The sequence below is a fragment of the Juglans regia genome, chromosome 13 (genome assembly GCF_001411555.2).
Source record: "Juglans regia cultivar Chandler chromosome 13, Walnut 2.0, whole genome shotgun sequence".
Classification (NCBI taxonomy): domain Eukaryota; kingdom Viridiplantae; phylum Streptophyta; class Magnoliopsida; order Fagales; family Juglandaceae; genus Juglans; species Juglans regia.
Genome location: NC_049913.1, coordinates 9,998,066 through 10,101,006, shown reverse-complemented (window position 1 = coordinate 10,101,006; position 102,941 = coordinate 9,998,066). Strand labels below are relative to the sequence as shown.

General features: G+C 36.2%; 10 protein-coding genes and 1 non-coding gene across 17 annotated transcripts; 6 read left to right on the top strand and 5 right to left on the bottom strand.

The window, feature by feature from the left end:
- Nucleotides 1–444: 444 nt before the first annotated feature.
- Nucleotides 445–516, bottom strand: TRNAH-GUG. Its single transcript has one exon. It is a non-coding gene; the product is annotated as a tRNA-His (tRNA).
- Nucleotides 517–2,955: 2,439 nt separating this feature from the next.
- Nucleotides 2,956–8,692, bottom strand: LOC108981646. The gene is made up of 8 exons (XM_018952872.2): nucleotides 8,345–8,692; nucleotides 7,441–7,644; nucleotides 7,205–7,331; nucleotides 6,936–7,049; nucleotides 5,829–6,027; nucleotides 5,668–5,713; nucleotides 4,402–4,477; nucleotides 2,956–3,511 (listed from the first exon to the last, which is right to left on the bottom strand). Exons 2-8 carry the CDS (start codon nucleotides 7,495–7,497, stop codon nucleotides 3,261–3,263), a joined length of 870 nt encoding a protein of 289 aa, XP_018808417.2. The 5' UTR covers nucleotides 7,498–7,644; nucleotides 8,345–8,692; the 3' UTR covers nucleotides 2,956–3,260.
- Nucleotides 8,693–20,844: 12,152 nt separating this feature from the next.
- Nucleotides 20,845–21,342, bottom strand: LOC109016136. Its single transcript, XM_018998588.1, has one exon. The coding sequence runs from the start codon at nucleotides 21,340–21,342 to the stop codon at nucleotides 20,845–20,847; it is 498 nt and encodes a 165-aa protein (XP_018854133.1).
- Nucleotides 21,343–30,581: 9,239 nt separating this feature from the next.
- On the top strand, nucleotides 30,582–56,893 carry LOC109008151 (choline/ethanolaminephosphotransferase 1-like). 2 transcript variants are annotated; one of them, XM_018988148.2, is made up of 20 exons: nucleotides 30,582–30,923; nucleotides 31,139–31,305; nucleotides 32,592–32,601; nucleotides 32,744–32,794; nucleotides 34,598–34,675; nucleotides 35,558–35,633; nucleotides 35,768–35,790; nucleotides 35,867–35,967; nucleotides 43,839–43,933; nucleotides 44,108–44,176; nucleotides 45,201–45,270; nucleotides 47,231–47,294; nucleotides 47,380–47,420; nucleotides 47,510–47,594; nucleotides 53,933–53,995; nucleotides 55,237–55,295; nucleotides 55,392–55,444; nucleotides 55,731–55,803; nucleotides 56,173–56,217; nucleotides 56,393–56,893. In XM_018988148.2, the coding sequence occupies exons 2-19, from the start codon at nucleotides 31,169–31,171 to the stop codon at nucleotides 56,192–56,194; spliced, it is 1,170 nt and encodes a 389-aa protein (XP_018843693.2). In that variant the 5' UTR covers nucleotides 30,582–30,923; nucleotides 31,139–31,168; the 3' UTR covers nucleotides 56,195–56,217; nucleotides 56,393–56,893. The 2 variants fall into 2 exon arrangements, with proteins under 2 accessions (XP_018843693.2, XP_018843694.2); XM_018988149.2 differs by having other exon boundaries at nucleotides 56,173–56,232.
- Nucleotides 56,894–57,338: 445 nt separating this feature from the next.
- On the bottom strand, nucleotides 57,339–61,265 carry LOC109008152. 2 transcript variants are annotated; one of them, XM_018988151.2, is made up of 8 exons: nucleotides 60,761–61,265; nucleotides 60,224–60,304; nucleotides 60,061–60,120; nucleotides 58,658–58,701; nucleotides 58,277–58,319; nucleotides 58,114–58,185; nucleotides 57,931–58,032; nucleotides 57,339–57,809 (listed from the first exon to the last, which is right to left on the bottom strand). In XM_018988151.2, exons 1-8 carry the CDS (start codon nucleotides 61,148–61,150, stop codon nucleotides 57,690–57,692), a joined length of 912 nt encoding a protein of 303 aa, XP_018843696.1. In that variant the 5' UTR covers nucleotides 61,151–61,265; the 3' UTR covers nucleotides 57,339–57,689. The 2 variants fall into 2 exon arrangements, 1 of the variants encoding a protein (XP_018843696.1); XR_004798090.1 differs by having other exon boundaries at nucleotides 57,789–57,809; nucleotides 58,163–58,185; nucleotides 60,761–61,242.
- A 3,285-nt stretch (nucleotides 61,266–64,550) lies between these two features.
- Nucleotides 64,551–65,726, top strand: LOC109008149. Its single transcript, XM_018988145.1, has one exon. The coding sequence runs from the start codon at nucleotides 64,551–64,553 to the stop codon at nucleotides 65,724–65,726; it is 1,176 nt and encodes a 391-aa protein (XP_018843690.1).
- A 2,576-nt stretch (nucleotides 65,727–68,302) lies between these two features.
- Nucleotides 68,303–70,130, top strand: LOC109008153. Its single transcript, XM_018988152.2, has 2 exons — nucleotides 68,303–68,769; nucleotides 69,067–70,130. The coding sequence occupies exons 1-2, from the start codon at nucleotides 68,450–68,452 to the stop codon at nucleotides 69,947–69,949; spliced, it is 1,203 nt and encodes a 400-aa protein (XP_018843697.1). The 5' UTR covers nucleotides 68,303–68,449; the 3' UTR covers nucleotides 69,950–70,130.
- A 1,585-nt stretch (nucleotides 70,131–71,715) lies between these two features.
- On the top strand, nucleotides 71,716–73,828 carry LOC109008154. Of its 2 annotated transcripts, none has more exons than XM_018988154.2 (2): nucleotides 71,716–72,240; nucleotides 72,717–73,828. In XM_018988154.2, the coding sequence occupies exons 1-2, from the start codon at nucleotides 72,116–72,118 to the stop codon at nucleotides 73,573–73,575; spliced, it is 984 nt and encodes a 327-aa protein (XP_018843699.1). In that variant the 5' UTR covers nucleotides 71,716–72,115; the 3' UTR covers nucleotides 73,576–73,828. The 2 variants fall into 2 exon arrangements, with proteins under 2 accessions (XP_018843699.1, XP_018843698.1); XM_018988153.2 differs by having other exon boundaries at nucleotides 71,719–72,335.
- Nucleotides 73,829–75,960: 2,132 nt separating this feature from the next.
- On the bottom strand, nucleotides 75,961–77,792 carry LOC109008156 (DNA repair protein recA homolog 2, mitochondrial-like). Of its 4 annotated transcripts, none has more exons than XR_001998906.2 (7): nucleotides 77,635–77,792; nucleotides 77,463–77,550; nucleotides 77,156–77,302; nucleotides 76,904–77,038; nucleotides 76,676–76,724; nucleotides 76,283–76,397; nucleotides 75,961–76,209 (listed from the first exon to the last, which is right to left on the bottom strand). XR_001998906.2 is itself a non-coding variant. In XM_018988155.2 (7 exons), the coding sequence occupies exons 2-7, from the start codon at nucleotides 77,478–77,480 to the stop codon at nucleotides 76,199–76,201; spliced, it is 486 nt and encodes a 161-aa protein (XP_018843700.1). In that variant the 5' UTR covers nucleotides 77,481–77,550; nucleotides 77,635–77,792; the 3' UTR covers nucleotides 75,972–76,198. The 4 variants fall into 4 exon arrangements, 3 of the variants coding, with proteins under 3 accessions (XP_018843700.1, XP_018843701.1, XP_018843702.1); XM_018988155.2 differs by having other exon boundaries at nucleotides 75,972–76,209; nucleotides 76,671–76,730; XM_018988156.2 differs by having other exon boundaries at nucleotides 75,972–76,209; nucleotides 76,671–76,724.
- Nucleotides 77,793–81,102: 3,310 nt separating this feature from the next.
- LOC109008150 lies at nucleotides 81,103–92,133 on the top strand. Its single transcript, XM_018988147.2, has 2 exons — nucleotides 81,103–81,445; nucleotides 91,168–92,133. Exons 1-2 carry the CDS (start codon nucleotides 81,126–81,128, stop codon nucleotides 92,024–92,026), a joined length of 1,179 nt encoding a protein of 392 aa, XP_018843692.2. The 5' UTR covers nucleotides 81,103–81,125; the 3' UTR covers nucleotides 92,027–92,133.
- A 4,301-nt stretch (nucleotides 92,134–96,434) lies between these two features.
- Nucleotides 96,435–98,569, top strand: LOC109004323 (protein FAR1-RELATED SEQUENCE 4-like). The gene is made up of 6 exons (XM_035684302.1): nucleotides 96,435–96,455; nucleotides 96,555–96,614; nucleotides 96,707–96,823; nucleotides 96,935–97,831; nucleotides 97,991–98,317; nucleotides 98,396–98,569. The coding sequence occupies exons 2-6, from the start codon at nucleotides 96,585–96,587 to the stop codon at nucleotides 98,567–98,569; spliced, it is 1,545 nt and encodes a 514-aa protein (XP_035540195.1). The 5' UTR covers nucleotides 96,435–96,455; nucleotides 96,555–96,584.
- Nucleotides 98,570–102,941: the final 4,372 nt, after the last annotated feature.

Here is a 102,941-nt window from a genome sequence, read left to right as displayed (position 1 = left end):
CTTGGTAGCTCCAGCAGGCAAAATCTATCATGAAAGATACTCCTACTTTTCGAAAAAGAAAAACAAGACTTACTGAATATGATAGAGAGATACTGACAAAATTCTATCTGGGAAAAAAAAGCTGAGAGCAAAGCCATCAGTTATATAAACAACAAGATCTTTGATTCTCCAAGAAAAGTCTGGAACAGGAACTGCAGTATACTGTATATAGTTTTGGAAGCTGAGAGTTTTGATCCTATTTACTCTTATATCTTGTTATTAAAATACCAATTAAGTAATACATTAATTGAATCAAGATTACCAAATGAAAATCCTTATACCTAATCAAGTTAGTTTTCCTATCGTATATCTTTTTTGGTTTTGGGAGGAAATCGTTAGAGAGAGATGAAAGAAAAACGAACGATTTGTTTTAAAAGATTTAAATTAGTAAAAACTTGAATGGTTTGTGGCTGCTGGGATTCGAGCCCAGGTCTCTACGGCCACAACGTAGAATTCTTACCACTAAACTACAGCCACACGGTGTGATCTGTGCTGTAAAATTTATTTATAACTAAAATTACTAGCTGGCCTCCACGCCACGCCCCATTCGATGGGTATTGGGCGTCAAATAGTATACAGATGACAGTTTTTTAATCCAATAAAAAATTACAGAAAAAGGCAAAAAAAAAAAAGTTAAGATTATCCAGTGTCACATGTCTACCAAATGGGCTTAGAATACATGGTGCATCTTTCCGTACGTTGGCTCAGCAGACCAATCCCAACAGTAAACCAAGATGACGCCGGAATAGAATAAAAGATTATTCTGATAACTAGCTAAACAACGGAAGTTCTAGAGATTGAGATTGAGAAAATCACAAACGAAGATAAACTGAGATTAAGCTAAGAATACCCAGTGTCACAACCAAATGGGCTTTAGAATACATAGTGCATCTTTCGGTACGTTGGTTCGACACTCGACAGACCAACCCCAACAGTGAACCAAGATGTGGGAGACCACTAGACCTCAAACTTAATCGTGAAACTTGTGACCTTTATACTGCAGATGCCTAGCTACTTTGGGCTCCTAATGTTAGGACCTCGTGGCGGCGTCGCCAAACAACTTGCCACTTCTGCTGAAGCTGTCCCCTTTACCTTCACAAATGCTTTGGACATCGACAGCAAAACTGGTCTGGTTTATTTCACAGACAACAACACTCTCTTTCATAGAAGGTAAGTACATGCGTACGCGTTTTGCATAATCTCTCTATTTCCTTTTCTTTCTCATTTGAGGGGGCATATTGATGAATGGGGAAGTTTCCAAGCATGTTTAATTCCTAAGCTTCAACATAACACATAAGCTGCATGTTTCCCAAGCTTCAACATGCAGTATCATTGGTATTTAACCGACCAACATAAAAATCCGTCGAGATAAGTTGGTTGGTTTAATTTTTTTCCCCTAGCCTTCTCCTCGTGTGTCTCGTATATAGGGCATGGTTACAAATAATGCTAAATGGGGGGACAAAACAGGGAGGCTGATGAAGTACGACCCGGGAACCAAGGAAGTGACTGCCTTGCTCAGAGGCTTCGCATTTCCAAATGGTATGGCTCTGAGCAAGGATACCTCCTTCCTCGTAATTGCAGAGAGCGGCACACTCCAAATTTTTGAGGAGTAATTCTACATGCAACCGTGAAGTGCGTAACTGTCGCGTAATCACTTTGAAAAAGAGTGGGGTCCACTATTAAAAAATTAATTTTTTTCATGTGGATCTCATGTTTTATTCATTTTTTTCAAAGCGATTACACAACGGTTACGCACTTCACGGTTGTAAGAATATTTTCTCATTTTTGAGTGTTGTGAAATGTTGTACAAAATACACATAAATAATGATAAATAAAGTAAAAGCAACACAATCATGAACACGATGCAAAATATACATAGTTCGGCAGATTGTCTACGTCCACAGAGCTGCAGAAATCTTATTAACCAGAAGAGATTATAATCACTCAGTCTCAACTCACACTCCATGATTTTTTGCTCTCTCACACAATATGCACTTACTAGAAATTATTCTCTCTCAAAATATGCTTGAGGTCGTACAAGACCTGTCAAAATATGACATAGATATAACACAGCGCTAGAGACGCTACCCTGGCAAAATTGCGTACTTCGCTCGAGCGGGCGTGTCAAGTGCACCTCGAGTGAACAACCAAATCAACATTAGCTCGAGCGGAGTGTCAAGCGAATACTAAGATTTGTGTCTCGCTCGAGTTCACTATCAAGCAGTCTCTAGCGAACTCTCAGACTTGCCTCCGCTCGAGCTCATTGTCGAGCAATCTTAAGCGAACTCTTTGACTTGCTTCCGCTCGAGTGGTGTGGACCAGACTCCACAGTACTCAACAATGAGGTCTTGGCTTGGAGACCCTAAGAGTCATGCATCAAAAGTTTTATCTCAACTGGAGAGGCCCCCAAATAACATCAAGAGGAACAGTGTAGATTCACCAACGACTGGGTTGCATTAAATAGTGGAAGAGATATCAACCAAGGACTGGGTTACGTAGATTCACAACGTGCAGGGTGGGCAGAAGATCCCATGGCAGCAAAGCTGGATGAAGAGGTAAAGGTTGAAGATGTTTTGGATGGAAACCGCGGTGGCAACGCACTTGACTCTGCACCACGAAGTCACTCTCTTCATCTTGCACAGAGAGCCATCCTTCATATCCTGGCTTTTGTTATGATAGCGACAACCTCTTCGCTGGGGCTGGATGGCTCAGTAACTGCATCATTTTGACTTTTTAAGACAAGGTTGAAATTTTTTTTTTTTTAAAATAAAAGTACAACTCTATTCTGATTCGTAGTGTGTGTAAAGAGAGGTTTCAGGTTTGCCAAATTCCTTGAAAGTAGAGAACAAGCATCCAAATAAAACATCGAAAGATGGGGATTTGCCAAACCGTTTGAATGCAAAACGCAACCAGAAAGAGCCGCAAGGACAACTCCAAGTGAAAATTATATATGCAACCCAGAACAAATTAAATGTAGGCAAATTCTAAATAGCTAAGATGGAATCATTATTCAAGATTTTAATTCTACACACTCATTTTAATGTATGTACAAATCAATTCTGCAAACAGATGGCATAATCAGACTAGAACCCATCCATCCCTGGGCAACCATGAACATTCTGCCTTTCCTGGAACAAAAATAAATTATCCCTGCCCCTCAACTTTGCTCAAGAATGGAGGAAACCAAGCCTTTTATGAAGCTCCTACAGATGCCCTTGACATTATGATTCTGATAGGAGCCGTTCCAGTTCCAGATCAAAGTCTTCATCCCCTTGCAGTTGTCCTTCTTGCTGTTCTAGTAGCAGCAACTGCTGTGGTTCTTCAGGAGGATGCTGACTTGATCGTGTTTGTCGGTAAAAAATGTCTTTGTGTACGATCCAGTCATCTGTGATCTTTTCCATTGTGTCTCCAATCAAATTTTTATCTTCTGCTATGTGCTTTATGTCTTGGACATCTGCCACCTTGCTGGCTTCTTTAACAAGAAATTAAGATGAAAGTCCAAAATAAAGAAGTTAACTTAATGTAAATATAACAGAGTGAGTAGACCAGCTAGATACAAACAGCTATTAAACTGCCCATAAAGCTGAAGAAATTCATTTGCATATGGCACCACAAAAATATAGAAAGGTCATATCATTTTTTCTGTGAAGAACTTTTCGGGTTATCTTGGGAGAATATTTAACAGTGCAACTGGTTTAGGAAAACCATGCATTCTAATAACATAAATGTAAATGTTGCCATTATAAAAGAATACAGAAAATGAAGGAATGCTCGTTTGGATACAGAAACCATCTCACTTCATCTCATCCTATCTCATCTCATCATTACAACTTTTTCAAATTTCCACACAAAATATAATAATCAATTCAACTTTTTCAAATCTCAAAACAATAATAATATTAAAAAATATTATTCTAACAATATTTTATTCAATTCATCTAAAACCATCTCATCTCATCTCACTATCCAAACGAGCCATAAGACATTCATTAACGAAATGGATTGTGAGGGATATATATTTTTTATGTGAAGCATTAAAAAAATTTAGGCAGGATCATTAAAAATCATAATGGTAATAAAGACCCAAACAAGTAGTGTTAGAATATCCTGCATGAAATCCTAAAACGTAATGGATTTATGTTTTAGGATGCACTGTGTGGAACAAACCAGGATGGAAAGTAATAGCTTAATGTCATCATTTTGGATATCTTCAGGGCCATCCACCATACTAGCTTTCTAGAACGAGAGCCAATAGCACACCACTTAGCAGCATGATATCAATTAATAATATAGAAGTTACTTCCATAATTCCATGACTGATTTATCTGTTGCTGCTGAACTTGGTGAGAAGAAATAAAGTACCTTCAATGGCTAACTTCTTGGCCTCTGCATATTCTGTTGACATTTTCTGGACCACATTCAAGTCAACTTCCGTTCCCTGGTATATGTTGGACCAAAAAATGGAAGTCAGATGCTGTCTAAACCAAAAGCTAATTTGAAGAGAATATTGAAGGAAATCCATTGTACCCATTATGTCAAGATGAAAGATCACCCCCTAAACAAGTTGATAAGTTGCTAAACTATTTTCCCTGCCCACCAATATCACACAAACTTAAAGACTGGTTGGTAGTTTAAACTAATAGTGCTTGCCAGACCTATTTATGAAGATCTGGGGGCAGAGAGAATTGTTACAAATTGTTACAGTTTTAACAATTTTAGGAGAATTGTTAAAACTCTGGCATAAGCAGTAATTTATCATGGTATCAAAGTAGATGGTGCTGATTTCAAACCTTGAGTCCACTTCACCTCCTGCTTAAAGTTATAAAATTTCACATTGGGTCCCACCCATTGAGGAGTTTGAATCCACACAAAAAAAGAGTATCAGATTTTTTTTTTATCGGTAATCAAGGTATTTTATTCATAAAAGTACGCAAAGCCCAAGTACACAAGGAGTATAACAAAAGAGTATCAGAATATTAAAAGTGACTAAATAGACTATTTCCTACTGGTTACGTTTTTTAGCAAGTGATAATTTATCAATAGTGAACATAACTCATGCATGTGCAGAAAACCTCTGTAGCCAGTTTTACTCAATATTGAGGGTGTAGGATACCCATCTGATTTATCAATGCATGTTGTGGATGATTATGAAGAAAAACCATGCCCAGAATTGATATCTGCCATTTTACACTTAGTTGAGCCACAGCAAATATGCACAGGGCACAGCAACACAGGACTTATATGGTACTGCAGAGTCATTAAAAAAGGGATTAAAATGAAGGGAGGGGATGATATCTTTATGCATAGTAAAAAGTCGTTAATTGGTAACGTTTCTATTGTTATTTCAAAGTTACATTTTAGGATAAACTTCCGATTACTATGTTGTATCACATATTGATGTTACTAGGGATACAACTCAGAACTTTCAGAATTCAGAACTACTCTCAGTTCCTCAGAACACTCTCTCAACCCAAGTTGGCCACTATAATTAAAAAGAAGAATCATGTATGTTTCACCAATAAATTCTTTTATAGTAAAATGTACATAGTTGATACACACGTTCATGTGTCTGCTCAAGAAGTGTATGATCTTACATAAATGTATCTCACAAGGAACTATGTAACGTACCAAGTCCATGTGAAGGAAGTATTCCATTCGAGTATTAGCAAGTAACCTGTTAATTGAAAGGCAAAACCAATAAGACATTCAGAATATGTGATTTATTAGTAATATGTTGAATAAGGAAAATGCCAAATAGAAGTAATATGCTGATGACATTAATGACATACCTCTTATGTGCGGCTTGAATGCGGGCATTCTGTAATTCTGTGAGCTGATTCACTGTCTCCGTCACAGAACCTTCATTTATTTCTACAGACCCAAAGAGGAACACGTTTTTCTCAAGCATCCTCCTGATCAAAGCAGATACCACTTTTAGACCTTTTCCTTTTGCATCAACAAGAAGGTTTGTAAGTTTCTTCAGCTCTCCTGTCAAATGAGAACTGAGGTGAGTTTTGTGTGCCAGAGAGAGAGAGAGGGAGCTTCTAAGGTATTTACCAAACAAAGTAGATTTAGGCCTCGTTTGGTTACACAGATAAGATAAGATGGGATGAAAGTTGAAAGATGAATAACATATTGTTAGAATATAATTTTTTTAATATTATTTTTGTTTTGGGATTTGAAAATGTTGAATTGTTCTTAGAATTTTGTTTGGGAGATTAGGAAAGTTGTAATTATTAGATTATATTAGATTAGATGAGATGGTTTGTGAAAACAAACCAAGCCTCAGACTTTCATTGGAACCAACAAAAATCTTGAAAAAAATAGATAGCTACAAGAGAACCTCAACTACTATGTTGAATGCAAAATCAATGAAAAGCCTGACAGCAGATAAGTAAGCAAAAGATACAAGTTATAAAAGAATAGCCATTAATATATATATATATGAACACTATGAATTGAACTCAAAGGCTTATGGTACCAGTCTCAATGGTATAAATATCAGAGTGAGGGAAGACTAATCATGCATATCGGTTGGGAAGAGTGTATACCATTGTCAATGTTATAACGGAGGAAGCTGTGCTATACATAATGGAATATGCCATCCCCCAAATAGTTGGCATGAAGCTTAGATGATCCGGGAATATGGCCATATCAATATGGAATCACGTGTCAAGCAAAAACTATAAGAATTACATATCAATGAACTCCCACAGCTTATACAATAGATGAACAAGAAGTTTCAAACTAACTAAAAGCATTCTGCATGCTTTAATATAAAAAAAATTGTATAATAATATTGCATCAGAATGCCGTGTTCATCAGTATAAACTATAAACAATAACCCAAATTAAAGTTCCTCACAATGTAGTATCAAGTTCGAAGTGAAGACCCACCAATGGATAGATAAATTCTGAAAGGAGGTTTGAAAGGCTGAGTCTCATAGAGGCAGTAAAGGCAATAGAGCCCACCCAATCTGTGTGATAAAGAAGCATTACCTATCATGTAACCTGCATAGGAGTACATGAGAGTTACAATAGTGTAGTGAAGCAAAATGCATGAATTCAAAATCTTAAGACCACAGGATCCGATGGCTTCTGATTCAGGCGGGTTTGGTGACACGATGTAATCTATTAACCAAATCGAAGTACTTGAAAAAGCGTACCAATTGAATGGGCATACAATGATTGCATAAAGAAGGCCAAGTTGGTAGAAGGACTAGCCTCGTATATGTAGGAGAACTTCCTAGAAATCCATACTCTCTTCATATCAGCCAAAGCTGTTGATTCACCCTGCCACTCCCCCAATATTTTAAAACAGAAATTAACAACAAATGAAGGAAAACTGAAGATTAAGCCTTTGAATTTATTCAAGAAAATTGTGATCAAAACAAGGAAGCACCTCAGCAAACTCGTTAATAAGCTCATCGATGTCCCGCTTGAATGGAGAGAGATCCATTTAAACTTCTCGAAATAAAAGGATGACGAGAAAGAAAAAGAAGATAATAAAACAATAAACAAGGCCTAGGCGGGGTGTTATTCAATTCTCAGTACACGAGAGACGATCAAACTGTCATGCCCCGTACCCGGGGTGATCCCTTTTAACCTAAAATCCACAAAATGTAAAACTTAGATACAATAATACTCCAAAATCAAATGTCTCAAGAATTTCTTCCTAACAGAATAAACTACACACTGGCGAAATTCCTCTTACTCAAATTAATCCATTTATGCCACCTGGCATTTATCTCACCTTTCTCTTTCATTCCTGTCACTTTCCAACTATTCCAAGTGTCATAACCATCAAAGTCATTGAAAAAAAAATGGTGAAGATAAAGGGATGAGTCCACCAATTCAGTAAGCAGCCTACATATACTAATAAGTAAACATGAGCCAGTTACAAAATGCAGAAACAAACAATTCTCAAAAATATGGCAGTCGTGTAGTAACATACGGGTCCAAATTTAGGGCATAAAACTAGTATTATATCTTTATTTATTTATTTTATTTTTATTATCATCTTGGGAAATATGCTAACAGATAAATTAAAATAGTGATTCTTTCCCTATCAAAACCTTCGAATAGTTTATCCATTAGGTTCCCATATTAGATTAGGTTCCTAGTTTGAGACTAACTCCAACTCAAACTCTTCAAAAATCCTCTCAAAATCCATATCCTCGTAGGAATAAATTCCTAAGTGTAGCCCACGTCAAACACTAGCATACCTCCTGATGACTCACGCCACTCCCCTCCCCATCATCTATACAATCCCACGAAAACCCTTTGATTTAAACACACAAAAATACCTGGAGGAAGACCTCACTTTCACATGAGCTTAATACTCTGCCCAGCCACCGCCGACCACCCTAGGACGTCGGAGCACTACCCCGGCTGCCCAGAAATCGCCGACCAGCCCAACCCCGTTGAACCCACTCCTTTTCGATAAGTCCCCGACGAGATCTCTCTCTCTTCCCGTGAATTTCAGTTCTCGGTCTAGCTCCCTCACTCTCTCTCTTGCGTCGCACCACTGCCAGAGGACCCAGTCACGTCGCCGGTCGCTTCCAGCCACCCTAGAGCCGCCGTCGCCTCAGCCTCAGCCTCCTTCCCTCGGTGAGTCCCCTGTTATAGCACGACTCTCTCCCATAATCAGGAGCTCTATATGTCTTGGCCTTGTGCCTTCCAGAGAGAGCTTCTACCCCTTAATTTGGGAATGGGCCATGGGCCTTGGGCCTTGGGCCTTGGGCCTTAAGCCCAGCCGGTCGAATGCCTCCTTACCTTCTGAGTGAGCTAAATCAGTGTGGGCCTGATGTCTATTCTGGGCTCGTATTTCACAGAAAAACCCAATTACACTTCTAAATTATTTAGTCCCGATTAACTATATATTACAAGCATTTATTAATTTTGCAAGGAAACAAGATAACTACTATGTTAAAATTCTAATTTTGTTTTAATCACGTAAAGAATCACGACACGTTTATCTAGAAAATTAGTAACGTCCAGTACCTCGTATAGGTAATGTGCTACAAGTTGGAAATCAAGAAGCAGCATTAAGAGGTAAATAGTATGATCATATAAATGCATTAGTACTATGAATATTATTGTTATGTATGAAAATATGATGTGCTTATGATGGTTATCTACGCTACGCTAAGAGACAAGTCAAGGTTAGATTCCCTTTCACGATCTTTGATGAAATATGAGATTATGCTTGAATGAATGAATTTGTTGTTTGATTAATTGAATGTTACTAAAATCATATGGAAGCCATGAGATGTTCATGTAGTAATTCAAGTCAAGTATGCCATGTAATAGAATAGCCAAATTATGCAAGCCATGTTCATGTAATACTTAGATTATGTATGTCATGTTATGTCATGTCATGTTATATTATACCATGTACAAGAATATGTCATGTTATGTTATACCATGTACAAGAATGTGCCATGTTAAAAACGTTCATGAAGCCTAATAAATTATCATACATTAAGAAAGATAAGAAATTTTATGGTGCCATGAACTCAAGCGTGGTTAACCACAAGTTAAGTGAAACACGGACCCAAGCCTGTTTCACTCCATATTATGAAAAATTAAGTGAAACACAGACCCAAGCGTGTTTCACTCCATATTATGCAAGTTAAATGAAACAAGAACCCAAGCGTGATTCACTCCATGTTATGCCAGTTAACTGAAACACAGACTCAAACATATTTCACTTCATGTTATGCAAGTTAAGTGAAACACGGACTCAAGCGTGTTTCACTCCATATTAAGACAAGATAAATGAATTATTATGCATTCACATTACATGTTTGCCATAATTATGTATGATTCCGCTCATGTTAATGATGAATATGTATGCTATATGAATCTTTGACAATATATGAATGTATGTAAAGTTTTTCAGAAAGTTATGTTACGAGTATGAATGTAAATCTGTGATGTTGTATGTATGTTGTGAAAAGTCTTTAGAAATTAAGTCCATGCTAGGCCAAATTATATTTTACGGTATGACGTGCTACTTACTGAGTATTCGACTCATTTTTGTTTATCTTCCTATTTTATTCTATGTTTAGTTCTCACAGATGGTGATTATGATGACGCAAAGCTGGATAACCAAGAGTAGATATAGTACAAAGAATTAGGAAGGAATAAGTAATATGCACACAAGAATTAGATTTCTTTTATGTCATTCATAGGAGTAGTTTATGTTCTTCTACTTTATGTTCAATTTTTGAAACAATTATGTTCAATTCAGTTTTAACATTTTGATGTTTTTCAATAAATGAGGTATTTCAGGATATGAATCTCTTTACCGGGTATTATGTTATGAATATTAGTAATATCTTTATCCTATGGGAAGGGGGTGTTACACGTGTTTTCAGAAGCATTTCATTACAATAATAATTTATACAAAATAACTTAGGCACAAGCGTACTGAACAACATAAAAAACATAAACAAAGATCATGTTTACACCCATGGCAAGGTTGTGCATATCCACAATTAGCCAAGTAGAATATAAATAAATGTTTTGTCACCAAAGTGAGTTTACTCAAAACATAGGCTATGTTTACCCCCATGGTAGGGTTGTGCATTATGCGGATAGCCAAATATAACATAATCACCATATCACTAAAATGATTGCATTCAAAACAGAGACCATTATTATATCCTGTGGCAGAGCCAAAAATCATAGCATAACATAATCTTATGCCTCATGGTTTTCAGATACAATACAATAACAGAAATAGTATACTGATTAGATAATATCATATAATCGGATAAATTATATCAGACTTCATGTTCACATTTTATGCAGTAGAGAAACAGAGTACAAAAATTGCTCATGTCTACACTAGCCATGACAAAATGTCAGATTTCAAAGTACAGTTACATAGACTAGTGCAGAAAATAACCGAGCCTATTTTCATAACAAAATATGCAGATTTTTTATAAAATCAATCTCAATCATTTTAGGCAAAGTCTAACATAGGAGCACCACTTACCTGACTTTTACAATGTATTATCTAGCCTTGAACCTAAATACTAGTAGTATCACAACCTAAATCAAAACGAGCAGATAAACAGCCCATAACCAAAATAGTCCATAATGAGGCCTTGGGTTTATAATGGCCCAGGTACAACATCCACACACTACTACACCAATAAATTAACCCAACCTGCTTGGATTCAATTACAATTCACCACAACGCACATCACCATTTAGAAGCATACTTCCGACACTTCGGAACATCAACCCACTATTTATGTCTATCCCCTCCTCCGTCAACAACATTACAAACAGAGTCCCTCCAAACATCAACCAGCCATTAAATTACTCAATCTACAACTTCCAATATACAAACAAAGATAATACAAACCAATGTTTTGAATACCATACCGGGCGCCTTACCAGTCAAAACACTGGAACAAAATATTTCGGTACCAGTACCGTTTCGGGATAGTCGATATATGAATAAATTATATTCTAAAATAATAGTCTATATATGAATAAATTATATATAAATACATATATATAAATTATAAATAGTCTAGTCTGAATTGAGACTCAAAAAAGAGTTTGTAGTTTGAAAAAAAAAAATTAAAGATCGGTAAAGGTCGCAATATAAGCCGATGTGGCCGGTATTTAGGCCGGTACAAAATATATGAAATACATGTACTAGATTAATGGCCGGTACGACATATTTCTACCGTACTGGCCTTTACGGTATTTAAAACAGTGATACAAACTCCCAGTTGGCACCAAACATCAAAGTCACAAAAATAAAACAGTGGTTACGAGGCTAAAGCTCTAGGGTACCTTATCCAAATTTGGAGTGATGGTCAGTCGAATTCGAGAGCGAGGTGGCGCTGTCTAGGGAGGTTCTCGATGCTCTGTAACACATAAAACAAGATTAAATTCGAGTTTGAGATGGTGAGGGACATGCGAATGTAAAGGGAGAAAACCGAACGGCGAGGGAGAGAGATACCGAGGTATTATCATAGTGTCGAAAGGCGCACGTTGAATCTGGTGGCCTCTGTCGGTCGCGACCTAAAACCTACAGAGAGCGTCTGCATGAGGGAGAGACCGAGGAGTTTGATAGAGAGAGAGAGAGAGAGAGAGAGAGAGAGAGAGAGACGAACAACTGAAGGAAAGAGAGGCAGATGGAGTGGCTTACCAACGACGGTGCGGCACGAACGGCGTTGGGCTGGGCGCGAAGACGAGCAGCAATCACATAAAAAAGGGGGGAAGAGCGAAGAGTTTGATTCCCGGGAGGGGGGGGAGGACACGGGTAGAAATAAAATAAGGAAAATGTTATTTAGCCCACCGCGTCTTTACACAGATTAGAATAAAATATTTAATAAGTTAAAGAAAATGATAATTTTATAATTAATTTATAATTCATAAATAATTTAACTTAAATGAAAAGTAGTTATATAAAATTAAAATTATTTTTTAATAGAATGATATAATTATATTAATTGATTTCATCTAAGTTATGAAAAAGTTACCTTGAATTAATAACTTTAGTTTACTTCTAGGGCAGTGTTAGAGCCATGGAGAGTGGCTCCCGACACTGCCCATCAAGAAGGCTATTTTAATTTTTTTTTCTTTTTTTTTTTATGTATTTTTTTAATCTCTTTAAATATATGTTTTTTTTAAATCATAACATCATTAAAAAAATATTTATTTAATTATAAAATTAAAAGAAAAAAATATCGATAGAAATGTTCGAGACCCAAAATAGGGACCACAAGCATCTCTCTTACTTCTATGCTTGTGCCGCAATTATATTGCTTCTTTTGTAAGCATTGTAGCTATTTTGTTATCTGTCTCAAAATCCATCTCATCTGGCTCTATTAGGTTTCAAGTGACAAGAAAGATATGAGGATGACTTGTGCTACAAGTGGCCAAGGAAGCCAAATATACAAGACCACGCAGCAAATAAAATTAGATCCAACAAGATCTAGGCTTGTTTTGGTTTTGTTTTTGTTCTAGGTTGGTTTTGGGAAGTAGGGGGTTTTGTTGTGCCGTGCGTAGGCGGACAACCATTGGGACCAATCCACTCCATGGCATTTGGATGAGGGCACCCGCACATGGGGGCAGGGCTGACGGCCACCCGTACGGGGTAACAGGTAGCACCTATACTGGTCATGTTCCAATGAATGTATGCCAACACATTGACCTGTGATCACATGAACCTGCTTTCCAACCATTGTCAACCATCTATAATGTTGATCCAACGCTTACTCTTAAGTCACGCAACTACTCTTGCCTTCTCACTTCTCAGTACAAGTCTTGTAACAATCATTGTAACAACCCACCTGTCATATGTGGATCCCGAGCGGGGTGGTGAGATGAGTTCGATGCAGATACCCATTCAGCACTCTTAGTTGAGAAAATCTATGAGAAAGAGACAAAAAATTTTTGTTTCTTCTTGTAGTACTTGATATTCGAAACTGGCTTTACAAAAATTAATCAACTTTTTAGGACAAGGTGGGTAGACGGGCTGGATGCAATTGACCGCCACCCACTCCAGTGCTAGGGGATATCATTAGTGGAAACTTCTATATTTTCCTTTTCTATTATTAGATGTCTTTGAGCATTCTCATCTGGTGTCTTAAACTACTATTATCCTCAAATTTTGGGAGAAAATTTAGGTAGAAGATGGAAAAATATATTCCCATCTTATTCTCTATTTTATGGTTTTTATTTAGGGAATCTATAGTGGTTCTCCAAATAACCATTGTACATCCCAATCACTTTCTCTCATCCCTTTTGAGCTGTTGGTCCATCGTGTTCCTCTCTCTCCATTCTCGGTTGCCCTCTTCGAAGTTGCCCTCTATCGCACCTACTGCCACCATTGACGGTAATTTCTCTTCATCGGCCTAAGTATATGTAAGTTGTACTCATCTCTCGCACGATTTTACTCACTGAAGCCCCCTCCTATGGCTGGACTCTGTACTTTCCGGCGCACGATTTTACACATAATCCATCTCCCACGGCTGAATCTGATGCATATTGTTCTATATAATTTTTCTAGGGTGTAACCGGTTCGGTCCCTTCCGATTTGATTTTTGACAAAATTTAGGGCCGAACTAGTATGTACTGGTTTTGCATTTTTCAAAACTGATGACACATCGGTTACCCTCCTAAACCGGTACTTCCAGTTTTACCGATTTTTGGTCCGGTCCGGTGCCCTTTTTTTAGAATGTAAATTTGATAATTTGTCATTAAAAATCTGTTTATTAAAAAAAAAAAGAAGAAGAAAAAACTGACTTAAAAAAATCTGTTTTATACAACTACTATATTTTGCTTCATTCAGTATCAAAGAGTCAAAGACCAAGTACAACCATTCTAACACGTATATATGTATATTTCGTCATGATACCAATTTATTTAATTACTAAATATAAATCAATATTTACTAAAAAAATGTCCTGCTTGACTAGCTATGATTCTAATTTCCAATACTCTTCTAACCCCAAAAAATGTCATTTGTCGGTGCATGCAAATTACTATATATATATATATGGGGTAAGCACTTGATCAGTTAAAGGATTAAGTTGCCATTGCCAATCAGTATTTCGTAATTAAGCAAGATAATGATGAATTATGGGTTGTTTTATTAATGATCACATTGGCCACCATTCCAAAACCAAACCTTTAATATTTTTGTTATTGGAGAAGCAGAAAATGCGAGGCAAACCAGATGCAATTATCCCATTTTCTTAAAGTTATAAACCCAATCATAAAACCCTAATAACACAAACTCAATCACAAAACTCTAATAACACAAATACAATCCCAAAAATCCTAAATTTCGGATTCAAAAACCATAATAACACAAATACCATCTACTAAATTTCAAAGTAATTTAAAAAACAAAAAAATAAATTACCGTGAGGAATCGATGACAAAGAGAGTGAGGTAAGGCCAATGGTCTGTGCATGGTAGCACTGGTAGGCTGCGGCTAAGTTATGTGCGATGGAGAGTGAGGCTGAGACAGAGAGATGAGAGACAAGAGAGTGAGGCAGAGAGTCTGAGAGAGAGTGCCTGGGCACTATTTGTAAAGAGACTTGAGACAAGAGAGTGAGGCCACTTTACTGCTTTAGGGTTTATTCGAGAAATGAGAATCGAGAGGAAACGGTCCAATGGAGTCTTGGAGATGGGGAGGAAACGGCATCATTTCCTATTGGTTTCAAATTTTCAATGTGGTTTTTTTTTTTTTTAAATGATAATTAAATTTTTTTTTTATAGTTTGAGAAATTGATAATTATAATTTATATATATTTGTAATACATTTAATAGACTATAGTGATTTAGATAAAGTGATTAGTATTAGTTATATATTAGTATAACTATAACTATAATGTATATTAGACTATTAGTATTAGTTATAAACTTATATATCGGTATTGCTATTAATATATTAGACTATATAATAGTTTTAATATTAGACTATTAATATAGCTATATATTAGTATTAGTTATATATTACTATTAGTATAGCTATATAATATATTAGACTATACAATAGTATTAATTTTAGACTATTAGTATAGCTATATATTAGTATTAGTTATAGTGATTTAGGATAACTATATTAGTATAACTATAATTATAGTCTATATTAGACTATTAGTATTAGTTAGACTATGTAATAATATTAATATTATACTATAAGTATAGCTATATATTAGTATTAGTTATATATTAGTATAGCTATATAATATAAGTATAACTATAGTCTATATTAGACTAATAGTATAACTATAGCTCTAATGAGTTTGTTAATTTTTATATTAGTATTTGTTAATTGTTATAGTGAGTTTAATTTATTATAACTATATTATTGATAGTATTATAGTGATAGTATTAGTATAGTAATTTAATATTAGTATTACTATATCATTATTTTATATGTGATTATTTAGTATAGTGATTATTTAGATATATATAATATATTAGTATTAGTTATATATTAGTATAGCTATAAATAAAATGTTATTAATAATTTAAATATATATTTTATGTTTAAAGTATATGATCAATTAAATTTGCAACTTTAAGATTAAACTTTTATTTTATAAATTATAATAACATTATCTTATATATAATTATATTAATAACATATGATCAAACAAATTACAAATATTCATATTTAAGATTAACATTTTACGTTATAATTTATAAATTATAATATGAAATTATTTCATATATTATATATAATTATATATATTATATATAAAACTTATATATATATATAATATTTTGTATAAAACTTATATATATAAACTATTAATTTTTATATTTTTTTCCCCAACAGGATCGGTCCGATCCCGAAAACCATGGAACCGGGACCGGACCGGGTTTCGCCGGTTTTCCGGTTACAAGAACGGGTCCTAGATTGGACCGGTTCAAAATCGGGCCAACCAGTTCGGACCGATTTTTTGATTTTTCGGTTTAAATTTACACCTCTAAATTTTTCCTTACCTTTGGATCTAACTTTGGCCACTGAAATATGTTTGCGATCCCGTATCCTTACAACAATGCTTTTTTGGGTTTGGCATTTCGATTGGATATGTCCTCAAAATCTACCATGGATTATGCTATGTGTTATCTTTTCAACTTCTTGGAGTTATGCATCTCGATCTGCTTTTCTTTTTCATTAGTGTGGTTGGCATTGATTTAATTGTTTGTTTGAGCATTTTTTTAATTCACTTCTATAGAGTTTCTATGTTGGCTTAAGGAATTCCATATTTGATTTGGTAGTCTGAGACATTTCTTTTCTAAGTGATGTTTGAGAAAATTGTTTGTTCTTGAGCTGCAAACTCACTTAGTTTCACTCTTTTGATCTCTAAGGGGGAGAAGTGCTCTCAAGACTCAAGCTTGGAGCTGAGGTATTGGGCTTTCAAGTTGAATACTAAAATAAACTCAAACATGAATTTGGGCCTTGTGGGCTTAAAATGGCCAAGTGTGTGGGTTCATGGCTTATGGCTCTTAAGCTTCAATGAGAGGAGCCTCATTTCCAGATTTTTAGGGTTGAAAAGAAACCTCAAGATCCACCAAAATGAGTTTTAAAAGGTTTGACTTGGCCTAATTGGGACATGGATCCATTCTACACCAAGTTTGGCCTAAAGGCCTTTAGCCTTCTATACCTTGGACTTAACTTCTAAGGTTCTACAAGAAAGACCTATATCCTTATAATTTTCAAATTAGTCTAGGGCTTATGGTAACTATTCTTAGCCCACTATATCCGTAGAGAATTAGAGGCCTAAAGTCTTATGTATATCAAGTAAGGTCTAATATCCATCAAGTTGGGCCTAATGCCTTTACTCTTACTAAGTTAAGCCCAATGGTCTTATGTCATTTTCATTGGGCCTATTTTCTAATGTCCTCTAAGAAAGGCTTAAAACTTTATATTTCTCAAGTTGAGCCTAAGGCTTTTTAACATCTTAACCTTAGCCCATCACATCCTTAATGCATTAGGGCCCTAAAGTCTTATGTTCATCAAATAGGGCCTAAAGTTTTATTGCCTCTCCTAAGCCTTTATACCCAAAAAGTTTGGGCCCTTAATAAACCAATTTCTTGGGCGTTCCTAAGTCCATCAAAGAATTTTACACGAATTATTTAGCCCAATAAGGTGGCAAAATTTCTAATATGCCACTTGTCAATCTGACATTAACCTCTTTGCACCATTCCTCAAAATTAATTAAGTACTAAAAATTCTCCAAAATAATACTACTAAACCAATCAAATCCAAAAATCTTCATTTTCCTCAAAAATCAATATTGTACTAGAATTTTCTAATAATTCTACTAAACCCAAAGTATACGGTCATCTTGCCAACTCAAATATCCAAAATTATTCTTATTCTATAATAGTTCAACTCCTAATTAACTAGAATTAGGGTTATTAAGGTCAAGACCTAAGGAGCTTTTTAGGCGGGGTGTTATAAGATCTATTATTTTTCAACCCATGTAAATCTATACATAGCCTTCCTACAAAATTGATTGAATGATTCTAATTCTATTAATTCAAATCTTCCAAGTGGAATTAGAAAGATGGTGTTTTTTGGACTTGTGCTCAGTTGTGCATCATTATATTTTTGGACTTGTGATCAGTTGTGCATCAAAATATGCCATGGACTTGTGCTCAGTTGTGCATCATTATTAATTAGAAAAATGTGAACAATCACAGGCAGCTTGCTGCTTTCTCAACATGGACCTTCTTGCAGAATGTTGGTATCATTGGTCTATTTAGAGCTGTTTGGCCATGGACTTGTGATCATTATGTGCATCATTATTAATTATCATGACATTTGTGAGCTGTAATTATTTCTTTGGGATGGACTATTATCAGTTTGTTTGTGGTATCATTAATTATCATTATTATTTGTAATGGTGGTATCTTTTGTCTTGTTACCATGGACTGACTTGTTATTGGTTTCAATTACCTAGTTTGGCCTAAATAAGCTGCTGTTATATTGAATTCTATCCAATGCCTTTGTATGCATTCATTTGCTGTTTGGTACTGATTTAGGCCTATTTTTCAGGGCTACATGTCTAGTGTAAGGCTATGATGATGGAATGTAGGATTCAATGGGAGGGGGCTATGAGATAAGTGTTTTTAATGGGGCTCCATCGATATGGCAGAATAATCCAAACCCGGATGACCATCAATTATTTTGTGATCTTTTTGGCAAAAGACAATAGGGTTTTTTGGTTTTGCAGCCATTATCTTAGTTGAGCTCCTGTCTCACACATGATGTAAATTTTGTAAACCATTCTGAGCCACATTTAAAATACACAAGTGTTTAGGGGAGCAGATGAGAATGCTCTTATTTTCTATTTTGCAAATTGTTTTCTATTGGATTTGAGTCCTCTAACCCCTCGGCTGTGACGATGAGAAATTATCGTGGGGACATTTGGCACTTTGGCACACACATCCATGGCATGGTAACCTAGATGACCAATAAATAGTGGCAACCGATTGTTGTAGCCATGCTAGGGAGGGTGCCAAGTGTAGTCATATGTTATCATAGGATTCCTGAGCCGACTACCAAAATCACTTGCAAAATTTGTTCTTAATTGTCAACATATGAACCAATTCTTTTGTGTTGGAAATATTTTAGAGATGGATTCACAAGATCATGGAAATATGTTCTTCACCAACCTCCTGACTCAAGAGCCTGAAATTGACCTCATTTATGGTGGTCAAAGTGAACAATCCCCCGTGACTTTGGATGACTCTCCACCCCCACCCCAAGTAGAGCCTCCCTTTCAAAGAAAATCAGGCAGGGGTGCAAACTTCACCCCCGAATAAGACAAGTTTCTTGTCTCTACATGGTTGAATAGTAGCGTTGATGCCATATAGGGAACAAACCAAAAACACGTCTAACTTTAGGAAAAAGTTAGTCAATACTTCAATGAGTATAAAGAAAGTATAAATGAGCGAAATGATGGATCCTTAATACATCGATGGTCTGCCATTCAAAAGGCAACGAACAAATTTTGTGCTAAACTCACCCAAGTGGAAGGGTTGAATCAAGGTGACATGACTGAGCAAGACAAGGTATAAGCATCCACTTTTTTATTATTTCCAGCACTTAATTATGATATTTATGCGTTATGTTTCCTTTATCTTTAATGGGTAGTTAATTATTTGATTTTATGCTTGAATTGGAAGTTTGACAAAGCGAAGGTCATGTACCAATCGCTTGAGAAAACATCCTTTCAGTTCGAGCATTGCTAGCAACTGTTGAAGGACCAACCTAAATAGATTCAGCGTTGCACAAAGGAAGGGATGAAGCAAAGGTCGACGATGTCCCTAACATATACACGTACCTCAACAGTTGCACCTGATTCACCTATTGATTCAGTTGGTGGTACAGAGGCCGAGAATCTGGTGAATAATGATGTCATCCAATTGGATAGGCCAATGAGAATGAAAGCTGAGAAAGGAAAACGTAAAGCCGAAGGCAGGCCATCAGATGAGCTTGTGGAGCTAGGTAAGCATAAATATACTCTCCTAGAGAATTCACGTGCTCAAGAGAAAGAATTTTTTCAACTCAAATCCGAGAAAATGACATTTGATCGAGAAATTGAGAGAAATAAAAGTAGACAAGAGAACGTGAGGTTGAGGTTAGAGGCAAAGAACTTGGAAATCGCCCGGTGGGAGAGAGAGATGAGCGAGTAATGTTGCTCGATGTGAGTACGTTGCCTGGAGTTCAACGAGTATATTTCCAGCAACTTCAAAGGGAGATATTGGTGAGACGCAATGCATCAGACAATTGAATTTGATTTTTTTCTTATTTTTTATTAAGTATTCGGATATTTGTATAACTTGCTTGGCACATTAGTATTACTTGCTTAAGTGTGGAGACAATGTATTTTATAATTTGTACGTTACGAAGTATTTATTGAGAAGCTAGAAAAATGTGGTAGATGAATTTAAGTCTAACATGGATAGATGTTGCTTGATTATAGTAAGAAAGTACAAATGTAAAAACCATTACAGATAATGAAAATATTACAATAACAATCAATATGTTCTTAAAGAAAATATGTTTTTTGGAATGGAAATTGTGGAAACAAGAATACATATTACTACTAATAAGAAAATAGAGAATCCAATAGAACCTTCTCTTCTAGTGTTAGGAATAAATATGTCATTTATGTTTAATTAAATCTACTTGTAATTGATGATATGTCAAGCTGTCTCTAATTTCATGATGGAGCTAAATAAAGTTAATAAATTCGCTTGTTGGATTGCCTGACAGATCTAGAATATGATCATCAACTTAATCATACTCCATGTTTAGACCTTGACTATCATCACGCTCGTCTTCAATGATCGTGTTATGTAGAATAACACTTGCTTTCATTATATTTATTAGCTCTTTGACTTTGAAAAATCGGGAAGGTCCACGAACGATGGCAAATCGTTGTTGAAGTATCCTGAATGCACGTTTGACATATTTTCTTGAGAATTCTTGTACTGCAGCAAAGTTTTTCTTCTTATTCCCTTGGAGTGATGGAATCATCTTCACAAGCATTGACCACTTAGGATAAATACCATCGGCAAGGTAGTACCCCATAGTGTAGTCGTTGCCATTGATTGTATAATTGACTGGAGGAGCACGCCTTTGGGCAAGTTCCGTGAAAATAAAATATTTCTCTAGCACCTTAATATCATTATGTGAACCGGATATACCAAAAAATGAATGCCATGTCCAAATATCATATGAAGCAACTGCTTCTAAAATAATAGTTGGTTCACGGATGTGGCCGGAGTACATACATTTTCAGACAACGGGACAATTTTTTCACTTCTAATGCATGCAATTAATGCTTCCCAGTATTCTTAGGAATGTCTGTTGTTCACCAACAGCAAGCAATCAAGCAATATCATTGGCATTTGGAGACTGCAAATATTCATCTGTAAAAATAGTTACGGTTGTCTTGAATAATTTTTTGAGGGAAAGAACTCAAGATATTGAACACAAGTTAAGTCTTATTAAACAGTTGAAAGAGATGAACACATGATCAGATCAGGTAGAGATTAGACAGATTTAGCAACTTGCTAATCTCAGGATAGAGCGAGAGGAAGTCAAATGGAAACAAAGGTCAGAACAAAAATGGCTCAAAGAGTGGGACAGGAACACATGATATTTTCACAATTGTGCTTCTCAAATGAGGAAAAATAATTCTATAAAAAATATAATTGATGAAGCTGGTTTTAATCAGACTACTTCAGAAGGCATTACTCAGACCTTTCAAGACTATTTTTCTCTTTTGTATAGTACTTCTCATCCATTGGGACAACAAGAAAGTGTGGCATCCGTCCCTTCTTTGATTACTGAAGAAATGAACTCTATTCTGACCAAAGATTTTGAGTATGCAAAAGTCCAGGAAGCTATCTTAAACATGAATCCTATGAGTTCTCCAGAGACATGGTTTCTCAGCTGGTTTTTTTCAACAGAACTGGGACTCAATAGGTACGGATCTCTGTGAAACTATTACATTGGCTTTAAATACAAATAGTTGGGATAGTGTTATTAATGAGACTTTCTTAGTCTTAATACCAAAATCAAAAGATCCTAAAGCCGTGACACAGTATCGACCCATTAATTTGTGTAATGTCTTATACAAAATCATGGCAAAGATGTTGGCTAACAGATTGAAAAATATTTTGCCTCACATCATATCTCCAACTCAATCTACTTTTGTTCAATGAAGGCTTATAGCAAACAATGTTATTGTTACTTTTGAAGCGCTGCACTCTATGCAGAAAAAAATAAAAGGAAAACATGGATATATGACACTTAAGTTGGATATGAGTAAAGTCTATGATAAGCTAGAATGTAGTTTTATTGAAAGGGTGATGGACAAAATGAGATTTCAAAGAAAATGGATAGAATTGATTTTGAAGTGTGTAACAACTGTTTCCTATTCAGTTTTACTCAATGGAACTCCACAATCTAAGATTATTTCAACTCGAGGTATTAGACAAGGGGACATTTTGTCACCCTATTTATTCATCCTTTGTTCAGAAACTTTAAGTCAAATGCTCAACAAGGTTGCAAAAGATAGATTGATCATAGGTCTTCCATTAGCCAGGGGTCAAATGAATTTAAATCATCTGTTTTATGCAGATGATTGTTTACTTTTTGTAAGGCCTCTTCAATGGAATGGAGTAAATTATTACACCTCTAAGGCAGTTATGAATCAACTTCAAAGCAAAGATTGAATAAAGAAAAATCTTCCCTTTTCTTCAGCAAGAACATAAAGAGCAACAAAGGATAGTATTACTTGTGTAGCAGGGGTCAGAATTACAACCTCATGTGAGAAATATCTAGGACTTCCAAATCTGATAGGAAGATCAATAAATCAAGGCTTCAAAGAAATCCTAGAAAATGTTAGAATTAAATTAAGCAATTGGCAATTCAAATTGCTATCATACGTATGAAGGGAAGTGTTGATAAAATCTGTTCTTCAAGCCATCCCAACATATGCAATGGGAGTCTTTAAATTCCCTAAAGGATTGCTGAAACAACTCAACATGCTAATGACAGGGTACTGGTGGGGTCAAGTCAACCAGGAAAGAAAGCTAAGTTGGATGAGTTAGTCTCAAATGGGAAAGTCAAAGAAAATGGGTCCTGGGTTTCAAGAATTTGATAACTTTAACCTTACTTTATTAGCAAAACAAGGTTGGAGGATCCTTAAATATCCTAATTCCCTGGTCTCTAAAGTGTTGCAATCAAGATATTTTCCTAATTCAAATTTCTTTAGAGAAAAAATGGGAAGTAGTCCTTCATTTATGTGGAGGAGTATTTTATCAGCTAGGGAATTGTTGCAACAAGGCTTAATATGGAGAATAGGTACTGGAAGTTCAGTTAAAATCTTGTCAGATCCTTGGCTCCTTTAACATATTTTGTTCAAGTCTCAAAGTGGTATTAATTTGTTGTGAAGAGAAGCTACTGTGAATACACTCATACATGATGACATTAGGAAATGGAATGTCTCATTAAGCAAAGATGTCTTTAATAGTAAAGAGGCTGATCTAATTACTCAGATTCTCATTAGTTACTGCAGATAACCAGATCAATTAATGTGGAGAGGCACTACACATGGTGAATTCACAGTGAGGAGTGCATATCATATGCAAGGGGAGATGCAAGCAAGGAAACAACCTGAAACCTCATGCAAAACATTTCTAATAGAAGATTGGACCAAGTTGTGGAGCCTACCAATTATGCCAGCTACTAAGAACTTTTTGTGGAAATGTTGTAGAAATATTTTGCCTACTAAAGTTAATCTGTGTAAAAAGAAAATTTTGAAATACTCGACATGTCCAATGTGCTTTCAAGAACCATAGACAATTGAACATATTTTGTAGGATTGTGTATCAGCATCTGATGTATTGGGTGTTATTTATAGGAAGATTCATAAAAGTCAACTTTTAAAAGGAAGTTTAAAAAATATCTTGCATGAAATGTTTCAGAAGCTTGACAAGAAAGAAATGGTGGAGCTCTCTTTGACCTTTTGGAATTTATGGTGGAGGAGGAATGAGCTGGCTTTTAGGAACATTTTAATTGAACCAAAGCAGGTGATAAATAGAGTTAATCAAATGAAGAATGACTTAGATGTTGCAAATTCTAGAGACCTCAACATCAACATATCTGCCAATATAAGAAGGCTTAATTGGGATTGTCCTCCTTAAGGATTTTGTAAGATTAATTGGGATGTGGATGTTGACTCAAAACTGTGTAAAATAGGAATATGAGTGGCTATTAGAGATGACCAAGGGAACTTTATGGCAACAATGAGAAAGAAGCAGACTTCCATACCAGACCCTCTAATAGCAGAAGCAATGGCTACTTTTCAAGCATTCATTTTTGGCCTTGAACTGGGTATGTCGAATGTTATAATGGAAGGTGACTCATAGTTGGTGGTTAAGGCAAATCAACAGAGGCATCAACATAACAAATATTTTGGAATGATTATCTCAGACAATAAATTGTTTGATGTTTCAGTTCAATTCATGTTACTTTAGGCATGTATACAGAGAGGGCAATTTAGTTGCTTATAAGTTGGGAAAAAAATGCTTTATTAATGACTGAATGTATAGTTGAATTGGTGGAGTCTCCAAGTTGTATTTACCCTGTACTTTAGCACAGTTTATCAATGAATCAGTGAAGTTTAAAAAAAAAATAGTCTACAACACACACAGGCAGAATAAATCACTTGACCATTAAATTCAAATAGAAGAGCATTAGACTATTGACCTCAATGGTAAAAAGGGAAAGTCAAAATCATGTGGCTATTAACAGTGGTTTGAACCGTAATTTTAGTATAAATGTGAGGGTAAAATAGGCATAAAAATTAAAAAACAATATTTTTTTTTTTTATAAAAAGAGTAGATTTCTTTCTAACACGAGACTGAAATATTAAAAAAGAATGTATTAATTTTCTTTTCGAAAATTAAGGTGAGTGTACGGGGTCCTTTTCGTTTTGGGTAAGGTGAGTGTCCTTTTCCTTCTTTGAAGGATTAGGCGGTGGAGTAGGGTTTTTGAAAAGTTTTCTGCTGAAAACAAGAGACTATAACAGATAGCCATGGAAGAAGAACTAACAAAGCTTTGGGAAGGATTTAGACTAACAGAAATAGAGAAAGAAGATGTGAACTTTTCTATGGAAGACACTAATCGTGCTTATGCCAGAGCTCACAAATGCTTACTTCTTCTTGTTTTGATGGACAAGAACTTAAACAAGGAAGCTTTTAAAGGAACAGTGACCAAAGTATGAAATCCTGATGGTTCAGTCTGGTTCAATGAGGTGGGTCATCATAGATTCTTGGTTGACTTTCAAAAAGATGTAGATATTAAAAGAGTGCTTAATGGTAGACCATGGACTTTTGATAAACATCTTATATGCATACAACTTTTTGATAAAAGTACTCCTCCTAATGAGATGAATTTTAATCAAGAACCTTTTTGGATTCAACTACATGGCTTGCCTCCCTCTTGCAGCCATGACTGTGGATGGAGGAGAGAAAATCGATTTCTCACTTGGGAAAGTGCTTACTGTGGATGTGGATGAGGATGGAATTTGAATATCTCAGGATAAGAGTCAATATGGATATTACAAAGCCTATTCCTTGTGGGAAATTAATTAGAGTATAAGGCAAACAAAGATGGATTGAGTATAAATATGAAAGATTGCCTTTATTTTGCTTTCAATGTGGGGTTATAAAACAAGGGTTAATTTTGCAGATACTTCTGAAATCCAATATGGTAAATGGTTTAGGGCCACAACCTTTAATTTAATGGGAAGTGGAGAAAAAAGAATAGAGGGAAGAGGTTTTAAAAGTCAGTACAATGGCTCAGGTAGTGGAGAGGGTCAAAGAAGTGGGGCTTTAATCAATATTACAGGAAATCAGGCAATATAGAATGTGATTTTTGATGAAGATGCACATGACCAGCACTCTGAAAGTTATAACAAGACTGCAATACTTGAAGGAAAACAAAAATTCTATCTTGAGCAACAAAGGCAAGATGAGTTAATAGAAGAACATATAAGAAGTCAACAAGAAGAAGGGTATAAGGAATTAAAGATACAAGAAGAAGTTCAAGAAAAATTCAGTAATACAGATATGTTACCAAAAGAAAACCTGCTAGGTTCTAACATCTCAAAGAGTAATACATATGTGTATAAAAATAATCCAGTGCAGAACGAGTAGGTAATTTCTAAACCTTTGGGTTGGAAGAGAAAAGCAAGAGCATTAAATGTTTCAACAACAGAAGAGATGGAAACTGATAACACTAGTAGAGTTATTATAAGAGGAAGAAAAAGGGAAAAAACATCAAATAATAGTTAGAATCTCCAAATGATCAACAAAAAACAGAAAGATGAGCTCAATCCTGGAAGGAGCCAAACTCAGGAACAAGTGGTAGTGGCTGCTGAGCAGTCCCACCAATCCAAATGAAATGCATAACTTGGAACTGTCGAGGGTTTGGAAACCCTCAAACAGTTCGTGAGTTTCATTTTTTAGTGAAGCAAAAGAGTCCAAATATCCTCTTCCTCATTGAAACAAAAAGTTCGAGAGAGAGGATTGAACAAATCAAGAATAACATTGGTTTTGATAGAAGTTTTATTGTTAATGTAAAAGGGAATAGTGGAGGTTTAGCAATGATGTGGAATTTAGCTATGGCCATAGAGGTTCTCACTTATACCAAGTTTCACATCTCTGTTAAGGTTAATGACTCAAAACTCAAAAAATATATGGACTGTCACAGGGTTTTATGGACATTCGGTAACTGCAAAAAAAGAGGGAAGTTGACAGTTGCTTAGGTATTTAGAACCTAAAGACAATAGCCCATGGTTGTGTATGGGAAATTTCAACGAAATTCTGTATCAACATAAAAAATGGGGAGGCTCTCAAAGACCTTTTGCTCAAATGCAAGGATTCAAGCAAGTTTTACAGGATTGTGACTTAAGTGACATGGGTTATAATGGACTCAAACATACCTAGTCTAACAATAGAGAAGGATTAGAACTCACCAAGGAGAGGTTAGATAGAGTATGTGCAAACACCACTTGTCTTATTATGTATCCATCAATAGAGGTCACAACAATAGCAACAAGTTCTTCAGATCACTATCCTATTTTAACAGTCATGAACACTCAGACACAACCTGCAAGAAGGAAAGAAAGGTTGTTTAGATATGAATATATTTGGGGCATCAATACTGATTGCAAGGACATAAAATCAACAACTTGGCATGTTCACAACAGAAATGCAAAATCCTTAGAAGGTTTGAAAATCAAGATGAACAATTGTAAAACACAATTATTGAAATGGAGTAAGAACAAGGAGAAAGAATCCTCTGAGATAATCAAAGTGCAACAAGAAAATATTTTACAACTTCAAGCCAGAAACATAGGTGCTGATATTCAAGAAGTCCAATAGATTCAAAGGCAAATTAATTGGAGATTGGAACAAGAAGAAGTGAAGTGGAAACAAAAGTCCAAACAAAGATGGCTTAAAGAGGGAGATAGAAACACAAGTTACTTTCACAAGTGTGCTTCTCAAATGCGCAAAATTAATTCTATTAACAACATCTATGATGGAGAGGGGCAACTTCAAACTTCTTCACAAGTCATTAATCAGATTTTTCAAGATTTCTTCACAAATCTATTTTCTACTTCAAATCCAGAGGGTCAACAACAGTGTGTAGAGACAATGCCAATGATGGTCACAGAAGAGATGAACCAAATGCTACTGAAAGATTTTGAATTTTCAGAGGTTCAAGATGCAATTCTTAATATAAATCCTATGAGTTCCCCAGGTCCTAATGGGTTTTCAGCTGGATTCTTTCAACAACATTAGAGTATAATAGGTAAGGAAATTTGTGAGGCAGTTACTATAGTTCTTAACACAAACAATTGAGATAGCTCTATTAATGAGACTTTTATAGTGTTAATCCCAAAGGTAAAAAATCCCACTACTGTAACAAAATTCAGACCTATAAGTTTGTGTAATGTGATGTATAAGGTTATGGCCAAAGTAATATCAAACAGATTGAAGAACATTTTGCCAAGCATTATTTTAACAACTGAGACTGCATTTATACCAGAAAGGATGATAACAGACAGTGTTATAGTTGCATATGAAGTTATTCATTCAATGCAGTCCAAAATGAAGGGTTCCAAAGGGTATATGGCTCTTAAGATGGACATGACTAAAAATTACGACAGATTGGAGTGGTCTTTCATTGAAACTGTAATGAAGAAGATGAGATTCAACAGAAGATGGATTGATCTTATTTCAAGATGTATTTCAACAGTTTCTTATTCATTATTAATCAATGGCATTCCACAACCTAGTTTTAAGCCATCTCGTGGAGTTAGACAAGGTGATCCACTATCACCCTATCTCTTTATTTTATGCTCAGAGGCACTCACTCAAATGCTTAATAAGGCAGAGATGGCTAGACAGATCACAGGGATTCCAATTGCTAAAGGGAAACTGCATATCAATCATCTGTTTTTGCAGATGATTGTATGCTATTTTGCCAGGCAGTAGAGTTGGAATGGAGGAAAATGATAGAGATTGTTAGTCAATATGAGGAAACATCAGGCCAAAAAATGAACAAAGACAAGTCCTCTCTCTTTTTCAGTAACAATACTAGCACTTCTACCAAGAATTACTTAACTCGTATGGCAGGGATTTGAGTAACAAACTCACAGGAGAAATACCTAGGCTTTCCAGCTTTGGTAGGCAAATCAAGAAGCAAAGAATTCAAGATACTAGACAAAGTAAGTAGTAAAATGAGCAATTGGAAGCACAAATTCTTATCACAAGTAGGGAGAGAGATTATGCTCAATGAGAGTTTTTAAACTTCCAAAATCCTTATTGAGGCAATTAAATTGTATGATGAGAGGGTTCTAGTGGGGTCAGGCAAGAAAAAATGTTTAATTGGATGAGTTGGTCTCAGATGGGGAAATCTAAAGATATAGGAGGTCTTAGTTTTAGAGATTTGAAAATTTTGGCAAAATCTTGGTTTTAGACAGGACAATTTTATGGGAATGTGTACCTCAAGATTTTTGTAAATTTAACTGGGATGTGGCTATTGATAAAAAAAAAAATTGTAAAATAGGAATATGGGTAGCAATAAGAGATGAAATTGGTAACTTTTTGGCAACTTTGAGGAAAAAACAAGACTTAATACCTGATTCTAATCTAGCAGAGGCCATAGCAGCATGGATAACAGTACACTTTGGAATAGAATTGGGTATGAGGAAGGTCGTACTCGAAGGAGACTCCAAAACAGTGGTCAATGCACTCAATCTAAAGAATCAAAATGGAAGCTACTTTGGGATAATCATTAATGATACTTAAGCTACAATGGTAAAGTTGAAAACATATATAGTCGGTCATGTAAATAGGGAGGGTAATTCTATTGCCCATAATCTAGCTAAAGATGCTTTATATATTTCAGATTGCATAATAGATATGGAGGAAACTCCAATATTTTATCAGATCATGTAATACAACAGTATTACATGTTATCAAAGCAGGAAGTTGTTTCTTAAAAAAAAAACAAAGAAAGAAAGAAAAAGTCAACAAAGAGTATCTTAGGTGGGAAGTATTTTTGAGAGGTGTCTCGTGTGGACGTGTTGTCCAACAACCAAGGACCCTTGTCGCATAATATCTGTAGCTTTATGGGAACTTTGGAATGTGTGTGCTGGTGGTGTGACTGTGACTGTGAGTCAATCCAACCCAATCAACGAGCGTGTCGTATGGAGGAGGACATCAACAGCATTAATGCGTCCAAACAAGGAAGCAACGCGGGATGGCTTCACCTGTGACGCGTGTCGTGCTTCTGGGATATACGTTTTTACGATCCTTGTGTGAGAAATAGATGCTTCTCTATATCATATTTTTAAATACACGATATATTTCATAGTATATTTCATAACATATAATATAAAATAGAAAAAATTTTCTTAGAAATGAATTCGCATACTAAATCACTTATTAATACTAACATGTTAGACATCTATTTAATAAAACGATACGAATTAAAAATAAAATTAATTTTTATAAAATAGAAAATCTTATTCTTCTCTTAAGATTTTTTTTCTTTGATTTTTCTTTTCAATAAAAAAATTTATATCAGCATTAGTATTAGGTTTAATGTGTCAAATGGCTTGTACTTAATAAGATTCTATAAAATGAGGATATTTTAATAAAATGATGTTATTTTTATAAGTTAATTTATAAAAATAGCCTTCATTTTAAAATATTATTGTGTAAAATATTGTGAAAAATGATATATATTTATCTTTTTTTTTTTAAATATTCTCTCTCCGATGCCGAACAGCTAAAGCAAAAAAAAAAAAGAAAAGAGACGTTCTTGTCTGATATATTTTAAATAATTAATATTTTAAAATATTTAAATAAATAAAGAAATTGAGAGATAAAGAATCTAGCTTTTAAATTTAATTCTAAAGAGACTCGTTATTCGTTAAGCTTTACTCAAAATTGGGAAAAAAAAAGTAGGAAAGAAAAGAAGAACACACCACAGCCACAGAAAAAAAGTGAAAACCAGTTATACGCGTTTGAAGTTCCAGAATCCAGATGACGCCTGGCCGACGTCGTTTTCCCTGATTGGAACGGTCCGGACGGAGATCATTACTACATATGGCAATATATTGTGTTAATGCTTCAATCTTGTGTCCATTTATATTTTCTTGTGCACACTCAGGGCGGGAGATTAACCCCCAAAGAATAACTACCAAAAGAATGTGCTATCTTCTCTGAATCTCTTCTTCCTCTCTCTTCCTCGCCCTCGCTCGATCTCTGTGGTTTCCGGAGGTACTGTTAATTTTTGTTACTTCTCATTTTCCTGTTATTCTGTATTTTTTAATCTGTTTTAATATCGCTTTTCCATGCAAATTCCATGGGTCATAAATGCTTTGTGTTCCGTGTTTAGTTTAGATTTAGATTTCGTCTTTGCTATTTTTCTTTTTTATTTGATTGCTTTATTTGCCCACATGCTTCTACTAATTGCAGCTTTTTGACCAGTGCAGGTGGTTTAACGGGTTTTTTTTTGGAGCAGAATGGGGTATATAGGGGCCCATGGTGTAGCTGCGCTCCACAGGTACAAGTACAGTGGTGTTGATCACTCCTACGCTGCCAAATATGTCCTCCAACCCTTTTGGAGTCGTGTCGTTAATTTTTTCCCCCTTTGGATGCCGTAAGTCCTTCTCTATTTTCATTTCACTTCGGGTGAAATCGGTTGTTGAAAACTCTGCTCATATGCAATTCTCATTGTAATTTGTAGTTTTAATGATTTCTAAGCTGTCTAATTTGATGGTATGGCAATCTTACTAAAGCTCACAAATAAAATTCTAGAACTAAAATGATATATAATCAATTTTGGAATATTTGCCTAATAAAAAATGGAATATGTGCCTTTAGTTTGATCTGTATGGTAGTGATAGACTCTCCAATTCTTTGTTGTTTAAATTCAATTGTGTCTATTAGTGATTTTTTGGTGCCTGATGTGGAGTTCCAAAACTGCTAATTGTGGCTTTTTTTTGTCAAAAAGGACGAACCATCTCTAATGTCAAATGTCAGAAAGAATGTGAGTTTCAATCTCGATGCCCATTCTGTTTCCTAATTTCTGGTTGGAATTCAGAATTTGGGATTTTCCAACCTCAGTATAAGTTTTTCTTAACTGGTGAGAAGGCCTGATTTTTCACCGAAGATCATCATTTTTCAATGCTTCATTATTAACTCAAGAACCTGTATGCAGTAGGGTTAACTTGAGAATTTGGTTTGACAACATAGAATCTTTTAAACTTAAAGTCTTACAGATCTCCAACACTATAGTGTAAAGTTTTTTTTGATTCACACCGGGTGTCCGAGAACAGCGTCCCGACTAATCCTGGGGGTGCACAGGCCCTCTGCGAGGAGTTTCCTGTAAGTGCACCTCGGTTAATTCAAGGAGAAAATCTCCCAGTTCGATGGCCCCTAGAGATTGTTTGCACCCAAGAGGATTTCCTTAAACCTTGGAGGGAGCATACCACCAAGACCAAGGTCTTTACCACTTGAGCCAACCCCTAGGGGTTCTATAGTATAAAATAATGATATTAGTTTCTTATCATGAATTACGAAGCATACAGTTTCGTTTTTTTTGGATAGTATGAAAATACAGTTTCTTTTCATGTGCTGTCATGTAATAGATCCGTGGTTGTAGATTTTTGGCCAAGTCTTCTATCTTGTTATTACTAGCATATCATTTGTTTTTTAAATGGTGGGGATGCCTTCAATTATTGTCTTGGTAATATGCTTTTAAGATTTCTGGAGTTATACGGAACATAAAAAAAAGATTTCCATAGTCTTAACAACTTTGGAAATTCTGTAGTTCATAAACTTCTTGTGTGCAAGTGTTATTACATTTCTTTTCTTATTGAGATGTGCTGACTTTTCTTATTTTTCTTTGATCTTTGCATGCTGCATTTTGGGAAAATTTCCAAGTCCGAATATGGTATAATAATCTTCTCTCTCTCTCTCTCTGTTTTATTTCGGTGATTTGTAATTTTCACTTTACCTTGGTATAACTTGTTTTAAAAATTAGTATAATGCACTCATGCCTGTTCACTGACAGAATACTCTTTGTATTTTGTCAGATAACACTTACGGGATTCATCTTCTTGGGCATTTCTGCACTGCTTGGCTACGTGAGTGGGAGTTTATCTGTTGCCATGCTTTTAATTTCATAATTTGTATATGAGAATGAAAACCGTTGAACCTTCATTTTTTAGGTTTAATCTTCTATGATTTACTCTTACTTATAAAAAAAAAAGGTTTAAACTTCTATGATTTTATTGTTTGTGGATCGATCCCCTCCATTGGCATTTTTTTTCCAACATATGTGATAAACATGTGGCATTTGTAGCACTGCCATGAGGAAATTTTTCGTTTGAAAAAAAAAAAAAAACTTAAAAATTACTTCTGTTATAATTTATTTAAAATTAAGACCTAAATGCAAAAAGGAGGTGGAGGGTCTGCGCCTCACCTGTGGCAGTGCCCCTCTCCCCGGGAGGGGGTGGTAGTGATCCCCCTTTCTAAGCTGGGTGCAGGAAACCCTCCCACTTCCCCCCCTCTTTTTTTTTTACTTCTAATTTTTAATTTTAAAATAGATTATAATTAAACTGTTTTTAAATTTTGAATTGACTGTTTAGTTATTAAAAAATAAATAAGTTCTTTCACATGGTTCATCACTGAAGAAGAAAATTGCATAAATTACAGGTTTATAAAAAAGAGGATTTACTACTGTCCTATTCATCAAAATTTCAAGAGCACATTTAATTTCAAAATTTCTTTGTTGCTTTCTCTAGTTCTTAAATTGTAACTAGGTGTTTTCTCTTGTATACCCCATGTGTACTTGGGTTATGCCTATTTACATGGTTTTAATTAAATTTCTTTTTACCTATATAAAATAAGAATATAGTTTATAACTTTTGTGGTATAATTTTTTTTATCAATAAATAGGAATTTTATTAAAAATAGGTGATAGCTTTTGTAGTATAATGATAAGTGGAAATAGTTATTTTCTTTTCTTTTGTTTTTTTTAACACTAACATCCACAGCTGATGTTGGTATGAGGCATTTGTGATTTAGTGAGGTGATATGCATTTTTAAATTTATATTAGCAAGAAAGATGGTGGTTGTTGATTTACTTGAACACTATATACAGGGTTGCTTAATTATTTTTCTAGTTTCTTTTACTCTTGAGCTTGTAATTTATTTTAGAAACCATCATATTTTGATTGGGAAGTAAGCTTGAAGAATACAAAATATCACACGGAAAATACCCTAGAGCACTATTATACCAACTAACAAATTCCTCTTAAAGTAAATTCCTTTTAAATTTACTTGTGTAGCATATCATTTGATAATTGAATCTCGATATTACTTAGTATGATTTTTTTTTGTAAGTCTTAGGTCTCATTTGAATAGTGAGATGAGATGAGATGATCTGTGAATAGTAGTGAAATGATTTGAGTTAGTATGTTTTATGGGATTTTAGAAAATGAGAGAGAAAAAGTTGAATAAATATATTATAAAGTTAAAATATTATTAGAATATAATTTTTTAATATAATTTTTGTTTTGAGATTTGAAAAAGTTGAATTGTTTTTTTGTATTTTGTTTGGAAGTTTGGGAAAATTGTAATGATTAGATAATGATTAGATAAAAAAGTTGAATATTTGAAATTGAAAAGTGTTTGTGTTTGTGATGTTTGGATATTGAGATGAGATGGGATGAGATGAGTTGGGAGGGCTTTGCTATCCAAACCAGGCCTTAGTATGAATTTTATGTTGGAATACTTGTTTCTAAAGCATTTTTTTATCCCCAATTGGCCAACTGTTGGACTGAAATGTTGCTTTAAGATCTGTTGATGAAAGCTATGAAGAGAAGTGTGATGGTTTAGTGTACCCGCTAACTTCTCTGAATTATTGTTATGTGTTATTGTTTCAGATTTATTCACCTCGCTTGGATACACCTCCTCCAAGATGGGTTCATGTTGCACATGGATTGCTACTTTTTCTCTATCAGGTCTGTTGAGAATTAATTCAAGTTGAGAAAGTCATGTTGGTTCTTCTGATCATATTGTCGTATGGTATATGCTTCTCCGTACTTGACAACTGAATTGAGTGATAATTCAAGACACTCATTTGTGCAATATTTCCTTGAGCTGATTACTTTTAGTTTGATGTAGTATTCTTTTTTGACTCGTTGAGCCATTTTGCTCGATTAACTATTGTGAGTCTTACCATGTTCTTATTTCTTTGATTGATCTCAAGAGAATTGGATTGTGGATTTTATATAAGTACAAAGTTGGATTGTCTCACAGAAGGCTTCTATCTGCATTGTGGATTATTATTATGTTCTAGTATGCATCAATGGTTTGAAAATGCAAAGTATGGAAAACTGCTGCTCAAAACTTGTGAAGGTCTTTTTTAGATCTTGTGACTATCTAAGACTAGCTTCTGTGAATTAAACTTTTTTTCTTCAGATAAGTAAGATATGGATTGTATTACTGATTAAAGGGGTTAATACATCAGTACACTGGACGTATACACAAAATCCACTTAACTATCAAAAGGAAATAGAGCTAGGAAATCCTGAAAGTTATAACTAGAGGTGGTAACATAGCATTGGGTTATTAACCAAAGATACAAAGTGTTAAGAACGAAAGACTAAGTTCCGATGCTGGTCTTTCACCGTCCCCAAAACTATGGTTTTTTATTGAACTTTTTAATGCAACTGTGCTTTTTTAACTCCAAATCTTATGCCCTGATTAGTTGATAGCCTTTTTATCCTGCACTTTTAGGTATTGTATTAAGTTGCAGATCTTGTATTGGAGATTCTCATATTGGCATACCCCAACTCCCTTTTATTACTCTTCTTTTTAACCCGTTTCTAGTTTGATGTTAGACCTTTGATGCTGTTGATGGAAAGCAAGCAAGACGAACAAATTCTTCTAGTCCATTAGGGGAGCTCTTTGACCATGGTGAGATGCCGTTGTCGTGTATATTATCTTACTTTTTTTTTCTAACTTGTAAGATAAGTGTTAGTACTACTTTTCAAAAGAAGATAAGTGTTAATACTGAAGAATAATGTTCTTACCTTCCCAATGTATTGCAGGATGTGATGCTCTTGCTTGCGCGGTATGTTTCGTCATCTATAGTTGTCATTGTATGTCCCTTAGATACATTACTTTCATCAGTTTTTCCTTAAATATAGTTGGAAGCATTGGCTTTTGGGAGCACTGCTATGTGTGGAAGAAGTACTTTCTGGTACTGGGTGATTTCTGCCATTCCATTTTACTGTGCAACATGGGAACAGTAAGTTGTCTATTGGTACTGGTTCACTATTATTTTTGTTATTTATTAAATATTTTCTACCTTTATGGATTTTAAAACTACAGTAATAATGTTATCATGTATTCCATTTATAAGAAAAAAGAAGGATTTCTCTAGATAGGTGTCTCTTATATATATATATATATAAATTATATATAGGCGGTTAAACCGACCATATGTATGAATGCTAAAATAGATTATATGAACAAAATAGCATTAACATAAAACTTGGTAAAATTACAAAGCAGGTAGTGCATATTTGCACTTACAAGAGTAAGGTGAGAGCAAAGTATGGAAGAGGAGAGAGAGAGTGGGTAAGAAGAAAGAAAGAATGAGGCGAGCAAGCTCTGCCTAATTCTGAAGCAAGGTTCTCCTTTTATAGCACAAGGAGTTCCTGTTCACAATAATTAAAGTGAAATAGTGAAAGTAAGTCCGTGAGTGAACAGTGAATACTGTTTTAGCACGGGTATGAACTGGCTGTCAACTTTATGTCTTTAGCTGTCTGAATGACTGCTTTCGGCATGTAGTGGCAGTGTGAAACTCATCATTGTATCGTTGCTGGATCTGCTTTTGACACAGGATGTTAAATTATCAAAAGAAGGGCTCAATCAGTCTGGGACGGTCAGCCTTTCAATAGTGAATTCTTGTTTGAAGAGCTCGATTAGTCTTTTGGACGGTCAGTTTTCAACAATGGTATGGTCAATCTTCAGATAATCTTGGAGTATCTGGAGAATCATGGCCAAAATATTTGTAAGGATCATTAATGGAAGCCTCTGAGGATGCTTCTGAATTATTCTCTTCTTCAGAATCATTTTCTAGAAATTTCTTTAATAATTGAACTAAATCCCTTTTGGAAAGTCCTTCAAGAGCATTCTTATGAGACTTTTTCTTGGAGGAACTGCTGGTAGCTTTTCCTCTATGAGAAATAGTTGGTGAAATAGGAGCCTGGAGTTGTGGATATCCAGTCAAAACAAGAGAACCATATATAATCTCTGGGAATTCCTTTTTGTCCTGCAAATCTGGAGCAGTTTGGGGGAAGTCTCTGATCACATATGCAATTATTTGTTGGGTATAGGAAAACCTATCCCACCATTTTGTGCAGCAGTAGCGAACCATGATATCAGCATGTCTTTTATAATTCCATTTCATTATCCAAGGCACCTTGTACTTTTGGCAAAAATAGAGAACGTAAGGAAATTTTTGCATATGCCGATCAAGTTTGGTGATTGCTACATTGCAGTAACATTTGAAGGCTCGGAGGAGCTCATCAGGAAAATTTTCAGGAATTGGCCCAAATTGGTCCCACCATTTGAGGAACCAGTAGGGGAGATTTCCTTTAAATTTTTTGTCAAAATTTAGGAACCATGAATTTGACTCATATCTGGTACCTGGAAAAACATGAATCGATGCCAGGCAGTAATATAGTCATAATAAGTGAAAGCAGTGTCTGTTTTGTCCAGTCTCTTAGGAGAGGATGGGTTTGTTCTCCATTCTTCTTCGTTGATAACATAGAGGATGTAGGCACTGTGGTAGATTAATTTGCTATTATTGGTTTTATCATAAATTGACTTTATGATAATTGAATCAGTGTGGATTAGAATACTGGAGATTCTTGGTAGAATCTTCAGGAATCCAATGAAATCCTGGGGGAAAATAAGATGAAGCAATTTTGAATAAATCTGTTTGGGCAGATCTATTCGGTTCAATGTAAAATAAGTGAGTGGGGTGTGCTTTTTTGATGTACACAGTTTTTCCTTTTGGGAGGAAATACTGAGTAGCAGAAGCAGAAGTAGTAGTTTTTGACGCAGTTGCCTTAGCATAGGGGTCAAAATTACTAGCAAGTGTTGAAGCGAAAGTAGGTGGTTGGATTATTTTACCAAGATGAGTAAATCTATTGGCAATTTGCAAACTATTTGAAACAGGAGTTGAAACAGTTTCATTCTTGATAGTTTTCTTATCAGGAATGGGTGGAGGGGGAGCAGTAGTCTGTTTTTCTTTTCATTTTTCCTGTTCATCGTGAGGATTTCTTCAAGAATTCACGGGTAAGAAAATCAGGAATAGAGTTTTGGGATCCTTTGATGTATTCAATATCAAAGTCAAAAACACTTAAAATAGCTTGCCAGCGTGCAAAAATATGTTTTGATGCAATGTTTTGAACATCTTTTTCTAAAACAAATTTAGCACTCATACAATCAATTCTAACCAAAAATTTTTGATTAAGTAAATCAGATTGAAATTTGAAAATACATAATACTATAGCTAAAACATAGTATTATGTTTTAGAAATTTGGAAATTTACAAAATTTGGAAATTTACAAATTTTCAAATTTGGAAATACATAGTATTAAATATTAATACTATGGTGTTAATACTTTGATTTATACCATTTTAAAACACTTTATTGGAACACCATCCAACATAACTAGTCGTGTTAGCGACCAGTTAAATAATCTACGATGTCACCAGATGTCAGATTATAGATGGTACCAATATGTTTTTACTTCTCGAGTAATGCTTCGTGACGACAGTCAAAAGCCTTACTGGAAAGAGAAATTTATTGATGGATTACCTCGATTGTTTGCTTACAAGGTAAATGAAGAACTTACTGATGCCTCTGGGTTCCTTAATTACGAAAATTACACCTATGATGATATTTTCAGTTTAATTAAAAAACTTGGTATTAGTATGTGCAATGATCAAAGAATGCTTCGAGAACATATGAAAAATAGTAAGAAAGCCAAATATGAAATGAGAACTTTTTGTGAACAATTTGTCCTTCCTAGTATTACTCCATCTAAAAGAAAGTATAAAATTTCTAAACCTCATGATGGCTTTAGGAGAAAATCTCGTGATAAATTTTATAAGAAAACTTATAAAAAATATTTTTCTAAACCATTTTCTAAGAAAAAGAATTCCAAAGAATTTTCTCAAGAAAAATGTTTTAATTGTGGCAAGACTGTACATTTTGCAGATAAATGTCCTAAGAAAGCCAAAAAATTAAAAAAGAAGCTTAATCAGATGGACATTGATAACCATGATAAAGAAGAACTATTTCGACTCCTAGAAATAGCCTCGTCTTCATCATCAGATATCCTTGAGTTCAGTTCTAGTGATTCAGAATATCACTCTGAAACTGAAACTCCTGGCCCTTCTGATCCAAAGCTGGGTTGCAATTGTAACTCTACTTGTTGTAAGCCTCCTAGTAAGACAATTAATGTCTTAACAAAGGCCGAAGAACAAGAGAATCTCTTGCTAACCCTGATTTCCCAAATTACAAATCCTGAACTTAAAGAAGAATTCTTCTTAAGCTAAAGAACACAATGGATCGTCAAGAACCAGAAACTTCTAAACAAAGGATTAATTTTCAAGAAACCTTGGAGAGATTCCAAAAGAAAAAATTCAAGGATATTTCTATTTCTGATTTACAACATGAAATAAATTCTGTTAAAAAGAAACTTGTTGAACTTAGATCTGAAATTAGCAACCTCAAATCTGAGAATGAAGTTTTAAAATAAGAATTTTTATTATTCAAAATTGACAAACAGAAGAGGCTGGTTCTAGTCAACATGAGACTGCTGACAACCAGATTTGTTTGATTTGACACACTATTCCTTCAAAATGGTTTTCACGAGTTACTATTATTATTTTTCATGATTTTCAATTTTCTGTTGTTGCTATGATTGATTCCGGATCAGACCTGAATTGTATTCAGGAAGGACTCATCCCTAACAAATATTTTGAAAAATCTATAGAAAGATTATTCTCGGCAAATGGATCAAAGATGACCATTAATTATGAGCTCAATAATGCTCATGTTTGCCAGGATAATGTTTGTTTTTTAATTCCATCTGTTTTAGTCAAAAATATGTCTGACAAAGTGATTTTGAGAATCCCTTTCATTTCCTTTTTATATCCTTTTATGACTGAAAAGGACGGTATCACCACCAACTTATTTGGTCAAAAGGTAAAATTTCACTTTGCTTCTCGTTTTGAAATTGATTCGGATAAAAGTAAGAAATATTTGCTTTTAGCAATAGAAAAACATTTGAATTTCCTTCAACAGAAAATCAAATACAAAACAATTTCTGAACAATTATCCTCTTCCCTACTGATTTCGAAAATTGATGATTTCAACAAACGTTTAATAACAGATGTTTGTTCTGATTTACCCAATACTTTCTGGTATAGGAAGAAACACATAGTTTCTCTCCCATACATTAAAGGTTTTAATGAAAGAGATATTCCAACAAAAGTCACTTTTGTTCAAATGAACAGACAAACCTTGGAATATTGTCAAACTGAAATTACAGATCTTCTTAAAAAAGGCATTATCAGAAATAGCAAATCCCCCTGGTCTTGTCCTGCCTTTTATGTCCAGAAAAATGCTGAACTAGAAAGAGGAACTCCTCGTCTAGTTATTAATTACAAACCCTTGAATAAAGTCTTGGAGTGGATTAGGTATCATATTCCCAATAAGAATGACTTAATCTATAGGTTAAGTTATGCAGTAGTCTTCTCCAAATTTGACCTCAAGTTTGGTTTCTAGCAAATCCAAATAGCCGAGTTAGATAGGTATAAAATTGCTTTTGTCACCCCTTTTGGTCACTTTGAGTGGAATGTGATGCCTTTTGGTCTCAAAAATGCTCCTAGTGAATTTCAAAATATCATGAACGATATTTTCAATTCATTCTCTACTTTCACCATTGTCTACATAGACGATGTTCTTGTTTATTTCAAATCTATTGATGAACATTGGAAACACTTGTATTCATTCCTTGACATCATTAGACATAATGGTCTTGTTGTTTCGGCAACAAAAATCAAATTATTCCAAACCAAGATTAGATTTCTTGGTTATGATATTTCTGAAGTTAAAATCAGGCCCATCCAACGAGCCATTGAATTTGCTGACAAATTTCCTGATGTCATTATGGACAAAAAACAATTACAGAGGTTTTTAGGATCTCTCAATTATGTTGCTGATTTCTACAAGGATATGAGGAAACAATGTTGTCCTTTATTCAAACGACTCCTTTCCAATCCTCCTCCTTGGACAGAAATACATACTGATCTAGTAAGGAAGATCAAAGCACATGTCAAAACTCTTCCGTGCCTTGGTATCTCTACTTCAGATTCTTTTAAAATTGTTCAAACAGATACCTCTGACATTGGTTATGGTGGCATTCTGAAATAATGTGTTTCACCAGGTTCTTCTGAACAAATTGTTCGCTTCTATTATGGAACCTGGAATTCTGCACAAGAAAAATATAGTACTATTAAAAAAGAGATTTTAGCTATAGTATTATGTATTTCCAAATTTCAATCTGATTTACTTAATCAAAAATTTTTGGTTAGAATTGATTGCATGAGTGCTAAATTTGTTTTAGAAAAAGATGTTCAAAACATTGCATCAAAACATATTTTTGTACGCTGGCATATTTTAAGTGTTTTTGACTTTGATATTGAATACATCAAAGGATCCCAAAACTCTATTCCTGATTTTCTCACCCGTGAATTCTTATAGAAATCCTCACAATGAGCAGGAAAAAAGGAAAAGAAAAACAGACTATTGCTCCCCCTCCACCCATTCCTGATAAGAAAACTATCAAGAATGAAACTGTTTCAACTCCTGTTTCAAATAGTTTACAAATTGCCAATAGGTTTACTCCTCTTGGTAAAATAATCCAACCACCTACTTTCGCTTCAACACTTGCTAGTAATTTTGACCCCTATGCTAAGACAATTGCGTCAAAAACTACTACTTCTGCTTCTGCTTCTGCTACTCAGTATTTCCTCCCAAAAGGAAAAACTGTGTACATCAAAAAAGCACACCCCACTCACTTATTTTACATTGAACCGAATAGATATGCCCAAACAGATTTATTCAAAATTGCTTCATCTTATTTTCCCCCAAGATTTCATTGGATTCCTGAAGATTCTACCAAGAATCTCCAGTATTCTAATCCACACTGATTCAATTATCATAAAGTCAATTTATGATAAAACCAATAATAGCAAATTAATCTACCACAGTGCCTACATCCTCCATGTCATCAACGAAGAAGAATGGGGAACAAACCCATCCTCTCCTAAGAGACTGGACAAAACAGATACTGCTTTCACTTATCATGACTATATTACTGCCTGACATCGATTCATGTTTTTCCAGGTACCAGATATGAGTCAAATTCATGGTTCCTAAATTTTGACAAAAAATTTAAAGGAAATCTCTCCTACTGGTTCCTCAAATGGTGGGACCAATTTGGGCCAATTCCTAAAAATTTTCCTGATGAGCTCCTCCGAGCCTTCAAATGTTACTGCAATGTAGCAATCACCAAACTTGATCGGCATATGCAAAAATTTCCCTACGTTCTCTATTTTTGCCAAAAGTACAAAGTGCCCTGGATAATGAAATGGAATTATAAAAGGCATGCTGATATCATGGTTCGCTACTGCTGCACAAAATGGTGGGATAAATTTTCCTATACCCAACAAATAATTGAATATGTGATCAGAGACTTCTCCCAAACTGCTCCAGATTTGCAGGACAAAAAGGAATTCCCAGAGATTATATATGGTTCTCTTGTTTCGACTGGATATCCACAACTCCAGGCTCCTATTTCACCAACTACTTCTCATAGAGGAAAATCTACCCGCAGTTCCTCCAAGAAAAAGTCCCCTAAGAATGCTCTTGAAGGACTTTCAAAAAGGGATTTAGTTCAATTATTAAAGAAATCTCTAAAAAATGATTCTGAAGAAGAGAATAATTCAGAAGCATCCTCAGAGGCTTCCATTAATGATCCTTACAAATATTTTGGCCATGATTCTCCAGATACTCCAAGATTATCTGAAGATTGACCATACCATTGTTGAAGACTGACCATCCAAAAGACTGATCGAGCTCTTCAAACAAGAATTCACTATTGAAAGGTTGACCGTCCCAGACTGATTGAGCCCTTCTTTTGATAATTTAACATCCTGTGTCAAAAGCAGATCCAGCAACGACACAATAATGAGTTTCACACTGCCACTACATGCCGAAAGCAGTCATTCAGACAGCTAAAGACATAAAGTTGACAACCAGTTTATACCCGTGCTAAAACAGTATTCACTGTTCACTCACGGACTTACTTTCACTATTTCACTTTAATTATTGTAAGCAGGAACTCTTTGTGCTATAAAAGGAGAACATTGCTTCAGAATTAGGCAGAGTTTGCTCGCCTTATTCTTTCTTTCTTCTTACTCACTCTCTCCCTCCTCTTCCATATTTTGCTCTCACCTTACTCTTGTAAATGTAAATCTGCACTACCTGCTTTGTAATTTTACTAAGTTTTATATTAATGCTATTTTGTTCATATAATCTATTTTGGCATTCATACATATAGTCGGTTTAACCGCCTACATATAATTGTGTATACTCTTCTTTGATTATATATCGTGTATTAGGGTTGTGCCCTTTGCGCTTTCTAATAGAATTTTATTACTAATGAAAACACCAACAACAGAAAGAAAATTCTTCGATCAAAAAAAAAAATTCTGGGTACATGTGGTATTAAGTAATAAATTTTCTTCCTCACTCCGCCTCCCAGGTTCAAATCCCAGAGTTGCCTGTGAGGGGTCTTTTTAAAATGCTCAAGCTTATTCGCTCTTTGACCCTGGATTATGATTACCAGATCTGTTTGTTCCTTATGACCTCTCTCTTTTTTTTTGGTACTTTCTGTGGGAAATGTACTATTTGGATTATTGTTTATTATCATTCTTTGCAGAACAATTTTGTCGTTGTTGATATATGTAGGTTCGACTGACTGTTGGATGTCTCGTTATCAGTACTGATATTTGATTTTTTGATCTAGCTATTTCACCAATACCCTTATTCTTCCGGCTATCAATGGACCTACAGAGGGTCTCATGTTGATTTATCTGTCACATTTCTTCACGGCTATTGTAGGTATGCTGCCCCTACCAGTGCCTTCTTTATCCCTGAAGTAATGTGTTTTTTGTACTTCCAAATAATTGTTCTGAAACTCTATTTAAAATATATTACATCATTATTTATATTGTGGGATCTCTTTTGTTAAGGTTAAGTACACTTGATTCTCACGTGAGTTCTTAACCTTTCCAGGTGCTGAGTGGTGGGTTCAACAATTTGGGAAGTCCTTACCCTTATTCAGTTGGGTGCCATTTCTTAAGGGTAAGAATATCCTTCAGAAAGCTGATGACCTATAACTCAATATATTTGGACTGAAAAAACCTTGCATTATTTCTATGGTGGCTTAGCCATAGAATGGGAGGTGTGATTTTGGGGTTTCTTTAGCCAAAAATTGTTTCTGTTTGTGTTTGATTATGTATCTTGTGGTGTCCTTTTTATTACTCTGAGATAAACGTTCTGCAGCAGTTTTTAGATTACAGCAGTGCCTTAAACTTTTTAGGTGAGATATATATTGGTGAAGTCATGGCAGAATGTGATGTTGAAGGATAACATTTTGAATTTTTTATAATTCAAATGCTAAAGGAATGTGATGTTAAAGATTATTTCATGTGGGCTTCGTTGGAAACTGTAATAAATTGCATTACAATATATTTCTCATCTATTGGAAACTGTAATAAACTGTAATCTTCGGTTGACATGACACACTCTATGTTATTGTTAGTCCATTTAACTAACTGTGTTTATGATTTTAATAATTTTCATAGGGATCCCATTCTGGTAATATGTGCTTATTTATTTTATTTTTTCTGTGTCCTTCGCAATTGGGCACTGTTTCTATCATGCAATCTTAAATTTACATTCCTTTGATAGGGCTGCTATTTGTTGGGTTCTTCATGTTTCATTTCTGTTTAAGATGTCAGAACTTCTTAAGTTGTACTTCTGCCTGGAGACTTTGATCTTGCACCATTTTTTTCCCTCTTCATTTTCTTATTAACTATATAAAAAAAAAAAAAAAATCCTCTTCATTTGGTAGTTGATGAAAGAAGCCTTACTAGAAATTAGCTAACTGGCAATTTATCTGAATTTCCCATCCACACCTCTCCTTAATTGGGAATTTGTATTTTTGTTCAACTGTTTTCACTATCTTATTTCTTCATCTTTACTTTTCTACCCTGGTTGATGATTGTCTATGAAATTCTGCCTTTCGTTTGCGATTATCTGAATGTTTACCTATTAAAAAAAATATATCTGAATATAATATGTTTGCATTTTTGTGAATTTTCAGAAATTCCCACAAACAGAGCTGTGTTGCTTCTGATGACAGCTTTTGGTGTTATACCAACGGTCACATGCAAGTATGTACTCCCCCATTCTAAGTTATTTCAAGTTTAAAGCCTTTTCCTCGTGACACCCTTTGACCTATAGACCAACTGTGTTGACCCATGGACATCGGAATGACATTTCCATCATATCATACGTATAACCCGCACAATGCACGGATCGTTGTGTATGAGGGAGAGAGATCTAGAGAGAGACAGGGTTTTATAATGGAGAAATTCAAAACACTTTATAGGGCGATTTATTTTGACAAAATAATATAAAAATTAAATTAGTGCCTTGGGTGGATCTCTCCTCTTAAAAAAAGAAAAAAATATTTAATCCTAAACAATATATCCATTTAGTTCTCCTTACATAGAACAAATCAAGAATAGAATACTTACAATAATATAAAGATTGTAAGCAATAGGCATATACTCCTCCGGAACCCCTCTTCTTCCGAAATCCTGATCAAAACCTAGGTATCGAAGGGAGTTCAAATCAATAACAATAACAGAACGAAAATGCCAAGTCTCAAAGAAATGTACGGCACGAAAATATTAGATCTAGCCAAATAAAAGTCTGAGAAAAGCCAAACATACCAAAGTTACGGCGCTTTGGAATGAGAACAAAACCGTAGAATTATGAGGCTAGAAACGAAAGCGGAAGAAAGAATGAGAGATGGGATTTTTTTTTCTAATCTTGGAAAGCGTGGTGAGGAAATATATACTTGGGAGTTTGTAATTGCTATAGCTTTGAGAGTTTCGTCAAGATTGGGAAACGAGGTGAGTAAAATATATATAGGGGGATGAGGACGTGGCTAACATATGCTGAAAGGACGTGTAATTGTAATGCTCACAGCAAAGCGTCACGTCTGGGTGAGGATTCAAGAATTGACGGTTTCAGTAAACACCAACTGAAGATCAACGGTTTTTTTTAATCGGTTTACGTCTAGGACCTTTTACTAATATTTAGTTACTTTGTTTGAAAAGTAACTAAAGTATGAACTATTATAAAAAGAAACTAAAGTATGAAGTTATTTGAAGATGATACTGGAAAGTGTCAGAGAATGGCGAGAGTTACGAAGAGGCAGCCAGCATGCATCTTTCCCAATTTTCATGGTTGGAGGCCTGAGGCCATGTTTAATATGATCACCCATTTATTTTGACGGTTTTTTTTTAATTACGGGATTTGAGTTTGACCACTGCTCATTGGGCTCCATCCCTCTTTGGGACTCTTCCAGCTTTCCTGTGAAATCTCTCTCACTTCTCGCCCTTTCTCATCTGCTTTCTCTGACTTGTTTGGGGCTTTTTTTTCATCAAATCAGACCACAGCTTCCAATTTCCACCATATTTGGCATCTCTCAATTTCGTCGGGAGGAACTTTCACGTACTGCTATTTTCCAGGTTTTCATCGGCTTGTTCGTTTCTCTTCAGATTGGGTTTCTTTCTAAAGTTTTTGGGCTCTCAGATTTTTTTTAGAATTTTCTTTCTGGTGCAAGTCTTCCTGAGGGGTTCATGGCCATGATTTTGTTTTTCAATGAGGTTGTTTAAAGTTTATTGTTTGGTTTGCCTTTTGGGTGTAAATGGATACGTCTAATCGTGACAATCTCAGTTGCAGAAAATTATCCTATAATTTATCTGGATTTTATTGCCTTTTGACGGTTGACACCTAAGATAGTTCAAATCCAGCGTCGGTTATTTGTATGTGATTTCCGTGCGCCATATCACTACGGTTGACGTTTGTGAGCGGTAGAAATACCGATTAATGTGGTCTAAATGCCAAGTCAGATGTTAAAACTTGGCTTTTATATATATTAATAGATTACTGTTATTGTTGGGCTTTTTAAATTGAATAAGCTATGTGTGCATATTGGCGTTTACAAGATTTAAACTCTATAGTCTTTGCCTATTCCCATCAGAGTTCACTTGTATGAATTAATATTGTTGTTTGATAAAGTTCAGCTTAGATCTCCCTTGTATTTTTTTCACTCTGCAGCATACACAATGTCTATAAGGTAGTTCAGGGAAGAAAAGGAAGCATGCTGCTGGCACTAGCAATGGTAATACTGCAATTTATTGGACATGTGTCTTGCTTCTAGTTTCTTATAAGAGATGTAATGTTGTTTTCTTGCTGGCTCTTTCTAGGTTTGCCCTTTTGCTGCACTCTTGGGAGGAGCCCTTGTTTGGTATGATTGAAATCTGTTGAATGTTTTATACATTTTTTTCATAGTCACATTTATAGAGGTTTACATAGTGGCATTGTTTTTTGATGCAGGGATTATTTGTCTCCATCTGACATAATGGGGAACTATCCACATTTAGTTGTATTGGGAACTGGACTTGCTTTTGGTTTCCTTGTGGTATGATATTTTGTTTCGGTGTGACTATGTAATATTTATTCAGTTGAAGTTTATACTTTCTTCATTTGAATTGGACCGCTTTATTACTATTGCTGTTAGTTTGCATTCCCTATGTATTTATTTATGGTCTTTATTTTCACATTCTATGGTCATTATTGTATCTTGGTGGAAATAACAGAACCTCGCGATCATATACTGTGATCCAAGGTTTTCCTGTTTATGGTGGTAGCTGCTTCATGGTGCAGAGATTTTCGCACTTGCCCTGTAGTTATATGTTATTGTATTGCTGTGAATGCCACGTGATGATATAAAAACAGCAGAATAGATGCACTGGTTAACGTTGTAAAATTAAAGTACTTACGGAGAATTCTAACTAGGGTTATCCTTTGTATACCTCCTATGTGCTTAGATGGCTCCCCCAGTACCAATCAAATTTAGTATCCTTAACTTTTAACCAAAAAAAAAACTTGCAGAGGAAATAAAGATTCTTTGATGCCTAATAATGTCACCATTCCCAGGCAAACGAAGATGGGGAATGGAGTCCTCACCATTCAATGACACGTTAACTCTAGGGGCTGTTTCTTACACTTGGCAGAGCTCAGGAATATCAAAAGGAGAGGCTCGATGATTGTCCCTGAAGGTTTGAAGGGCAATGGTTGGGAGGATTTTGCTTACCACCTAGGAAAAATTGCTGGCCTACGAAAGGGAAGGGAGACAGCTAGGGACATGGAAGCAGAGAGTTTTCTACCCTTCAAAGGCGACGCCTACGCCTCGGTTCTAAGGTTGCCGGCAAGGTTTGACTCTGCCTTGGTGGCCGATAGGGCTTAGGTGAAGGATACACAACTTGGCAGTGTAGGAAATCACAACAACAGGCCTACCTCTAACATGGATGGTAGGGGAGCCTCTGTCACTGGTGCAACGATGGGAGATATAGAAGGGGTGTTGTGGGCTGTCAGAAGCCATTTTTCATGCATATCTGAGGAGATCTTTGCACTAATGAGGAAAGTGGACTTGGGCTTACGAGAGGTTACGGGCCAGGGCAGTGCTTTTGGGCAGAAGGAGGTACCTGCTAGGAAGGGAGAGCCCGAGGTGAATTTGGTAAGGGTTGTGGAGAATTTAAGTAGGGGCTGTGGAGCGCCCGCTAGAGTGGGCCTGAGCAGAAAGGGGTCTGACTCTCATCCACCAACATGGGTTGGGCCTACGATTGGAGAATGGCTTAGGCCCATCGACTCTGTTTGGCGGGCAAAGGACTCATCTCGGACCCGAGTCTCATCCACCTCGGGCTCGAGAGCCCCAAACCCGCTGGCCACCACGCCGACTACACCGCTAGCATCATAGAAAATATCGTCGACCCCTGACGACCCTACCGGCCCAAACAAAGCGCTCCTAAAGGACACGGTGGCAACGACGCTTTTAGGGTTAGCCCAAAATGAAGTTGCCGCCTATTCTCAGGCCATCGTAAGCTCATCATCGACACAGAGTGGGCAGTCCTCCTCAGGCGCCCCCACGGTTTGTAACTTGGACCACCTCTCGGCCCTGGAGGAAGTAAACAGCCGAGATGAGGTGGAGGCCTCACATGGGCTGGTCGAAGCCCCTGCTGGACTCCAACTCCCACAACCTCTGGAGGCTCCCTCCAGGACCTACGCAACTGAGGGCCTAGGACCTCTCACGAATACAGCAACTGAGATCCTATCCAGGGTTCTATGTACGGTGGAAGAAGAAGAGGAGACTGTTTCTGAAGATGAGGCACTCTCAAACGACGAGGCATCAATTGGGTCAAATCTATACTTGGCTTGCAAAGCGGCCGGAGATACTGTTCCCTTTTCTGAACTGGGGGGACCTTGGGGACAACCCCGATCCTATTTGTTCTCTGCCTCTAGCGCTTCTGTGGACTGATTCACAGTTAGATTGTACTGAAGAAGGTCGATGAAGTCCAGCACTGCATAGGGATCTCATGTGAAGGATTTGAGGATCAATTTAAAGCGCTACTTACGGCCATTGAAGCAGGACAACCCTTCATAGCTAGATCTACCTCTAAAAAAGAAAGGGAGCTTAAGAGACTATCTTGTTCCATTAATTATGAAACAAGGGAAGGAAGCACTAGCAGGGGGAGGAATAATGATAGGGCGAACATAGGTGACCCATGAAGCCCAAGATCCTTACATGGAATGTTCGAGGTTTGAATAACTCGAATAAATGCCTTAAAGTGAAGAACTTTTATTTGTTTGCAAGAGACTAAATTGAAGTACGTCGACAGAAAGATTATTAGTAGTTTATGGAACTATCCTTATGCGGGATGGACTAGCCTTGCTTCAAAAGGCACTTCAGGGGGCATCATAGTGATGTGGGACATGAGAGTAGTTGATATGGTGGAGGAGTTTATTGGAGAGTTTCCGGTAGCATATTCTTTCACAAGTTTGGATGATGGTTTTGGGTGGGGATTTGTATGAGTTTACAGGCCTAACGACGACAACAATAGAAAGCTTCTTTGGGATGAGATTGCTGGTTTGTGTAGCTATTGGGATGGCCCGTGTTGCATTGGAGGTGATTCAACATCACTCGGTTTTCGAGTGAAAGGTCAGGGGCTTCTAGCTTGGGGTCAACTATGGCCGACTTTTTAGCTTTAATTTTCGAGTTGGACTTGATTGACCTACCTCTAGCTGGGGGCGACTACACTTGGTCTGATGGGAGGGCATGGTCTAAGCTGGATGGATTCATTGTCTCTCCTTACTGGGAGAGACACTGTAACGCCCCAATGGAAGGCCCAAACCACATTGTCTATACTCCAAAAGAACTAGTCAATGATACAATTGGAGCCCCATTAGAACCTTATAAAAAGCAATAACTTCTCCTTCCCAAGCAATGTGGGATCTCATACACCACCTATCCTTATCCTTATCATATGGGGTATCACACACACCTTCCCAACCTATGCCAAAAACGCCTCCTCAGGCTTTGCTCGGACCACTTTCCACTCTTATTGGATTGCGGGGGCCCACGAGGGGTGGAGATACTTTAAATTTGAAAATATGTGGTTGAAGGTAGAGGGGTTCACGGATAAGATTAGATCGTGGTGGTCCTCGACTCCTCGTATCAAATCTCGGGAACTCCCAGTTTTGTTTTAGCCGAGAAACTTAAAGTCTTGAAAAATGACCTAAGAAAATGGAATACAGAAGTTTTCGGGAACTTAAATTATCAAAGGACTAACCTTTTTCAGGAACTGCAGCTTTTTGAGGAAATAAAGGTGACTGGGGCCCTCCCGATAGATGAGAAGACAAGGAAAATGGTTGTAGTAGCTGAGTTGGAAAAAATACACTCATGGAGGAGATATCCTGGAGACAAAAATCTCGGGTCCTTTGGTTGAAAGAAGGGGATAAGTGCACAAAGTTTTTTAATCGAGTAGCTAATTCCCATCGAAGAACCAATGCCATTGAGGTTCTTCATTCAGAAGGGAGGGTTCTTTCAGATAGAGTAGCTATAAAGGATCACATTCTCCACTATTATGACCAGCTCCTAAAGGAGCAACATCATTGGAGGCCCAAGGTAGATGGGCTGATTTTCGATTCTATTGATCTACCAAGTGCAACTTGGTTGGAGAGACCATTCGAAGCGGAGGTGGTGCTTAAAGTGTTAAAGGGGATGGAAAAAGACAAGGCCTTAGGCCCAGATGGTTTCACAATGGCTTTCTTTCAAGCTAGTTGGGACATTGTCAAGGAGGATATCATGAAGGTCTTTATCGAATTTCACTCTTTTAGGAAATTTGAGAAAAGCCTCAATGCTTCATTTATCGCCCTTATTCCGAAAAGGGTAAGGTCGGTGGAGGTGCAAGATTTTCGTCCCATTAGATTGGTTCATGGGGTTTGCAAAATCATCTCCAAAGTGCTAGCCCAGTAGTTGAGTGTTGTCATGGGGAAGATCATCTCGACGTCCCAAAACGCCTTTGTAAAAGGAAGGCAAATACTAGACTCGGTCCTCATCGCTAATGAATGCTTGGAGAGTTGAGTCAGGGCCGGCATTCTAGGTATCTTATGCAAATTGGATATGGAGAAAGCTTTTGATCATGTAAATTGGGATTTCTTGGTGTATACACTTGGCAGGTATTGCTTTGGGGAACGGTGGTGTCAATGGATGAAGCATTGTACCACAACAGTTAGATTCTCGGTTTTGGTTAACGGCACTCCTGAAGGCTTCTTCAATAGCTCTCGTGGCTTAAGGCAAGGGGACCCTTTATCCTCTCTCCTATTCATTTTAGTAATGGATGTTTTGAGTAGAATGTTGAAAGGGATGGCGGATAGGGGCTTCATCTCGGGGTTCTCTGTAGGCGGCTTCTCACAAGGTAGTCTATCAATCTCCCATCTACTTTCTGCTGACGACACGCTGATTTTTTGTGAGCTAGATCCCAATCAGATTTGCTCCTTGAGAGCCCTCTTGCTTTGCTTTGAAGTTGTCTCTGGTCTCAAGGTGAATCTATCAAAATTTGAAATCGTTCAAGTTGGCTCGGTTAATAAGTTAAGCGACTTGGCTGTTATTTTGGGCTGTATGGTGTTATCCTTGCCTATGAAGTGCCTTGGACTCCCTCTAGGGGGCCTTTATAAATCCAAGGCAATGTGGGATGAGATTGTTGAGAAGATGGAGCACAAACTAGCGGGTTGGAAGAAACTTTACTTGTCCAAAGGTGGCAGAATCACTTTAATTAAGAGCACAATCTCCAATCTCCCGACATATTTCCTATCTCTATTTCCCTTGCCTGCAGGTGTGGAGCATAGACTGGAAAAGCTTTTTCGTGATTTCCTTTGGGGCATTTTTGAGGATGTGAAAAAATTTCATTTGATCAAGTGGGATAAGGTATGCACACCTTTGTCCAATGGTGGCTTGGGGGTTCGTAAATTGAGAACTTTCAACAAGGCTCTCCTAGGAAAATGTTTATGGCAGTATCATGAGGAAAGAGATGCCTTTGGAGGAAAATTATCGACGTTAAATATGGGAGCATTTGGGGAGGTTGGTGGTATAATGAAGTAAGAGGGGCCCATGTTGTGGGTGTGGAAATTTATTCGCAAAGGCTGTGAAGACTTACTTGTTAATTGCAGGTTTGCAGTGGGTAGGGGCACACAAGTCAGATTTTGGCACGACACTTGGGGTGGCGATGTTGCTTTGAAGATCACTTTTCCCTCTCTTTTCAGGATTGCATTTGATAAGGACACCGTAGTTGCTGATAATATGGCCTCCTCTGACTCCACTCAATGGTCAGTGAGATTTATTAGAGTGGCACAGGATTCTATAAGGTATTATCGCCCCACCCCTCCAATGCATTCCCTTGGAAGTGCATATGGAGGAGTAATGCTCCCCTCAAAGTGGCCTTCTTTGGTTGGCTAGCATCTCATGGGAAAATTTTGACTATCAACAAGCTGAGAAGGCGTGGCCTCTGCTTAACAGATTGGTGCTTCATGTGCAAACATGACAGCAAATCAGCGGACCACTTACTTCTTCATTGTGAAGTAGTTAAGGCTTTATGGGATGATATTCACACAAGGCTTGGTATGGCATGGGTAATGCCTAGAAGGGTGATAGAGTTATTGGCATGCTGGAGAGGAACCCGAGGTAATGGGCAGATCGCAGCTATTTGGAGGATGGTGCCCTTTTGCCTAATGTGGTGCACATGAAATGAGAGGAATAGTCGTTGCATCGAGGACAAGGAGCGCACACCGGAAGGTTTTAGGGACTTTTTTTTATCATACCTTGCTACTTTGGGCTTCTTCTATTGTATTGAACAAAACATCTTTTAACGACTTTTATGCTTTTACGCAGCACTTAGCTTGTAATTAGGCTTTCTCTATATACTCCCTGTGTACTCAGGCTTTGCCTATTTATGTGGATTAATAACATCTTTTCTTGCTTATAAAAAAAAATAATGTCACTCTGGCAAATACTGCGAGATTAAAATTCTTCCATAGGTTTATTTTACTCAAATGAGAGGTAGAACCCTTTCAGTGCATGGATGATCCTGCCTTTATAAAATTGAGGGCGTTTTTATGGTTTGCTGCATTGTAACCTGTTGAGGTATTTGGGGATTTCCAGTACATTCCTCTGGGATTCACAGCATGTGTTGAAAATGTGGATATACAAGGAAAGTAGTAATTTACATATACATCTACACTTTGATTAATTTTCTGCCACTGTTTTCTGTCGTTTTAGTGTCCTCTTGATAGCTTTGGTGTTTGTTTGACGATTACAGATATTCTTTTGCTGTGTAAAATTTTGAATTTTTTTCCCTCAGACCCATTGTTAACAAATAAAATTATTATCGTGGAATTGCTGCTGAATTACAGCTATTTTGGCAGGGAAGGCTGATCCTGGCTCATTTGTGTGATGAACCAAAGGGGTTGAAAACTAATATGTGCTTGGTATGTTGCATTCTCTTACCAAACCCACTGAAATTGGTTGGTAATTTCAAACTCAGTTTAAAATTCATGGTGCGCTCTTCTGTGGCTTTGGCCATCTATTGTCCACCAGTCGCTCTCACCATAACTGGTGGTGGGTGATTTTGAGAACTATTGGATATTTGAAATGAATCTAGAAAATGAAAACCCAAAACCAATTTGAGTCTGGTACTTCTTTCCTTTTTATTTATTTATTTTTTCCAAAGTAAATGAGTGTGGTCACTTTAGAAAGAATATGTAGCAAAATTTTTCAAACTTCATTGTTTTCTTTCAAATTCCACCGACGACCATCAACTAAATAAATTCTTATAGATTTTTTTTTGGGACAAATTGTATTAAATCAGCCTTGCTCATTCGGTTTAGTAAAAGCAAAAAATCTTCTTAAATTTGCTATAGTGGTAGGGTTGTGGTGATAAGAGGAAAATGAAATTACAAGTCCTTGTTAAACCTTGATGGTCAGTCATATGGAAATCTGGTTTTCTCAAATGAAACCAGCTTATATTCTTTGCTTTTCTTTTATACCTCTTGATCGTATTTAAGTCACTGCATAGGTTGATCTAAGAGGAAAGCTAATGATTTTTCTCTAGTCAGTAGACGCATTATGGTGCTCAATTTCTCAAGCTTGTACAGTCTCCTGGATAAGCATGGAAAATAAAATCAGGGGATTTGGTATTCCTGATGTAAATGTGGCCTGTAATATAGTGAGCTTTATTGCTTGGCATGATGTATTATGTAAATGTGGCTTCTTTATCAAGGTTTTATGCTGGAGTAAAAAGGGGATAGTAGTTCTGTCACATTGAAGTCCTACACTATTGTTATAAAAGAGGAGTTGTCCAGCAACCTCAATATCAATGGACTATCAATATTAGTTTTTAGATATATTTCCCAAACCCCCAATGTAGGGGTTATTAGTTTTAAATTTTGCTAATATTGTCCTCAATTGACAGGACCTGTTCATATTACGACTTTAATCAGTCAAGTTTTAAAAATAAAAATAAAAAAATTATTGATGACATCATGACTTATATTAGGGTTTAGATAATTAGTGATTCACATATGCTTATGGCCTTCACCTAAGCGCTGCGTGCATTTCCACCTCTCATAAGTGGGGGTAGTGGGTGATGTCCTAGTGTCAAATTACGTTGGGTGTTGAGTTAATTACTACCAGAAAAAGTTGTGATTCACCTATCTATTGCTCTGTGCAGTCACTACTGTATCTCCCTTTTGCCATTGCAAATGCACTCACAGCCAGATTGAATGATGGGTATGTTGTAATTATAAGCTGAATAACAGACTTCTAGTTCTATTTATTATTGGCTTTCTATTTTACTCATGAACCTCCGTTCATCTTTTTGGGCAGAGTTCCTTTAGTTGATGAGAGTTCGGTTCTTCTCCTGTACTGTCTATTCTCAGGTATGGTGACTTTTGACTTTTTTTTTTCGTACACACACTACTAATTCTTGTAAAATACTCATCTCTTTACATTTACAAACCCTTCTTTCCAATTATTTGTTTCAAATGCAACATGGTTCTCCTTGTTGAGCTTATTGTTGGAGAAGCGCATTTAGGCATTTTCTTCTGCAGTGTATACTTGGGAATGTATTGGTTTAGCTTTTTCTGACAGCTATATATTAATTATCTTGATATGTGAATGGCTCTAACTGTTCTACATCTGAAAATCCTCCTTTACTGAACCCAGCGGGACTCTATGTGCACTTTACCACATCCGTCGTTCATGAAATCACGAGTGCGTTGGGAATCTATTGCTTCAGGTTAGAAGACAGCCACAACTCTCTAGAATTTGGCATTTTCCCTTTTCCCAACTTGGTTTAAATCAGGTTTAGATTGGATTTGGGTTTTTTGGTTTCAAAACCATATTGGCTTTGCCACTATGGACTTGGCTGATCCAATCATCCAAATTATCTTGAAATGTTTGTATAAAAATTTGTTAAGAGTGCAGGTTATTTAAATTTGTATTTGGTGGGCATGGCATGGTTGCAAGTACAAAATGTAGTTTTGTATATTTGTGGCGTCTTTAAACTGGTTTCATAATTAGCATTTAGCTATGATATTGTCCCTGTAGTAGCTTTACAGAGTATGACCTTCATCCTCAGTTTTTTCTTCTCTTTTGCCAATCACAGGATAACTAGGAAGGAAGCTTGAATTTTGCTGGTGTCTTCTTTGGGGTATGCCCTTCCCAGGTTCACCCATTTTTCTTGAGAATTTCTCCAGATCTTGCCCTTGTAAATTTCAACGTTATAATCAATGGTTTGGTCTATAATGTAGTGCAGTTTGTTTTTTGGTGGTAATGTATCTCTATTTGCTCTTTTTCTGATTTGTTTTGGCGTTTTTGCCTTCCAGCCGTCAAGTCAAGAATGATGCAACAGCAATGCAGAGGTTGTCTTTTTGCTTTCCTTTCCCCTCTATACAACGTTGATGGCTATGCTGTCTATCCTATGGGTTTTAGTATTTGAGGCCCACGCCCAAATAGAAGAGCAGGCCAGTTTAGATATATAAAAGGCCAGTGTAATAGAAGCATTAGAAATCTACAGTTGCAGATTTGGATTACTTTCTTTTCTTTTTCTTTTTTTTAAACAAGTTATACAATTGGTTTCTGTTTGGAAAGAAAGCCGACTGATAATTTCTTCATGATTCCTTGGGGTGGGTAATCGAGTTGGGACGGTTTAGTTTGGTCTGTTTAGAGCTCTTAAAAATTCAGACATGGTTTTGAAACTGGAAAGCCCAAATTACGTTGAAGTTTTTGTATAAAAATCAAGGTTGTGAATTTCGTACCGTACCAACTGGTATCGTACTGGTGTAGTGACCGGAATGGGAAATATATATGTTTTGTATTGGGTCAAATTCCAGCCGTATCGGTGTGTTTCGGTCAATATTCCGATTTTTGGTGTATTGGCCAAATTTTTTTTTTTTTTTTGTAATTAATGTAAAAATTGACTTTTTTTTATAATTTTCACTTCAATTCTCGCATCTGACTATTTTCTAAACTTTTTTTAATCTCATTTTCTTGAAGACTGAAAATCAAATCTCTACTTCCTTTTTCGTGATGAAGATGAATAATTATTTTTTTTAAATAGTTGAATTGAGAACTTAGAAATATTATTGAGTTTTATGAATATGTGTTTTAACTTTTTAAGACTTACATTGATGTTATTTTGAAATATAATTTATACATATATAATTTATTTATTAGATATAGATTATTCCGAATTGGTACCTGTATCAAAATATTTCATTTCAATGCCTTAATTTATTATATATAGATTATTCCGAAACATTAATCAAAATATTGATAAAAATTCCTCCAATCTCATTACTAAAAATAAAAGTAATTTAAAGCAAATATCTCTCTCTCAACCTTGTTCATATAAGGGAGTCGGATGCATATAAAAAAAAAAAAATACACATGCATTTTGTATTGATGACATTAGTGACTTTAAAGGTAATCCCAATTCAGGTATCGGATATTACCTCTACAAATGGCTTTAACAGTTTGTATAAAGAACGGACTTGGATACACATAATGAATGATCTAACCCAAGCGACATCCCCTCCCACAACAGAAGAAAGGAGCTATTGATTTTTCCTACTAGATTTGCTATATGGTGTACATGAATTAGAAACGACCCTCTGTCATTCCTTATATAGCCCTTTCTATCCACCTCGGCAATCTCAATGAAGCCTTCATCCCAAGTCTAGTGAGGAACACAGAATACAAAATGTGGAGCAAGAATATGAAGCACCCACTGTTCAGTAAAACCTAATATAATAAAAAGGGAAATATGTAAGCCTTGGTACATGGTGAGCAATTTAACGGGGAAAAAGGGGAGAATGTCAAAAAAAAGCACAGGGAGGAAAGGCATGTGCAGAAGGAAGAATACCAGGGTTGCAAATAAGGCATATATAAAATTCATTGAGGGAATTGTACTAAGGCCCGAAGCAGTGAACATAAATGCTAGAGAAGCATGAATGTTTATTGTAATCTGCAAGCAAATAAAAGAATATCGGTGAATGAATTGCAGCCATACAAATAACAGCACAGAGATGATAGGAAAATCAATTACCAAAGCAAATATGTTTTCCCTTATCAAGAATGAAGATATTAAGACATACCCCACAGCACCAACAGCTCGAACCTGCATATAATATAATCACTGTCAATAGAAACTAGGTAAGGCGATGTCTAAAGCACGTAAGGAATTTGAGGCAAAGTTGAGCAAACACTACAATTGTGCACAAGACAATTGAAAGACTCCAATTTGCTCCCAACCTAAGAAAATACCAAAAACAAAAACATCAAGTTGTTACTGCCTGAGTTGACTTGTTCAGAAATCAGAAATTCACACTTTTTGAATAAGTAAAGCAAATTCGGCATTCAAAATTGCCCTAAGCAAACTAATATAAGTCACTTGGCACCAAATCCAGATGGTTAACATCAAAATGAATGTGTGTGTCTATATTCTAAACTTGAAAAAGCAAGGCAACAGCTTATGAAAAACACAAGCAAATCAGACCCTCAAAGAGGCCAAAATAAATGAAACAGATTATTAGAATTGCAAAGCATAAATAATAATCATCAATGCTGATACACCTTGAGGCATCACATACCTCCATAAAGCACCCATTGTCAAGCCAACTATTCCATGCTTAAGCTGCAGAAGAGGAATATCCAAAGAGGAGGTAGATTATAAGCTATCCTGCTTTCCACCCCCCAACCCCAAAAACAGAAAAAAACCCACCATCTATCCCTGAGAATGGAAGCTAAGAAGATCCATAAATAAAAGTAAATAATAACAGAAATTAAATCGTGGTTTAACAAGATGCAAGGAGTGCATAATAAATAATTTTACTTTTGACTTTTCTTAAACTAAATTTACAAGAAGAAAATTAAATCCACAGTAATAGTAATTGAAGTTTGACCCAAAATACAAATTCCTGGAAAGTGAAAGCTGTAAGAAAGTCATAGATGTACAAGAGAAATATTTGCAAGAGCTTAGAAATAGCTTGTTTCTAAGCTCTTGCAAATAAAGGGTCCGTAGAAATAGCTTGTTTTCACATCGAAGTTGAAGGAAAATGGTGTAACACTGAGGTCTAAAGGAGATGTAGGGTCCGTCGAAGTTGCACATAAAGGGTCGCCAGAGGTGAAGGGACTTGCTGCCAACCCAGAATCTCCAATGGTGACCATGACCTTACCATTGGAGAGAACCAATGGAGTTGTTTAGGAGATACGGGGTTTGAATATGGGTTTGTCGTTGGTGCCTTGCGAGAATGAATATTTAGGACCTGGTGTTCAGCTGGGAACTGCATCTAGGGAAGATGTTGTCCCCTTGTTATCTCTTCCTCCATTAGCATCATCATCGGATTGGGTTTTGCCAAAAGTTAATGAGATACGGCAGTGTGTGGGGATTACTTGTGGAGGATTTGATGACCAATTCATAGCACTACTCACTGCAATTGAGGCAGGTCACTCGCTTGAAACAAAATCAAGATTTAAGAAGAGCAGAGTTAAAGCGTCTTCCTTGGACAATCAACTACGACACAAAGGAGGTACTATAAGTCGAGGGAGGACTAGAGGGAACGCATAAAGCCTTCCTCGGTCCTCATAGGATAATTCGGGTGGAGTATTAATTGTGTGGGAGACAAAGGGTTGGGGTAGTTACAGTGATTTGCTTTGCTTTGGGAATGCGTGTTTTGTTTCAATAGGGCTTGGTGTATATTGGATAGGTTTCTAATTACTCCCTCTTTGGGTGATGTTCATTTAGGGGCTCTCTATTATGTGCTATGTGTTCTCTCTTGTATACACTCAGTGTACTTGGTTACGCCTATTGTTATTAATATATTTTTACTTATAAAAAAAAATGGCTTGTTTCTATTACAAAACTTCAAAGGAAGGGAAAAAAAAAAAAAAAGAGAGAGAGAGAAAAAAGGAAAACAAACTATGTCGAGAAGGCAAACACATAAACATGATAGTCTGTTAGGCATAAGGCATATGAATTTAAAAGGGAGCTCACCAGATAGGTTAAAGCTTTGACTGGACCAGACAAGACTAGTAAGAGCATGGCCGTTGCCACCTATAAATAAAAAGATCATTTCCTTGATTAACCTGATGATTCAACGGTCTACCAAAAAAAAAATACTTATATCTTAATATGGTGGGACTAAATGGTCACAAACCATAGTTTTCCTTCCAGCAGCAATGCCCCATCTCATCGAGGAGATTACTATTGGCAACGAGAAGACACAGCCAAAGTAATTCTGCCGAAAAACATATCCTTTTCAGAAAAGATAAACGGCAGAATAAATAGTAAAAAGCACATGCTCAAACCATCAGCACATTGCTATAAATGAGTGTAATTTGTACAGCCCATACATATGCAGCCAAGAAAGAGACAGGACCTATTTATAACCGATTTCTAAGCAAAAGGCAAACCAACGAAGCCAGAAAGAACCCCAATCTTAAACTCAATAGCCATGGAACATCTACACAGAGCAATTTAGGATTGGAAGAAGTATAAGTTTCTGCTAATGTGCGAACTACTTAACAAATAAGACAAACAAAGCTGAGAAATTCCATATCAATCCCCCTACTTTCCTTTAAGCACCACAGAGACAAAGACTACAGCTTTAATAATGGGAATAAAACGAGAATTTCGCTTCTTTAACTAAATTGAGTCATTGCCAAATACCGTTCTGCAATTTATACCGACAAACCTCAATTGCGAGGGAATTGCTCAAGAAGTACACTAAGCCTGTGAGCGCGGCGAACATAGAGCACTCCACCAATGCCAGCGTTTTCCGATAGACCGCGCCATCCGGAGACAAGTCTTCGACTTGCGGTGAACCTTTGGTGTAGCCTCCTTCGTTTCCAGTAACCAGTGGTGCCTCAGCTTTAGAAACCTTAAACAATCTAAAATCGGGGTTGCAGAGACGGATTGATAAAGAGAAGGGATTGGGTCGGAGGGAAAGTGTGGGTTTGTGGAGTAGCGGAGGGAGGGCTGGATTAGGAAACTGAGGTGGAGTGGGATAGAGATAGAGAGGTGTATTGGGGGGAAAAGAGAACGATGAAGAGGATTGATGAAGCAGAAGCTTGAAGGGAATCATGGAGAAGGAAAGACTGGTAAGTCTTGAGAAAATGTCCGTATTTTTTCTTGTTTTTCCCCCCCTTCCCTTCTCTCTAGATTCTGGGCACTGAGAAATAAATTTGTAGGCATGAGAGGATTTTAGATAGAGCTTTGGATGAGCTTTAGGCCCAATAGACAACTCGGGATAATACAGCCCTAACTATTCTAGAGATATTACGTAGATTGGAATAGTGACATTGATAAAATGAGTTGAAATTAAAATTAAAAATTAGATAAAATATTATTAGAATATAAATTTTTAATATAATTTTTTACATAAATTTAGAGTGTATAAATGCAGATTTTAATTTTTTTTTTTTATGTGGATCTTACTATTTTATGAAAAATGTCTTATGCGGAATTTACACACCTTAAGTACATATGAATTATGAGAAATATTTTCATAAAAATAAACTCACAAACTAACGTCGTTTGATGTGATACATCATAATATCAAATTATTTTTATTATAAGGTATATCTAACATTTCACACAAACTTACGTCAATTTGTAATTTTATTTTAATGAAATTTATTTATGATTGTAGCATTAATTATTAGTATTATTATTGTTTGTTCAAATTATACAACTTGGAGATACGTCGATCTTGATTTGTCATGTGGATTTTTAAAAAGAATTAAAATAAAGAAGAGACTGCATAAACCCTAAACCTAATAGATGTGTGTATTTAGTTTGAAGAGTTTCTTTTTAATGTTTTTGTGGATAGATTCAGATGGTGTTGTTTTGGTTTTTATGATGTTGTTGATAGGTTGAGAGTTGAGGGCAATGTATGGGGAAGGATTAATATTGTTGCCACATATTTGACTGCAAAAGGGTCCCAGGAAAGTGCATGTCAGACAACAAAACATGTTTAAAAATGTGCAAGCAGTTCATAGTTAATCATGGATAAAATTCAAAAGAAAGCACTACAATCTGTCTTTTATATATATATATATATATATATATATATATGAGTAATTCTACATATAAATGTGAAGCGCCACGAAATCGCTTTGAAAAAAAATGAGTTCTACTATTAAAAAATTAATTTTTTTTCATGTAGATCTTATGTTTTATTCATTTTTTTCAAAATGATTATACAGCGATTACACAATTCACGGTTGTAAATAACTTTTCTGTGTATATATATATATATTATAATTAGATGGTTTAAATTCAATGTCTCATGCACTTGAATGCAAACTTATGATCTCCAAACGTTTACAAAACTTTACAATTACTGACAAGGCAACAAAATTATTAGTGAAGACAGACAGACCAAAAGGAACATCATAATTATAACCATTTTTGAATTCAGTAAACAAATGGTTACAATTGAATTGGTTCCTCTCCTTCCCTCCCCTCCAAAATGATGCAAGGGGATCTTGCATGCGTGTTGCGTGCGTCTCAGCCATCATGTCTTGAGGCAGATGATAGATGATGATCATGTGTCTGCCTGTACCCATTTCTTTTCTAGCATTTTTCTTTTCTTTTTTGGGTCAGAACTCAAAAGTGTGTGTGGCATGCCATTTTCCACGTACATAGATTGTCCAATCTAATTGCGTGAGAATCCTGACCACCTACAAAGTTTGATTTATATCTAAAATAATGCTATATGTTTTTGCCAGATTTATCAAATGAGCTGTTATTAGTAACTCTTGATTATTCAGCTCAATCGTCTACATATCTTATCATGCATTCATGTCTAGAATGTTATCGGCAAGCCCCAACTTAACTTGGACATTTTTATTTTTATTTTTTAATAAAAGACGAGATCTAAACCTCTTATTATAAATCCCTCACTAAGGCGGAGGAACAACTATGATTACAAAGAATGAAATAAAACTTTACATCAAGTTGGAATATAAGGAAAACCCAATCTATCCAAACGAACTAAACCCCGACATTTTCCTTGTACATGATCTTCTCCCAACTTAACTTGGACATATTAATATCTAACCTGTCATTTTGATACGAGGTTAAATCTCAAAAATCTGATCACCTGCCTATCAAACACAAGCTTAACAAAAAAAGTTAAGAACTTCAATCAATAATACCAATAAAAGACCCATTTATCAGTAGAAACAAACAGAAATATCAGCTAGCAAATCAAGAAAAAATGGCATACGCCCTTTAATGGCATGTTTAACATTGGGTGATTGAGATAGAAGTGAGCAGAAAGTCAGGAAGAAAGGTCCCACGATTTTTCGTATATATTGAAAGAAAAGTCATGACAGAGAGAAGATAACTCTATATATAGAGGAAGTTTACCAGTGCACCACAGCACGTCAAAGCCCCCATCTGCTTTGGCACAACGGGACACATTTCCTCTATCATCCTCTACTCTCAGACCTTAGGGGGTAGTCTTCTACTTCTACGGAGACTCACACCAGCATGATTCTCCATGCTTTTCCTCAAATCACAACCGTCCGTCCATCTTCCGCCTAAAGGCCATGGAAAAAGGGTAGTCTGTGGGGTCAGAAAAATATATTGGTCGGTGGGACACGTGCTCAACATCTTTGGGAAAGTGACAGATTATCAGATTGTGTCTCGCTGAATGATGATACAGCGTAAAAGGAGCTGTACAGCTTAATGTGTGTGCTTTGCTTCAGGCTAGTTTGATGGGTTACTTTCACATGGCATTGATCCAAGAAAATCCGAGACATTGCCATTGGGGAGTGATAAGAGCTAGAGACAATTTTATTTTTATTTTTTGCTTTCTTTGCCTCTTATGATAAAGGATTCAGAAGGGAATTGATGTCATTTTGCTAGACATGAAGGTTAAAAGGAAGAGACAAAGAAAAGAAGACAATCGTGGAAAATTTTGACAAAAAGTCATTCAACATATGACAGATTGATGGATTCACAGATCAGACTATCTAAGGACTTGTGGGATTTGTGGTGGGACTTCTTCTTTTATAAATTTTGTGTCAATTTTCGGTGGGAGTTTAGCAAGGGGATGGTATTGGTGGCATTGATGGTACAAATGCATGCAGTGCTGGAATTTATGAGGGATAAAGGAGCTTTGTTCACTGATTTACTCCATTTTCTGTTGCATTCACTTCCCTACACAATAATGCCCTTTAGGAGCTAGTGCTTTCTTGCGTCACTTCTTTTTTCTTTTTCCCCCTCCTAGCACTGTTTTCTGGAGAGAAAACGTAAAGTTGACGCCTCTGTTCCTATCACTCCTCCTTATGTCATAGCACCATGATCCTTGACATCCAAAAACACCACATTTTGTTTCCTCTCATTTATAGTCCTCACCATTTTTTAAGCTAGTATTTGATCATCTTTCTGGAACCCAAGAAGATTTTCCTCACGCTACTTTGTTGTTTGTTCATTTCAAGATCGAGAAGCTGCATTTACAGGAATCGGGAGCAATGAAAGATAGAGGCAAAGCTGTAGAAGCGTTCAGCAACGACGTTGAGTATTATTCTTCATCGGATGCTCCTTGCAAGAAGCACCCATCTTCATCCTCCTCGGCTGGCATTTGCGCTTATTGTCTCAAGGACCGTCTGATCAAGCTGGTCTGCTCCGACTGTGGAGAGCAGCGCCTCTCTTCTTGCTCTTGCTCCGAGATCTCTTCCAATCGGAATTCATGCACTGTCGAGGTAGGGAGTGTCGGTCGAGTCTCATTCCTGATAGAGAATGAAAGGAACGAAATTCCACGATCGCATTCTAAGCCCAAAGCCCAAGAGAGGGCTGAGGAAGTCGTGGTGCTCAAGAGGAGCAGCAGTAGCTGTGTTGAGATCAAAAGAAGTACTGGGTTTTGGAGAATTGGGAGGCTGTTTAGGAAGAAAAAAGAGAAGAACTGCGAGAGATCGAGTGTTGCTGGTGGCTGTGACGAGAAAAGTGACTTGTGGTTGGTTGATTATATGGGTGTGTCAAGGTCCAGATCCCTCTGTAGTTTCAGGGGTGGAGGGTGGTTTGGGTCAGAGGATGGTGAAAACTTGGTTGTATCAGCTGCTAGGAGTTCTATTTCTGCTGCCAGGAGTTCTGGCGTCAATGGGGGTCTGCCTTTAGATTCTGGGAGAAGAAGTGGTTTCAGTGAAGCAGAGCCAAGAAAAAGTGGGTTTGATGGAGAAAAGAAAGATAGTCACTTGGAGTCTGAAAAAGGTACTGATCTTAAGTCTGTGAAGAAGGGTGGAATTCTAGAGCCTGATGCTGGTTTTAATGGGGCTAACAGACGTATTTTCTCACTCAAAGAGAGTGATTTCAATGGCATGGACGATTCAAGCTTTATCGACTTGAAGCTTGATTACTCATCAGAATCGAAGCCAGAGTTTCCTGCAGCAAAAATGGCTGGATTAACAAATCCAGACTCAGCTTTTGGCAGTACGAGAGGGAGTAGTTATGTGGCACATGAATGTGGAGGTTCTCTTGGGAATTTGACGGGGGAAGGGAGTTTCTGTAATGGGGGTTCCTGTAGGATTACAGTGAATGAGAAAGGGGTCAGAAAAGGCAGGAAAAGTATGAAAGGATGGCGCTGGATTTTCAAGCATCATCAAAGCTGGGGAAGTGCAAGGAAGGACGAAGATCTCATGTTTAAAAGCTGATGAATGAACTACCATGACAGCAAAGTGTCGTTTTTGTGCAGACCAAATCTCAAAAATTCTTCCTTTTTTTAATGTCTTCCCAATTTTAGATTGGATGCTATTGTGCTGGAAACTTGTCCAGGAAAAAAAAAAAAATTGTTACATATATTATATATATATATATATATATTCTTAAACTATCTTAAATAGTTTATGTTAATTTAATATATGTTAGAGATTAGAAGCTGAAACAAATTTACTCAGTGTATTGTACAACACACAAATAAGAAGGTTGTACCATTAGAAGTTTCCAACTTGATCGAGCATTGTCACCTAATCTGATTGCCCGATGTTAGTTTGATCATGTGAGCATATTAACTAAATTGTTGGATATTAGTCCGTTCTAATAAAGTCTTGTGTGATGGACACAATCAGGACTCGATGCGCTCCTACCCACCCCGAGACACCATAGCATGTTGGAAATTATACTCGACGCATAACTACTCCCTTGGTTGGGGGTGTGTCGTCATGCCTTTTGGTTGATACACCATAGCATGTCGCGAATAAAGGAGGATATACTCGACATAAACACTCCATTGAATAAGCCAATCACGAATGCTACAAACATGGAGCGCTATAAATTAATGTAGAGCGAACAGTACACAACTAGAGACATTGATTTTTGTATCCATGGTCTTTTATGACTTTGACATTTACTCGACTAAATTAAGTAATTTGGAAACTAATTATAACATTTATTACAAAGAAAACATTTTATTCTAAAAAAAAAATTATAAATTGACGTAATTTATAATATTTACCCGACACTTGAAATTGAAGTAAGCAGTCGGAATGATCAATAATTAAGCCGAGGGGATTGAGTTAGCCCTCCCTATTTGATGGGTTATTCTTTCCTTATCTTCTAGTAATCTGAACTTTCTTCTATGGGCTCATGAAGCAGTCAAACCAAATTTAGCTTTGTCCAGCTCTTAGGAATTAAGCCCCAAAAGTTTAGAGTACTCTATCGTTCAAAATAATCAGTTCAAATTGATTATCAGTTGTTATTATTGATTTTTTTTATATATATTTAAATATTTTTAAAAAATAAAAAAAATATCTTAATAAATTTAAAATCACTTCCTTAATTACTAAGAAAAGAAAAATTGAGTTTTTAATAGCTTTTTATGGTGTAATCAACTTTTTATAAAAGACGTGTGAAATTTATACATTTAAGACTTATATATTATTATTATTCATTTCAATTTAGGTCCTTTTGCCGCTTAAAATCTCATTAATCAAACATAAATACAAACATAATTACGTGTTCTTACTTTTTTTCCTTTTTCTGATTATTTCCTATTGGTGTTAAGTTGTGGAGTATAAAATTATAAATGCTGGTGATTTTGGTTCATCAATTGTTAATAAGTATTTGAATCATTCACGTTGAATATGTGCCTTTCTCTCGAGATAATATTAAGAGGAGAAATATTTTAGCGATTCATATTGTAAACTTATTTTTATCGTAAAATAAATTTAACAGATCATATGAAATTATGTTAATTTATAAATTTATTTTTATATATTCTTTATACGTGCAGTTCTTCATTAAAAAAATATTACGAATATAATTGATACAGTTTAAGTATTGAGAGTAGATAAATGATTTGTACAAAAAATAGATCAGTCCCACGTGACCCCTTTATTAAAAAGTGAATCCCATTTACACTTCAAAAAGTGTAAAAAAAAAAACCTATTATTTTTAATGGGACCTATTTTTATAATTTAATTATATAAAAATTATCTATTTGAAGCCTGTATATATTTGGGCATATTTTTAAATTGAATTGGTATATATTGATTTTGAGATTTGAAGAATCAACACTGCATCGGTTATATCTCTAAATCGATACTTTCAATTTTACCAATTTTGATCCAATTTTTCCAATTTTCCTGGTATATTATATAATATATATATTATAGTATATAATAATATAGTTATTTATATAGTAATTTAGAATTTAATATTATATATAATATAATAAATCATATAAAGAAAAATTTATACAATGTAAAAAATTAAGAAATATATATATTTGAATCAGTCCAGTTTGGTTCGATCCGACATTAGAAAAAAGAAAATCGGAACCAGATCGATTTTGACTAGTTTTGAAAAAAATAGAACTGGTATTGGACCGGACCAGTGTTAGATATGTTTAAATGTTAAAATAAATTTATATGTATTTATAAAAAGTTGAAAAAAAGTTATGAGTCTCATATATAAAGAAGTATTAAGTTAAAAAATAGAATGGATCTTATATGTAAAAAAATTTTAAATTAAAAAAAATTTAAAATTTTAAAAATTAAATACTTGAATGTTATAATCAATTTAAAATTAGACGAATTGAGTTTAATGTCAATTCATTCTGAGCATCAAACGGTCCCAAGAAAACAGCTTTGAAATTACAATTTGGATAAGAATATGGTGGGGCAGGACAAATGACAAGTGGTATGAAAAAGTTGGTCAAATATTAAACAACAGCAGATTGGCCAAAGGGGGGCCACCACAAATGAGTAATGACAAAACCTCCAAATTCCAACATTAACCTTTCAAAGCCTGGAACATCTGTATCCTCCATTATTTTCTCAGATTATGCATACACGAAGTGAAGCAAAGACGCAACTGGCACAGATATTCCTAGAGCTAAAGGTTGTGGTCGATTCTCTGGAGAGGAAAAGTGGAAAACATGTACGTGACAAGGCCTCTTTCGATGTACATGAAGTCTCCAGACGCTCTCTCGCTGCCTCCACCAGAGGGTCCCAGCTCTGGGATTTTGGTCATCCTTGATGAAGAAGCCGAGCCTACACGTTGTTTCGGACTGTGCAAGACTGGTTACATCAAGGACCTTCCTTTTCCTCAGAACAAGAGTCTAGAGCATCGATACACAACTGGCATCGGATTCGAGAGAGACTTTCATTTCCAGAAAGTTGTCTTCATTCCAGTCCTTGATCAGCCTCTGTCTTCCAATCGCTACTACGCCATTCAACCCTACGGGAAGAATAGAGGGTATGCTCTTTATCTCAAACCACAGTCCTATAAACTTACTGCCCATTGCCCAAGACTGATGCAGCTATGATCTCTGCAACCCCTTAAATTTCAAGCTGGCTTGTTATGCAAGATGCCATCTTTAAGCCAAAACTTTATATGGATTGGCCTTTTAGGATTTGTGAAAATAGATCTGAGCTTACCATGGATAACCTTGAGATTCTAGGTCCAGCATTCATTAACATGAATAATGAATTGATGAACATTGGTCAGTACCTCAAGGCAATAATATTATTGGTGACATGTTTGAAATTGCAGGGAAGCATACACAAATTCTGAGGAGGAGGAAATGCCCACCTGCTGTTTCGGCGGATACGTCTGCGATGTAACACCACGACCTTTGGATCCCACTAACTTGAATCAACAATTTATGATCTGTCGTAAAGGAGGAATCGTTAATAATTGGCGTGGTTTTGTTGCTAAATCTTTAGCTCCAGATGGATTTCCTCCATTCTTTTTGGGAGTAAAAGGGTGGAAAGTTTGTGCCGAGGCCTCCCCTGAATTCGAGTTAGGAGAAGCTCGAGGCCTGGACACTACCCTCCGTGCCCGCTTACCAGAATTCAACTTGTCATTATCGAATACGAGCTCCAATCCTGTGGTTGTGGGAAAATGGTACTGTCCCTTCATGTTTCTCAAGGAAGGAACACCGAAATCATTGAAGGACGAAATGAGTAATTTGATATATTATGAGATAACGCTCCAGCAGAAATGGGAACAGATATTTGCTAGTGAGAATAACAATAGTCAAACTCAAGGCAACTCTGTGGCTGTGGATGCTCTTGTTAAGATAGAAGTGGTTAGAGTCGCCGGGAGGGAAGCTGTGATTGATGAGAGAAATGTGGCTAATGGGTTTTTGTGGTTCAGGAGTTGTAGCAATGTGGGAGAAGAAGCCAGTGTGGCGTTGGGTCTAGCAGTGATTGAGAGAATGAAGTGGGAGCAGGAAAGGGTAGGGTGGATTGGGGAAACATATGGAAAGCAAATGAGAATAGAGAGATTAGAGGGGTTTGGGGGAACAGGTGGGTGGAAGAGATTTGGTTGTTATGTTTTGGTGGAGAGTTTTGTGTTGAAACGACTGGATGGAAGCTTGGTACTAACCTATGATTTCAAGCACACTCATCAGATCAGGAGCAAATGGGAATGAGAACTGCTTTTGGAATATTCAAAAGGCAGGCCTACTTCACTCCCGTACGCTTAAATTTGTGATTTGTGTTGGTTGTTAAAGGAAAGATTCTGTTTGTTTCTTTATTATCCTTCTTCAGAATTGTGAACATGATGTAAAGAGCTTGAAGATGGTTCTATTTTTTGTCACAGTTCTGTACCCATTTTGCTTCTACTTTTCCTCCCCCCTCTTCTCTTTGATGCAATTGCTTGTTTGAGAAAAATATAACTTGCATTAACATCTAATAATCAAGTTCCCCTTTCGAGGATCAACAATTAGCATTAGCACTGGTAGTTGACTTTGGAGGGAGACGAGAACGATACAGGACGAATGGAGGACACCCTCTCAATTACTCGCTTGTTTTGACAATTACTCTCGATTCATTTCATCTTATCTTATTTAATTATTACATCTTTTTTAAATTTTTATATAAAATAAAATAAATAATTTAACTTTTTCAATTCTTAAAACAAAAATAACACTAAAAATATAGATTCTAACAATATTTTATTCAATTTCTAATTTTAATTTCAACTCATATCATCTACAAAAACAAACGAGACTAATTTTTTTTTTTTTTTTTTATTATTTCTCCCCCTTAACAGAGAGTGTAGACTAAATATTATTCATGAATTTTGTTATAAATCAGCAACTGTTAACTTTACACACCTCACACATAACGTGAAATTTTTCATGAGGTATGAGGTTGTTTTTTATAGGGTGTATGAATGTTTTTCATAAGGTGTGAGATGTGAAGGTGGTGAATAGCGGCTGATAAAAAGCATTTTTCATTCTTTATATAGAATTACTAGAGGTAATACATTTTGTATAACTAAAACGCTTAGTTTGATTTCGCAAACCTTTCAAATTATCTCATATCATCTTAGTATCTAAATACTAACACAAATATTTTTCAATTTTAAATTTTTAAATTTTTAAAATTTTCATCTAATCATTACTTAATTGTTACAGCTTTCCTAAACTTTTAAATAAAATATAAAAGATAATTCAACTTTTTTAGATCTCAAAATAAAAATTATATTCTAACTCTCTTTTAGTTTTATAATTTTTTTATTGAACTTGTTCTCTCATTTCTTAAAATTTGATAAATAAGTAATTATCTTATTATTATTTACAAATTTTTCATCTCATCTATATAATTAAAAGAGACATAATTTCTAGCCGAGGCCTAATTCTAGCCATTTGAGTGATTTTCAAAGTATCTTTTGATAACTTTACAAGCGAAAGTATGTGAAGAGAAATTATTTATACAAGTCTCATACAAATTTTTGTAAAAATGTGGATTTCATCTTTTAAAAAAATCAAAAAATTATTTTTTATCAGTAAGATCTAATTTTTTATAAAAAGCCTTGTATAAGATTTATATATTTAAAATTTATATTTAATATTACACTTATGAGAATCTTTATTAAATGATTGTTTGTTAAGAACCATAAAAAAAAAAAATATATATATATATATATATATATATAATCAATCACACACAATATAAGATTTATGTAATCTTCGAACTGTCGTATACACAATCAGATCACAACATAGTGTCCCAACGTTGTCACGATACAGAGATTTTTTTGTCTATTGCTCGAGTTCGGGAGGTTGTCGACTGCTCTAGTATAATTTTTGGTTACAATCGGTTCAAAAAAGTTAATTACTTATATGGGTCCGGTACTAGATTTCCATTCAATACCTTAGGGGCAGAAGTCACGTAAGAAGAACGCGTCGGTGGGCTGTGGGGGTCCATAGACACTAGACAGGAAGCCGCCCTAAAAGTCAATTTCTCCGTAACTTGCTCAGAATCATTCGCCGTTCAACTCCGGACTCTTCTGAAATTCCAGAGTCTCCACATTATCAATAATAATTAATTGCGACATTGCCCATAGAATTGTATGCACGCGGATGGAATTGATCTTCATGTTCTTTACTTAATCTAAAATACACGAAAACTGTGTATAAATCATTAACCACAAATACAAAGAAAGTAGAGAGTTGCAGAGGCAAAGATATACTGAGAAGACGACATCATCATGTATGTGACGAGGTTTCTTTCGGACTACCAAAAGGATCCTTCTTCCCTCTTCCTGCCACCCCCTGAAGGCCCAAACTCCGGTGTTCTGGTCATCCAAGATGAAGAAGCCGAGCCTACTTGTTGTTTCGGATTGTGCAAGAGTCATACGATCACGGACCTGCCTTTCCCTCAGAACAAGAAACTCACGCTCCACTATTCAACGGGAAGCGGCCAGAACCAGCAGGTTGAGACCTTTTACACTGCCTTGATTCCGGTTCTTAATCAGCCACTGTCTTCCAATCGGTACTATGCCATAAAGTCACGCGGGAGGCATAAAGGGTATATATGTTTGTATGCATATTGTAATTAATTTTCAATTGCCAAGATATATAATCAGACAGAAATCACTTCATTGTTTTATTTCTCCATCTTAGCAGGTTTTTGTCTCTTCCTCTCTTCCCTCTTTGCATGGTGGCTTTTTATTCTATCATGGGTTGGACTAATTCTATCCTTTTATCACAATTTATCCCCTACGAACTTAAAGATTTAATTAATTCACTATCTAGCTATATATCTAGCTAAGGTATATCATGTAATTTTAATTCAAGTTTCGATTAATCTACTTAACGGATCAAACTCAAAGTTAAGTTTATCGTGTAAGTTGATCCTGAATTGCTTATGAATAATTCGACTCATGTACCGTTCAAAATGGTCTTGTAGGGAAGCATATGCAAATTCCAAGGAAGATGACAAGGGAACCTGTTGCTGCTTCAACTATATTAAGGATGTACCGCCAAAACCTTTGGATCCCAACGAGATGCACCAGCAATTCGAGATTCATCCCAACGAAACTTCATGTGGAAGGTCTGGTTTTGTTGCCAAACCCATAGCTCCAGATGGATTCCTTCCCCGGTTCCTCGCAAGAAGAGGGTGGCATGTGCGTACCTCAACTCCCCGAAATTTCAGTTTAGGTGAAGCACCGGGCCTAGACACTGCCCTCCGTGCTCGCCTCCCGGATTTCAGCTTCCCGCTATCGTATAAGAGTTCTCAAAACGTGGTTGTGGGAAGGTGGTATTCTCCTTTCATGTTTATAAGGGAAGGATCACCGAAAGATCAAATGACCAGATCGATGTACTACGAGATAACCCTGGAGCAAAAATGGGAACAAGTATTTTCATGTGAAAAGAGTGAGAGCCAAAGCAATGCTGTGGTTGTGGATGCTGTTGTTCAGAGAGAAGAGGTCTTGATTGCTGGGATGGAAGTTGTGGATCTGAATGTGGTTGATGGGGTGATGTGGTTCAAGAGCTTTGGCAATGGAGGAGCAGAAGTCAGTATTGGTTTGAGCATGTTAGTGGTTGAGAGAATGAAGTGGGAGCAGATAAGGGTTGGATGGGTTGGGGGAAATGAGAGGCAAGTGGCACTGAAGAGAGTAGAGGAATTTGGAGGGTCAGCTGGGGAATGGATCAAGTTTGGTTTTTATGTTCTGGTTGAGAGGTTTGTTGTGAAAAGAATGGATGGAAGACTGGTATTGACCTATGATTTCAAGCACATTAATCAGACTCGGACCAAATGGGAATGAAAGTCACATTAGTTTGTTTTTAAACACTGTAAAAGTCTGCTGTTTGATACCTGGTTTGTTTATATTTGTGTATACTTTACTGGTTGAAGTTTGTATTCATTTTGTGTGTGGAAAACTTGAAGCAGTTGAACTGAGCTAGATTTTGATCACTTTTATTTGCTTTCAACACCTCTGTTTTGTTCATCTCTTTGCTTTAGATATGCATTGAGATATTTCAAAACAAGAAGAGATGGGAAAATCAGGCTAATATGAGCAACAAATTGTGTTAGTTTGATAGGTTATGCAGCATTTGTTTTTTAAAAAAGAAGAAGATCAATAAATTTTCATACATCAACTCGCAAAAATGGGTCTGAGCAAGCCTCAGGACATCTCTAAAGGACAAAAAAGCATCCTCGTTGCCTGAAAGAATCGAAATTCATTTATATCTCAAGCAAGCATTGGCAATCCAAGAATGGAAAACATTACATAATAGAAAAATATGCTTCTTACTCAATGGTTGAGTGGCTTTTATCGACAAAAATGGTCAATGGTCAAGCACTGCACTGCTATAGAAGTGAGACGACGCTTGTGTAGGTGGCTAAGATATTGTAATGGAACTTTATTTATTATATTATGGTGGCGCAATTTTTAAAGTTGGGTGAATTGTGAAAATAATTCGGAAAGCCCACCTCCGATCACTGGAGTCGGAGTTAATTTTGGACTCCCACTCTGGGAGTCAGAGTTTGACTCCGATTGGAGTTGCCGAAGTTGGAGTCAGAGGGTTGGAGCCATGGAGAGAGAGAGAGAGATATATATATATATATATATATATGGCTCAGTCGGCGCATTTGTGATACCGTGCATCCTCAACATTGCCAAAGGCCCAAAGCCATCGTGCATTTGTCTGTCTAGAAGATGCCTTGACAAAAACAAAAATTGAAAACTGAAAATAGAAGAGTCGAAGATAGGAGAATAAGAGATTGAATAGTTATATATGTGCATTGTATCCAAAATAAAAAAATAAAGTCGTTGATGAAAAGGAGCAAGCGGTGGGGATTTGTACTCCATGAGCCTTAAGAATATGCAAGATTTTGCTTCTAGTGATGCACTTGACTTGAGCGATACCATGAGAGTCACGCAGAATCACACCAATCTGGGACGGCGTCTGACCCTTCTTCACAAACTTGCAAATGTTCTCCTCAACCTAAAACCCGCAATTAAACCACAACCCATCGATTCCTCAGACATGAAAAAAAAAATTTGCATGCTTTTACGCACATCTTATAAATAAGAGAGTTTAGGTTTTTTATGGGTACATCTTAAAAAGAGATATTAAGCCAACTCGGCAGAGTTCTCTTGTAGGGCAGAGTCGAGGCTGAGATACCCTTACTGGAATCATATCACAAACATCAATTAGATTTTGATAGGGCTAAAAAAAGAGGCAATATGCATATACACACACAGAGAGAGAGAGAGAGAGAGAGAGAGAGAGAGAGAGAGAGAGAGAGAGAGAGAGAGAGAGAGAGATTCTGGGTGAGTGAGTGGGAGGGTGATCTCGCCGGGGGCAAGGGGATTCTAAACAAAACATGAAACGACGTCGTTTCGCCATTGACGAAACGGTGTCGTTTCGTTATGGGTATTAAAAAAAAAACTAGGCATGAAACGACGTTGTTTCATGCTTGGATTATTATTTTTTATATAAACACTTATATATATATATATATATATATAAGTGATATGGGGCGGGGCGGGGCAGGGGTTGCCCCTATCTCGCCCCCGCCCTCGCCTGGGGGGTTAGATACGGGTGGCGCCACCCGCCCCCCGCATCTAACGGACGGGTGCTCATTCCCGTTGAACGGGGGCAGAGCGGAAGCGGGGCGAGGCAGTGCTGCTCACCCCTACCTAACATTACTCTTGTGAGAATCTTTGTTGGATGATTGTTTGTTAAGAACCATAAGAGAAAAATAAAAATAACAAGTACAATCAATCACACAATACAATATTTATATAAACATTTGAATTGTCACGTACACAATCATATCCCAATATTATGGTACATGTTATTTTCGCAGATGAGATGATACGGGTAGAGATAAAAGTTAAAATTTGAATAAAGTTTTGTTAGAATTTATATTTTTAATATTAATTTTGTTTTAAGATTTGAAAAAATTAAATTATTTATTTTATTTTGTGTAAGAATTTAAAAAAATTGTAATAATTAGATGAGATAAAATGAAATAAAATAAAAAATTTTGTGATAGTGAACGTGACAATAAATAGGGGTGTGCATCCGGATCTGGATATCCGGCCACAACCGGATCCGGATCCGGATTTTAAAAACCGGGCGGTTATCCGCCCGGATTAATCCGGATTTAATCCGGGCGGATAACCGGGTTAAATCCGGATTTTTTTTTTTTTTAACAAATTCTGATACGACCTTAAATACATATTACAGACCTTAGTTATCAATACTAAGTTTTTCTGCTACTCGGCCCAAAAATTTAGCTTAGTTATCAATTCTACCATGCAAATATGCCACAATTTAGCTTGCATTGTAACCCAGAATTACATCGCAAATCTCAACTCCTATGAGAAGGTGTCTTCACGATCTCCCACATCAATCGCCTCTCCCTCCTCCAAGTTGTCAACATAAACCTGGACAAGGAGGGAAAAATGAACAAACAAATTGATGATAAGAGCAAAAAGAGACATTGGCCAATGAATATACCTCTCAACCACCAGCTGGAATACTTGCGGCAGAGGAGCTTGCTACCAAAGCACAAAGACAATCCAACAGGAAGTTCATACGATTTCACAGCTCTAAGAGCAGCCACATAGAAGAGCTGGTTATAAAAAGAGCTATTAGGATACCTTATTATTATTATTATTATTTTAAATTCAAATAACCTGAAATAAGTTGTTAGATTTGCAGAGCATATTTGATTGACAGAGGACATTGACCACGTAAAAGAAAGCAGTAGGAATGGAATTTGACGATAGACAATGAAATATATGCAAACTGTTTAATCAAAGATAGCCATTTTAGTTTACCAAAACCTAAAATATAAAAAAGGTAAATAATTATGAAAAAATAGCTTGTTGAAAAGAGCAAATACCCAACTGTAAGCAATATTGCAGCCACTCTTTTTTCCTATTTTTGTCCATTGCCACTGTTTCTTCAACAAAGACAAAAATCTTAACAACTGATGTTAATACTGACAACCACCACACACATGCAAGTGGACGACACAACCAAAGTAAATGATGTTAAGATAAGAAATGGAAGGTACAAATGCTTCTTGACATAAAATCTCAGAAAAGTAAAAAGAACATAAAAGATGAGATTGACCTTATCCTCCGTCTTGAGCAATGCTTTTCTTATCATCTTCAGTCGTACAGATGCATAGAATTTCAATGCATTTCCACCACATGTGACCTCATCTACTCGTCCAAAACCTTGCACTGATTTCGGACTTAACCGAATCTGAACATAAAAGATAATAACGAAAGGAAAGTGGCATCACTCCTTGCCTTAACTGAAAAGATACATGTTATAACATATAAACAGAAATGTTAAAAATGACAGCATACCGACAACCACCTGATTAAGAAAAACAATAAGAGTTCGAGATTGGCTTAATGAGTAATGAATTTTTCTAAGTGCTTGAGTCATTATTCTCGATTGTTCATCTTTGGAGGTGCCGCCTATCGTTTGATCAAGCTCACATTGGGGGATAAGGGCAGCTACCTGAAAGGCCAAACATGCAGAACAGTAAATAAACAGGATGAAATAGAAAGTTGTAATAGTATAGGCTCCACTAACAGACTAACAGAAGATAATGCCACCAGGAGCTGTTAACTTGTTTTCCTAAAACAACAAAAAAGTAATAATAATTAAGCTACCCCACCATGTTTACACGTGACATTAGCTGGATGATGCATATTAAGTTGAAGTTGGAGTTGCTTAAGTTGCTGAACTTGAAGGAAGAGGGTTACCTTAAACAGAAAAAAATGTAGATGTTAAGTTAATATGGATAAATTAATAATGAAAAATCAAATTTAACAAATAAAAGTATTTACCTTCGATGTCAACGCGTTCTACATGCTCCTCAACCCCCCAAGAACTAAGTGGTTCACAAGTCAACCAATTTTGCGTGCAAATTAGTGCTTGGACAGTCTCTGGAGCTAATGAGCTTCGGTATGGATCTATTACACGTCCACCGGTGCTGAATGCGGACTCGGATGCGACGGTGGAAATAGGGATGCCCTTTTTTTTTATTCCCTTTTTTTTCATTATAGTTATCTTTAAGTGGTCCAGCCAAAATAGTATAAATTGATCTTTTGTTGTGTAGCACATAATTACTTTAGTCACAAATTCACAGCTGTGGTTGCAAGTCTATATGGAAAAGTAGATTATGGGATATCAGTTTTTGATAATCAGTTTATTATCCCAACAAGTGTTAACATATAGTAGGTAAATCGATTAGCCTAAAACTCTTAACAACTTAAAAGAAAACATAATATTGACCAAACATAATATTCGGTATGTTGAATGTTCCCTTGATGATCTAAAATGGGGGAGCATGCTAAATGATTGATACAATCTCAAACTAGGTGTTATCACAAACAAAAACTTTTGACATTCTTATAAAATATTATATGGACAAAGAAGAAGAATAAGTTCTTAATTGATTAAAATGAGAATGATTGGGAAGGAACCTATACTATAAGCGATTGTATACATATAATAAGATTTGAGATATAAAATATCTCAGGGCATTTGCAGTGGATAAAGGAACTAGTGGGATGGTCACTTTATATGGTAATAAAGGGAAATCTAGATGGACCCATCATCCAATACAAGTATTATTAAGTGGGCAAAAGGTAAAGTCCATTATTTTAATTTTTATTAAGGCTTCCTGTGATTGCTCTTCTAGAGTGGGAAGAGGACCTTTGTTTTTTCTTTCCACCATTCTCTTGGCCACTGACAAATTATTGGAAGGTTTCAGACTTTTAACCTATCCTATATGAATTGACAATTGATATTTTATTGGAAGGTAAAGTCCATCAATTCAGAATTGTTGATCAAAGCTCTGCTTGTCATTTGAACTCTCTTGAGATTTATCATGTTTGGTTTGATATTTTTTTCAAAATTTTTAAAACTAGAGTTTATTTTGATTCCTCTTTTCCTTTTCATCCAGGGAAAAAACTAGAGTTTATTTTTATAAATGATTTGGATCTGGCCTTTGTAGAGTCACTTAATCTCTCATATACACATACACATACACAACAGTTAATCTCTCATGTGGCATTTGTATGTGGCCTAGAACATAATTGAGTCTCATTATATGTGCTGTTATGTTCACTTTAAAAAATAAAAATCATGTGCAATAGACAAAAATACATGAAATTTAGACAAAAATACAGTGACAAATCGTGAACCACCAATAGAGCAATAGACTGAAATTGCTATTGTTGAGTGTCCAATTTACTTAAAAACCTAAAACACAAAAATTCCAAAACACCCAAAAATACAATAAAACCCTAAAACACAAAAATTCCAAAACACATCATTTACAGAAATTCCATCGTGGGCCGAGATGACTCTTTCTCTCATTTACAGAAACCAACAGGGTTTACAAAAAAAACCCAACACTCATAATAAAAAATCCCGAAACACATCATTTACAGAAACTAACGAAGTAGTGAAAAAGAGATGACCATACCGTACAGAAACTAACAGAGTAGAGAAACGCTTGAGAAAAATACCTTACGAGCTTAGACTTCGATATGCGCAAACTGCAAAGGACTTCGATATGCGTCAAAGAGACGTATGCGTCAAAGAGAGAAGGAGAAGAGAATGGATTCGGAAAGGAAGAGATGTGCCTGCGTCGAAGAGAATAGACAGAACCGCAGAAGTGATTCGGAAAGGGGAAAGGCAGAACTCAGAAGGGATTCGAATAATCGAGAAAGCTAGGGATTTTGCGAGCAGCGTGGGCGGTTTTTTTTTTTAGATGACCCAGTTACGGATAACCGGGTCACAGAACTGGATCCATAACCGGATCCGGATTCTTTTCACCCGCCCGGGTGTAATCCGGGCGGATAACCGCCTAGATACACCCGGATTTCCGGGTTCCGGACCGGACCGGAAAAAAATCCGGTCCGGATGCACACCCTTAACAATAAAGTCCCAAACATTGTCCTACTGTAATGTGATTTTTAGAGATAAAATAATATTAGATAATTATGAATTTTACGAACGTCTGCATTCTATTTAAAAAGAGAACAGATATTTGTAATTGTGAATTGTGTAACTGCCGCACAATCGTTTTGAAAAAAGTGAATAAAATATGAGATTCATATGAAAAAAAATTAATTTTTTTAATTATAAACCCCACTCTTTTTCAAAATGATTATGTAGAGTTTATATACTTTATAGTTATACGTGGAATTATTCATTTAAAAAAGAGATAAAAAAAATTGGTTTGTTATACGGATCCGGTACTAGATCTGCATTCAATACATTAGGCGCATAAGCCACGTAAGAAGAACGAGTCAGTTGGGTCCATAGACAGGAAGCCCTAAAAGTTAACTTCTCCGTAACTTGCTCGGAGTCATAAGCTGTTCAGCTCTAGACTCTTCTGCAATTCCAAATTCTCCCGTTATTAATAAGGAAAATGTTAGTAGAATAATGTATTAGAGTTGGTATACGTCGTACAGTCGTTTTAAAAAAAAAAATTAATTTATTATTAAAAATTTAATTTTTTTCATATAAATATCATATTTATTCATATTTTTTAAATTGATTGTACGACGTTTACATATTTACGATTTTAAATTTTTAATTTTTAAAAAAGAAAATACTACTCTTCTCACTTGTTTTTACCTCTAGTTTTTACCGTTGTGCATTTTATATTTTATTTTTATTATTATTTTTTACTTCATGATTAAATAAATATTTTTTAATAATACTATAAATATTTTTTAAAATATATTTAAATGTATTAAAAATATATATATATATATATATATAATATTAAAAAAATATATATCTTAAAAAACCATTAACGGGGGAGCTAGCTAGAGCTCCCAACTGTGGGAGGAGCGCCGCTCTTTTAGAAATATTTAAAGATGTTTAAATTTTTAATGTTTAGAAATATGTAAATTTATGCCAGCAGAAATAAGGGGTCAAAACCTAGCTCTACTCTATTAATATTAATAATAATAATCAAATGCCACATTGCCCATAGAATGGTACGCACGCGGCATGGATTTCTTGTTCTTTACTTAAACATACACGAAAACTGAGAAGACAATACAGTAATGATAAATACATAATATTTTATATAATACTTTTCACAATACATATTATAAAATAAGAATAATTTTATAAAATAAGAATAATTTTATAAGATATTTTATAAAAATATCATTATTTTTAAAATATTATTATATAAAATGCTGTGTGTTTATATTTTTCTACGCGAAAACTCTTTATAAACCATAAACCTCGCGTACAAAGAAAGAAGAGAGTTGCAGAGGCAAAGATATCCTGAGAAGACGACATCATCATGTATGTGACGAGATTTCTTTCTGACTACCAAAAGGATCCTTCTTCCCTCTTCCTGCCACCTCCTGAAGGGCCAAACTCCGGTGTTCTGGTCATCCAAGATGAAGAAGCCGAGCCTACTTGTTGTTTCGGATTGTGCAAGAGTCATATGATCACCGACCTGCCTTTCCCTCAAAACAAGAAACTCACGCTCCAATATTCAACGGGAAGCAGCGAGAACCGTAGTGTTGAGAACTTTTACACTGCCTTGATTCCGGTTCTTAATCAGCCACTGTCTTCCAATCGGTACTATGCCATAAAGACACGCGGGAGGCATAAAGGGTATATATGTTTGCATGCATATTGTAATTAATTTTCAATTGCCAAGATATATAATCAGATAGAATATATAGTTTTTCTCCCATATGTGATATGCCAAAAGTTCCTTCTCAGTTTTCATGGATGCTTTTATCTTATCTGATTTTCATTTTGTAGTTTGGGCCCTGGATATTTTTAAACCTTTTCCATAAATTTGTGTTAGTTTCTAGTTATTTAATTATTGATGGGATTATGGTATTCGAGTTAGTTAGATGGTATTGCTGGGTGGTGTTTGTGGTTGAACATTCATGGCTTGCAAAATAAAATAAATGGCTGCTAGCTCATTGGTACAACCTTCTTGGAGGAGACGAAGAAGGAAGAATAAAGGGCAAGACTCATTAGTCCTGACTCCTCAAAATTCCTCTCTCTCTCTCCATCATTCTCTTTTTTTAGTCATTGCCCTTTATTCTCGTATCAGCTTTATCCTCTCTTCAACTTTAAGTTTTGTTTGGATTCGTAAGTCACTTCAATTCATTTCATCTTATAGTTATAATTTTTTTAAATTCTTACATAAAATATAATAAATAATTTAACTTTTTCAAATTTTAAAATAATAATAATATTAAAAAATAATATTTTATTTTATTATTTATAAATCAAGCATTTCAACTCATCTCTCAATTTAAACGGTTCTAAATCACAAGAAGTTTTATTTCTCCACCTTAGCAGGTTTTTGTCTTTTCCTCTCTTCCCTCTTTGCATGGTGGCTTTTTATTTTTTCATGGGTTGGACTAATTCCATCCTTTTATCACAATTTATCCCCTACAAACTTAAAAGATTTAAATTAATTCACTAGCTAGCTATATATCTAGCTAGAACAAAGGTATATCATGTAATTTTAATTCAAGTACTTCGATTAATCTAATTAACGGATCAAACTCAAGGTTAAGCCCTTGTTTGGATTCGAAGGTTACTTCAGAAAATTTCAAACTGAGTTCGTACGGGAGAAGTGGTCTGTCAAACCACACCTCACAAGATTCTCTCATATAAGACAAATATGGGGTTTTGACCGTTGCTTTTTGCTTTTTACTGTTTCCATTACACGGGTGTAATGAAGGCTCCTAAGGCCCTCTCACCCACCCCTTCACCCATGCCCTTCACGAACCCATCAACTCCACGCAGAGCTCGAAGGCCCTCACCCACCTCTTCACGCACCATTCATGTCCACGCAAAGCTCCTCACTCTGGGCAGACCCATCTCCTGCCATCATCGACGCCATACCTCACCATTTCAGACCACTTCACGGCATGGGCGAGGGGGCATCTCATTTGCGATCTCCCAAAAGCACCAGTTCGAAGGCAACCCGAGGTGGAAGCATCTTAAGACCGACGGCCTGAGGCAACCCAGGGAGCTCAGTCGCGTGAGAGATACCATCCCCACCAATCGATTTGGGTTTCATCTATTACAAGGTAACCGTACACAATCACGTCCCCCTTCCATGACAGAGATTCCCCTGCCCCCTGACCCAAAGGCTGTGTTAAATCAGTTCTAGGGTTTTGATTTTAGATTCGCATTGTACAGTGTAGATTTAGGGAATATTGTCAGAGCCCTTTACATGAGAAATTCATAAATCCCCTTCACAAATGAAACCCACAACGCACAAAATCTGCAAACACCCCACCTCAAGAAGTCGATTCCACCATAACCACCTACGGGGTATTTCTTTCACCATCACGGCTCCAAGAACACGATCCTTCCAAGTATGTGAATCTCATCTCAAATCATTTTAAGCTGTTAGAAATGCAATGCATCAATTTCAGTTGGCATTACTCTAGTGTGGAGATGAATTTCTCCTTAAATTTATTATTGTTGTGGTTATTGACCGAGATAAATGTATATCCATATTATCATTGATGTGCTCATGACCACGACAGTTAAATTAAAATGTTATTATAATTTTCAGTGCTGTATGGTAAGGTGTTTAGAAAATTTTTATGTTGTTTACCCATTTCATTTCTTTAGATGTTATTTTGTTAATTTGCATGATTGGTCGATGCATACTTGAATGTGGATATCAATGCATAATCATGGCTGCATATGTTTATGGTTGCCATGGTTGTGCTTTTATTTTTGGGTTTGCATGGGTTGAATGTGGTAGTTTGGTTGGGGCCTCATTCATACGACTTAAAATTATCTTTAAGTAGGGCTTCCTCAACTTATGCTTTTGTGAATTGTTTACAAATTTGCCTTCCGCGCATTATGTGGGGAGATTCGTGCATAATGTGGGGAGATTTTTCCATTTGCATGTATTTTAGTTGAATGGAGTTTGCTTGGGGCCTCATTTCATAGGTTAGTTGTAAAAGTGATTATTGTTTTGTTTTTTGGGGTTTTGGTTTTGGTATGCATGTGGTTGAATGTGGGAATAGGGTGTTTTAATTTTTCTTTCTTCTTCCTGCTACTGCCGTGCATAATATGATTGATTTCTGCATTTGCATACTTGAATGGCATAGTTTGCTTGGGTCCTCATTTCAGCTTGTTAGTTGTAAAATTGATTCTTGTTCTGGTTTTGGGGTTTTGGTTTTGCTATGCATGTGGTTGAATGTGGGAATGGGGTGTTAATTTTTCTTTCTCAAATCTGCTACTGCCGTGCATAATGTGGGGAGATTTTTGCATTTCCATGTATTTTAGTTGAATGGAGTAGTTTCCTTGGGGCCTCATTTCATAGGTTAGTTGTGACAGTGATTATAATTGATTTGTTGGGAGTTTTGGTTTTGGTATGCATGTGGTTGAATGTGGGAATGGGGTGTTAGTTTTTCTTTCAAAAATCTGCTACAGCCGTGCACCATATTTGGGGACATTTTTGCAATTGCATGTATTTTATAGTTGAAACATTAGTTTGTTTGGGGCCTCATTTCATAGGTTAGTTGTAGAAGTGATTATTGATCTGTTTTTGGGGTTTTGGTTTTGGTATGCATGTGGTTGACAGTGGGAATGGGATTTTATTTTTTCTTTGTCAAATCTGCTACTCGATGCATAAATATTGGACAGATTTTTGCATTTGCATGGATTTTAGTTGGGGATTATTGTTGGCTGTAATGTGGGGAGATTTTTGCATTTGCATGTATTTTATGGTTGAAACATTAGTTTGCTTGGGGCCTCATTTCATAGGTTAGTTGTAAATGGGTTTATTGTTCTGTTTTTGGGGGTTTTGGTTTTGCTATGCATGTGGTTGAATGTGGGAATGGGGTGTTAGTTTTTCTTTCAAAAATCTGCTACAGCCGTGCACCATATTTGGGGACATTTTTGCAATTGCATGTATTTTATAGTTGAAACATTAGTTTGTTTGGGGCCTCATTTCATAGGTTAGTTGTAGAAGTGATTATTGATCTGTTTTTGGGGTTTTGGTTTTGGTATGCATGTGGTTGACAGTGGGAATGAGGTTTTATTTTTTCTTTGTCAAATCTGCTACTCGATGCATAAATATTGGACAGATTTTTGCATTTGCATGGATTTTAGTTGGGGATTATTGTTGGCTGTAATGTGGGGAGATTTTTGCATTTGCATGTATTTTATGGTTGAAACATTAGTTTGCTTGGGGCCTCATTTCATAGGTTAGTTGTAAATGGGTTTATTGTTCTGTTTTTGGGGGTTTTGGTTTTGCTATGCATGTGGTTGAATGTGGGAATGGGGTTTTAATTTTTCTTTCTCAAATCTGCGTATGCCGTGTATTCATGTGGTTTTGATTTTTGCATTTGGATGTATTTTACTTTCATGGAGTAGTTTGAGGTAATGTGGGGAGATTTTTGCATTTGCATGTATTTTATAGTTGAAACATTAGTTTGCTTGGGGCCTCATTTTATTTTATGATATGTAATAAATTCTGTGTTTCCTCTCTTCTAGTATTGTTGTTGGAAGGAAAAACCAGGAAATATACAAAATAATCAGTTTCTAACATATATATATGAAAATTTTAACACACTATAGCACTTTATAATTCGATGTACGGCATGATCGAGTATATAATACATGAATGATCCCCTTATGGCTTATGGATAACAAAAAGGTTTGAAAAGCTCTATTATCCATTCCAGAATTTATTGCCACATACACATTTATAGTGAGTGAAAGGTGGTGGGTACTAATTCTAATAATTTCACTCTCTTATCTTTAATTTCATTCCTAAGCTTTAATTTGTTGCCGGATTATTAAGGTGTCTTACTAATTAAATAGGAAGAAAATTATATATCAAGAGATGAGTACTTATGAAGAGTTCATCATGTGGTCTTAGTTGCTTCAATAGATTCCAAGTCTTCCTTTTACTTAATGAATTATCCTTGATAATTAAAAGAATATATATATATATATATCTTTATTTATATACAAAAACTTGGCCCGCAAAGATAATTTTAAAAAAGTACTTTTCAAGTTGATGGGCTTAAACATAGTATGACGTTAAACCATGTCAATTTATAAGAAAATATTTTGTGTATCCTTTTGGCTAAATTCAGCTAGCCTTTTATCGTTTTATACGAATAGTTCCTGCTTGCATATAATTAGACTCCAATCCAATTAACAACATTGCATATAATCAGTGAAAAAACTTTCAAATATACTCATTGTTCTGTATCGACTGTGACATACAAAAAACTGTGTGTCTATCATTATTATACAACTTAAATCCATGGGCGGCAGTCACATGTCAGAATAGGAAAAAGGTTAGTCACTACTGTAAATTATAATTCGTTGAATATATATATCCCTGCAATTTACTTCTGTCAAACACAAGATGCTATGAGATATTATTAACCACAAGGAATAGTTGATACAAAAGCAGATCACACTCAAATTCCAACCATGTTGCCTGCCCCTTGATCATAGAATTTCATATATTGTCGCCCCGCGTTTGAAGTTCATAGAACTGATAAACATTATATAAGAAAATCTGCGTATGCCGTGTATTCATGTGGTTTTGATTTTTGCATTTGGATGTATTTTACTTTCATGGAGTAGTTTGAGGTAATGTGGGGAGTTTTTTGCATTTGCATGTATTTTATAGTTGAAACATTAGTTTGCTTGGAGCTTCATTTTATTTTAGAGTTGTAAATGGGATTATTGTTCTGTTTTTGGGGGTTTGGGTTTTGGTATGCATGTGGTTGAATGTGGTAGTGTAGTGATTTGAGTTTCAGTTTTTCTCCTACAACTGTTGTGTATTTATATATAACAAAGTTTCATGGGGATTAATAAACTTACGTCATCCATGTTCCCATAGCAATACTCCTTACGCTCATCTGCTAGACATCGGCCGTATCAACAGGTATGGGTCATTTGTAATTCCGGCTCGTTACTCATATTAACGCATATAACGTAGCGTAGTTGACATGCAAAACCTTTTTTCTTTTTTCCTTATATTACCATTTTAGCTATTTGAAATGGAGGACCCCGAAGATACGAGCCGGGATAATGTGCTTTGGGGCGATGCCATGGAGGAGATATTCATCGACATGCTCTACTAGGACGCGCTTCAAGGTAGATTAAAGGGCGGAAAGATAACGTTTAGAGAGCATGGAGTTTATGCACAGTGACTCACTGCTGTTGGGAAGAAAATGTTTGACGGGAACCAGGTCCGTGGAAAATTGACGAGGTTGAAGGGGATGCAGCGCTTGTTTACCGATTTGTTGAGCCAAACTGGTATGGGCTGGGATCCCGACACAAAGACAGTTGTCGCGAGTGACGAGTGCTGGGAGAATGCCATTAGGGTAAAATTTTAATTAAAGTTAACCATCTTTATTGCACCCTTCAAATTTGTTGTTTGAGCACTCGAGGTTTGATTATTAACTGCGTATGTTTCTTCTATAATTGTTAGGTTAAATCGAAATGGGGGAGGTTTCGTACTTTTGGCTGCCCAAAGTACGAGGAGCTGTGCACCATATTTGGCGCGTCCGTTGCATACGGGACTATGCAACACGCATCAACACAGCTACCCGCAGATAGCGACGACGAGCGGCGCCTGGATGAGGAGATGCGAGCTCGACGCCCTCCCGCACTAGGCCATCGACAGGACTTGCCCATTGGCAATGATGACTTTATTGACTTGATGGGGATCGGGTCACCTGCAGAGGATGCCGTGACTGGGTCATCACGCAGGCCGAAGCCAAGAAAGAAGAGCGATTTTGAGGTGCAGCTTTCTGAGGCCGTCGAGGAGGTTAAACTGACGCAGAGAGCGAGGCGTAAACGATATGAGGATGCAGAAGCTGTGGCATCATCGAAGCGCAGCAAAGAGACAGAGCCTAGTGATGGGACCAATGCGGGGTATGATCCGATTAGTCATTGTGCGACGTTGCTCAGCGAGCTTTCCCCTCCGTTGGACCCATCCCAACTTGTTCGCACAATCGAGAGATTACTGAACCCAGAGATGCGACTGTTTTTCTTCTCCTTGGATGCTGCAAGGAGGGACGATTGGGCCCGTAATTGTTAAAGTAGGGTCATTTTTAATTCTTAGGCTATATTTTCGATGGCATTGTCACCCTTTATTTTTCATGAGACTATTTGTATTCCTTTGATGAGTTTATAAACAGCTACTTTTCCAATGTGGGTTGTTTGTTTCATTTGTTGTAATCTGATTGAAATGAGGACGGATTATGGAGGACCTGTTTTAGGCTGGTTGTTCGGGTTCTGTATGATTATATTGGATTATGTTTAATATATTATATTAAGATCGTAGTACCTCCTTATTATTTTGTTAACTTGTGACAGATTATTTACAATGGTTGTTTTCTTAAAATAGTACGAATTAACCCACTGTGCACACTGGGATTTTTGGTCAACCGGAAGGTACTCGATGAACGTGAATCGAGATTCAGATGATACGTTCCCTAATGTGTGTTTGCCTGATAGTAGTGAAGATGACCTTGCAACTGAGGATCTTGAGACACTCGCATTTCTTGCGAGGGCTGGTAGAGAAGCACAACAACAGCTTAGACAGCCACAACACAATATTGGATTACGGGGACATCAATATATTTTGGAAGTTTTGAATGGGAATCGAAGAAATTGTCGCGAGTTATTCCGACTTGAGGTTGATGCCTTCCGCGCATTATGCAGCTTGTTACGTTCAAATAGATTTTTGAAGGATACTAGAAAAGGGTTGACCGTCGAGGAACAAATAGGCATGTTCACATCGGTAGTGGCAGCTGGAGACGAACAACGGATTGTGGGGCAGCGCTTTCAACATTCAACAGAAACTGTTAATGCCCATGTGAGGAACGTTATGAAGGCCCTATGTAGGCTAGGGACACATCTTATTTACCCAACTCACACATCCGGGGTGCACCCAACAATCGCAGCCAATCCGAGAAATTATCCTTGGTTTGAGGTAAGTTGTTTATGGTAGATAATAAAATATAATTCTGTACATATTGGATCATTGTTTTGTAAATTACTTAAACCGTATGTATTCGTATGTATCATGTCCGCTTACTCGTTCGCAGGGATGCATTGGTGCAATTGATGGGACCATGATCGACGCTGTTGTACCTGCAGAGGTGCGTGAGGCATATCACAACCGGCATGGCAAAGTTGCCCAAAACGTATTGTGTGTATGTGACTTGGACATGAAATTCACATTCCTGTACACTGGTTGGGAGGGGAGCTCGCATGATGCACATGTATTCATCGATGCATTGTCTCAGGGCCGCAACGCATTTCCAATGCCTCTCGATGGTAAATCAGTTCGAAGGCCACAATTATTTTTGTCTGATTATATTGGGTCTTTATATCTGTTGTTTTTAAAAAGCTCGGGATTCGTTGCTTGGGGCCTGATTATCTCATAATGTTAATGGTTGACAGGTCATTATTATCTAGTCGATTCAACGTATCCATGTACTCGAGGATTTATGCCCCCTTACCCTAGAGAGAGATATCATAGAAGTGACCGTCAGGGTCAGCGGGGATTTAGGGGGTATAAAGATTATTTTAATCATCGTCATTCATGTATTCGTAACGTAATAGAACGTACATTTGGGGTCTTGAAATCACGATTTAGAATTTTAAGACTCATGCCTGGTTATAAAGTTGGGAGGCAAGGGGATCTGATCATTGCATGTTGTACGTTACACAATTTTATTAGAATGACGAGCCCGAATGACAGGTTGTTCGAGGAGTGGAGAGATATGGAGCTCAGTCCAAGCGGTCGTGCATATAGCGACGCCGCAGTTTCAGGAAATCATCCTGACATGACCGTCGAATCAGCCCGAGCTATGGCTGCAATTAGGGATGACATTGCCAAACGTATGTGGGAAGCTAGGAGTGGTCATTGACTTATATTGATAAATATTGACATTATTGAGACTATATAAGGGTGTAGTTAGAGATTCAAATGTATTGCAAATTTTAATGTGGTCTGGCAATATATTACTAATTTATATAGATAGGGAAGTTTGTAGCAAATTTATTTAGAAATATGGTTGCTAATATTATAAGCTATATACGTAAATTTAGTTTCATAAATAATTTGTCGGTATGTAAATTTTATCGTACACAAATTTACAAGGATTGATTTTATAATTTAATGATGTTATTTTCCTAATTGATTATCATTGACTATAATTGAAAATTAGAGGTTGGGAAAATTTCTCATTACTACGGTGAATATGGGAAATGAATTTAAGCACAGCTATTTGAACAAATTATTTTATAATATATTAATATTATTTAACGTGTTTTTTGCGGCTAATTACAATTGGGATTTTTGAATAAATGATTAAATTTATTATGGAAATTTTGTTGTATTTTCATTAGAAAAGACTATTGTAATCCAAAAATTTTTATTATTCATTTCATTAAAAAAAAAAAAAAGTATCTGGGTAATTAATAATTTATTTAATACTTCTTTATCAATAATTTATAAAAAACATTTAATATAAAGTTAAAACCATATCAATTCATAAATAAATTATAACAACTTATAAATTATCTCAACTCATCTCACTACTATTCATAAATCATCTCAACTCATCTCAACTCATCTCACTACTATTTAAAACTCATCTCAACTCATCTCAACCCATCTCAACCCATCTTCTTCTTGGAGGAGACGAAAAAGGAAGAATAAAGGGCAAGACTCATTAGTCCTGACTCCTCAAAATTCCTCTCTCTCTCTCCATCATTCTCTTTTTTTAGTCATTGCCCTTTATTCTCGTATCAGCTTTATCCTCTCTTCAATTTTAAGTTTTGTTTGGATTCGTAAGTCACTTCAATTCATTTCATCTTATAGTTATAATTTTTTTAAATTCTTACATAAAATATAACAAATAATTTAACTTTTTCAAATTTTAAAATAATAATAATATTAAAAAATAATATTTTATTTTATTATTTATAAATCAAACATTTCAACTCATCTCTCAATTTAAACGGTTCTAAATCACAAGAAGTTTTATTTCTCCACCTTAGCAGGTTTTTGTCTTTTCCTCTCTTCCCTCTTTGCATGGTGGCTTTTTATTTTTTCATGGGTTGGACTAATTCCATCCTTTTATCACAATTTATCCCCTACAAACTTAAAAGATTTAAATTAATTCACTAGCTAGCTATATATCTAGCTAGAACAAAGGTATATCATGTAATTTTAATTCAAGTACTTCGATTAATCTAATTAACGGATCAAACTCAAGGTTAAGTTTATCATGTAAGTTGATCCTGAATTGCTTATGAATAATTCCACTCATGTACCGTTCAAAATGGTCTTGTAGGGAAGCATATGCAAATTCTAAGGAAGATGACAAGGGAACCTGTTGCTGCTTCAACTATATTAAGGATGTACCGCCAAAACCTTTGGATCCCAACGAGATGCACCAGCAATTCGAGATTCATCCCAACGAAACTTCATGTGGAAGGTCTGGTTTTGTTGCCAAACCCATAGCTCCAGATGGATTCCTTCCACGGTTCCTCGCAAGAAGAGGGTGGCAAGTGCGTACCTCAACTCCCCGAAATTTCAGTTTAGGTGAAGCACCGGGCCTAGACACTACCCTCCGTGCTCGCCTCCCGGATTTCAGCTTCCCGCTATCGTATAAGAGTTCTCAAAACGTGGCTGTAGGAAGGTGGTATTCTCCTTTCATGTTTATATGGGAAGGAACACCGAAAGATCAAATGACCAGATCGATGTACTACGAGATAACCCTGGAGCAAAAATGGGAACAAGTATTTTCATGTGAAAAGAGTGAGAGCCAAAGCAATGCTGTGGTTGTGGATGCTGTTGTTCAGAGAGAAGAGGTCTTGATTGCTGGGATGGAAGTTGTGGATCTGAATGTGGTTGATGGGGTGATGTGGTTCAAGAGCTTTGGCAATGGAGAAGCAGAAGTCAGTGTTGGTTTGAGCATGTTAGTGGTTGAGAGAATGAAGTGGGAGCAGATAAGGGTTGGATGGGTTGGGGGAAATGAGAGGCAAGTGGCACTGAAGAGAGTAGAGGAATTTGGAGGGTCAGCTGGGGAATGGATCAAGCTTGGTTTTTATGTTCTGGTTGAGAGGTTTGTTGTGAAAAGAATGGATGGAAGCCTGGTATTGACCTATGATTTCAAGCACATTAATCAGACTCGGACCAAATGGGAATGAAAGTCACATTAGTTTGTTTTTAAACACTGTAAAACTCTGCTGTTTGATACCTGGTTTGTTTATATTTGTGTATACTTTACTGATTGAAGTTCGTATTCATTTTGTGTGTGTGGAAAACTTGAAGCAGTTGAACTGAGCTAGATTTTGATCACTTTTATTTGCTTTCAACACCTCTGTTTCGTTCATCTCTTTGCTTTAGATATGCATTGAGATATTTCAAAACAAGAAGAGATGGGAAAATCAGGCTAATATGAGCAACAAATTGTGTTAGTTTGATAGGTTATGCAGCATTTGTTTTTTTAAAAAGAAGAAGATCAATAAATTTTCATACATCAACTCGCAAAAATGGGTCTGAGCAAGCCTCAGGACATCTCTAAAGGACAAAAAAGCATCCTCGTTGCCTGCAAGAATCGAAATTCATTTATATCTCAAGCAAGCATTGGCAATCCAAGAATGGAAAACATTACATAATAGAAAAATATGCTTCTTACTCAATGGTTGAGTGGCTTTTATCGACAAAAATGGTCAATGGTCAAGCACTGCACTGCTATAGAAGTGAGACGACGCTTGTGTAGGTGGCTAAGATATTGTAATGGAACTTTATTTATTATATTATGGTGGCGCAATTTTTAAAGTTGGGTGAATTGTGAAAATAATTCGGAAAGCCCACCTCCGATCACTGGAGTCGGAGTTAATTTTGGACTCCCACTCTGGGAGTCAGAGTTTGACTCCGATTGGAGTTGCCGAAGTTGGACTCAGAGGGTTGGAGCCATGGAGAGAGAGAGAGAGATATATATATATATATATATATATGGCTCAGTCGGCACATTTGTGATACCGTGCACCCTCAACATTGCCAAAGGCCCAAAGCCATCGTGCATTTGTCTGTCTAGAAGATGCCTTGACAAAAACAAAAATTGAAAACTGAAAATAGAGGAGTCGAAGATAGGAGAATAATAGATTGAATAGTTATATATGTGCATTGTATCCAAAATAAAAAAATAAAGTCGTTGATGAAAAGGAGCAAGCGGTGGGGATTTGTACTCCATGAGCCTTAAGAATATGCAAGATCTTGCTTCTAGTAATGCACTTGACCTGAGCGATACCATGAGAGTCACGCAGAATCACACCAATCTGGGACGGCGTCTGACCCTTCTTCACAAACCTGCAAATGTTCTCCTCAACCTAAAACCCGCAATTAAACCACAACCCATCGATTCCTCAGACATGAAAAAAAAAAATTTGCATGCTTTTACGCACATCTTATAAATAAGAGAGTTTAGGTTTTTTATGGGTACATCTTAAAAAGAGATATTAAGCCAACTCGGCAGAGTTCTCTTGTAGGGCAGAGTCGAGGCTGAGATACCCTTACTAGAATCATATCACAAACATCAATTAGATTTTGATAGGGCTAAAAAAAGAGGCAATATGCATACACACACAGAGAGAGAGAGAGAGAGAGAGAGAGAGAGAGAGAGAGAGAGAGAGAGAGAGAGAGAGAGAGAGATTCTGGGTGAGTGAGTGGGAGGGTGATCTCGCCGGGGGCAAGGGGATTCTAAACAAAACATGAAACGACGTCGTTTCGCCATTGACGAAACGGTGTCGTTTCGTTATGGGTATTAAAAAAAAAACTAGGCATGAAACGACGTTGTTTCATGCTTGGATTATTATTTTTTATATAAACACTTATATATATATATATATATATATAAGTGATATGGGGCGGGGCGGGGCAGGGGTTGCCCCTATCTCGCCCCCGCCCTCGCCTGGGGGGTTAGATACGGGTGGCGCCACCCGCCCCCCGCCCCCCGCATCTAACGGACGGGTGCTCATTCCCGTTGAACGGGGGCGGAGCGGAAGCGGGGCGAGGCAGTGCTGCTCACCCCTACCTAACATTACTCTTGTGAGAATCTTTGTTGGATGATTGTTTGTTAAGAACCATAAGAGAAAAATTAAATTAACAAGTACAATCAATCACACAATACAATATTTATATAAACATTTAAATTGTCACGTACACAATCATATCCCAATACTATGGTACAGGTTATTTTCGCAGATGAGATGATACGGGTAGAGATAAAAGTTGAAATTTGAATAAAGTTTTGTTATAATATATATTTTTAATATTAATTTTGTTTTAAAATTTGAAAAAATTAAATTATTTATTTTATTTTGTGTGAGAATTTGAAAAAATTGTAATAATTAGATAAGATAAAATGAAATAAAATAAAAAATTTTGTGATAGTGAACGTGACAATAGAGTCCCAAACGTTGTTCTACTGTAATGTGATTTTTAGAGATAAAATAATATTAGATAATTATGAATTTTACGAACCTCAGCATTCTATTTAAAAAGAGAACATATATTTGTAATTATGAATTGTGCAACTGCTGCACAATCGCTTTGAAAAAAGTGAATAAAATATGAGATTCATATGAAAAAAAATTAATTTTTTAATTATAAACTCTACTCTTTTTCAAAATAATTACGTAGAGTTTATATACTTTATAGTTATACGTAGAATTATTCATTTAAATAAGAGGTAAAAAAAATTGGTTTGTTATACGGATCCGGTACTAGATCTGCATTCAATACATTAGGCGCATAAGCCACGTAAGAAGAACGTGTCAGTTGGGTCCATAGACAGGAAGCCCTAAAAGTTAACTTCTCCGTAACTTGCTCGGAGTCATAAGCTATTTAGCTCCGGACTCTTCTGCAATTCCAAATTCTCCCGTTATTAATAAGGAAAATATTAGTAGAATAATGTATTAGAGTTCATATAAGTTGTACCAGTTCTTCTGCTTGCAACCGTCGGCGCGGAACCGGCTGACAATTAAATAATTAAAAAAAAAAAAAAAACTCAAACTCAAACCGAGTGAAATATTCGGGAGAAATGGAGGGAAAACACCCTTTCAGAGAACCCCCGAAACGTTTCCTCTGATTGTATCTTGGTTTGTGGTCACCGTCGTCGCCTTCTTTACGGGTCCAAAAGCACACTGGTCACTGAGTGAGGAGGTGAGCTTCGTTTTTGTGGATTTCTTCTCGCCTTGTTTTTGTGGATTTCTTCTCTCCTCCGCTTTCTATACTTCGCATTTCATTTCGGATTTGGCCACGGTTTTGCTGCGATTTGGACTGAATATCGGGTCCAAATCTCATCCAACCTGATTTCAAACCCCCTTGTATACTTGCTTGTTGTGATGGTGGAGCTTGTACCCGAGCTATTGCATTTTACATGTTTACTCGAGCTGTTGCATTTTACCTGTTTGATAAAATGCGTGAAAGAAATATTAGTAACTAACACTAAAGCAGAACACTCTGGTCTTACCTCAAAAATTATTTGACTTGTATTTTCATTATTTGGAAAGTAAAAAGATGTTAAACTCAACACTAACAAATATATTTGTGATAAATCAAATATAGTTGCTGACAGTGGTTGCAATGCTTATAAAAACATGTGATTGCAATGCACCACTAGCTCTAGTTCTGTGAACCAAGAACTCTGTTTTTAGCATCCTCTACATTTGACATGTTTTTATAATGGTATCAGTCGGCCACCAGCTAGCTATACCTCTGTTTTTAGCATCCTCCTTTAGGTATTTATTTTTTATCACCATCACTCTGAACTGGAATAACAGATATTAATTAGATGGCCTCAAGACTATGCATTATTGGCATCCGAATCACTGCTATTGTGGTCACAGAGATCATAAGTGTTCCTTGAGAATCACATATAGATTCACAACTTTACAATAACAAAAAGATGCCAATGGCTTCATAACAAATAGCTAACTCTGTTTTCAGCATCCTCCTCTAGGTAGTAACTCTTTAGTTGGAGTCAAAAGTTAAACATTTCTTAGTTAGAGTTTAAGGTTGGTTTTTTTTAACAATAAAAATCCTTAAGGGCTTTCCAAGACCTCTAAATTTAGCATCCTCCTCTAGGTGCAACTCTTTAGTTGGAGTCAAATGTTTTCAATTTCTTAGTTAGAGTTTATGGTTGGTTTTTTTTTTAACAATAAAACTCCTTATTATAGCTAAGCCTTTTCTATCCCTTCGTTTCCAAGGTGCTTGGTACGAGATAAAGTAGTTGCTTGCAAAGAGAAAGATTCAGAAATACAAGATTTGAAGGAAAAGATAGTGAAACTCAATAGCTACGATCGGCAGTTGGAGAAGAAAAAAACAGAACTTATACAAAAGGTGAAGTCACAAGTAAGTGCATTTGGCCCCCCATTTGGCAACCATATTTCCATTGCCACATGCTCATAAATGAAATAAATAGGAATCTCATTTATTTGGAATGAGATCCATTGTGATTGGAGTTGTACAATATTGCTATTGACAATATGCATTTGTCTACCTCTCAGCATGGAAAAATGAAAAGAACATTCATCTACTATAAGACCATCTACCTCAAATCCCCCATCTGTGGTATGTTATTATATGGTGCAATATATCAATAACATTAGATTCAAGATTAGTTGATTTTATGTGCTAAACACATTAATAATTTATCCAATAACATTTCAGGACATACCATCAAGTTCTCCAAACATCCCAATGCACGGTTACTATCGACCCTCATCCGCGGTATGTAATTTAATTTAATATATCAATAGATCTGATTTATGTTGATTTTTTGTGTGGATATCATATCAATATTTGTTCTAATAACATTTCAGGATATACCATCAACTTCTCCAAACATCCCAATGCACGATTTCTATGGAGCAGTGCCTGTGTGGTCATCGGGTTTTCTCCCATTTCCTGCTGTCAACCAATATCCAAGCAATATACAGGTGGTTCTGTCATGTTCTCCCTTATATGTTAATCTTGTTGGTTTTTTTTGAATAGTTGAATTGCAGTTGGTTATTTTGAAGAGTTTAATTGTATTTTTTTCTTTTTAACAGAATGCTAGTTACCCATTTCAACATGGCATGGAAAGCCAGTTGTCTCTCAGCAATACCTCGGTTACAAGCAGATTTCTGGGTACGGAGGATACTAGACCCTCAGTTGGGGAAACTCAATCGGCAGCTACATCTTCTAGAGTTGAAGAAATTCATCTTGATATACGAGATGCACAAGAAATCGAGTGTGGTAGTGCCGAAACATCTGAGAAAGTGGAAATGGATGGTGATGATGAGCCCGTTTCGGGGATGGAATTTAATTCATTAGAAGATTTAATTAATTATTATAAGGAATATGGCAAAAAACGCGGGTTTGGGGTGATGACAAAAATGAGTGAGAGGGGAGAGGATGAGACTGTGAGATATGTCACTCTTGCCTGTGCCCGTGGAGGGAAGGTCCGGAATAGGACTATAAATGTCGCCAACCCACGTCCGACAGGAAAGACGGAATGTAAGGCAAAAATTAATGCCTTAAAAGTTTCTGACGGAAAGTTTCGGCTGACTACAGTTCACAATCTCCACAACCACGGCTTTAGTCCAAAGAAATCTCGCTTCTTTCGATGTAATCAAGAAGTGAGTGAATCTGTTAAAAGGGTCCTAGATACAAATGATTTAGCCGGCATCCGAATGAATAAGAGTTTTGGGTCTCTTGTTGTTGGCGCGGGTGGTTTTGAGAACCTCCCGTTTTTGGAAAAGGATTGTCGTAATTACATCGACAAGGCACGACATCTACGATTGGGCGCTGGTGGTGCTGGAGCGTTTCGAGACTACTTTCTACGAATGCAGTACAAAAATCCGGGGTTCTTTGCACTAATGGATTTGGATGATGAAGGGAGGTTAAAAAATGTTTTTTGGGCAGACCCCCGTAGTAGAGCAGCCTACCAATATTTCGGGGATGTTGTAACCTTCGACACCACCTACTTGACGAACCGATATGGGATGCCCTTTGCGCCATTTGTTGGTGTAAACCACCATGGGCAGTCAATTTTGTTGGGAGCTGGATTGATTTTCTCTGAGGATACTGAGACCTTCGTTTGGTTATTCCAAACTTGGTTGCAGTGTATGGATGGTATAGCACCGAAGGCTATTATCACTGACCAAGACAGAGCCATGAAGAATGCAATTGCAATTGTTTTCCCAGAAAGCCGACATAGATTTTGCCTGTGGCATATCCTTAAGAAAGTCCCTGAAAAACTTGGTTGTTATGGTTCTTACAAATGTGGAATGAAAACTACACTGATGAAATGTGTGTATGACACACAAACGCCCGATGAGTTTGAAAAATGTTGGGATGAGATGATTAGTACGTACAGCTTGCATGATAATGTCTGGTTGCAGAGTTTATACACTGAGCGTGAGCATTGGATACCGGCCTTCTTGAAAAATGTATTTTGGGCTGGAATGAGTACAACACAGAGGAGCGAGAGCATGAATGCCTTCTTTGATGGTTATGTTCATGCCAAGACAAATTTGAAAGAGTTTGTCGATCAGTATGATAATACCTTGAAAAAGAAGATTGAGAACGAAAATTGCGCGGACTTCCAGTCATTTAACATCACAATTCCCTGCATCTTGAGATCTCCAATTGAAAAGAGATATCAACAGCTGTACACAAATGCTAAATTCAGGGAAGTTTAAATACAACTTACCGGCATTATTGACTTGGACCCAGTTTTACTTAAAGAGGACGGTACAGTGAAGACCTATCTGGTAGAGGATGAAGTTCATCTCGAAGATTTCACTAAGCTGGTTAAACATTCAGTGGATTTTAGTGATGACGATGCAGTCGCCAAGTGTTCTTGTGATTTATTTGAAATGAGGAGGATAGTATGCAAGCACATCTTCGCCGTCTTCAAATGTAACGGGATTAAGACAATACCAGATAGGTACGTGCTGGATCGATGGAGGAAGGATATCAAAAGAAGATACACGTTGATCAACAGTAGATATGACGCAGGTGATCAACGGGAAGATGCTAATAGATATTCAACTCTGTTGAATATCTGTTATAAGATGATCACTTGTGCGGCGAGTTCGAAAAAGCATACTGAGGATGCAACGACTAAGTTAAATGCGATGATTGCAGAGTATGAAGCGAACCAAGAACCTCCATCGATGATTGGGAAGTGTGGAAATGTTGATGCCGTGACAAAGGACACATCGACATATGGTAGTTCAACAAAAGTACTCAGTCCACTTGTTGTGCAAGGAAAAGGCAGACCCCCATCTCTGAGGAGAGTATCCAGGATGGAGAGAGACCTGCGAAAAGTTAAGGAGAAGAAGAAGAAAGCGCAGGGGAAGGGAAAACGCAAACAGGTGCATATTTATTAATTTATATTGTTTAGAGTTTAATTTTCATACAAATGCTGTCAAGAACCTCATTGGTTACTATTTTATTAGCGAGATGGGGAAGAGACACCAGTAGCGGATACTTGCAGGAAGCTATTTGGCCCTTCTGATTTGGACGTCTCCAATGTTGGACACCTACAGGTAATATAGTAAGTATATATTTATAATGGTTATGTACTGATTTATTGCTAACTTTTTTACAAGTATTTATCAGGATGCTAATGTAGAAAGCATACCAGCTGTTGAGTTTAGTCAAACCCAGCCTCGAGAAACAGTACTTCAAAGTCAAGAAAGCGTAAGTGGATCCAAACTATAACGATATTATAATGATATTAGTCGATAGCACATTAAATTGAGTTAATATTTTTTACAGATGCAATTTCGGTTTGATGAGTCACAACCACAACAATGATATGATTATTGTGGGTATGTATATTTGACTATTATTCTTGATTATTATTTTTCCTTTATGTCAATCTATGTCGGTTTAGAAGCATCTAGGTAGTTTGAATATGAAAGGGGATCGGAAATGAGACTTTTGATCATTGATATATTCTTTCTTTCATTTTGTCATTTTCGGGTTCTGTTATGGTTTTTTTTCAATCATTTTGTCATTCTGCCTTTGACTAGCAGATGGAGTTGGTTTGTTGTTTTTTTTCACTTGCCAACAAGCGGACACTTGCCAAGAATTATTGACAGAAGTCTCGGCCTGCAGAATGGAAGCAGTTTTGAGTACTTGATGAGCTGTTTTGGTGGGTTCATGTTAGTTCAATGTTTTGGTGGGTTCATGAGTTGTGCTGTATGCACGGGGCATTTAATGTGATTGTGTAATCTGCTCAATTTATTGTATATTTTGCTTCTGGGCATTGAGGATGTAACAGGAGCTATTTTTGATATTTTCGGCTTCATGCTATTATTAGGTGCAGATTGTATCCTCCGTTAATTGAGCCTCCCGTTTTTGGCTGTTATGCGCAATATTTTTGTAAACTTGGGATCATGCTATTAGCTGGTGAGAGTGAAAAGATATTCAATAGTTTGTGAAAAAACAAACTGTAATGGATGTGGAAATATGATAGCTTTTATTCATTTCTATCATGTGATTTTGATCGAAACGTGGAGAGTAAACATGGGTTCAAGTGAGCTTCCATGTAGCTGCACAACTGTAATGGTTAAAACAATTAGGAAATGATGTAATTATAATATTATTTTGATGTAATAAATAGAATGTAATCATCTATATCTCATTTCAAATTGATAATATCTATATCTCATCTTCACGGAAACTATGAACAAAACATGAATATTACTGGGCAGATTAGTGCAGATTTCACAACCTCCTGTACAAAATCACAAAAGCAATAAAAGCAGTACTGGGCAGTACTGCATTCAAGTCATAGTTATTCTCATGCATTCAAGCCATAAAACCAGTATGTGTTCCAATATCTCCACCAACATTCCCAATTAAGCAATAAAAGCAGTACACTAGTTTATTACAAAACATAAAAGCAACGTCCCATTTTTACACAAGTTTCAGGAATGATTTACAAAACAAGTTCTGAAGCAAAGTCTGATTTTTCACAATAAAGTGAAAGCGAAACAGGATAAAATTGCACAAAAGGACTTTTTACATAAAAATTATCCGAACCAAGCTAACAATATTACAAAGGTGACAATCCAATACAAACACAATAACTTTCACTTTTCCTTTTTCAACATTTTAGCCATCTCTCTCACTTTATCTTCCCTTTTGCGAACGGCATACTCGCGCTTTAATACATCATCCAACGTCTTCCGAGCCTTATTCTCTCTTGATAAAATGTTCTCCTCTATCAACTTAAATATATCCACCCATACAAAGAATTCACACATTGCATCTCCCTGCACACAGTAAAAACTCCCAATTAACATGGATCCATGTACACCCCGCCACCAACAAATCGATATGCAAATCTAACAACTATAAAGTTTATTTACCGTATTATATTTTGGGCAGGCAAAGAATCTCCTGGCTTCCAGGATTTTTCTTAGTGTAGGACGTCTTTATTGGTGTTTTCAAACCACACCAACAAGTTGGTGATTCTATGACATCATCATTAACTAAATCTGATGATTGAGATGATGCCATGTGTGATTCTGAAAAACCAAGCCATGGATCCCTTGTATTAGTCAAACCATGCATAGTATTTAAAATTGGTAAGCTAAGTCAAGGAAAAAGAAGAAAAAAAAATAAAGATTCTCAACCAATTAGTAAGACACTCTAATATAATAAAGTGACCCAAACACTCTGATTTTGCAAAGATATGTATACTACCATATTTGTGCGTAATGTTTTTCATTTCATATTTAATCCAACTAATTATATTAGTTGATATGAGATAGGGGCTGTTAGAGATTATAGAAATGGAGAGCTCTTTACTAGATATGCATCATGAGCCTTGTTATCATGGATTGCCCCCACCTTTATGGGAAATTAAGGTACTAAAAATGCTCTTCCTAATCTTGGAATTTGTCATCTCTAGTTACAAAGTTGATGAGGCATATTTTAAGTGGTTTTCTATTTAAGTGGTGACATAACAAGTTATTTAAATTGTGTCGCATCAACTAGCGCAATTAAATATAACATATTCATGATAATGAGTAGAACTAAAGTACGGTTTCCATTTCTTCAAGTGCAACAACACAACTCAAAACACATCTACAAAGACAAATGCTAGATATTGGTACTTTGAATTCATGATAGGCTTTTCATGGGCTACATCAAGCAGAAAGAAATTTGAGCTTGACGACAAAAATAAAAAGAAGAAGAAGAAGAAGCACATTGTCTTCATCCTAAATTTTATCATCCCCAATCATACATGTCATTAGGTACACTTTAAATGTATTGCATTAGTAGCAATATTTATTTGATATGAAACATCAACTTCTCAGTTATATGCTCAGTTATTCCAAAGCTCTTCTAGCACGTAAGGGAAGGAATAACCTAGAGGCAAAGATATCTGATTCTATTTGTAGATTCTTTTAATTAATTCAAAAAAGTAAAGGGTAGGCAAGCAAGGAATATTTTCTTTTCTTTTTTCTTTTATTTTATTTTTCGTGCTATTACCCATTTAAGCCATTTTATGTGCATGATCTCTAGCATATTTCTAAAATAGGCACATTGATATTATTGTTAAGCATGCTTAACGATAATATCAAATAATCAGTTCAATATAAAACTTGAACAGATTTCTAACATTGCACTCTGTCATGTAAAAACTGAAAAACATATTTGGAAGAAGAAGTAATTATCAATGCATGGAGAAGAAAGAGGAAGGGTTTATTCACATATTTGTCATTGCTCTTAGAATGGATATGAAACAAGCAAGCTCATAGATCCCTTCAGAAACTTGGACAGACTTGGACAGACTATTATATATACAAAAAACTAATGAGAATTTCTTCTTCGATAATTGGAGATATTGGTCAATGTAAACTAATAAACTATAATGGAGAAAAGAATTAGCGATCTCAGCATCAGTGGAAAGAAAATTTGATAAAAAAAAAAAAAAAAAAAGGTCACACCTCAGTACTTGGATATTGCAGATGACACCTCAGTACTTGGATATTGCATATGGCATTCAATGATTTCCTCAAGTTTTTTCTAGTAATAAATAAAATCAAG

What these genes read in the sequence shown, in the direction of transcription:
- LOC108981646 (XM_018952872.2), bottom strand. Translation starts at nt 7,497, where the DNA reads ATGGATCTCTCTCCATTCAAGCGGGACATCGATGAGCTTATTAACGAG. An exon ending in TTATTAACGAGTTTGCTGAG is followed by an intron (nt 7,332 to 7,440) that starts GTGCTTCCTTGT and finishes GGGGAGTGGCAG; the next exon opens with GGTGAATCAACAGCTTTGGC. An exon ending in CAAGAAGTTAGCCATTGAAG is followed by an intron (nt 3,512 to 4,401) that starts GTACTTTATTTC and finishes TTCTTGTTAAAG; the next exon opens with AAGCCAGCAAGGTGGCAGAT.
- LOC109016136 (XM_018998588.1), bottom strand. Translation starts at nt 21,342, where the DNA reads ATGTACTCCGGCCACATCCGTGAACCAACTATTATTTTAGAAGCAGTT.
- LOC109008151 (XM_018988148.2), top strand. Translation starts at nt 31,169, where the DNA reads ATGGGGTATATAGGGGCCCATGGTGTAGCTGCGCTCCACAGGTACAAG. An exon ending in TACTGTGCAACATGGGAACA is followed by an intron (nt 35,968 to 43,838) that starts GTAAGTTGTCTA and finishes TTTTTGATCTAG; the next exon opens with CTATTTCACCAATACCCTTA. An exon ending in TTGCTTTTGGTTTCCTTGTG is followed by an intron (nt 47,595 to 53,932) that starts GTATGATATTTT and finishes CTATTTTGGCAG; the next exon opens with GGAAGGCTGATCCTGGCTCA.
- LOC109008152 (XM_018988151.2), bottom strand. Translation starts at nt 61,150, where the DNA reads ATGATTCCCTTCAAGCTTCTGCTTCATCAATCCTCTTCATCGTTCTCT. An exon ending in ACAATGGGTGCTTTATGGAG is followed by an intron (nt 58,320 to 58,657) that starts GTATGTGATGCC and finishes GTATTTTCTTAG; the next exon opens with GTTGGGAGCAAATTGGAGTC. An exon ending in CAATTGTCTTGTGCACAATT is followed by an intron (nt 58,186 to 58,276) that starts GTAGTGTTTGCT and finishes TATTATATGCAG; the next exon opens with GTTCGAGCTGTTGGTGCTGT.
- LOC109008149 (XM_018988145.1), top strand. Translation starts at nt 64,551, where the DNA reads ATGAAAGATAGAGGCAAAGCTGTAGAAGCGTTCAGCAACGACGTTGAG.
- LOC109008153 (XM_018988152.2), top strand. Translation starts at nt 68,450, where the DNA reads ATGTACGTGACAAGGCCTCTTTCGATGTACATGAAGTCTCCAGACGCT. An exon ending in CCCTACGGGAAGAATAGAGG is followed by an intron (nt 68,770 to 69,066) that starts GTATGCTCTTTA and finishes TTGAAATTGCAG; the next exon opens with GGAAGCATACACAAATTCTG.
- LOC109008154 (XM_018988153.2), top strand. Translation starts at nt 72,016, where the DNA reads ATGTATGTGACGAGGTTTCTTTCGGACTACCAAAAGGATCCTTCTTCC. An exon ending in TCACGCGGGAGGCATAAAGG is followed by an intron (nt 72,336 to 72,716) that starts GTATATATGTTT and finishes ATGGTCTTGTAG; the next exon opens with GGAAGCATATGCAAATTCCA.
- LOC109008156 (XM_018988155.2), bottom strand. An exon ending in TGCTCAAGACGGAGGATAAG is followed by an intron (nt 76,731 to 76,903) that starts GTCAATCTCATC and finishes TCTTTGTTGAAG; the next exon opens with AAACAGTGGCAATGGACAAA. An exon ending in GCAATATTGCTTACAGTTGG is followed by an intron (nt 76,398 to 76,670) that starts GTATTTGCTCTT and finishes TTTTATAACCAG; the next exon opens with CTCTTCTATGTGGCTGCTCT.
- LOC109008150 (XM_018988147.2), top strand. Translation starts at nt 81,126, where the DNA reads ATGTATGTGACGAGATTTCTTTCTGACTACCAAAAGGATCCTTCTTCC. An exon ending in ACACGCGGGAGGCATAAAGG is followed by an intron (nt 81,446 to 91,167) that starts GTATATATGTTT and finishes ATGGTCTTGTAG; the next exon opens with GGAAGCATATGCAAATTCTA.
- LOC109004323 (XM_035684302.1), top strand. Translation starts at nt 96,585, where the DNA reads ATGCACGGTTACTATCGACCCTCATCCGCG. An exon ending in ACTATCGACCCTCATCCGCG is followed by an intron (nt 96,615 to 96,706) that starts GTATGTAATTTA and finishes ATAACATTTCAG; the next exon opens with GATATACCATCAACTTCTCC. An exon ending in ACCAATATTTCGGGGATGTT is followed by an intron (nt 97,832 to 97,990) that starts GTAACCTTCGAC and finishes ACTTGGTTGCAG; the next exon opens with TGTATGGATGGTATAGCACC.